The following is a 112075-nucleotide window of genomic DNA, read 5'->3' as shown; positions in this document are numbered from 1 at the left end:
ATTATTGACAAAATAAGTTGGGAGATTTCCACGTAAAAATCGCATACAACCAACGCTTCCTCTCTCGCTCTCTCCCCTCCATATCTTCCGGTTGGTCTTTTCTTTTCTTTCTTTATTTTTTTGGTATACGTTTCATCCTTTTAGAAAAAAAATCACAATTTTTTTTATATATATTGTTATGATTTTATGTTTGGATTATAATTTTTTTAAAACAAATCCAAAATTTTCAAAAATGTTGTATATATATTATGCAAATAAAAATAATCAAGTTTTCAATAAATTCTAGTTAGATTCATTGTTTAATGGATAAATATTATAATTGAGTAAAAAAAAAAAAAGTTGATTTCAGTCCTATTAAGAAGGCATCCATTTTTAAGGATTAAAAAAAAAATACAGAAAACATCATGGTCAACATATAAATTAGATTCTGTTGTTGGTTAAGATTATTCCTAAATAAATTTCAAATCCATTCAAATCTGTTAAACCATTGAAGCAGAAACCGTGAAAGAAGGAAATAATTTAAGAAAACTAAAGCTTCTTAATTAAAAAAAAATATATATATATAGATTTAAAAAATTGGCGGTTGCCTATATATTTGAAGGCAAGTTTTAATTTTTGGATTAGATATTGAACAGGTTTCATTAATTTAGAAGGGTGGTTCCATGGCAGCAGAGGGGGATGTTTGGATGTTTCGCGAAATGCTGAGGGAGAAGTCGAGAATATTGGACAGACGACGATCTTCGTGAGATGCTGGAATATTGGACAGACGACGATCTTCGTGAGATGATGGAAGATTGGTTACACTTGGAACAACTTCATTCGAGGTGTGTTTACGAGTGATTTTCCTTTCCATTAACGATATTTTGTCAATTAAATTGAAAAGTGAATTAGAGTTGAATCTCTTCCTTTAAAATCACTAATTTTACGTAATTTCCAAACACACCCTCCATAAGCAGAAGCTCGAACCCTCTACGTTATTTAAGAAGTTATTGCAGAAGCAGGAGCCGTCAACATTATTTAAAGAGCACGAGCACTCAACATCCTCAATGTTATTCAAGGAGCATGAGCCGGAGCCCTCAACGTCGTTATTCAAGGAGCATGAGCCGGACAGAAGACAACGCAATAACCCGGAGCCACCCTCGAAATAATTAATTTCCATTAACTCAACTCACTCGTTAATTTAAACCAAAAAACTCGAAATAATTAAGAATCTCACTCGTTAATTTCCAATTAAATTTAATTAATGCACAAAATCAACAATGAAATAATCCCGAATTCTATGAATTCTATAAATTTATACCACAATTAAGTTTTTTCCAATTAAGTTTGATTAATGTCAAATTCTCCGATCGTGCCTCTTTTGAAAGATTGAATATCGATATTGATCCCATCTCGCTTCATCAAGTTCTTGTATAAGTATATTGAAAACAAATAAAAGTCAAACATTAGCCATATGACGATGTTATCGTACCAGTGATCTCATTAGAAGTCATGTCACTTACATGATATATGCATCTATGCACGGATCAGTTATTGGCTTCATCTCATAAAAGGTTTGTACAACGTTATGCATTTACGTCCAAACATGGATTATCAAGGACAAAAAACATTGAAATAACTAATGGAAATTATATGTTAAAAAAATAACGAAAATTAGAAAATCCGAGTAAAATCGAAACCTTCTAAACTTCCGCTCACGTCCTAAATTTTACAAAGATTAGTTGAAGGAAATTATTTCGACATTTCGATGATAAACTAAAAAGATTGTGACAAACAGCCAAATCCATTATATCAGAGTCCAGTCCAATAATAATTACTGAGCACTTTTATAATTGCTTCTAAACAAATTAATTTATGAGTTTTTATAAGTGGAATCAATACAGAAGACACTAGGGATAGCTATTAATCTAGGTGTTCGATTAATAAATGGCAATTTTAAATACTATTTTTGTATTTATAATTTATACTTTATTTATTTTATTTTACGTGCTTTTAAAATATCTATTTTAATATTAACATATACTTTTTTTTTTACTTTTATTCAGTTAAGTTATTTTAAAACATCTATTTTAATTATGGTACTTCTAAAAGTTTATTAATTTGATCCCTAATTACAAAAGTTTATATACAATGAAAATTATTTAATATAAATTTATAACTACGTTTCAAAGAATTCCGTCTAGCGGTGTGTACAAATTCTGACGGACGGTGTGTACAAAGTAATGTTGATTTTAAATTTCAACAAAGTAAGGATCAGTGTGGAAACAATAAATAAATAAGAAGATTTTTAATTGAAAAAAGTGGATTTTTACTGAAGCTAGGAAGATTATAGGTTCGAATGTTGTAATTTAAAAAATTTTAAAAACAATTTAAAATAGAATAATTGAATGATGATATTTTGTGATCTTCCTTCTTCTTACTCGTATTAAATTCAAAATTCAATTTTAATTTAATAATTTAAAAAATATGAATTTATCATATAGATCTAAATTTCAAACCAAAACAAATTTGCTTTTTATTTATTTATTTTTATCATGGGCTGTGATGTTTTTTTTAGTGGGAGAGGGAGAAATTTGGAATATAATGAAAGAATTCAAATAAAAATATTGAAATGGGAACATAAAAGGGGATAAAAAAAAAAGAAACGTTGGTTTTAACAAAGTAATGATTAGTGTAGGATATATAGGGGACAACATCTGGAAAGTGAAACCAACAATAAATAAGGAGATTTTTAAATTATAATGGAAGAATTTATAATGGCGCGTGTGCGTGGACGTGGAGGGACGGGAGGACGCGATTTTCCGTTAATTTTTTTAAAAATTTTTGAAATTGCCAAAACAAATTCATTAATGATTTCCGTTTGGCGTCACTGTCAAAACTCAAACTCTGAAAATATCTGAAGGAGTACCGTTGTGAACTTGATCTCTGTTTCTATTTATTCTTCCTCTTGGCCAACACTCCAATTACTTCCTTCCGAAGCCATTTCTGATCGACGCTTCAAATTGAGGAGTTCTTCTCAGTTTCCGATCCACCACCACCATGGCCATTGCAGCATCCGGTACGTAGCTTCTTGTCTTGGCAATGGCCATTGCAGCATCTTCTGTTCTGTTCTTCAACCTCGCATGCACTGCGAAAATACTCAATCTCCTCTTCTGTTCTGTGTTTGCTTGCGCTTTCAGAGATTCTGTAACTTGCTGTGGACAATCATCGGGCCGATAACCAGAGTGCAGTGCACCGTCCATTCTGTAACTTCCCGAGATCTTTAATGTCTGTTCTCCGCCGTCCGCGTTCTACGGAATACGTCTCGGCCGAAGATTTCGATAACCAGAGTGCAGTGCGGCGGCCACGACGCCAAGTAAGTGTAGAAGCGGGAATATTTCGATCGCATAGTTTCCTTGCATTTTGATTAGTTCTGTTCATTTCTTCAACTTAAATTCGCTTTGAAATCATGCATTGACATCTTGATTACTTCGTATGTTTCTAACAGAAATGGTCCCTTAATCCCGTCCCGAATGGGGAAGCAGGCCTGATATACACGTTGAAAAATTAAAATAATCATTCGGACGATATCACTGTGCTTAAGTTTTCAAGTGATGGGAGGTTCGCTGAAGGTATATTCGGACGATGTTCACTGTCACTTGTTTCTTCTTGTTTGTTTGTCAACTTCCCTCCTACTTATTAACGATTTTCTCAGGTTTGGGATTTGCGCCAAATGAAAAAACCTCTCAAGGTGTTTGATACATTGGCACGCAACGTGTTGAATTCAATGAAAAACAGAGCATACGCGTCCTTCCCTCTTCCTTCCTCGCGACCTTTGATCGGAAACTCCCGCCACCGCCAGCCGCCGTTGTACGGCCATTGAAGCCGGAACTGATTCTTCATCGGTACGTTTCCTCTTCCTTTTGGCGAGAGATATGGATTACGAGAGAAGGCTCAGAGCCGCTGCGAAGCTCATACTTCTCGACGATGCTCGCATCGATAACTTGCAGGAAGCCTGCCCGGACTTCGGAGTTGTGGCGACTCTGAAACCCTACCAAGTCGAAGGAGTTATATGGCTTATCAGGCGATATCTTCTCGGCGTCAACGTCATTCTTGGTTACACTTCTATCTCATTCTTTTTTCGGCTTCAATCTGCCAAAAAATAAAAAAGAAGTCTATCAGGATTTAGAGATTGTACATGTCAAATGAGCTGAAGAGCCGTAATTTTAATAGATTCCTTTTGTTATGTAGACTTTGAAACTAGTTCTGTTTCAGAAATGTAGAGATTGCCACAGATTTCTCTTCATAGGGTAATATTTTCTCTGTGTTGTTGATTTTTTTTTTTTCCCTGAGAAGAAATCATATTAAATTGTACAGTTTGCTACTAGTCCAGTAGCCAACTGATAATCCGAGAAAGAGAGCAAAACGGGAGGTCTGCTCTGCTTCTTTGACAGAACAAAACGGGTGGAAATATCCAAAAGTTGAATCAAAACACATAAAATATGCATATTAAAATCCTTGTTATGAAGAAGCATGGAAGAGCGAGCAGACTATGACGGAACGTATCAATCTATTCTGAACATAAGATGTGGGAGATATAGCCACTTTTGGGACTTTTATGATGTCAGTTTGATGTTAATAGGGTGTTGTATTATTTATTTTAAAGTCTTCTACGACATATGTAGCAGAGTTAGATTTTATCCGTCTAATGTAATTTCAAAGTTTTTCTTCAAGTATTTCTTCAACTGAATTGTTTGTGATGTATTGATACTTGCAGCCATACTTTTGCGACATTACCTGTCATTTAAGAGATTTTCATCTTCCTTTATGTTGGTATGAATTCATTGGGTATTGAGAAGTTAAAGTTGCTGAAACGAGGTAAAAATTAAATGTTGGGTGTGAGTTTTTATGTTTTTGTGTCTATATTAGAAGCACGGCTCATTTGTAAAATCTCTGCAGGCAACAATTTGGTGGGCTGGGCTCATGAGAGGTGCTATGCAGTTGGCATTTGCTTTATAATCAGGTCAGTTAGGAACATTAACGACCACAATCTGGCTGCAGATTTTTTTGTCAAATTCTCACTTAGATAACATGAATTTCTCGTTGATTTGAAGTCTCTGAGTGGGATTTTAATGTTAGTTATTATTTAGGAAGTCTCTGAGTGGGATTTGAAGTCACTTAGATAATATGAATTTCTTCGTTGATTTGTCAAATTCTTGGATTCTGCCTTCGGAATGTACTTGGACTTTTTTATTTATTTATTTATTTACTCCTAATGGGTGGAAGAAAGATTGAAAAGGAGTACATGTTCTCTCAGAATTGGGACGTAAGAGTTTCTTAGTTAAATCAAACATAGGAGTTAACCCATAAAATCTCAACCCATCAATATAAAGGCTTGATAATGAAAATGATTATGTGATGAGAGCTTTAGAACAATGCTGAGTCCAGACAAAAGGGGATATATGTTTTCATGACAAGTTACAACACAGATTCACAGCATGTATGAGAAACCAAGAAAGTGTTTTATCTTACGTAAGAAAAATTTTCAAGGATACAAGCTTCCAAAAGGAAACGAATATTCCTTCATGATATCATCTACATTTTGGATGTCTAAAAGAATACTTTGATTATGGTGTATTTTCTTCGCAGGTAGCTCTATATTTGTATTGCAAAATTTGTAGCATTTGCTTAGAACATATGTCTTAAAAAGTTGTAATATTTTCATAGAATTTAAATCTTATGTTTTTTGGAAAAAAGAATATTGTTAAATTTTAAGAAAGATGCATTTAGTTTATATACATCCACCATAATCTAAAACTTGGAGGAATTTTTTTGCGGAGGATTGTAATTAACTTCAGCCTCCACGATATCATCTACTTTGGATGTTTAAAAGAATACTTTGGTTATGATGTATTTTCTTTGTGGGTAGCTCTATATATTTATATTTGAAAATTTGTAGCATTTGCTTAGCCACATAGTTCTTAAAAAACTATAATATTTTCACGGAAGTTCCATCATATTTTGCTAAAAAAAATAATATGGTTTATACATCCACGTAAAGATCAAGAAATTAATTATAAAAGAACTAATGTCTTTATCTCTGTCTCCCAATAAGCTTATTGATTCGTGATCATTTACTTATCTTTAAAGTTTTAAGAGACATCTGAAGGACTGATGAAACCACGTATGGTAGTGGGCATCTGAAGGACTGATGAAACCACGTATAGTAGTGGGCGGAGTTGGCAAGCTAACTAGGGGACTGTCAAAGAACTAGAAGATGGTCAATCTACACCAAGTAAGTATTTATTTCTTTCATTCTTGTTTTAAATTTGTCATCGTACTCACTGAGGATGTACTTACTGAGGATATCTGTTTAGAGAAATTTAGACTATGTTATCCTTATTAGAAATTAGAATCTTGAGGAAATATTCACTATTGTAGTGGGTGGAGTTGGCAAGGTACCTAGGGGATTGTCAAAGCATACTAGAGATGGCCAATCTACATATCGAAGTTTTCGACTCTCTTTGCACTTGACCTCGTATTTTTTAACTGAATGCCCATTGCATAGATCATCATATTGTATATATACAATCTGTATTTTTCTAAAAAAAAAGCTCTAGTATTTGAGAGGCTGATCTTTTCATCAGGGTCTAACATTCTGTACTATTCAGATATGTTGTGACTTGTGATTGACCTCTCAGATGGCCTTTTCATGTTCATACAAAGTCACATTTGGATGGTGCGATCCTTCAGAGGCTGATCATTTTGTTTATCTGGTATTCATATTGGTAAGAGAACTCAAGTTGACTATATAGTTTTCATTGACTAGTTAAATGCCTTCCATGTAACACCAGGACTGTTCAACATTTATATCAACCTAAGGCATGCAATTCAGAGAATAATTGCTAAATTTATTTCAGGAAATTGAGATGCCGGCTGACGTTTTTTCGCAGGTTTGCATGAGGTTGCTGACACATCTTTATCTGATAAATTTTTCCTTCGCCAGGTTAGCATAAATGTTCTCAGTTCAGAATATTTGGTGTGGATTGGAATAATTTGCTGATAAACTCAAGTTTAATGATCTGTATTTTTTGCCTATCAGCGCTCGTGCTGGATGAATGAACGTGATGTTTCAAATGATTCTGTGCTGAAACACAGACCTCTTTGGGTTTCATTCATGGTTACAGATATTTTTTCATTTCTGCCATAGTATTTTTTTTCCTTTTTCTAACTGCAATGTTTTTTTCAATATTTTTCTTTAATTTAACACCAACAAAAAATTTTAATCACTTTCTAAATTTATATTCTTTTACTTTTAAAATTGTCTTTCTCAAATTTTTTTTCTATATCTAAAATTTTAACAAGGTTTTTCCTCTTTAATTTTTTTTTTAAATCAACTTTCTTTATCCCACTTTTTCAAGTTTTCCAATATCTGATATTTTTTTCTTACTTTTAACGTATTTACTATATATATTTTTTTTTCTCTTTTTATATGCAATATTTTACTCTCCTACCTAAATTTTCTCTCTAATCGGTCTGTAAACCTTTTTAACTTCTTTTTTCCTCTATAAAATATCTTTCATCTATAAAGTTATTTGTAACTTTCTATATCAAAAATTTTTCTCATTTTTTTTACATTTTTTTTCTCTAAAATTTCTATCTATTTGTATATTTTTTCTTTCTAAATTTTTTTTTCTAACATTCTTCCTCTCTTCGAAAAATCTTCTCACCTTTTTAACTTTCTTGTATTTATAGATTTTATTTCTACAAATGTCATTCTCTTACCTCGTACTTGTTAGGAGAGTTAATTTTCTTACCTTGAACTTATTTCATCAAATTAAGACTAAAACTTGAGAAAGTATATAATATAGCATAAACAAATAAAAAAATTAAAAAGAAGAAGAAGAAAAAAAAGAAAACACTCAAAATCAAATAAAAATAATGTCCAAACCCAACATTGAAAACACTTGAATCTAGAAACAAAATCAAGTAGGTGAAAAACATCACTTTTCAAGAATTCAGTTCTTTGATGAAATTAAAGGTTTAAGTTTAAATTTCATGACTCAAGGTTTAAGTTTAAATTTCATTGAGTCACCCAGTAAAGTAAAGGGGTAAAAAGAAAAAATATATTTTTTTTAAGTATTTCTATTTCACCCTAAAATATTTTCTCACTTTATAATTATTTATTGTCTAGTTTTTTTCTTTGCATTTAGAACAATTCTCTCTCATTTTTTAACTTTTTGTATGTAAACATTTTTTTCTCTCTGAACTTTTTTCTCTTCAACTGCTTTTTTTGGGTGGGACATTATTTTACCTCTTACTTGATGGGTGAATTTGATTTTTTCCTTTAAACTTATTTCATCAAATTAAGACTTAAACTTGAAATACGAGGGTAAAAAAAATATTATTTTCCCACCTCTTTCTATTTCTAGATTTTTCCACTTAACTTTATTTTCTATCTTTCACTTTTTAAACTTAGTCTCTCTCCCTTAAATAATCTCTACTTCTAATTTTTTTGTTCATTCTAAAATTTTTGTCCCCTCTTTATCTAACTCTTTTTTGTTTCTAAATTCTTTCATTTTTTACTTTTTCTCTAAAATTCCTTTTTTCATAGTTTTTAACTATTCCTTATTTCTCTTGAAATTTTTGTTTCTTTTCCCTCTAAAATTTTCCCCCTTTACCTTTTTCTTTCTAAATTTTTTTGTTTTTGTTTTTTCTTATCTCTAAAATTTTCATCATTTTAAAGTTTTTTGGGTCTAAATTTCTCACTTTTTACTTATTTTCTACTTTCTAACTTTTTTCCTCTATCTAAAAATTTCTCACTCGTTAATTTTTTTCTCTTTCGAACATTTGAACTTTTGTTCCTCTCTAATTTTGTCTTTTTAGTTCTAATTCTTTTGAGATATTGGAATTTCTCGCTACACTTGATTCGAGTGATAATTTTGTAGTTAAACTGGTATGTTAATTTTTTCTTATAGTCTCTTTGAAACCACATTGTTGAAGTTACAATGTAATTTCAAAGCTTTTCTTCAAGTATTACTTCAACTGAATTGTTTGTGATGTATTGATACGTGCGGCCATACTTTTGCGACATTACCTTTCATTTAAGAGATTTTCATCTTCCTTTATGTTGGTATGAATTCATTGGGTATTGAGAAGTAAAATTTTCTGAAACGAGGTAAAATTTAAATGTTGGGTATGGGTTTTTATGTTTTTGTAGGACGGCTCATTTGTAAATCTCTGCAGGCAACAATTTTGTGGGCTGGGCTCATGAGAAGTGCCAGTTTTCCGTCTCACAGGCCATCCTGCCTTGAGACAGGTGAGCTCATTGACATGGAGCATAATATTGTATACAAAGCATTTTCTGTAAGTTACATTTTTATTTTGCCGAGTAATTCACATTCTTAAAAGAATTTAATTTATAAGTATAATTTATTTCCTCTTTCTGAGAATACATATCATGGTTTTTGACTCCCTTCGCACTTGACCTCGTGTTTTTTAACTGAATGCCCATTGAAATGAGCATCATATTGTATACCATCTGTATTTTTTACAAAAGCTCTTTAGTCTAGCTACTATACTTTTTGTACCACTACAGGCAGGTCAGGCTGAATTGATAGCTCTTGAGAAGGCATTGAAGGGATGCAACTCTATTTATATGCAATGCGGGCGTACTTGGATGGCAATATCCTTAGATAAGTAAGTGCCTTCTTTTTCTCAAAACCGAACTTGATAACATTTTGTGGTTTTCCGGTATTCAAATTGGTCAGAGAATTCCAGTTGACTGTGTGATTTTCATGTATTAGTTAAATGCCTTCCATGTACCAACATGACGGTTGGACATTTATAGCAACCTAAGGGATGCAATTCAATGAATAATTGCTCAATTTGTTTCAGGAAATGGAAAGGTCAGGCTGATATGCTTGCGGCAGGTTTGTTTGAGGTGGCTGACCCATCTTTATTTGATAAAATTTTCATTCGCCAGGTTAACATAAAGATTCTCAGTTCAGCATATTTTGCTGATCAACGTAAGTTTAATGATCTGTATTTTGGTGCCTACCAGGGCTGGATGGAGTATCCTGATGTTTCAAATGTTTCTATCCTGAACATTAATCCTTTTTGGGCTACTTTCATGGGTATATATATTCTTCCTTTGCTGCCTCAAGTTTTTTTTGGCTTCAAACTGTAAATATTCTTTTCAATCTCTTTCTTTAATTTAATCACTTTTGAAATTTAGTTTTTCTCACTTTTGAAATTGTCTCTATGAATTTTTTTTCTCTATTTCTAAATTCTTTTAATCACATTTAAGGTTTTTCCTCTCAATAAACAAGGAGATTTTTAAATAAAATGTAATTATGTAAGGTAATGGAAGAATTGATAATGGCGCGTGTGCGTGGAGTGGATGGAGGGGAGGAAGCAATTTTCCGTTATTTTTTAAAAAAAATTTGAAATTGCCAAAACAAATACATTAATGATGTTCCGTCTGACGTCACTGTCAAAACTCAAACTCTGAAAATATCTGAAAAAGTACAGTTGTGAATTGTGGTCTCTATTTCTATTTATTCTTCTTCTTGGCCAACACTCCAATTACTTCCTTCCGAAGGCATTTCTGATCAACGCTTCAAATTGAGGAGTTTTTTCAGTTTATGATCCACCACCACCAGGTACGTAGAGCTTCTTGTATTGGCAATGGCAATGGTAATATTGCCATTGCAGCATCTTCTGTTCTGTTCTTCAACCTCGAATGCACTGCAAAAATACTCAATCCCCTCTTCTGTTCTGTGCTTGCTTGCGCTTCCAGAGATTCTGTAACTTTCTGTGGACAATTCATCGGGTAACTTCACGAGACCATTAATGTCTGTTCTCCGCCGTCCGCATTCTATGGAATACGTCTCCGAAGATTCCGACAACCAGAGTGCAGTGTGTCACGGTCGTACATTTTTCAACCGTGCGGCGCCATGATCTAAGCTAGACCATGGCCAGCCTTACGAGGAACTCTAGCTCCAATCCACTTTTCACGCCCTTTCGTGGCTTCGTCGGACCTTAGGCGAGGTTCTTTCTTCCTCGACCGAGTTTCACTTACAGCGGAATTCTCCCTTGACTCGGCAATGCACGTCGCCCGTACGTGCATTTAAACTCTAACGCGACTCTAGCCGGCTTGCCTCTACACTAGGCCACGTCCCACGGCTCTACCTTGCCTCTACTCTAGGCCAAGGTCTTCTGAACGCGACGTCGCAACTTGTTTTCAACCATCTTGGTTCTCGGTCGCTCGATCGTCCTGCTCCTACGATGAGCCAGGACCTTACCGGGATGAGTTCTGACCTATAACGAGGCCAGAACGAGCTTAACACGCCAACCGGGTACAACCGGGACATTCCTGCCGCTTAACTATGTCGAAACTAGCTTATCGGGCCCATCGGACGCCTCTAAGACCATTCCTGCCGAGAAACTATTCAATAACGGGCTAAACGGCCTTACCGGGTACTGTCGGGTTGATTCCTGCCGACTTCCGGACAAGGAATGACTAAACTTGGCAACCGGGATGAGTCTTGCCGCTTACCGGGTCAAGACTAGCTTTTTCTCACTTACCGGGTGCCCACCGGTACTTTAGGATGTCACCCCGAGCGTCGGGATGTCATCGGGCTTCACTGCTCACTTGGGCACGCATACCGAGGACCGACCCATGTGCTTGTCTTAATGATCGGGACCTTCCGGACATCCAGCCATCCGGACACTATCGTGGCACGACGACTCTTGCGCTCGTGCCGTGTCGTTTGAGCATACCGTACCGCATAGGGACCCCCGTGGTGCAACCTCCGACACATGGACCGAGGCGCAATGCCGGCACACCCGTGCCGCCCGACACTGTCCTCGAGTTTTCTATCCTCGACGGAAGTCGCCCAAGACACTCGTCTTGTAGACGCTCGCCCTCGCCATGACACACGCATGTGCCATGGGGTGGCTCACTTAGGCCCTGACATGGCCCAGGGGTGGTGGAGAGCCAACACCATGCCTCCCCCTAAGGTACATTCTAAGGCAAACTTGACTTGGCAGGCATGAACGTCGAAAGTGGCGAGGAGTCACTCGCCAATGTAGAGTGCACGTTTGAACTCCGATTGACACGAAACTTGGCGTGCTTACATATCTCACTAATATGCATCTAACTTTAAAGCCGCTCGTCCAAACTCTTGACGGAACCACAACTTCTAGGGTCGTGGCCCGGGGCCCCAACTGGCCCCCGTTGAGCTTGTCACCGACACCACTGACGTCGCCTTCGCTTTGCATTCTGCATATGCCTTCTCTAGGCATTCTTGAGCACATCCATATGGTGTGATAGGTGATGCACCATCCTCCTTGGTCGCATCACGGCACTTCACTATCGGCCCTTGACATGGCCCGATGGGCGACATATGCTTGTCGCTGACACTTGCACACTACGTGGGCGTCACAACCTACTCTCTACTAGTATGGTTGTGACATTCTCCCCCACTTAAACTGTCATCGTCCTCGATGACCTACTCGTGGGGTACAATCCAAAGATAAGAGTTAGGATTGTAACACTCTCCCCCACTTAAACTCGTCATCGCTCTCGATGACGTCTTCTTCAGACTGGCTAACTGACTCGGCTCTTTCTCAGCGTTGCAGCAGAACATCAACTTGGTACAATGCTCATGAAAAAGTCTCCTTTCGCGGACCTTCTCGCGCCCTGCTTTCGGACTTGGCCCAAGACATGATTCAGAAACACAGTACTAAACTTGGGCACACTTTGGCCCTTGCTTCGAGCCTACTTGGCTTCAACTCTCAAGTTCTCTGAACCACTGACACTTTACTGAGGCAGCTAACACTTTACTCTGAGGCTCACTTCAAGTTGGCCCTACCCTTCGCCAACGTCTTCAACAGGCCACCCGTCGTGGCACGCACAACTGCAACAAGCCTTTTCTCAGACCACTTGCTGTGGTAAGTACGCAAACTGCACAAGGCTTCTATTACGCCACCCTTCAGGGTAACGTTCTCATGCCGCCTCTTGCGACAAACGGACAACACCGACGGCTGCTTTTATGCCACCTTCGTGTGGCAAATACGCTGCACGACTCTTCGCTGCCTGCAGCTTCCTACGAACATAATCGCACCAGACTAACGCTCCTTCTTGAGCAACTACTGGCCTCTTGAACTTTTCTGCGAAGTCGTTCACTCTAAACTCGTCATGCAACTTGGCCCATTCTCTTGGGCGCACCTGCAAGCCCGTACTAAAGAGTGTTTCAACTTAAGGGACACGCGTGCTCACTTCTTAAGCACAACTTGGGGCAAGCGACCCATTGTCTCGGGCCACTTCCCTTTCTTGAACTGGCTCTTTGCTTTAGCCACACTGTCCACCAACTGTGGACTTACTTGATGCTTCTCTTGTATTTGACCGGCGCATGTCGCACTGACCCCCGGCTTGTCTGCTTGCAGCCATTGACACTATCCCTCTGATGGTAATGGCTCTTTCGAAGACACCCTACCTGGTTCGTCTTCAGTTTCTTTCATGCTTGCTCTTGCGCACTCAGTCTTGGCCTACTTTATGACCACTGATATGCGTTTCTTTCTTCTTGCGGCTTACTCCGCACTTGGCTTCAAGATAGCTCCACGACTTATGGGAGCATCATTAAACGCTGCCTTCTTGATCGCTTCCGCTCACAACGAAACCACCAAGCCTTAGGCAAGGGACTTGGGTCTTGCTTTCTAATGGGATGGACTTCCCCCAATCGAATGCCTATTGACGACATCGTTTGAGTCTCAAGAAGTCCGGCTTCAACTCTTACTTTCTGCCTCTGATACTGACTGACGCAACTGTCCTGCCAAACTGGCACTCTGGACACACTTGCAGAGTCTTCAATCTGAACTTGGCTTTGTCAAACTATCCGACTAAACGCACAAAAGATGGGTCTGAACTAAGTCGACTTGGGCCTTGTCTTTACTCACGGAGCCAACTTTTGGCTCTGATACCAAATGTCACGGTCGTACATTTTTCAACCGTGCGGCGCCATGATCTAAGCTAGACCATGGCCAGCCTTACGAGGAACTCTAGCTCCAATCCACTTTTCACGCCCTTTCGTGGCTTCGTCGGACCTTAGGCGAGGTTCTTTCTTCCTCGACCGAGTTTCACTTACAGCGGAATTCTCCCTTGACTCGGCAATGCACGTCGCCCGTACGTGCATTTAAACTCTAACGCGACTCTAGCCGGCTTGCCTCTACACTAGGCCACGTCCCACGGCTCTACCTTGCCTCTACTCTAGGCCAAGGTCTTCTGAACGCGACGTCGCAACTTGTTTTCAACCATCTTGGTTCTCGGTCACTCGATCGTCCTGCTCCTACGATGAGCCAGGACCTTACCGGGATGAGTTCTGACCTATAACGAGGCCAGAACGAGCTTAACACGCCAACCGGGTACAACCGGGACATTCCTGCCGCTTAACTATGTCGGAACTAGCTTATCGGGCCCATCGGACGCCTCTAAGACCATTCCTGCCGAGAAACTATTCAATAACGGGCTAAACGGCCTTACCGGGTACTGCCGGGATGATTCCTGCCGACTTCAGGACAAGGAATGACTAAACTTGGCAACCGGGATGAGTCTTGCCGCTTACCGGGCCAAGACTAGCTTTTTCTCACTTACCGGGTGCCCACCGGTACTTTAGGATGTCACCCCGAGCGTCGGGATGTCATCGGGCTTCACTGCTCACTTGGGCACGCATACCGAGAACCGACCCATGTGCTTGTCTTAATGATCGGGACCTTCCGGACATCCAGCCATCCGGACACTATCGTGGCACGACGACTCTTGCGCTCGTGCCGTGTCGTTTGAGCATACCGTACCACATAGGGACCCCCGTGGTGCAACCTCCGACACATGGACCGAGGCGCAATGCCGGCACACCCGTGCCGCCCGACACTGTCCTCGAGTTTTCTATCCTCGACGGAAGTCGCCCAAGACACTCGTCTTGTAGACGCTCGCCCTCGCCATGACACACGCATGTGCCATGGGGTGGCTCACTTAGGCCCTGACATGGCCCAGGGATGGTGGAGAGCCAACACCATGCCTCCCCCTAAGGTACATTCTAAGGCAAACTTGACTTGGCAGGCATGAACGTCGAAAGTGGCGAGGAGTCACTCGCCAACGTAGAGTGCACGTTTGAACTCCGATTGACACGAAACTTGGCGTGCTTACATATCTCACTAATATGCATCTAACTTTAAAGCCGCTCGTCCAAACTCTTGACGGAACCACAACTTCTAGGGTCGTGGCCCGGGGCCCCAACTGGCCCCCGTTGAGCTTGTCACCGACACCACTGACGTCGCCTTCGCTTTGCATTCTGCATATGCCTTCTCTAGGCATTCTTGAGCACATCCATATGGTGTGATAGGTGATGCACCATCCTCCTTGGTCGCATCACGGCACTTCACTATCGGCCCTTGACATGGCCCGATGGGCGACATATGCTTGTCGCTGACACTTGCACACTACGTGGGCGTCACAACCTACTCTCTACTAGTATGGTTGTGACACAGTGCGCCGGCCACGATGGGGATTATAAGGTAAATCTCTTCCGATCCATGTTTTCGCTGGAATCATCACCCAATTACTTTCTCCGTTTTCTAATTGCTTCGATTTCTGATTTCTGCTTGGGCGACGGCGATTATAAAGCTACTCCAGGTAAGTGTAGAAATGGGAATGTTTCGATTGCATAGTTTGCTTGCATTTTGACTATTTCTGTTCATTTCTTCAACATAAATTCGCTTTGAAATCATGCATTAACATCTTGATTACTTCGTATGTTTCTAACAGATATGGTCCCTTAATCCTGTTCTGGATGGGGAAGCAGTCGCAGGCCTGAAATACACGTTGAAAAATGAAAATAATCATTCGGGTGTGCTTTAGTTTTGAAGTGATGGGAATATATTACTGTCAAGAAGCTTTGATGGTTCGCTGAAGGTATATTCAGACGATGTTCACTGTCACTTGTTTCTTCTTCTCCTACTTATTAACGATTTTCTCAAGTTTGGGATTTCCGCCAAATTAGAAAACCTCTCAAGGTGTTTGATAGTCTCCCATTAACTATGCCCAAACAAATAGTCCTGATGAGCAACTCTTTCTGACTCGAACATCGGTCGAGAAAGAGAGCAAAACGGGAGGTCTGCTCTGCTTCCTTGACAGAACAAAACGGGTGGGAATATCCCAAAGTTGAATCAGGTAGGTACAGCTTCTCTTACTTTTTTCTATCTCACATGATGCAAAACACATAAAATATGCATCTTAAAAACCTTGTTATGAAGAAGCATGGAAGAGCGAGCAGGTATCAATCTATTCTGGACATAAGATGTGGGAGATATAGATGCTTTTGGGTCTTTTAAGCATACTATATGATCAGTTTGATGTTAATAGGATGTTATATTATTTATTTTAAAGTCTTCTACGGCATATGTAGCAGAGTTAGATTTTGTTCGTCTAAGAAGCATGGATAAGAGAAACGACACAAGACAGACATGGAACGAAAACAAAAAACTCCTTCCAGATATATGGCAGAGTTAGATTTTGACAAATACCTTCTTCATTTAGAAGTGGCCTGTAAGGTATGTTTCTGTGCTGTGATTTTCTAATTCGAGTAATGTATCTAATCTATGGATAAGGTGTCTATTTGTTTGGGTCTTTTATCTAAATTTAATTGAACTTTGTAAAACTAGATTCAATTGAAATCATTGACTGAAGAAATGCAAGCAGTGAGTGTAAAGATGGAGGCTGCTGCTGGTACACAGTAGAATCCCACAAGCTATCAGAGTTGCTGAAAGTGTACTCTTTATTTCCCTCTTTTTTGTGCGTATACACAATGCATTTCCTGTAAGTTCCATTTTTTTTTTTTTTTGAGAGTACATATCAAAGTTTTTGACTCCCTTTGCATTGGACCTCGTATTTTTTAACTGAATGCCCATTGTGACATCAATCATCGTGTTGTATACAATCTGTATCCTTCTAAAACGTCTGTAGTATTTGAAAGGCTGTTCTTTTCAGGATCTAACATTCTGCAGTATTCAGATATGTTGTGACCTTGTGATTGACCTCTCAGATGGCCTTTTCATGTCCATACAAAGTCATATTTGGATGGTGCTACCCGTAGATATGTAAGTGCTGTCGTCTCTTTCTCAGAACAGAATTTGATCATTTTGTTAATCTAGTATTCATATTGGTAAGAGAATTCAAGTAGACTATATAGTTTCCATTGACTAGTTAAATGCCTTTTATGTAACACCATGACTGTTGGACATTTATAGAAACCTAACGAATGCAATTCACTGAATAATTGCTCAATTTATTTCAGGAAATGGAAATGTCGGCTGATGTGCTTGAGAAATTATATAACATCGACAAAAAAAAAAAGAAAGAAAGAAGAAGAAAAAGAAAACACTCAAAATAAAACAACAAAAATGTCCAAACCCAATATTGAAAACACTAGAACCTAGAAACAAAATCAAGAAGGTGAAAAACATCACTTTTCAAGTATTGAGTTCTTTGATGAAATTAAAGGTTTAAGTTTAAATTTCATTGTGCCACCCAATCAAGTACGGGGTAAAAAGAAAAAATCATTTTTTTTAAGTATTTCTATTTCACCCTGAAATATTTTCTCACTTTTTAATTATTTATTGTCTTTTTTTTTTTGTTGCATTTAGAACAAGTCTCTCTCATTTTTTAACTTTTTGTTTGTAAACCTCTTTTCTTTCTAATTTTTTTTCTCTTCAACTTCTTTTGTTGGGGGACATCATTTTACCTCTTACTTGATGGGTGAATTTGATTTTTTTCCTTAAACTTATTTCATCAAATTAAGACTTAAACTTGAAAAACTATTTAACTTGAACCAAAAAAACACTCAAAATCAAACTACAAAAATTTCAAAACCCAACATTTAAAATACTATAACTTGGCAACAAGATCACTAGGTGAAAAACACTACTTTTTTAAGTTTGAAGTTCTTTGATGAAATTAAAGTTTAAGTTCAAATTAAATTGACTCTCTCGGTCAAATACAAGGATAAAAAAAATTATTATTTTCCCACCTTATCTTTCTATTTCTTGATTTGTCCACTTAACTTTATTTTCTATCTTCCACTTTTTAAACTTAGTTTCTCTTCCTTAAATAATTTATACTTCTAATTTTTTTGTCCATTCTAAAAGTTTTGTCCCCTCTCTTTATCTTACTCTTTTTTCTTTCTAAATTCTTTCATTTTTTACCTTTTCTCTAAAATTATCTTTTTCATAGTTTTTAACTATTCCTTATTTCTTTTGAAATTTTTGTAGTTTGATTTTGAGTGTTTTTTTGGTTCAAGTTAAATAGTTTTTCAAGTTTAAGTCTTAATTTGATGAAATAAATTTAAGGAAAAAAATCAAATTCACCCATCAAGTAAGAGGTAAAATGAGGTCCCAAAAAAAAAGAAGTTGAAGGAAAAAAAGTTAGAGAGAAAAGAGGTTTACAAACAAAAAGTTAAAAAATTAGAGAGAATTGTTCTAAATGCAACGGAAAAAAAAGACAATAAATAATTAAAAAGCGAGAAAATATTTTAGGCTGAAATAGAAATACTTAAAAAAAAAATTCTTTTTACCCCGTACTTGATTGGGTGGCTCAATGAAATTTAAACTTAAACCTTTAATTTCATCAAAGAACTCAATACTGGAAAAGTGATGTTTTTCACCTACTTGATTTTGTTTCTAGGTTCTAGTGTTTTCAATGTTGGGTTTGGACATTTTTGTTGTTTTATTTTGAGTGTTTTCTTCTTCTTCTTTTTTTTGTTTTGATAATGTTATATAATTTCTCAAGTTTTAGTCTTAATCTGATGAAATGAGTTTAAGGTAAGAAAATTAACTCTCCGGACAAGTACGAGGTAAGAAAATGGCTTTCTTAGGGATAAAATTTATAAATACAAGAAAGTTAAAAAGGTGAGAAGACTTTTCAAAGAGAGGAAGAATGTTAGAAAAAGGTTTAGAGAGAAAAAAATATATAAATAGATAGAAATTTTAGACAAAAGATTAGAAAAAAAAGGTAAAAAAATGAGAAGTTACAAATAAGAGGGTAAAAACTTTATAGCTAAAAGATATTTTATAGAGGAAAAAAGAAGTTAAAAAAGGTTTACAAACCAATTTTAGAGAGAAATATTGCATATAAAAAGAGAGAAAAATATATAGATAGTAAATATGTTAAAAGTAAGAAAAAAAATTAAAAAGGAGAAACCTTGTTAAAATTTTAGAAATTGAAAAAAAAAAATGAGAGAGACAATTTTAAGAGTAAAAAATTATAAATTTAGAAAGTGATTAAAATTTTTTGTTGGTGTTAAATTAAAGAAAAAGATTGAAAATAATATTAAAAAAGTTAGAATTAATAATAATAATAATAATAAACTAGCGGCAGAAATGAAAAAATATCTATATCCATGAATGTAGCCCAAAGAAGTTTGTGTTTCAGCACAGAATCATTTCAGGTTCATTCACCCAGCGCTGATAGGCAAAAAAAATATAGATCATTGAACTTGAATTTACCAGCAAATTATTCCAATCCAATTCCACACCAAGATGCTGAACTGAGAACATTTGTGCTAACCTGGCGAAGGAAAAATTTATCAGATAAAGATATGGGTCAGCAACCTCATATCTAGTATGCTTCTGTGAGAGAATGTTAGATTATTTCTTATATTTATATTTACACCATGCTTCTGCAAAAATTTTCCACAATGTTTTTTATTCTAATAACCCAACTATAAATTATATACAACAAAATATTCCAATTAAGTTTTAATTGATTTAAATTATAAACAAAATATTGATTTAATTATAATTATAAATCAATACTTATAATTAAAAATTATAATTAAATCAATACTTGTCTTTTAAGTAGGTTGTTTATAGGTAGACTTTGAAAGGTGTGTCACTCATCCATCTACTCTCGATTAGGTACGAGAGTTTTGCTCTTATCAAAGGCTGCCACACCTTCATAAAGCACACCTACGGATAGGTACGAGAGCTTTGCTCTTATCAAAGGTTGCCACACCTACGGAATACACCATAATTACATCATCTGAGACTCGTCACTTTTTGTTTCACCAACGCAGCTTAGGTTTAGACAATGGATTGAGTCAATGAAATCCTGGAAGAAGAATATTATGAATTTGGAGGAACAAGAAGAAGTTCAAGGAGCAGGAGCCCTCAACACTTGTGTCCTGCTCAAGAAGGTCCATTTTTATTTTCTCTCTTCTCTATCTCTCTCCCTCCCAAATTTCAATACCAATTATTGGAGCTGGAGCATTGTAATTGAACATATGTATTTTTATTTACAGTTTTCTTATCTATACAAGGCGTAGGGGTATATTTTTAATTTTTCCTCATTTATTGTTCTCTCTCTAGCTTCCTTGATTTTTATTTTTGATCTTCTTCAATTATGTAACTCAAATCTGAGAGGAACGGTTTTCTCTATTTATTTTTATTATTATTGAGTTTAATAACTGTAGGATGGGAAGTCAAATCATCGAACTTAGGTATATATATGATAATAAATGTCTCATTCAGGAACATGTGCTCAAATTTGAGACAACCCTCCTCATTTGATGGGTATATAAGACTATAAAGTAAATAATATTCTTATAAAACTTCGTAAAATCACTTAGCAAATAACATCTTTTGATTTAATGAAGCTTAAAATTATAAATACACAATTAAACATACACAAATATAATTATCGTTCCTTAGTAGCGCATATTTGTTTTTTCCTTTTTTCCAATTTCGTGGATTCTCAAGTACCTCATAATTTATTTTTCAAATAAAGATATGAAAGTGTTACTTTTGGCTTTGAGTGATTATATTATTATGACATTTTTAACTTTGGTTTATGAGTTTATTATTTTGGGGCAACTACTAGTTTATTTTGAGATTTTTAATTGAACATGGTTTGGATTTTGTAACCTAATGGAAGAATTGAAGTAACTAAAAAATAATAAAAAAGAAGAAAGGTAAATTGCGTAAACCATAACTTGAAGTATGAGTATTGTTACAATTATTACGTCGTTAAATTTTCAATTATAAAAATTAAACTCTCAATAAGTGAAATATTAGACTACTAAGCATTCTATAGTAAAAATTAAACTCTCGAATTGAAAATTGCACCCATAAATCAAAATTACTTTTTAAAAATGAGATAATGTTATGAGATTTCAATGCTAAAAAAATTAGCTAATTCAATCTAACGTTCCCTCCGAAGGTTGAAAATCTACGGTGTTCAATTCAATTTTATTAAGGACACAATTGAGGGGCACTGTGCAAATGTTCGAAGAGGGAAAGGAGAATTGAAAAGAAAGAGGGAGAGTGCTGAGAGAGAATTAATATTTTACATTTATAAATTAGTTTTAAATAATTAATATTAATATATATATATATATATATTAGTATTATTTTGTCGATTTTTTGTATTACGATGGAAATGTCGATTCACCCTTCATGTTGATCCTCATGTCGATGTCGAACACATAGAAATATGGATATGTCGGTAGAAATATCGACGTATCGACGGATATTTAGAACCATTAATGTAATGGAAGAATTGATAATGGCGTGTGTGCATGGACGTGGAGGGTCGGGGGGAGCGATTTTCTGTTTTTTTTTTAAATTGAAATTGCCAAAACAAATTCATTTTTTTAATTTTTTAAAAAAAAAATTTCCAAAGAACATCTTGTTTTTTTTGACGTATTTACCAAAGTTTATGAATATAGAGTTCCATTCATATTCGTATCGTGTGGGTTTTTTTAGGGTTTGGATGAATTCTGGTGTCAAGGCTTAGATGGAATGTCCTCAAGATCTGCCGAATAATTCAGGCAAGCTGCTCGATTTACTAGGTGGTAAGATAATATGTGAAGTTTACTCATCCGCTTGAAGTGATTCTTGAAACAACAAAGATCATCTTGTTTGATGTTTCCATCTCAAACACTTGAATAGGTAAACGTGGTCTCTCTAGTCTTGGCTGTTAAGTGTTAAGGATGCACAATGGCCGCAAAAAGCATCCTTTAACACTAAAAAAAAAAAGGTGTTCTTTGTGTATTCAAAGGTAAGAGCATAATTGATCGCCTACCAAATTTCTTCCCATCAAGATGCACAGGAGAGAGAAATTTAGTATCTGACCTGAAACAGCAAACTCTTTGATTTGTTGTGGGTAAGGTAAGGCTAGAAATTATGATAGACTTGAAGCACAGCAAGAGAAAATAACAGAGAGAAATGGCAAAAGGAAAAATCAAAGAGGAAGGGAATTCATGAAATTAGTATATTTGTTGATTTATTTTTCCAATTTTGTAAATTTACCTCAAGTACCTCTGTTTTTTTTTTTTTTTATAATTCGATTGAATATGTAAGTGTTACTTATTTATTCTTTATAAATTGCAATTGTCAACTTCAAAATATAACGTGAGGGTAACAAGATTGATGCAAGTAGCTATTGTATTATGACATTACTTTTAAATGAAAATAAAATCAGAAGTATATTATTAATAAAGATGCCGATGGGCTTCCAATTGCCTCTATTGGGCCTTCCATGAGAATACGGGCCCATAACCTCCAGCCTTTCCTATTTACCCATCGAAGCAGATAAAATTGGGCTTTCTTTGAGTGTCAAATGTAGATTTGTTCCCTTCATAGAGGGCCAGAGGGGATTGGTCGAAGTCCAAAGTAATAAATATCAGCTTTAAATACTATTTTTTGTATTTGTAATTTTCAAATTTATTCATTTTAGTTCACGTACTTTTAAAACATCTATTTTAGTATGTGTAGTTTTTACTTTTGTTGTAAAACATCCATTTCGATATTTGTACCTCTAAAAAGTGACCAATTTGGTAATTATTTGTAAAATTTTTAATATAAATTTTATACACAACAAAATCATATAATATAAAATTATGACTATATTTCAAGAAATTTAGCGAATAAAATTCAAATACTGTGATGGAAATAAACGAGATAAAAATAAAAATTAAGAGAGGTGTCTATTGAGAGAAATTAATCTAAATGGGTTTTGTATGTTCGACAAATAATGCATTCAGTCACATATAGGTGTGATTGCAAATTATTATAAATGAGTTGTCAGTTGAGAGAAGCAGTGTGTCCGTTCACACATATGGGTGTGATCGACCTAGAGGTGTGAAGATTAAACAATGAGTCTATTCTCTTACAAATTATTTATAAAATGAAAGAAAATTAAGTCTTGATACATCAAAATTTTGTATTCTTTTCCTTAACCCATAATATCTACAAAGGTTTTTCTTTTAAACATTCTCATAATAATGAAAATTAAAAGTTTTCTTTTCTTTGTAGGGAAACATTGAAAATGTCAAAATGAAGATTTGCAAATGCAAAAATTAATTTTAGACGATGAAGAGGTAGAGTAAAAAATTATATTTAATGTTCCTATTTATCCCATTTGATTGTTTTTTTTTTTCATGGTCTAAACTATTTTGGATTTCAGTCAATTGAGAGTGAGAGTAACACAATCCAGTTAAAAATAGAAAGAGAGACGATTATGAAAATTAAAAAAAAAATCATATTTATCTCTCTTGACCATTGTTTTTTTAATAATCTTAACTACTTTTTATTTTTATTTGGTAGTGTCCTTAGTATTTTGTTTATTAAATTGAGGTAGGAGTGATTTTGTTTTCTTATTAAATCACCGGAAGATCAAAGTTGTCCCTCCTCACATATAAAATATGTTGTTTATCGATTGATTCTTATTTTAATCAATTTTCAGTTTATTATATACTTCTTTAATTTGTTTTAAGTTAACCTATAGAATTTTTATTAAATATATTTATGCCATTTTCTTTATAAATCAAACCATTCACAAAAGACAACTATGAAGTAGCAATTTTACTTTACAACTTTCAATTGAATTACATTATATGTAATTAAATTTTAATTATCCTTTTTTTTAATTCATATCAAAATATTTAATATTTAAATTCAATAAAAAAATTATTTATTTAGATTTTAAATTTCACCAAAAAAAATATATGTTCAAACCACGTGCAATGCACTTTCACTAGTATATATAAAAGTACGGATGGAAGAAATGTTTATTAGACGATATTAGTCTTGCTTTTTTCGATAATACCGAAACTATCCTTTTAAGAATTTACATTTCTCTCTCTTCCACATTTTGTACGTGTATCTCTCCCACTCATTTCTCTTTTCAAACATTAAACATCCTATGTTTTTATTTCTTTATCTTCCGTTTTTATCTTTACTCTCTTTCTATTTTCATTTTATTGAAACTTATAAATTTTACGATTTAAATATTAAATAATATAATTATGTCTATTTATTCATTTCTAATAGCATGTAATTAACAATTAATTATTCTTCAATAAATAAAGTATTTAAATTTTAAGTATCATCTTTATTTAATTAATTGTAATAAATTACTAAGCAATATATTTAAAAAAGGTAAAAATTAATATAATAACTCTAATATATATAATAATAATATTTAATAATAGAAGTATAAAAGTTTTAGAATTTGAATAATTAAATAATAAATAATAATAAAATAAATATAATAATTTAATAAATCATAAAATTAAGAAGGGTAAGAATGGATAGATTTAGAATATGAAAAGTTTAATATAATAAAAAAAATGTCTTTTATTTCTAAAAATGATGTAATTTTGAAAGTTTTAAAATTAATAGTTAAATAACTATTACTTTTATTATTATTATTATTATTATTTTTCACAAAACGTCTATACCATCTATTCTTAGTATATTTTTCTTATCTTCTTAATTTTATTTTTCTAAAGTTTCTAAATTTAGTGTAATAGCATGCCCACTAATTTAGTGGGCATTTCCATCATAATATAGGAACCTACTAAATTGGCTATATAAGTAAGTCTTTCATCTTAAAGCGTGAAAGATAACAAAAAGGAAGAGAGATAAGAGTCCAATAATAAATACCAAGACAAAATATTAACAGCAAATTAGCTACCCTGGTATTTACCAATTACATAGCATTGTATTAAAATGAAAGATGAAGTTGTTTCAACAAAACAGTCTCAAATACAAATATCAAGTTTACCGATTATAAAATTCTTTATAATTAAAAAAACTAATTTTATAATTATTTTTTTCTAAAATTTAACAATTATAATTCTTTTTAATATAACTATATTTTAGAATATAGATATAATATTACTACTTTGCACTTCTACCTATCACGTGCATGGCATGTGTTACAAACTAGTTGTATGACAATTAATATTCTAAGTAGATGAATATTTAAAAATTATATTAATGTTGTTCAAATATTTAAGTAAGTACATCTTAGGTTCACTTGATATAATGTGAAAGTCTAGCGCGATTCTATTATAAGGCATGTCTTTACTTCACTTCTTTTATCTTTCTACACTTGATACACATCTCTTGTTTCTTTATCATAGTGATATCCATCTTACATATTTGCTTCTTTATGTTGATGATATTATTGTGACAGGTAATCATTCCTCTTCCATTATTGTTACTGTTTCTCAACCGTGCATGAAATTTGACAAGACTCCTATATACTTTTGATTGTCTGAATCCTTGCTCCCTGCTAATGCTCATTGTTATCGAGCTTTTATTAGTATCTAACATTCTCTCGACTAGATATTGTGTTCTAGCAAACTTAATATTTAAAATCATAAAAATTCTCTTAGTAAACAAATACAGCAGGCTAAAATCAATAAGTTATATCAAGCACCCATGGTTTATTTGGCACCGATTTCAAATGAAGTATATTGTTGATTTCTGTCTTTGTGTTAAAAAACTTCCAGACAAAGACAGAACTTCAAAGAATTTCAAAATGAATTACTTATTTAACGTTGTCATATTTTAAATTTTAATTAATAAGTTATGATTAAAAATCTAAATCAGGTTACACTTTTTGTTTTTTATTTCGCAGACATCTAAATAAAGAAATTCAATTATATTAATTTAAAATCATTCTCATTTCAGACCATAATATAAAATCTAAAATCTAAAGTCAGTTATGAAATTTCAAATCACATCTCTTTTAAATCACTTCTTGAACTATATTGATGCAAATAGAGGACAAGATGAAAAAAAAAATCATGAAATTAGAAGGACTAAATTGAAATTTATAAAGTATAAAAGACTAAAATGGTAATTTAACATAACAGTAAATAAGTAAATAATAAAATTGCTAGGATAAAAGAACACGCTGTCAATGTACACGGGCCTTTAATAGTTGCATGTGCCATTCTCATACGTTTTCGTTTTCTTTCACTTCGGGCCTTCGTTTACCGGTGCCGGGTCTCGTCCTTCTTACAACCAGCAGCTGCATCAACAACCCGCCAGGTTCTATTTCTTCTCTCAGGATTCCTCATTTCTGTTGCGGATCTTTGATTATATTCCCTCATTTCTTCTTCTGGATTGAAATCTTGTTGAATTGCTGTTGATTTCGTGTTGGAAATCTAAAAATATCGGGTTGAGCGTTATTGTTAATCTGTATGGTGGTTGATTCAGAGAGGATGCATCGATTTCAGTATCGGTTTCTCGGGTTATGTTGTGGCCGAATGGGTGTAATGATTATGGGAATTGAATCTTGATTTTGTAAGATTTCTGTGGGAATTCGGGGATTTGGGAATTCTTAATGTTAATTGTTGTTTTGGTGTTTTATTGCAGAGTTGATCTGGGTTGTTGAACCCGTAGAGAGCATTTGTATAGAGAGATTCTATTGAATTGGAGTGGGAAAGTCTTAATGGCAGCTCTTGTGCCTCCAGGGGCACCTCGGCCCAATGAAAGCAATAGCAATCAAAATCCACCACCACCGCCTAATTACTACCCTAATTCTCAGACGAACCCTGGTTCTTTAGCTGATAATTTTCAGAATTTGAATCTCAATCGACCTCCTTCAATGCCCAATTCATTCCCCAGACCTCCCTTTGGCCAGTCACCACCTTTCCCTTCGTCAGCACCCCCACCAGCTGGGATATCCGGTGCGCCACCACCGTTTTCACGGCCGGGGCCACCCCCGGCTTCAATTTCCCGACCTAATCTATCTTCATCAGGGCCTCCACCATCTGCATTACCTCCAAATATGACTCCAATGAGAGCCAGTGGGCCGCCAGTTGGACAACCTTCTCCATTAGTGTCCAGGCCACCCCCTCCAGGTGTTGGGAATCCTGGCCAACCTGCTTATAGGCCACCTTCCGGCAATGTCCTCTCAGGTTTGTCCAGTAGTTCAGTTACACCTCCACTCGGTGCACGTCCAAGTGCAGCCTTTCCCCCTTCTATTAGCAGCCCAAGCATGCCCCCATCAAGTTCTCAGAGTGGTACGTTGAGTAATGGCCCCCCAACATTCGTGCAGAACAGCTTCCCTGGTGGGCCACGTTTTCCTCCAGCAGCCAATACACTACAAGGCCCTCAACCATCTGTTGGTCCTCCACCAATGGGAGCATCTGCTCGGGCTCCATTTATGCATTCTGTTCCAGGTGGTACAGGATTTTCTGCTCCACCAGGTCCTCCCGGGCAACCAGCACCACCGTTTCAGTCGGCGTCTCAAGGAGTATCACCACCTCAAGGTTCCCCATTTGGGCCACCAACATGGCCAATGCAACCTGGTCAGGTAGTCACCATTCATTTTTAAACTTGTTAGTTTTGTGCAATGACCACTTTGTATTATTCTATTGAACATATCGTGTGACGACCAACTTTTATCAGTGTATTTGTGGATTGTGCATTTCGTGGGTTGCAGTACTGTTGCCCTCTCTCTCAAAAATACACAATGCAGGGAGGTTTTTTATTTTTATTTTTTGTGAGTAGGAAACAAACTTCATTGAGAAAGTGAGATGAGGGTACAAAAACGGGAGGAAAGCCTCAAGGCTAACCAAAGAAGTTCTAGTTACAAATTTTTCCAGAAATTGATATCGGAGATAATCCAATTCTTTATGTGAATTGGTTTTCGAATTGTAACTTGTATGTGTCCAAATAATATCTATAGTTTAGCTTGATGATTTTAATTTTTAATTGACTTATCAAATAGATATCAGACTCTCGCCTATATATATGACGATTGTAGCTGAGAGTATCATGCATCATGAAGTATGAAGGCAGTTTTTTTTTTCTTTCAAAAAAGTTAAAATTCTCGAGAGCCTAAGGTTGATATTGCTGCCTCTGTTTCCTCGTCTCAGAAGTTGGGAGAATGGATAAGACTCACCTGTGTCATGCCAATGCATTATTTTTTGTCTTGCCTAAATTTTTGATTTTTGATTTATCTTAATGAAAAAGTTGAATTTCTTGTTAAAAAAAAACTTGATTATTTTTCTTATTTTGACACCAGGCAGCAGTTCCTCCACCTATTACCGGACAACTGCAGCCACCTAGAATGTTTGGGATGCCTCCACCTCCACCTAACCAATCTATGACTACCATCTCGCCTGCTATTGGTCAAACTGGATCTCCTGCAGCTACGCAATCAAAGATTGATCCAAATCAAATACCTAGACCTGTTCCAAATTCGTCAGTCATCCTGTTTGACACTCGTCAAGGCAACCAGGCTAATCTGCCCCCGGTATTTTCTCAATATATATGGTGTTCATGATATTCTCCTTTTTATTTCTCCCCTGTTTGATTTTCTTGTCCTAGTGATTTTACCGATAGTGTGTTGCATGAACACAAATTTCAATTTATTTACTACTGATGGTGTTAGTTTCTTTTGCGCTTGAACTGTTATAATTTTCCTTATTTACACTTTCTGAAGCCTGCATCAAGTGAGTATATTGTGAGAGACACTGGAAATTGCAGTCCACGTTTTATGAGGTGCACCATTGGTCAGGTGAGTGATTAGTATTGATTTCATCAGTTTTCCATTTATATCTTTTGCTTAATACTCTAGTTGATGGAAACCTTGCGAAATCTCTGTATCTTTTTTTTTTTTTTTGAAGCACTCTTTATCTTTATATCATATAGTCATTTGACTTTTCATAATTTTTCAGATCCCATGCACCGCTGATCTTTTGAATACATCAGCCATGCAGTTAGCGTTGTTAGTCCAACCATTTGCTCTTCTACATCCTTCTGAGGAGCCCATCCAAGTACGCAGTGCATCCCTTTTTCACTATTTTTTTTTATAAACTAAAGATGCAATAATAGCAGTTCACTGTAAAGTTAGTTCATTTTTTCTTCCTATATTATTAAAAAAAATTTTATTAGGTGTGTCAAATTAGTTCACATTTCATTATTTCCTCATCAAAGAGTTAGTTTATCATGGTCAAATGATTTTTACTTTAGGCAGTGGTGCACCACCTAGCATCTAATCAAACATACTAGCAACTTTGAAAACCAATTAATAAACTAATCCAGAAAAATGACAAACCTGAACAGAAAATTGCAAGATTGCCCTTTCCCTACTAGATCATCCTTCAAATGATTTATCTGTTACACAATGGTTATAAATACGCTCTTACCGGTTCTTTAACGTATTATGCATACTAGGAAGATATTATTGCAAAATTTTGATGTCTTGTAAAATGGCACAATTTATTAAACAGTGATGGCTTTGTTTATTCAGTGGATTTTATCTTATAGGTTGTGGATTTTGGGGAAAGTGGGCCGGTTCGATGTTCTCGCTGCAAAGGCTATATAAATCCTTTTATGAAGTTCATTGATCAGGGAAGACGGTTCATCTGTAACTTATGTGGTCAGTAAAGATGTTACTACTTTTTCTAGTGGGATATTTTCATTTTTTTTGTTCCTTAAACTTAAACCTTGGATATTTGTTGCTCGATTGACATGGGATCCTTGGTATTATCATTTCTGCAACTAGGTTTATGTACCATCTTTTTATGTCTTCTGGATATGTGATGTCACTCATGGTACTTTTTTGTTAAGGGCATTCCTTTGAAGCTCATTACCTTTTCAAGCTTGGCACGGGTGCCCCTGAGTATAGGGGAATAAAACTTCGACTCTTAGCTATAAAAAAAACCTCCCTATTTAGTTGTTATACATAATGCTGCTTTTTTGTCTAATGCTAATTAGTGTGGAATTCTATTCGTCATTTCCTATGTAGACAGTGACTTCTCACTCTATGCCATTTCCTTTTCAGGTTTTACTGATGATACTCCTCGTGAGTACCACTGTAATCTTGGTCCAGATGGTAGAAGAAGAGATGCTGATGAAAGGCCTGAACTGTGTAGGGGAACAGTAGAATTTGTTGCTTCTAAGGAATACATGGTAGTTGGTTTATAATAATACTTCATTAGTGTGGAGTTCAATTTTTTGTTTTCTCCTAACGTTTTGTCATTGGTTTGATAGATGTGGACCATTTCTCTTATGACTGACATGATTTGTTTTAGCCTGAGTGGAATTTTTCCACCATATATTTCACTTGGGACTTGTGTAGGAATTATACCTTATTTTATTTTACTTTATGTCAAATAACATCTTTTTAGCTTTCTACACTTTCTTGGTAGCATTAGCATGTGCTGTATATACCACTAGGTGCTATTAATTAATAGTATCCCTCATTATACCGTAGCTTTGGCAATCTTACCATTTCATTTCCTTCAAGTTATGCTGTAGTTTTGGCAATCTTGTCATTTAATTTTATTCAATTGGTATCTTATTTTACATTATATATATTATATGTATATATGTATATATGTACGTACACTGTTTCTGATGCCTATTTGACTCCAGGTGCGTGATCCAATGCCAGCTGTCTATTTTTTCCTCATCGATGTATCCATGAATGCAATACAAACTGGTGCTACTGCTGCAGCCTGCAGTGCAATTAGTCAAGTTATTTCTGATTTACCTGTAAGTTCTACATTTGACTGGATACATGATATATGCATGTACGTATTTATAATTTATAGGCTTCAGTGGTACTCTGTTGTATTTGTACTTGTATTTACGAGAGTTCATGAATTTTTTTCTTGTGGTATGCATCTGTGATGCGTGACCACAAAGAATTGGTATCATATCACCTTAAGAGTTCCTTTCTTTGGTTCTATAATTACTTAAAACTAATCTGAAATAATCTTGGGTTGGTAATTTTGTATAGAGAAACTTATTGCAAGTCTGCTTTCTTGTCTGACATAAACTGAAACTTCTGTAGTGATAGGGTTTCATATGATTATTCATCTTTTTGACAGTTCAAGTTTGCCTTCACTTGTTTAAATTTGTAATCCCTTAGCGTTTGGAACTGTGGGTGTATTTTCTTTTTGTTATTTGATTTTAAAAATGTTCATTGCGAAGATCTGCTCGCTGTTCAAAAATCTGACTGATACCACACAACATTATTTCTTGTTTGTTTCCTTCTGGTTTTTCCAAAAGTGAGAAAAAGCGACCATTACTATCTGCAGTGTTTTTGTACAGTTAAATCGCAATTTATCATGTGGTTGATAAATAGCCATCGTGGGGTCTTGTATTTTTCTCTTACTTCACCAAGGGAATGGGGGTGGAAATATTGGAGGTTATGATGGAGTTGCCGTCAGTATTTATGCCTTAGGGGGATGGCTTTATACATGGTTTGTATTATAGTTTGTTTTCACACTGTTTTGTTTTATTCTTTTTTGGCATTCAACCTTCAGTTTATGCCATTAAACCTTGGACGGAGGCAGTTCTAAAGTTTGTCTGTCTATATAGTTTGGCCATCTTCTGATGGAGGTACCTTGTGGGACCTTTGCTTAATTGTTATATTGTTCTCAGGGTTCGTCCTGTCTCCTCTAACCAATTACATCCTATTTTCTGTTGTTGATGGCCTTTTTTGTTAGTTGGACTCTTTATAACAATCTAAAAGCTATGAGAAATTTGGCAAAGATTTTCTATGCAATCCGACAAATTTTTACTGCATATGTTTCAGTTATTGAATGCCCCTTAATTAATTGGACCCTATTTGAAATTGCTAAAAGGCCATTTTGCAGAGAACCCTATTTGAAATCTGCGCACGATGTCACTTGAGGTTGAGGAACTTGGCCATTTGGAAAATATTCCTTTTTCTATTTGTATTTTTCAAATAACTTGCTTCCCCAATAGTGTTATGTTACGTATCATTGTGTCTTGTTATTCTTTTGTCAGTGCGTTTTGGTGTAGGGGAGTTGGATTTGGCTAATATTGATGTTTACGAATAGGATCTAAATTTGAATTCTTCTTTTTCTGTTTCAACCATCTTTAGCCTTTTATGACATTCTTTTTTCTATCCTAGCGACTGATGTATACACTGTGATGTTGCAGGAAGGTCCTCGAACATTTGTTGGAATTGCAACATTTGACTCAACAATTCATTTTTACAATCTGAAACGTGCACTACAGCAGGTCACAATTCCATCATTGTTATCTCTCTCCATTTTAGATGTTATATGTTTTGTGGGCAAAGAAAAGTTTTCCTTCAATTTTGGATTCGTTTCCTAGAGGTTTTTGGGGTTTCTTGGGCTGGGAATAGGATTGCAAGGGAACGTTGGAGGAGGTGGTGTTGTTCTCACCTTTTCAGGACAGAGGGATCCTGCTATTGAAAGTTTGTTATTTTCCATTTTGTGGGGTATCTGGATTGATATGAAGGAATAACAAAATTTTCAAGAGAGTGGAGAGGTCTGAGGGAAAATTCGGGAGCTGGTTCGATTTAATACCTCTCTTTAGGTTTCTGTTTCAAAGCTTTTCGTAATTGTCGGCTAGGTGTCATTATTTTGGATTTGGGTTAGTTCTTACAGGTGGATCCACTTTTGTTGTCCATGTTTTTTGTATGCCCCTTAGTATATTCTTTCAATTTTTATCAATGAAAGCATGATTTCACATTAAAAAAAGGTTTTCCTACAATAGTTATGACTTTATTTCCTTATCTGATTATAAGCTAATTATTGATGAGTAATTTTCATGTTTCAAGTGTTTCTTTTTAACATTGCTTTATGAATAATCTGTTTTTCATCAATAAATATATATTGATTGTGCTTTCATGATTTGGAAAAATAATTTGGACAGATGTGTCTTATATAACAATATTATAAAATGCTCAGTTGTTTATTATTGTAATGGGTTTTCTCTCTACCACAGCTAAAACTAACTTTTAACACCTAGGAATTCTGATCGGGTCAATACTAGTATGACTCAATGCCATTCAAGATAAGCTTCCAGCTGCATATTAGTTTGAATAAAATTTAGCTACACTTTGAAGAATTAAAATTGCTCATCAATGGTTGTACAGCATTCAGTTTAAGTATCATCCAGAATTTGTTATAGTAGATATTTGATCCCATCCCTGCCCTTGGTCTCATTGTAAATAATTAGGGACTGAATGCATATGTATTATGAAGGCTACTAATAGTCCCTGATTTTCTAATGATGTTCATTATGTCATTTCAGCCTTTGATGCTCATAGTCCCTGATGTACAAGATGTTTATACTCCTCTGGAGTCTGATGTTATTGTTCAACTTTCAGAGGTTAGATTTTCCAAAATGTTGGATTTCTGTGATGTACAAGATGTTTATTTTTACCTTTTCCATTTCTTTAATAATGTCAATTCTTGTTTGTGGGAATAGTGCCGTCAACATTTGGAGTTGTTGCTTGAAAGTATTCCAACAATGTTTCAGAGTAATAGAACCACCGAGTCAGCCTTCGGTGCTGCAATCAAAGTATGTTTTTCATTGCTTTATATCATATAAATTGACCACTCTGCAATTGCTGCTTTTTACATTTAAAACACAAATGTTTTAGAATTATGGTTGAGTAAAGGTATGCTTAACGAATTGTTGTTTCATTAGCATGAAGACCCATTTGGATTAAATATGAATGATAAATATCAGTGAAATTCTGCCTTTTGTAATCCTTTGACTTCGTGGTTTCTCGTCTCATCACCGTCTTTGTAATTTCATTTATCATTGAAATTCTCATTTCTATTTGTTTAGAAAAAAATAATGATAAACTATCCCTACAAATAAAGACCAAGATCCTTAGTTTAAATGCTATTCAGGATATATTGTGGGAATTTTGGTTAAAAGGGAATAGAAAGATTTTTTATGATACTATTACAGTCGCTGTATAAATTGGGATAATATTGTTTTTGTTGCCTGTTACCCCCACAAAAAAAAAAAAACAAAAAAAGAAAATGGGGTGGTCATGCAAAATTGTATACGGAGAAGAGAAAAAAGGCAGCCCAAAAATCTACTAAATCACCTATACAAAAGCTTTACAGGTAGACCCTCCAGTTGATAGTAACAAAAGAAGAGATGTTTTGGAACTTAACAAAAATTATCCGAAAAGAAAGCTTTAAAATGTTCAAGGCTTTAAAATCTTAAAGGCATTACCTTTGTATCACATGTACTTGAGTTGATAATGTTTCTGTTTTCAAGGGACCGGTGATGAAAGAATTCTGTTTTCAACGCCACACTTCTCCCTTTTGAGGTTTTTTTTTTCTTTTTTTTTATAGGGTTATGGTTTTAGCCATTGGATGGTGTAGATGTTATTACTTTCCCTTCAACAACTACTCTCTATCTGCCCTAACCTCTAATTGGCGGGCTTTCATGTAATTAGCCGTTATAGCATTTTGGTTATTTCATACATCAATGAAATACTTGTTTCTGACCAAAAAAAAAAGGAAAAATACTGTAAAATGAAAGAGAATTTCGCTCAATACTGATCAGTTATATTAAAAAAATTGGCTGATATTCATTCATCATTTAGACTAGACTGATTTTACAGTCTGTTCACTACTAGAAAGCTTGATTTTGTTAATACTCCTTGTAATGCTTTTTCCATGCAACTCAGAATTTTGTTTATATTATCTTTGTTTCTTATCAAGGAGAAAAAAAAAAAAAAGCAAGCATCTCACTTCTAAATAAATTTTTACATCATATTGTGATAATTATTTTCACTTATTTTAGGCGGCTTTCTTGGCAATGAAAAATACCGGAGGCAAAATTTTGGTATTCCAATCAGGCAAGTTCATAAGTGCACATATTATTTTATTGAGAATGTATTGCTGTTAGCCTCTTAATTTGTTTTTTGCTTTGTTTATTTAGCTAGAAATATAACATGAAAACTATTACTATTATTTGTGCACCATGTGGCATGGACATGTTATCTTGTCCTTCATGAGCAAGTTGGACTTGGACATTTGACATTTGACTGGCGTGCAAAATATAGTGTCGGATTTCAGTATGCAAATACTTTTAAAATTTTGGTTGAAACAAAAAGGCGAGAAAGGTGACAATGATTAGATGATCAAGCATTAGTAAATAATAAAATAAATAAAAAAACCACCCCAGTTAATCATTTGAGTACAATATAGGTTGGATAAAAGCCTTAAAATCCATGGATGGGGAAGAGTTGTGTGAGGGCCCCCATTGTAAATACCTATGTAAGGAGGGGTAGAGAGGGAAATTCCTCCCCAAATGACAGTTAGGAAAGGGGCTGTACGGGGAGGTTGGTTATAAGATAGAGGTTTAGCTTGTTTTGGGTATGTTTTGTCATTTTATAAGTCTTGGAAGAACTTGGTTTGCCCTAGGGCTGTAAGTTTGTTTTGTGTTGAACACTTTTGAATATCAAATTGTAAGGAGATACCTTACAAGTTGCTTGTAATGAAATGGGGATGCGGGTAGGGCAGGGCTGCTGAGAGAGAAGTGGATGGGCAAGTGACATAGTGAGAGAGAGTGGGTGTCGATTTTTATCAAAATCAGGGGAAGTAGAATGGAGGAGGGTCCTGCGGAAAGGTCTTATCTTTTTTTTTTATAAGAGACAAAATATATAGAAAAACAAAGGGAACAACCTAAGGACCTGGCTGGGGCTGAGAAGGCCCCTCCCAAAAAGGTAATGCAATGTAGCCATTCAATCATAACATCTGAACTGTAGTTACAAAAAAATTTCTCATGGTTGAGGCACCAAGAAGCCGTGTTGATTTATACACTTTCACAAAAAATTCAAGGTCTTATCAATGTATGCATGCGAGGGGGAAAAAATATTACAAAGATGATGTACATAGGAATTGAATCAAATGGAGGTGAAAAGAAAGAGGTGCATAGGGATTGAGTGAGAACATGGAGGGGGAAGGAAGAAGAAAAGAAACACATAGGGTTAGGGTTATGAAACATGGAGAAAACATAAAAATCAAGATGGTATGTGTCCTACTATTGGGATTTTTCTTAACATTTTGAGCTAACTGTCTGGATTATTTGAAGATCATACAGGGGCGTGAAATTCAAAAAAAAAAAAAAAATTGTTTCACCTATTTTTGCACATAAATGAAAAAGGCTTCTTTTTCTCTTGGAATCCCATGTTCATGCCCATTACCAAAGATGAAATGTTGATATTCATAAAATTTACGAATATATTGACGGATATTTGGATATCGAGGGATATTTTGGGAAAAATCATGAACAATATAGCCCATTACCAAGTCCATTTAGCTTAGCTGAATAAGATTTAAATCTTTGTGACTGGAGTTTGGGGACTGGGATTTTGTGATTTGTGCTTGTTTAATATATTTCTGGAATATGGTGCACAAATTGGTGAGGGAGATACTCTGTCTTTGTGCATCTCTTTGCTCTTTAATGTCTAAGAGTTCTGTCGTTCTCTTAAATCTTATAATCTTCAGAATGCAAATATCACATCACACATTTTACTTTATGCTTACCTTTCTACCTGCCCTTTTTCTGGTAGAAAAATGAGTCCTCCCTCTTGAAACAGCTCTCTTGGTCTTAGAGACAACTTTTTCAATAATACTAATGGAAAAGTCTACATGGTAAATAAGTTAACATATTTATGATGTTGTTATTACCTTTGAATCCTTTGCCATAAGGGGCCACTATTTTGTTATGAGCGCATCTTTTCTTGTTTAGCACCACCTAGTAGATCTTGAAAATATTATTTTCATAACCTAATCGGATTCTTTTTAATTAAAATACAGTCTTGCCATCAATTGGCATCGGAGCTCTTTCTGCCAGAGAGGCTGAAGGAAGAACAAATATATCTTCTGGAGACAAGGTATTCTTATGAATTTTTGTGCTATTTATGTTTCTTTTAAGAAAATATCATATTGCCACTGGTGTTGCATTTACAATTAGGCGCGTAATTTTATCAGGCCAAAGGAAAGTCACTGGTTAACTAAATGTTCTATGAGGATCCCCTCAGTGTGTGGTTGGAATAGATCATTGATATTCCATGGAAGAAAACTCTCTCTCGTCGTACTCCAGTCATCCAAATTTGGCCTCCCTTTTTCAATGTCAAGTTTCTAACAGGAACATATATCTGGAAGTTGACGACTTTACAATTTAGAATAGCGTTACTAGTTTTCTTTAGCCGGTAGGATTCGATACCCAACAAACAACATATAAAGATGCCCAGTGTCACAATCGCACCTTTTCGAAGCAGCTCGAGCGATTGTGCGGCACTTGCTCTAGCTCAAACGAGCAAGTCAGCCAGGAAAAACTGTAAGTTGCGGACAATCTCGGTCGTGGGTCTAGCCTCCGCTCACGTTTTAGGAGAAAATTGGTTTTAGAAAACGTGAGAGAGAAAAACAGTTGAAAACATCTTTAAAACAAGCATTGTAGACATTGGATGCAAGAAAGCTTTGATTGCAAGAAAGTATACAACACTTGGTCGGGGGGAGGTTTGATGACTACTTGGTCCCCCCTAAGGTACATTATAAGGCATTTTTGGTGTGGCAGGTGTAGACGTCCTAAGTGGCGAGGAGTCACTCGGTGGCCTACAGGGCCCGTGTGAACTCCGATTGGCTTGAAATTTGGCGTGCTTACATATCCTACTAATACACACCTAGTTCCAAAGCCGCTCGGCCAAATTCCACCTACAACCCCAAAAACCCGATACAAGAAAATTACACTAGAAAGCTTTAAAGACATGAAAGGAAAGTGAGTGGCGAGGATGGTTTGGACATGCGGCCATGGGTAACACACCCTGGACAAGCATGCCCACAACATTCTCCCCCACTTAAACGGTTGACGTCCCTGTCAACTGCTGCAACTTGAAGTCCTCGATCTTCGTCTTCCAGGCTTCAAGGTCTTCTTCTCGTTCCCAGCTGGTCTCTGCATCAGGTAGGTCTTTCCATTTGACGAGGAATTCTCGAACTTTTCGAACGGGTCTCCCCACGTTTCTGGTTCTCTCTGCAAGGATCTCTTCTGCTTCTTTGTCTTCCTTCCGTTTGAAGTCGATGGCGGGCCGCACAACAGCATTGCGTTCGTCATCCTCAAGGTCGGGGTGGTAAGGTTTTAAATTGCTCACATGGATTACCGGGTGGATCTTCATCCAAGCGGGTAACACCACCTTATACGAGACACTCCCCACCTTCTTAACGACTTCCACGGGTCCCTCGTACTTTCTCACGAGTCTCTGGTCTTTGCGTCCTCGGAAACGAATCTGTTCTGGCCTCAGCTTGATAAGAACTTTGTCGCCTACTCGAAATTCGAGAGGGCGTCTCTTGCGGTCGGCCCATTTCTTCATATGCTTGGAAGCTTTCTCCAAATATGCTCGAGCAATTTCTGTCGTCTGCTTCCATTCCTTTGTGAAGTTGTGGGCTTGAGGACTTTTCCCCGCATACGGGTGGTCAAGAATATGTGGCATAGACGGGTGTCTTCCGCACACAATCTCAAAGGGGCTCTTTCCTGTTGAAGAACTTGTCTGGCCGTTAAAACAGAATTGAGCCACATCTAACAGCTGGACCCAGTTCTTTTGTCTGGCATCGATGAAGTGACGCAGGTATTCCTCAAGCATGCTATTGAATCTCTCTGTCTGACCATCGGTCTGTGGGTGATAACTCGAGGAAATGTTCAAGCTTGAACCTAGAATAGAAAAAAGTTCCGTCCAGAAGGTTCCTGTAAATCGGCCATCCCTGTCGCTAACGATGCTCGTCGGAATTCCCCATAGCTTTACTATATGTTTAAAGAACAACTGCGCCGTCAGCTCGGCGGAACACGTCTTGGGAGTCGGAATGAAAGTTGCATATTTGGAAAATCGATCGATAACAACAAGAATGGCTTCATGTTCTCCTACCTTGGGCAAGTGAGAGATGAAGTCGAGCGACACACTCTCCCATGGTCTCATAGGAGTTGGTAGGGGTTCAAGCAACCCTGTTATTTTAGTCCTTTCTACCTTATCTTGCTGACAGATAAGACAGGTCTTCGTGTATTGCATCACATCTTCACGCATACTTGGCCAAAAGTACCCCTTTTTCAGCAAGGCGTAAGTCCGTTGCCACCCCGGGTGACCCGCCCATAGAGTATCGTGACACTCGTGTAGGAGCTTCTTTCTCAGGTCTCCCGTTCTTGGCACGTACAGTCTGTTTCCTCTTGTAAATAATAGGTCCCCTTCGACCCAGAACTGGCGGGTCTTCCCGGTCTTGGCCAGCTCGACCACAGTTCGGGCGGAGGGGTCTCTTTGAAGATATTCTCTAATGAGGTCACGGGTCGACCCGTCCGCTTTGCTGGTGTGAATGTGGGCTAACATGCACAGGGCCGCATGTTCTCCTTTACGGCTAAGAGCGTCGGCAGCTTGGTTGGACTTTCCTGCCTTGTGTTCAAACTTAAAATCAAACTCGGCTAACAATTCCTGCCACCTGGCCTGTTTGGATGTTAGCTTAGGCTGATTGAAGAAGTGGCAAATTGCACTGTTGTCCGTCTTTACCACAAAATATGAGCCCAACAAGTACTGCCTCCAAGACCTAAGGCAGTGAACGACTGCTAGCATTTCTTTCTCTGATACGGTATAACGTCGTTCCGCATTATTCAGCTTGCGACTTTCGTAAGCAATCGGGTGATCGTCTTGGAGAAGGACACCACCTAAAGCGTAGTCTGAAGCATCCGTTTCTACTTCAAACGGCTTCGTCACGTCGGCTAGCCCAAGTACTGGGCCTTTCATCATGGCCGCCTTTAGATCTTCGAAGGCGTCCTGACTTTCCTTCGACCACATCCAGGTCATTCCTTTCTTCAGTAACTCTGTCATTGGGGTGGCTCTCCTTGAGAATCCTTCGATAAATCGTCGGTAGTAGTTGGCCAACCCTAAAAAGGAGCGCAACTCGATCACAGAGGTAGGGACTCTCCATTCTTGGATCGCCTTTACCTTATCTGTGTCCATACTGATCTGCCCCTGTTCGATCACGTGGCCAAGGAACGTGATCCGCTTTTGTGCGAACGCACACTTTTCCTTCTTTACGTATAACTGATTCTGCCTTAGTTTGTCGAAGACCAACCTGAGATGGATCTGGTGTTCTTTCAGCGTCGGACTGTATACCACTATATCGTCTAGATAGACTACCACAAATTGATCGAGATATTCGTGAAAGACCTGATTCATCATAGTACAGAACGTGGCAGGGGCATTCGTTAATCCAAAAAGCATCACGAGGAATTCAAAAGCCCCATACCTCGTCACACAAGTAGTTTTAGGCTCGTCACCTTCTGCAATACGCACTTGGTAGTAGCCCGACCTGAGATCCAATTTCGTGAAGTATTTAGCTCCATGTAATTGATCAAACAGGTCGGTTATGATAGGGAGGGGATACTTGTTGCGAACTGTGACTTTGTTGAGGGTTCTATAGTCAATGCACAGACGCAACGTCCCATCCTTCTTTTTCTGAAACAGCACAGGGGCTCCGAAGGGAGCTTTAGCTGGACGGATGAACCCAGCGTTTAACAACTCATCTAGCTGCTTTCGGAGTTCGGCTAACTCCGGTGGAGCCATCCGGTAAGCATTCTTTGCCGGAGGTTTAGCTCCTGGAATGAGCTCGATTTCGTTGTCAATCCCTCGTCGAGGAGGTAAGGTCTTCGGTAAACTATCTGGCATTATGTCAACATACTCTTTCATGACAACTTGAATTTCAGGTGGGACATCTCTTGTCTCCACCGGCTGTTCGACCATCGGAATGGCCATAAAGGTAGGTTCCTCCCGGTTGAGGCCTTTCTTCAACTGTAACGCGGATATCATCCTTATGCCACCAGGTTGTTTGATGATGGCTGTGACCACAGTGGGACTATTACTAGTGACAATCATACACTTGGCCAGAGTCATCGGTATGACTTTATGTTCGATGAGGAACTCCATCCCCAGTACAACGTCGAAGTCGTCCATGCGAACTACTACGAAATCGACACTGTCTGTCCACGTCCCCAATTTCAACATCACTCTTTTAGAAACTCCTACAATGGGTAGAGCTTCGGAGTTGACGGCCTTCATCTTACCCGTATCCTTCTCAATAGTCAATTTCAGTCGGCGGGCTTCCTGTTCTGATATGAAGTTGTGGGTTGCACCTGAATCCACCATGGTGCTCTTTGCAGGGTTACAATTGATCGTAGCATCTACGAACATAAGCCCCTTTTCGGACGTTCCTTTGGGTCCATTGACCCTCTTTTGAATGGCATATAGGAATTTTAACGCCCCCATTCTAGGTGTTTCTTCGTCTTCTTCCTTCTCACAATCCGTTTCGACTTCAGGTTCATTGCACGACTGAACGGATGCTTGAAAGGCAGTAAGGGCAGCTCGGTGTGGGCATTCAGCTACCCGGTGGGGACCTTTGCACAAGAAGCATGACATCAGCCTTTGAGCGTTTTGACTTTGTGGATAGGGTCCTCGGGAAGGACCGGGATTCGGGCCTTGAGGCCTCTTGTCAGCTCCCCCACTCTTTGGGGTAAAGGGTTTGAACGTCTTGTTTCCCCCAGTGGGGTTTGTAGCATTCTTTTTCGGGTGGGATGGTTCACTGTTATAGTCTAGCAATCTTTCGGCAGCGGCCATGGCGGTGGCAAGGTCTTGTACCCTTTGTTCATACAGCTTGGTTCTCGCCCACGGTTTCAATCCTTCGATAAAGACGAACACCTTGTCTTTCTCTGACATGTCGCGAATATCCAGCATCATGGCAGAGAATTGTTTCACGTAGTCCCGGATTGTTCCAGTGTGTCGGAGTTCACGTAGCTTCCTTCTAGCCATGAACTCGACATTGTCAGGGAAGAACTGACCCCTCAATTCTTTCTTCAGATCATCCCAGCTATTGATCGTGCATCGACCATTCTGAATGTCGTTGACTTTAGATCTCCACCACAGCTTTGCATCATTAGTAAGATGCATGGTGGCCAAAGTCACTTTCATCTTTTCTGACGTGGTCCCCGTAGCCTTGAAGTACTGTTCTACGTCGAACAGGAAGTTCTCGAGATCTTTTGCGTCTCTATTGCCATTAAATGGTTTGGGCTCTGGGACCTTCAACTTGTTGAACCCCATGTTCGCTTGGTTGGGAGCCTGATTTCCCACGGCTCGCATGGTTAGGTTCACTCTAGTGCTTATTTCAGTCATCTCAGCTCGGAGGGTGTCGATGGTTACTTTGAAGTCTTCTGTCATTTCGTTAAACAATTGCATCATTGCGGAATGCGAGTTATTTAACTCACCCATACGTACTTCTATCTGTGTGTTTGGGTTCGTGGAACTATCTCCACGTTCGAAGCTACCAGGACGCGTAGCTTTGCTTTCTAGGGTCTCGACCCTCATGGCTATATCTTGTATCGGCAACCCGTCTATACGGGCATTCACTGCGTCTATTTCTCCAAACTTCTCGGAGAATTCATTAACTCGCGCCTCCAGCAGACGGAGGGAATCTGGGACTTCTCTTAGGTAGAGAAGTTGTTCTATCTCTACCAGTCGGTCGACGTGCGACTTGCTCAGTTGTTTTGTCGTCGACATGGTTCCGGACTTTTTCGGGTCGAGGAGCTAACTAAGCTCTGATACCACTTGTCACAATCGCACCTTTTCGAAGCAGCTCGAGCGATTGTGCGGCACTTGCTCTAGCTCAAACGAGCAAGTCAGCCAGGAAAAACTGTAAGTTGCGGACAATCTCGGTCGTGGGTCTAGCCTCCGCTCACGTTTTAGGAGAAAATTGGTTTTAGAAAACGTGAGAGAGAAAAACAGTTGAAAACATCTTTAAAACAAGCATTGTAGACATTGGATGCAAGAAAGCTTTGATTGCAAGAAAGTATACAACACTTGGTCGGGGGGAGGTTTGATGACTACTTGGTCCCCCCTAAGGTACATTATAAGGCATTTTTGGTGTGACAGGTGTAGACGTCCTAAGTGGCGAGGAGTCACTCGGTGGCCTACAGGGCCCGTGTGAACTCCAATTGGCTTGAAATTTGGCGTGCTTACATATCCTACTAATACACACCTAGTTCCAAAGCCGCTCGGCCAAATTCCACCTACAACCCCAAAAACCCGATACAAGAAAATTACACTAGAAAGCTTTAAAGACATGAAAGGAAAGCGAGTGGTGAGGATGGTTTGGACATGCGGCCATGGGTAACACACCCTGGACAAGCATGCCCACAACACCCAACAACCTATCACGATTTATGGTTTCTAATTATGAGTTGAAGCTAAGCTTGGCCTTGGAGCGAACTTTTATTCTGTTATGAAGATCTTCTTTTTTTTAATTAATTTAATTTTTTAACTTTCTTATTCCGTTATGATGATTATATTGTAAAACTTCATTTCCAATTCCCTAAAGGATGCAGCCAGTGATTAACCCTACCCTATATAGTATTTTCCTCCATTCATTGGTCAGTGTCTTGTGTTTTACTTCATAGTTCTTTTCTTTTCTTTTTCATGTATTAATATACAGTTGTTTACTGTAAAAGTACAAAGTTCATCCTTTTAAGACTAATTGAAAATCAAGTCCCAACATTTTCACAGCACATTTTTATTTCTTCAGGAGGCTCATAAATTACTCCAACCAGCTGACATGTCTTACAAGACAATGGCAATTGAACTAGCCGAGTATCAGGTGAATCTGATCTTTCATGTCATAATGCTGTTGGTACATGACAGGATTTATCTGCTTACACTTACACTAGTCAGAGTTCTTCTGATCTTATCTTTCTTGTCTGCCATGATTGTTGTTGTAGGTCTGTGTTGATGTGTTCCTCACTACCCAGAATTACATCGATATTGCTTCTATTTCTGTCATTGCAAGGACCACTGGGGGCCAGGTAAGAGTGTCCGATTTTGGTAATTCCCGAGAGATACATATGAACCAGTTTTTCTTGAAATATAGTCCTCGATTTTTCTGTTAATGAGTAATCTCGTGTATTCTTGCCATGATGTAGTCTTTTGCCTTTACAGATTTGGCTGTTGGTATCTTTCTAATTTTTAGTCAACTAGCTGACAAATGTTAAACCTGAAGTCTTTAGACCTAACAGGCCGAAGCCCCTTTTATGGTTTATAATTCTTAATGTCTTTTGAATTCTAATTACACTGTGACTTATTTTTCGAGTCATTGATTAAATTAGAAGTTCTTGTTAAGCTCTGTTGCTTCAATTACAAACAGGATTAAAAAATGCGTTTAGTTATTGACTTAAAAATTTGTCTTTTCAATAGTTCCTTTAAACTTTCTAAAGCAATGTAGAATTCACCTTTTAACATTTCCCCTACTTTACTGGTCATCTACTCTGTTACAGGTTTATTATTATTACCCCTTCTCAGTTCTTTCTGATCCAGCAAAGCTCTATAATGATCTTAGATGGAATATCACAAGGCCTCAAGGCTTTGAGGCTGTGATGCGTGTCAGATGCAGCCAGGTGATTACCTCTGTTCAACTTTCATTTTTGTCAACGGAAGTGATCTGGTGCCTTTCACTTTCTTTCTTTTGTGAAATTAGTAGTAATTTTATCAACCTTTCCTAGGGAATCCAAGTACAAGAGTACCATGGAAATTTCTGCAAACGCATCCCAACAGATGTTGACTTACCCGGGGTATGCTATTCTCTACATGTTACTTATCTAAAATAGTAAACAAAACTATAGAATTGTCAGCAATCCCTACCAATCTTGTTTTGTATAGAATCAAGTAAAGTTTTCTAACTTGTACTCTTATCCTTGATGTTGTGCCGTGTCAAGTAAAGTTTGTCAGGAGCCTGTGTGTGTTACATTTGTGTACTTCAATGCTTTGTTTCTTAAATAAATGGGTGGGTCAACTTTTGACTCTCGTGTTCATGTTGTACCTTTACTTTTCCCTTTTCTCTTTCGTTAATGGGTTTTACCATTAGCATTGGCTTTTTTTATGATTTTGCTCAAGCTTACTCTTCTACAGTTGCTGTGTATTGTTTTTTGGTTTATGGTTGTTTTCTTAGCATCATTCTCTTTGTTCCAGATTGATTGTGACAAGACTATAATGGTAACTTTAAAACATGATGACAAGTTACAGGATGGCTCAGAATGTGCTTTTCAGGTAGTGTCGTTTTCTTTTTTCATCTCCCCCCAACTCCCACCAAAAGTTTATTCCCGCAAATTACGGATGTTGATACGTAAAAGGAGCATGTATTTAGTCTCAGTGCTTCACTTGGTCCTCCAGCTTTGTAGGTCTTTGATAAAGAATTGGATCGTGCCACCATACACACAAAAAATGGGTCTTATTGGTCTATCTTGTTTGTTAAATTATAAATTGTACTCGTGTAATGATAGTTTAATTTCTTGATGGTGCTATAGAAAGATTTGGTGAGGCATATCTAATTTGTACTTGTGCCTAATGAGTGGAGGAAGACGATTAAACTGGACTGAAATGATAGTTGAGATGGTGGCTGCCATGTTGCCACTTGATTCATAATTTTTCACTATTATTTTGCCATTAACACATTAGAATTGATATTTGTGACTTGTTTTACATTAATTTATATTCTTTTCCTATTGTAGTGTGCGCTGCTTTACACTACAGTATTTGGTCAGCGGAGAATTCGTGTCTCCACTTTATCTCTACCGTGCACTAGTATGCTGAATAACCTCTTCCGATCAGCCGACTTGGACACACAGTTTGCATGTTTTCTAAAGCAAGGTATCTTCACTGTATTGTATTTTAATAATATTTTGCAGTTTGTTGTTGTAATTATCATTAGGACTGCTTTTTAGTTGATTTGATTGTGGTAACATTATATATACAGATTCACTGCCTACAAACTATTAATATCATTCTGGCTCGCGTACTTTATCCTTTCAATCCTATATCAATTAGAAAGTCTTATTATGCCTGTTATCTGATTTTTGTAGCGGCAACTGAAGTTCCTTCATCCCCACTTCTGCAAATCCGGGAACGTATGACAAATCTGTGTGTCAATGTTCTGCTTTCATACCGCAAGTATTGTGCAACTGTATCATCATCTGGACAGCTAATTCTTCCGGAGGCACTAAAGTTACTGCCTCTTTATACTATTGGTGTGTACTTTATCTATTGTGAAAACCATCTAGTGAACCCACGATTTTATTTCCCATTTGTCTGAAATTTTCTTTACTTTGATATCCAATTTCTCCTTGTTAGGTGTTTAGGAGCAAATAATTTTTTGCTCATGGATACTGAACTCTCTATTATGTTGATAAATAATTGTCCGGAGAAAGCAGAGAAGCATCTTTAAGAAGATTTAGAAATAGTTTATAGTCTTCGTACCACCTATGGAAAATATGGGGCTCAACTAAAATGTATGGTTGAAATGATGAAATGGAGAGAACTCAATCAGAATGTTAGTAAGCATAAGAATAAGAATAAAGCATAAGCGTTTTTGCACTAATAAATTTTGATATATAGGGGTCAGTGATATTGTTCTATTGCCTTCTTTCAGCATTAATTAAAAGTACTGGTCTGAGGACCGATGGAAGAATTGATGATCGATCTTTCTGGGTCAACCATGTTTCTTCTCTTCCAATTCCTCTGGCTGTTCCCTTGGTATATCCTAGAATGTTGGCTATACATAACCTTGATACAGAGGTATGACTTCATTAATATCGTGTACTTGTTTTCTCTCAGTGGTGCATTGTTCTCAGTTGGTGTTAACTCCTCTTATTTGCAGGATGGTGATTCGACTCCCGGTACTCCAATTCCTCTTTCTAGTGAGCACGTGACTGAAGAGGGAATTTATCTTCTTGAGGATGGTGAAGACTGTTTAGTATATATTGGGAACTTGGTTGATAGAGAAACATTGCAACAGTTATTTGGCATTTCATCGGTTGATGAAATTCCTGCTCAGGTATCAGTCTACTATCTAGAATTGTCATGTACGTTAAACATGCATATTGTTATTATATTTTCTCTCGGATTAGAGAGTTTGGATCTCAGAACCATAAGCAGGAAGTGATTAATTGACATTCTTGGATCATTATGAATTTATTTAAAGTACATACAGGGTATTATCTGGTATATATAATTGTTGCAAACTTACAAAATATGTATACATGAGATGTCTCAATTGGATTTGTATGCTGGATGGAATCAAATGTGCATTAGATTTGTCACTAATAATGTTGTATGCTCAGTTTGTGCTGCAGCAGTATGACAACCCGCTATCAAAGAAGCTTAATGACTTGATGAATGAGATACGACGTCAAAGATGTTCCTACCTACGGTAAGACTCATATTTTACATCCATTCTCCTTTTTAAGTAGTGTATCCATTTCTCTTTGTGTTTGTGCCCGGGAGAGGGGATTAGAAATAAATTTTGCTGATATAGTTAAGGCACCTATACCTTTCTTAAAGTCAAAGGTTTGATCCCCACCCTACATTTAGTTCAACAAATGAATAAAGAAAAGAAAAAGAAGACGGGGACATGGTATCTGACCATAATGATAGATGATGGTGATTAAATGAAGGTCCTATCTATCAAAATCAAAAGGTGAGGAACGTTACAAAGCTCTGCACAATAGAAGACAAAAAAGAAACCAAGGACTCCGGAAAGTGCCCCCAATTATGTTGAGCAAATTGATCTACTATATATTTGATTAAATTTCCTTTTTCATCTACTCTTTTGAATTTTAATTAAATTTCCCCTATTTTGCAGCTTGAGGTTGTGCAAGAAAGGAGACCAATCAGGTCAGTGTTTTATACTAACTGTTATTTAGTTGTTACAAGCTTAGAACAAATACATATATATATATTTTTTGTCTCCTCTTGAAAATTTTCACTATATCGTTTTCTTTTTCAAACTCAAAAATTGACCGAGCATGATTGGTTTTGCTAGCTTTTTCTTAAAAAGTATGTGTAGGGTGATCGTTTGTTGTATGCTTTTGGTGTTTTCTTCATCAGGGATGCTATTCTTTTCGAATATGATAGAAGATAAAAGTGCAAATGGCCCTTCATACATCGAGTTTCTTGTTCATGTACACCGGCAAATTCAGATAAAAATGTCGTCTTCGTGATCTTATGCTTCATCCATGCAAAGTTTCCATCTCCCTCTACATGCTGCAACTGTATACTTCAGGTGAAATCCTTACCAAGAAACCAGAGTTTCATGGGAAAGTGGAAACGAAATTCTCGAATGATATCGTCAATCCACAGTCCCATTTATCTTTGAGAAGTCAGATGAGTGAATTTTGATGGGTAATTGTTGTTAGTTTATGTTTTGATGGAAGATTTTGGTAGTGAACACAACCAGAATAGTTTCATGTTAATTTTATTGTTTTTCACAGAATTTTCTTCCCTTTTTGACACAAAATATCCTTTTACTTTTCTCTCAACATACTGCCTGGAGACGAGAAATCCTGGGAGGATATCTACATATTTTATATATATGAGATTTAATGACTTCGTTTTCATAATTTAATGTAGATTAACACATGTTGTCTATTTATTTGCAGTGAATTATGTAAATTTGAGAATAATTTTCATAAAGACTGGCATGCATTCTTGTACTTCCAAAAAAAACTACGTTACAATATTCTATTTTACTTTCAAAGTATACCCTAAAAATATTTTTGGCTTCTAACCATTAAATTTCATAATCAGAAAACTTCAAATTGAGACAAGTTTAAAAGTGATTAATGCAACACATGTTACGGCAGTTATCATATATGATAAAATATTTCAAAACAATTGGAGATTTATGAACCAATTGTGAGGATTCTTTTCTACATTTTTTTTAACCACTCAGATAATTTCTAATAATTATTATATATAATTTGATATAATATGTATTGAAAAATAGTTCCGCAGAATTTGTCAAGGAATCAATGTGTGTAATTTAAATATTTTTTATGATTCTTAATTTTATAACATTTTAGAAATATCTGCATTGACATTTTATCAATAGACACGACATTTATAATCTTGCTCGAATCATTTTTTTTTTTGGCCTCAATGTTGATTCATTTATTCTACCTCCAATGGAAAATATTAGTAACCTTCTATTTCAACTTCTATTTCGACTTTTTGGTTGCTCACGTCACGCTAGAAGTTGCTTACGTACACAGATGCTGCTAGAAGTTTAGATCATTTTCGTCACGCTAGAAGTTTAGATCGTTTTGGTTGCTCACGTACACAGAAGTTAAGATCATTTTTGAAATATCTACCCATGTTTTATGTTTCGAGCCTTAAAAGGAATTAATAATGTTGAGAGCTCATCTTCCTTTCCCGGAGCATTCAAAGAAACAACCAACGAATTCACCAACCAAACGGCTGAAAAATTTTTATTGATGAAGACACATCAACTTGACAGGTAAGATGTGGTTTCAAGACTATGTTCCTTATGCAGGTCAAGAAGAAAAAATATATATTTCTTGACAAAAACAAAAGACTACAGTTCCGCAACATGGAATGATTACTCTCCCTACTCTATTGCTACCTCCCTCCTTCCACATGGATGGAAGCTTTTTCCTTGACCAAAACAAATCAAGACTATTATGAAACAAACAAGATGACACCTTCTAAGGTCCGTACAATGTCAGGCTCTAGGAAGCAAACAAAGCTAAAGTCGATTTGAATTCATTGAAATACCCGTCTCGACGCCTGTTTAGTAGTCCATTCCACCCATGCCGCCACCCATTGCTGGAACTTCCTTCTCGTCCTTGGGGAGTTCGACTACAATGGCTTCTGTTGTTGTCATCAGAGAGGAAACACTGTATTCAAAAAGACGACACGACGCCTTAGTCTTGAGGAACATTGAAGTTATAGAACAATATATTGATGAAAGTAGAATTGTTTTGGCTTACCTTGCAGCATCAACAAGTGCAGTCCTAATTACTTTCAGAGGATCGATGATGCCAGCTTTGACCATGTCCACATATTCACCTGGTCATTCATGTAAAAAAAACTGTACTGAATTAGCCAGAAACGGAAAGCATTGGCTGTTTTATTTCTCTTATATGCAACTGACCTTTAGCTGCATCGTAGCCAAGATCAGGGTTGTCTTGCTCCAACAGTTTACCGACCACAACAGCTCCCTCAACTCCCGCATTTGATGCGATCGTGTGTACAGGTGTCTGAATAAAACATTAAACAAAGGAATGAGAGCGGTTGTCACAAATATTTGAAACTCAATCTTAGTGTCGGTTAGTAAACAATCATGTTAGAGATTATGACCTTCAGAGCATTCTGAATAATCTGGACACCAATCTTCTGATCAAAATTAGCAGTTGGAAGTTTATCTAGTTCTTTCGACGCGTACAAAAGAGCAGCACCACCACCTGTGGAAGGAGCCATTTTGTTAATGTCTTTTAGATGCTATCAGTAATTAAAGTTAGCACATGAAGAAACAACTTACCCGGTACTATTCCTTCTTCAACAGCTGCTTTTGTGGCATTCAAGGCATCTGTAACTCTGTCTTTCTTCTCACCCACTTCTGCCTCACTTGCTCCCCCAATCTGCAAATAGGATTGTCTTGAACTCAAGGAAGACCGTCTCAGAGAACAAATACAAAACAAATTGAAATTCAAAGAGTAAGGGGCAAACCTTCAATACAGCCACACCACCAGAGAGTTTTGCTAATCTCTCCTGTAACTTCTCCTTGTCATAATCAGAAGTGCTCACTTCAATGGTTGACCTTATCTGTGAATTGCAAAAAACCAAGAATATGATACTAATTAACTTCTATATCGTGTGAAAATTACTCCTTAACACCGTGTAATATTTTTAAATTTCACAAACCTGTTCGCATCTTTCCTCAATGGCCTTCTTGTCACCAGCACCATCAAGAATAACAGTATCATCCTTTGAAATTGTGACCTATGATATCAACCCAAATTAATGGACATCTCCAAATCGAGGCAAAAAAACTTCTAATGGTCCAAAATAGATTGAAATTCAGGAAATAAAAAGAGCTGTATCATGAAATGATTAAGAAACTTAGGTGTAAAACCAGTAAATTTTGTAAAGTTTCCACAACCATGTCTAAAACTAGTACTAGTTAAGGCATGTATCTTCAACCAAAAGGTCGTGGGTTCTCGCCCATATATGTTGATGTACTAAAAAATGATGAAACTGTTTGATATCTCATACCTTCTTGCAAGATCCAAGCATTTCCAGATCAACTTTTTCAAGATTCATTCCAAGCTCTTCAGTAATGAGCTACAACAGAACACACAGATCAACTATTATGACGACTCAGAGAAAAATATTGTACAAAATGAATGTGAAGTCACAAATAAAAGACTTACTTCACCTCCCGTGAGAACTGCAAGGTCCTGCAGTCCAGCCTTCCTATTTTCGCCAAAACCTGGTGCTTTAATGGCACAGACCTGCAGAAACAGTTAACAAGTAAGCAAGGAACCAAACAATTAAAAGTTTCAATTGTTGAAACCATACAATGGTCGAACCTTAATTCCAGCACGGAGCTTATTCAATATAAGAGTGGCTAGAGCATCACTTTCAACATCTTCAGAAACAATAAGAAGGGGCCTTTGCCTCTGAAGAGATCAAAGAAAAATACAATTTTCATCATCCATTTGCAATGAAAGGAGAAATATATCATCCATTCCCAATTTTCATCATCCATTTTCATCATCCATTCCCAATTTTTTAAGTGACCGTCAAGTGTTAATTATCAAATGGTACCCTACCTTCAGAGCCAACTCTAGAACTTTCACCACAGCATTTATGCTTGAGATTTTCTTTTCATGGATTAGGATAAGAGGATCATCCAATTCCTGCCAAGTCAACCCATGTGGTTAGTTAAAATCAGAACATATTGATGATCAGGCTCGTGATTAAAAAATTGGGAAATATATTTAGAAGATAAAAAGATACATACACATTTCTGGTTCTTTTGGTTTGTAATGAAGTAAGGAGAAATATATCCCCTGTCTAACTTCATCCCTTCAACAACTTCCAACTCATTATACAATGTCTTCCCATCCTGCAGCATATTGAATACAGTCAAAACAAACACCAAAGGAAAGGGTTAAATCAGGAAACTAAAAAAATGACAATAATCACATTTTCGGATTAAACAAAAAACCAACACGCATTGTTGGTGAAAATTGAAAGATAAGTATTGTGGAACTCCTGAATGCATAGGGCTGAAATCTGAATGATATCTGGCAAAATTAAAAACTATATAAAGATTTTGACTTTGAAGCATAGACAAATGCTTCTGATAATACCACCAAATTGACTAAAAAAGAAACACAAGGAAGCTTTTACCATGACCCTACCGCCACAGTTTTTTAGAATAGCAAACACTCTACTGCTTGCTTACATAGTATTAATGTTTATGGCAAACAAAAAAAAATTGTAAATAAGATTATCAAACTAAATAAACTAAACTGATATTATGATTGTGCCTAGACAGTATGTTTAAAAGAAACAACTTTCTTGCTGATAAAGAACTTTTATTTTTGGGTTAGGTGTGGAAAAGAGTCAATAATCAAATTCACTTCAGGACCAAAAGTTTATTTCAACCATGAGAATGATCACAAGTAGAGGAGATGGAATACGGTGGGGCACTACCGAATACCATATTGAGAATATATAAATATATGTAACCAACTTACTGAGATGGTGATCACACCCTCCTTGCCAACTTTCTCCATTGCCTTGGCAATTAACTCACCAATTTCTCTTTCTCCGTTTGCAGATATTGTCCCAACCTATAAAAATACAATCATCAGATCGCATGATCCTTCGATATAAAGTCACCTCGAAGCCATCAAAGAATTAGTCCAGCTAATAAAGCCAAGTGGACCAAACAGAAAGTAAGAACAAACCTGAGCTATCTCTTCTGAGGTGCTTATCATTCGTGCTCGGCTCTTCAAGTTCGTTACAACAGAATCGACTGCCATGGAGATACCACGTCTTAAATCCATGGCATTCATTCCTGCAGCAACTGACTTGCAGCCCTCCGTAAATATCGCTCTTGTAAGAATAGTAGCACAAGTGGTGCCTGCAAGCCCCAAAAGTTTCTCACTTTCACTTTGTGATTGAGTGTACAAGCCAATAATACAATTGAGCACCATAGGCAAATTGCTTTCCTTTCAATTATAAATATTCATGTTGACAAGAAAAAACCAATCTTTATGTAATGAAAACGTGGTGAGTAACAGCACGTTACTTTAGAGGTTATGCTTGACCAGAAGCTTACCATCGCCTGCTACATCATTGGTCGCATTAGCAACCTGCTTCACAAGACTGGCTCCAACATTTTTAACTTTATCTTTAAACTCGATACTCTTTGCGACAGTCACACCATCTTTTGTAACTTTGGGAGCCCCAAAACTTTGTTCAATCACTACATTGCGCCCCTACAGGAGCACGACAGAATCAACATCTATCAGAACCCTGATGCGATATCGCACATATATTAACGAGAAAGTGATGTTCTAATCTTAGATGATTAAACCCATAGTGTCAGTGATGATGAGAGTGGATCCCATCAATGGAAATCAGCACATATATATTCGATTGGGGAAAAAACGCAATGACGGCAACAATACCTTCGGACCCATTGTGACTTTAACGGCATCAGCGAGATCTTCGACACCCTTGAGCATAAGACCTCGGGCCTCAACCCCGAATTTAACGTCTTTCGCAGCATAGTTTCTGCTCCAGTTCGACCTACTGGCAATCTAAAACGCCAATACAAGAAACACAATACACGACAGTTAATGGAAAGTCAGAGGCTAAATGATCTCCATTCATGTGAATGATCAACATAATAATAACTCACCTGATTGGTACCGTTCCTAGCAAGACTGAAAACGAAGAAAAAGAAAGTCTGTAAGTATAGAGACAATTCCCAGAAGAACACTATCAAAAACAAGCTTTTGTTCGTCAAATTTCTTCAATTACCCATTTCAAAACAGTTAATATATCAACGACCCAAAAGAACACAACCCCATTTCTGCCACCCTTTATTGCAAACCAGAAGAAGAAACGATTGGAATATAAATGACTCGGAACCACAGAAATCCGGAGGAGATCAATATCAACTTACCGGGCTTTGGAAGCAAGACCTGAAGCGAAGCGGTGCATTGTAAAACGTCCGCTGAGACCCAAAAAAACGAAGGAGAGGGAAGAAGAAGAGCAGTGGAAAGAGAAGAGAAAGGCGATGAATTTGCAGAAATTGAATGGGTTTAATAGAGCGGAGAGGAAGGCTCTAGAAACAACTGAAACCACACCAGCTTCTAGGGTTTAGGGTTTAATCCAAAATGGAAACATCACAGCCCAACTTTTTGGCGTGGCTGAGGGTTTTACGTCGAACTTCCCGGGTCGGCTAGATCGGTTCGAACCGTGGAATCTTCTCCGATCTATTTTATCTGTCGGTTCGTTGAGATATGATCCTCATGAATTAATATAGTATCAAATTGTTAATACAAATTTATTAAATTTTAGTTAAAAAATATCTTTTCATCACTGTATTCCCAGAGTAACCATTTGTATTTTCAAATCGGTAATAATTTAGCAGTGATTTAAAATATTTAACATATTTCATAAAAAAATGATATAGGATTGTGAGGTTCTGACTAATATAACTGACGAATGAAGGTACCTATAAAAGAGAGTAACAGCTCTAACGTTCTAATCAGTACTTATTCGATCTATCGCTCGAAAAATAATAGTTTTGCATACCTTACAAATTTCATTTATAGAGACAAGCTTGTACCTCTTGAGCTACTACAATAGTGTTATGATAGAGTTGTGAGATGCAGTGCACTGTCTGAAATTCGGTTAGAGATAAGCGCTTGCATATGCTCTTAAAAGTCAGCTCGTCCTTAAAGAAGGTCGGCCAATGTAAATTAATGTTGAGTTCTTGGTAATTTCTGAAGCGACGAGTCACCCTCAATTTCCACGTCATTAAGATGATTGGAGACTTTCTTATGAATGTTTTGTGGACACGTGCAAGTCGATAATCCACCTCCAACATAATGTTTTGGTCTTTAGGATAAAAAATGTAATTTAGGTTTACTGTGATTTCTTATATAAAGACCAATAAACAAATGAAAAACCACAAGTGTTTATAAACTACCTGTACTAAATAGTTATATAATAAAAATTGACACCTAATTTTGATGAATTTTTTAAAGGTAGAGACTAAATTGTTTTATATTAAAGTTTAAGTACTAAATTATTATGACCAAATTAAAATGATAAGTCCTCCCATTTCCACAAAAGACCCACACCCAAATTTCATAGCTTTGAGTTCGCTATCCCGATCATGATTTTCCTACCTCCAGAGGGAAAAGTCCTTCCCTTTTTGATCGATTGTGGCGAGGAGGGATTCGAACCCCCGACATCTTGGTTCGTAGTCATGATTAAATTATCACTTAAAAAAAGGGTATGGCTTAACCTTAATTTCTTAAGTAATCATTAAAATATATATTTACTATTAATGAATATGCTAACATCAACTTAGTTTAGCTCATTGATACGACATGAGTACGAAATTCCATCCAACCCTTTTTTTCCTTCCTCCAACTCCGTCCAACCTTCTGTACTAAAAAATATTTTTTTTTCCTTTTTTTAAGGAAAAAGGGGCAAAAAGCCCAAAAACAAAAACTAAAAAAAATAAGGCGGGACAGAAATAAATAAAAAATAGTTATTTATTTATTTATTATTTTGTCACTTTACAGACGGGCAATAACTCGGTAACCTGCGGGTGAAATAAACCCTAACAGTCCATAACGTGGCGTGCTGTCGTTGGGCATTCATATGCTCGGGTTTCACCATTTCCTCCTCTGAACTCTACTTGAAGCCTCTCCTTCGTCCCTTTCAACTTCTTTCGTCTTCGAATCCGCCTAAATCCAATTCCCCCATTGCAGCCACCTTCCGATTCAGCCATCAAAACAGCTCTCTGAGATGACGGAGGCCGCAATTCGGAAGAAGCCTGGCATGGCCAGCGTCAAAGATATGCCGATCCTCCAAGACGGGCCTCCACCGGGTGGATTCGCTCCGGTCCGATACGCCCGCCGGATTCCCACCAAAGGCCCCAGCGCCATGGCCATTTTCCTTACTGCTTTCGGCACTTTCTCTTGGGGCATGTATCAGGTCGGCAAGGGCAACAAGATCCGAAGGTCAGCTTTTGTATTTCGGTTAAGTGTTTCAAATTCCCTTGGGGATGTACCTAGGATCTCCGTTAGGGATTTGTTGATTTTTGTTGTAGTTTCGAAATTCGTGCCTCTTGTTGGGCTGTTCTCAGGGTGGATAGCTTTGATGCGATGAAGTTTAAGTTTCCTATAAAAAATTGATAATAACAAGAATTTTGTGAAAATGGTTTTTATAACCCAACCCAACCATGAAAGTATTCAAATCTAGTCACGAAATCAAGGAGATACAAAAGTGCTCTAACTCAACACTACAATGCCCAAATCCAGCTGAGAAACGATCCAACACAGTTAGAAGAATCAATTCTGTACCCACAAAATAGCATATTCAAGCTAAAGAAGAGTCATAGCTAGTAAGAAATCTTATATAAATGGAAACTTAGGGGATTAGTTTCACCACTTATTCAAATTTGGATTCTATTCGATGAAATTGGATGTTTAAAGTTGAATTTGACACACCCATCTAAGAATGTGGGTAAAAGGTGATATTTTCCCTAATTTTAGATAACTTTTGCAAAAAGTGGTTATCTGAGACTAATAGAATTTAATTGAAGACATGATCGGTGGCTAGAGATGTTGGCAGAGGTTTTATTTAACATCAGAGAATCTCTCGGTATATGTATATTATGAGAAACTGAGAGATATGTATTAAGCCACAAAAAAGGACAGCCTAAGGGCCGGGGGAAGAGGGAACCCTGTCCAAAGCAACTATACAAAAATGGCATTCCAATTTGTGATAATCATCAAAGACTAATTAATTACAAAAAAAAAAAAAAAACAAAAAAAAAAGAATTGTCCAAAGATGCAATGTACTGCACACTACTACAAAAAGAATCAAAAGAAGAACACTATTTGAAGATTCTTTGATTTCTTTCTTTTCAAAGAAGTCAAAAGAGCGCCCTAGCTGTGCAACTCCACAAAATCTTAGCTTCCCTTTCAATTTCCAAACTGGCTTCTATCAGCGGATCAGCTACTCTCCGTGAGAAGCATCCTGAGAAGTGAGAGCCCAAGCTCTCTTATGATAAACATCCAGCCATCATAAGGAAAAGGGCGGTGGAGTAGGTATGGTTTATATTTTCACTGTCTTTGAGGCATCATCAGCAAATAGAAGGAGACAGCATCCACTTAGGGAATTTTCTCTAAATAATATCATGAGTATTTAGACTTCTGAAAGCCAAAGACCACAAAAGCCTTAGCCCTATTTGGGTATTTGAACTTACAAATAAGATCTATCAATGGGGCCTTTAGGAGGGGAGGTTACTCTTGAGATTTTGGAAGGCAGATTTAGCCGTAAAAGATCTTAAAGGGATCAAACTAATTTATTGTTTTTGCAGCTTGGATGAAACCCATTAAGCTTCTCAAGGAGAGCCAACCAATTAGTCAACTTTCTCTAAAAAATTTCCTCTTCTAATGTGGAAATTCCATGTCTGATGGTTTGAATCCCAGCAATCAGCAATGATGGCTCCCTTTTTGCAAGATAGCGTAGATATCTTGATACAAATGGGCCAAAGAATTTTGTCCTACCCAAACATCCTCCCAAAATCTGATTCTTCTGCGGCACCCTGCCCTGAGATTCTCTTGGTACTAAGTTATAGATGCATCCATTTAGTTTCCTAGGGAATTAAGATATGAAAAGTAATTGAACTTCAAAATTTAACTACTAGCTTCACTTGATTATTTATTTATTTTGCCTGCTTTTATTGTTCTCTCATCAGACCGGTGCAAATGGATGTTTAGAGTGAGCTCAATGTGATTTCGTATTCATGTGTAGACTTGATTTCATCAGGATCAACATTCATAACTGAGGCCATCAGTTTACATGTAAAAGAAGAGTGCCTGTTGCTCCTTCCATAATGTAAAGATTTTATTCATCGGATCGATAGATTGTCATAGGATCGATAGATTGTCATAAATAACAGTATTTTCTGCTTTCCTCCATTTCTCTTCTTGCCATTTGCGTGGAGGAGGTGGGGAGAGCCAACCACATGACACATTTAGCTGGATCAAAGTTTTACATTTAGCAGAAGAAGTGTCTCATAGTGTCTTCTATTCCCTTTTGTCCCTTTGGTTGGAGCCTATAGGAGGTTGTGAATATAGTTTAATGCCGTCTCATTCTCCTATATATATATTTGTTTATAAATACAGTTCACATTGAGCCTATACAGTGCATGAACCTGAATACATAACATAGTTTGCTCTTACAGTTGTTATCTCTTTTAGGGCCCTGAAGGAAGAAAAATATGCAGCCCGTCGTGCAATATTGCCTGTACTTCAAGCTGAGGAAGATGAAAGGTAAAATGGATGATGTTGTGTTGGCTGCCTTTAATCTTCCTGTGACCCTGGTTAAAACTATTGGATTTCTTGATAGTTTTGACAAAATTTGACATCGTTTTCCAACTTTATGTGCTCACTTTCTAGATTTGTCAAAGAGTGGAAGAGCTACCTTGAATACGAGGCTGAAGTTATGAAGGATGTACCTGGTTGGAAAGTTGGTGAAAGCGTCTACAACTCAGGGAAATGGATGCCTCCAGCAACCGGTGAGCTACGACCCGATGTCTGGTGATTTTGTTTCAAACACACTCATTTGTGGTTGACATGTAGTTTGTCTAGAGTTTGTCTGCTCTGCGACTTATCCTCATATGGGTTCTTGCTTTCCTGGTTCATGGCCTTTTTTGTGAAATAAAAGAAGCATGTCAAAATTTCTTCAAATGATTTGCAAATACTACTGCTGGAAATTGTCTTCTTCACTCAACAAACATCTCCTTTTACCCATGTATCTCACTAAAGCTTGGGACTTGGAATTAGACATGAGTTTACCTTCTTTTTTTCTTGCTTACTTAATTGCTGTTGAAGCAGTGGGATTTCTTGCGAAAACAGTGTTAAACATGACCTCTTCTTAGCCTAATAGGCGATTTGATATTTTTAGAGCTCGAGAGAGACAGATGTACAGCCTATAGAACGAATCCTGTTCAAGTAAGATCCAATTGATAAATACCTGACTGTTGATGTCGACCTGCATTGAGCTTAAAGGGGTTCGTGTTCTGCCATGCCTCTCACCTTTTATTTCTTGTGTGCCATGCTTGTTTCTTACTTAACAATTTCACCCATAATACCATTTCATAATACCATTTCAATTTACAAGATATAAACTTTTCATTGATAAACAAAAATTAACATTCATAGTACCAATTAGAACCAACTTCTTGTACAAAATTTAGAACTGCTGAGTATAGGAAAATACTTGCACTTAAGCTATAACATGAAGGTAATGCATATTTGTTAGGAGTGAAAACTTTGAATGATACACTTCGAGATATTTTCTAATTGTATCGTCATATATGAGTCAATGAGAATTTTCTGAGTACGATTAGCACATAAGGTCTAAAAAAGTAAACGAGAGCTGACATTATTCTCATAATCACAACGGGTAAGTTACCATTTTTTTTAGTTCAGCAAATATGTGGCGGGGTTGGAAATATGGGGATCGATTTTCCAACTTCGATAATGTATTAGGTAAATTAAAAGATAATTATAAACTTTAACCTTAGCCATCTTTATCGCTCAGCGGTAATTAACATATACCTCCAATCAAAAGGTCGTGAGTTTTAATTCGTTAATTTTCTCCTTTAGTCAATATCTTGTGTTTTCTTATATTTAATTAGATTGTTTGATTGGATATTCAACTTTTTTAATTATTTTTTTTTCCAAACGACTCAATCAACTGGAAAGGGAAAATGAGTGATAAGATCGAATCACCTCGGACGGATCACTTTGGGATGACACTTGATAACCGCGGGGGCTCTCTCAATGACCTCCTCATTCGTAAGGTGATCATCGTGTGATGAAAATAGTCGGAGCAATCCATCAGAACATGGCTACGGTTGGCATTCCCTACGAGCTAGGGCAAGGAATTGGATCGAAACTCGAACATGGCAAAGAACGACTGTCCTGAATACATTTCTATCTCTCATTATTTTTTTGTTTTATTGTCATTTTATTTTTCAATGACTCAAATAAGAAATTGAAACAAAGTTTTATTTACTTTTTATGTATTGTTATGTTTAGGGAAAAAAAAGATGAAAAATCCATGAATATGTAATTTTTTAGAAATTTTTTTTAAGTAATTGAAGAATAATACTTTTAGCCACCCTAACCGCATCAGTGGGTCATGAGAATTATTGAAATTTTATATTTTTAAACATTGAAATAAAAACTATGAAATTTCATGTGCACTACACGTGTTTCTTACTAGTGTTCTTTAAATGTTCTTTTTAGTTCATGTTCTTTCAATTTTAATTTATTATAGTCCATGTACTTTTAAAAAGTTATCGTTTTAATATTTGTTTGCAAAATTTTACCACAAATTCTGCACATAATAGGAGCTCTTTAATATAAATTCATTAACTCAAAATAAAAAAATGGAGACCTTCGTCAAAACCTACCTCTAATAAAACTCACCTTCAAAATCAATAGAAAATATGAAAAAAAAAATCAAAACAAGAGATGAAAGAAAAGGTAGGTGTGTCTTTCACGTCGTTGTCATAGATCTCTTTTGTTGCGCTACTGTGAATATCTGTCGTTGTCACCGCCAATCACTGTCGCTGCTGCCACCAATCTTTCTTGCCGCCACCATAGGGGAGGGAGAGGGGAATGGAGTGGCTTCAAGGGGAGGGAGTGGGGAAGGGAGCGGTTGGAAAAGAAAGATGAGAAGTCGAAGAAGTACAGTAAACGTTTTTAAAACAATCAGTTGGTTGAACTGGAATTGAACTGAACCAACATTTAACATAACCGAACCGAATCCAATTGGTTCGAGTCGATTCTTCAGTTCAGTTCAGATCCTTTCACCCATATCCCATACTATGTCAATATCTATAGATTCCATTGGAGGAGAAGAGTGGCTCATATCTATTACAAAATCGTCCTTTAAATAATAACAATCACACTCCCCTTTATAGTTACCTTAATTAAATTGCCCTTGCCCTTCCTTCCCCATATTTTTCCCTAAACACAAATTGAGTCATTTTAAAATTAATTACAAGAATAGGGTAGGAAGGAAAAAACTAAAAATACCTATCACAAGAGTACCCATCACAAATTTACTTTTTAAACATAATTTTTATAAATCAAAGTGAGCTTAATTTAATAGTAATGACATATATCTCAAACCACGAAGTTAAGAGTTCGATCTCCCACCTCCACATGTTACTAAAAAAAATAAAAAAAATTATAATGTTGTGGGTCTCATATCATTTATGATTTGTTTGTTAAGGTTGTAGGCCAAATCCTCCTCCACAAAATAAATAAATATGGAAAATTTCTAAACCAAAATAGAATTTGAGTCTATCAATTATAGAAACAAATTTCACCAAATGTACTATACCCTAAAAACATCCTCCACGAAGAAATCGTTTTAACATAAATTTAATCATTTATTAAAACCACGTCGTCATCTTCTTTCGGTATCATTAATTTTCTTTGACTAATAAATCAATGTGACTGCATAGTTAATTCGCTAATATAAACATAGTTCGGTAGTAATTGATATATATTTTACAAATATCATATTGTTGTTGCATCAAAAATATAGAAATGTTGACATTGACTTGAGCTTGATAAAATATGAAAGGATTGAATAGTCCATCATCCATTTTCGTATCTTTTTGAACTTTATCTATTGGTCCGAATAAGATATATGATTTATTTGATCGAAATTAATTGAATGCATAATTAAAAAAAGAAACATTTATGTAGCATATATTCTATAAATGGTATACTTATTTACCTTGTCAATTAAATTAATTAAATTCCAATTCATAATCATTGAAATTCATGGACAATACAGTTTAATAATTTAAAGTAGATATTTTTACTTGACCAGTTTGCCATAATAAAAATTAGTTTAAGTATTCATTAAAAATTTTAATAAACAAAATATATATTAATGTAAATTTAGCTTTGAGTTTATTTATTTTGGTAGAATTTAACTTTGAGTTAATAGAAAACTTAATTGCATCGTAGACATTAATAAATATATAGAATCTAAGAGACTTGAATATTAAAATTTTATATTTTAGTTCTCAAAAGAGTTAAAAGATAGTCTTTTAATTAGAATTAATTATAGAATTCCTAAAATTTTGTAACTTTTAAATTATCTACAACTACAAAACAAAGTTTTATTTCACAAATTTTATCAATTGTCCCCCAACTATACCACCTAGACAAGTACATGTTATTTCACTTTGTTAATAAAATTAATTAAATAAATAAACGTCAACAACTTATACATTGTAATAATTAAGAGTCCATTTGATAATGTTTTCATTTTTTGTTTCTAATTTTATTAAGAAACTTATTTTTTTTAACTATTTAAAATAAATCAATGTTTTTATTTATGTTATGGAACAAATTGAAAACGGAAACAAGAAATGATAAACTTATTGTTGTTGTCTAATTTGTATACAATTAAAAAAATTTATTGTTTGGGTGGTGGAGTTGGTTATCACGCTAGTCTCACACATTAGAGGTCCTCGATTTGAACCTGAGCTCAGACAACACATGTATCTTAATATTTTTTCTTATCATTCTTAAATATACGAGTGTTGAGACTGTTTTTTTTATCATTCTTAAATTTACGAGTGTTGAGACCTTACTATTCTATTTTCTTCATTAAAAAGAAGAAACAAAAAAAACGGAGCCCTAAATGTCAAAAAGTTTTCAAATGAAAATTAGAAAAAAAATGTTGTCAAATGAAAAATAGAAAAAAAAATGAAAAAAATGAAAAATAGAAAGAAAAAAAAAGGAAAAAATGTCTGAGCCCGGGTTCGAACCGGGGACCTCTAGTGTGTGAGACTAGCGTGATAACCAACTACACCACCCAGACAATACATTTTTCAGTATTGAAATATAAATATATTAAAACAAATTATTAATTAATAATGCAAATATTTCCCCGCCGCGAACCACCCGTTCGGAACGAAAAACACATTCTTGACGGTTCCGTTATTCAATTCTCATATATTTTTGAAAGCCACCATTCGCTGCTCGGCGGGTAGGGGAAAGAATTTGACGCCCCACCAAAAATAAAAAGAAGGGCAAAATCCGCAAAATTTTTCTCTGTAAGAATAATCTACCCAACGCAGACATACAAGAACAAAGCTAGCAGAGGAGATCTGCCAGATTGCTGTTCAATTCTTCCCCACAGATCTCCTCGTGTCCGATCCGATCGGAACCCATCTGCTGTATAACTTTGGAGTTTTCCCACCAACATTTCTTCCCCAATTCATATTTGTTTCTTTTATTTCTACCCATCAATTCACTTTCCCTTCTTTCCCGACGTTACCCATCAATTTCCGTTTCCTTGTTTCCCTATTAGTCTCGCTGTGTTTGGATTAGATTCATTGTATTTGGTCGGCGCTGATTGGGTTGGTTCATCTTTGTGGGGTTTGTTTTTATACCCGGAAGGATGGTGTTGCCATGAAGATATTGGGTTTGTTTGTGTTTCTCTCCTTGAGCTGGGGATTGTTGTTTTGATGGCTTCGGCTCAGGTGTTGCCCAATTTGATGGCGTCGACTCGGAAATTAGAGCATTTGGAAGCAGGAAAGCGTCGGGTATGGATTTTTCTTTTCCTTCTGTTTTCCCTTTCCTCTTTGCTTTTATCTCAAATTCAAATCTTCAGTTTAGGTAGCGTGGAACTTTTATGTTTTCTTGGCATGTGTCTTTGTGCATTTTTATTTGAGAGTGTCGGCAAATTGACGTGGGGATTTTGTATGCATTGGGCTGGTTGAGTTGGAATTGATTACCCACGATCGAGCTGCTAGGAGAATGTTTGATTTTGATTTCCACAATTAAAGAACTAATCTATGCCATTTGCATTTAGAAAATGGTTGGCTGTCTGCTTGTTGGGTTTTTCTTACGGCGTCTTTAAGAGAGTCTATTTGACCGAATCTTCACTTGGGATGCTGATTTTATGGGGGTTGATGGGCTAGCTTACGACGAGTCGTTGCTTTAAGGATGGCAGTAGTCTGTCGAGCTACATATACATTTTTGATAACTTTGAACTTGAGCTTTGAATGGAAAAATTAACATTGGAATAATCGACCTCACATTCAGAGCTTCTTATAGCGGCAGGGGTTTTTTGAGGGGAAGGGGAGAAATGTAAATGCCGATGTGTTCCTATGTTGAGTATCTGGCTGTAACTTGTTTGCTTCATCTGATACTCGAAGTTTTGACCAGATGTTTTAAGCTGTGGATACCAATTGCACCTATGATGGGGAATTGACCCATCTTCTGTTGCTTATTCTGGATTAAATTTGGGTTATTGTAACTCTCTCAGATGACTAGAATGCATGTTTGATAGCTTTAAGGCTTTAAGCACATTTCCAAACCTTTTGTTCCCCACACTTTCAACTTTTTTGGAAAAATATTAGACTTTTCATTATGTGAAATGAATAGAATTACTTTAAAAAAACAGGCAAAAGGTCTCTAACCAAAGGAGATTATAAGAAAATGCTCCACTTGGTAAAGTTGTGAAGTCTAGTTACAAAAAGGTTAAGTGAGAGTACTTTCAAACTTTGATATCATATTCACTAAACTTATTATTTGAACTCTTGGCTGCATGTATCCGGCTCCTCTATAGTAAACTTCTTAATGTTCATACTTTAGATGCATTTAGATAGTTTGAGTTATTAAATTATTCTTAGTGAAGTTCATTTTCTCTCAGAAAATTGATTGGTCCTTTGTGTTTGCCCAAGATTTGGTCATTAATGCCTTTTTTTTCTTAAGAAAAGAAAAAACATCATTGGCTGTTCTTTCCCGTGTCCTTCTTTATCACTCCATAGATTCTTTTTGTATGTGAAAATTTGATTACTTCCTTTTTCTTGCAGCTAGAGGAGTTCCGAAAGAAAAAGGCAGCAGAGCGACTTAAAAAGGCTGCACCTCCAAGCCAAAATCACATTTCAGATGGTGGTTCCCATGAGAAGAAGCCTTTAGAATCCGAACATGCTCAACGAATTACAGATTCTGATGGAGCTACAACAACAAATGGAGCAGGCAGATCTGCTATTGAATCATCTCCTGCTGTAGTCAAAGATGACAGACACGCAAATAGCTTTTCTCAGAATATTGAACAAAATACCTTGAATGAAAGACATGCAATCTATCCTTTTACAAGAAATGGTGATGGAGCCTTCTCAGCCGATCCAGTGAAGCAACCATCAAACGATCAAGAAATCAAGACATTTGATGGTCTGAGGCTCCCTAGACCCACAGATGTTAATAGTAGAAACGAGATATTAGAAATAAATAGGGACTCTGGAGTAATTGGTGAATCCCAGGCTAGAATTTCATTCGGGAGTGCATCTGGCATTAGCCCACAAGAAAGTGAAGAGACTGATAGCATTTTTAGTCAATCTGCCCACCATGGGGTGGATGGACTACACTATAGAAGAGATAGTCCAGAGAATTCTACAATTAAGAGCTCTGGTACTTTGCATAGCTTTTCTGCAAATATTTCTTCACAGAATACTGTTGGCAATTTGCAGCATACAGATGCTAGTGCTAACAACATTTTGGCTAGTGGACGTGCTTTCTCGTCATCTTATGATGGTAAAGATTTTTTTTTCTTCTTATTTTCTCATGTTGTGTCAAGACAGGATTGATAATAACAGGTTGTTTTGTATTTTCTTTAGGCCTCTTTAATAATACAACTAGAACAGGATATAGTTCCCATGAAGTTGGGGAAAGTGTGCCCAAAACTTTTGAGTTCTTTGGCAATCAGACATCTGATATTGGGCCAAGAAAGACTATTGATGCGACTGATTTTACTAGAATCAAGCTTGCAAATGTGCAGTCATCTGAATCTGCAGGTATAAATACTGATATCAGAAGCTCCTCCAACTATGAACCACCATACACAGCATCATCTGAAAATAGTTTTAGGCGTTCTCGCCCATCGTTTCTTGATTCTATTACTGTACCTAAGGCTCCTTCAGGGAGTTTTCTTGCTGAGCATGAGAAAGGATCTAGAATATCTGATGGGTTTAAAGCAAATGAAAAAGATGCCCCAGTATCCTTATCTTTTCAGAATCCTATAAAATCTGATGGGTTCAGGACAGATGAACGTGATGGCTCAGAGTCATTTTCTTTTCAGAAGCCATTAATGGATATGAAAGCGGTGGGAACTTCCTCAGATTTTGCCTCTCAAAACACTCCAGCGACTTACAGCAATTCATTTCCTTCTTCATTTTCTGCTGTGAAGGGGGTGGACCAGTCAAGTATAGGGATAGAGGATAATACAATGGAGAGGAAACATGAGCTTTATTTGTCCAAGCAAAATGAAGATTTTGCTGCTCTGGAACAGGTACTTTTATATTTGGTTGTGGTCATTGAATCTGGAATTGGTCCGTCCAACATGCAAAGTTACCACAATGGTCTATATGCCAGGAAATATTATGTAATGTTCTTTTTGAAGTTTTATTTAAACCAGTTCACCTAAAACTAAAAGATAATTTAGTGTGTTCCTCTAGTTGCAATTGGCATGGAATGGGTTGAAGTCCAACTTGGAAAGTTAATGAGTTGAGAAAATTATGCAGTTCTACTGTACATTTAGTCTACTATACATCTTGGAGTAGTGAGGTTCTTCACTATTTGTTTTCCTGTTTAGAACCCTGTATATCAGCTGTTTATGTTAACTTGAGATTTTCAAGTTGGAGTTGTTGCATACTGAAGAAGCAAAAATTTTTATTTCCTGTACTCCATCACTAATTATATGTCATCCTAAGATGAGGCTTTTTTTGCATGTCTACACATATGACTGTCTACTGGTAGTTTAATTGATTTTGAAAGTTAGGTTCCAAGAAATTAGTTTGTTGTTGAATCTTTCAATCGATATTGTTCCTATTATGTATAGCATGATTTATATTGTTCATCCTCAGCCTATCATTCATAAAAGGAAAACAGGATAATTTAAAACTTCCAGAAGCTTATGAAAGAGTTCTTACTTGAAAAATATTGCATAATTAATAGCTGAACTTGGTGAAATGTTTTCAAACTTTATAATAAATTAATTAATTTATTGCAACAACCATGAGTCCATGAGCTATATAGAATGAAGATATTGGCAAGGAATGATGCTATTTGAATAAATGATGAACTACATAGTACATACCTTTTTGTGTGTCTTGGGAAATGTTTTCCCCATATTCTATTTTTTATTTAATCGTTATCACATTACAAATATGACATATTGACAATGTCTAGAACCAACGTTCAAATGCTTTCTTTGCATTTGTTTTTTCCCGTGAAGATTGTATTCAACTGACATTTTTTGTGGTCTTTAATTTTCTTCTTGTTCAGCATATTGAAGATTTGACACAAGAAAAATTCTCCTTACAAAGAGCTCTGGAGGCTTCAAGGGCTTTAGCAGAGTCCCTAGCTGCTGAAAATTCATCTCTTACAGATAGTTACAATAAACAGGTTGGTTTATAGATTCTAAGTGGGTATGATACAATATGGTCACCTTTCCGATGATTAAACATTTTTTGTTTATGGTCTATTGTACTGTATTTTCAGAGTCTTGAGATCTGACAAAGTATAATCTATGGCTTCTATCATTCAGACATTTATAGTTTCATTAAAAGTGACTATTTTGTAAACATGTGTTTTCTGTATACATTTTTTTTTTCAAAAACAAAAGAGAAAAAAGTTCCTCCCTCCAGCTGATGTGGCATCCCAACTAATGATATACCAGTAAAAACTGCCCTCACATTTGAGCGTCCTTATTCATGTTATGAATTATAGAGTTTGATTCCAAATTTGAACGTTTTAATGATCGGCCTTCATTTCTTACAAGTTGAAGTTTGAAGTTTTGTGACTGTAAGTCTAATTTCCTCCAATTCCTCTTTAAACATCTGTCATCTAGGTTGTGTTACACTTGTAGCAAATTCTTTTATAATTACTCTCTCACCATGATACTTCATAATTGGAAGGCTTTCTTGTGTTAGTTCCTTCCTTGGGAGGGGGATTCCTCTTCCCCCTGCCCCTAGTTTGTTCCTTTTGTGATTAATACTAGTCTCAGGTTTCTTATTAAAAAAACATCTGCACATTTCTAGCTAACTTAGTCTCTTAGTCTTCGAGATAAATTAAATGTAGATCAATTCCTGATATTCATATGGCTCTGGATTGAACTCTATTATTTCTGTGTTCTTTTTCTTTTGGTAATTCTTCAGAGAAGCATTGTCAACCAACTAAAATCTGACATGGAGACATTACAGGAGGAAATGAAGGCGCAGATGGTTAGTCGTTTTCTCATGTCTTGGCTATTTTTTTTCCTTTTTGTTTGATTTTCACCAAAGGTCAAGTTTCCAATTGCAATGACATGTAGGAGATGGGTTAAGATAAGGATCCCCCCACCCCACCACCCTGTATTAGCTTCTGCAATGAATATTATTTTGATTTTCTTTCTCAGTTTCATTATTCCTATGATTGTTTTAAGAATTATTGAATTAGTTATACCAAAATAGTATGAACAGAGATTCGGTCTGGAAGGCTGGATATAGTTTTAATCAACGGTATCCAATCGAGTCAATTGACTTTGATCTTGATTGAGATCCAAGATCGAGTCATGAATAAGTACTTGGAGTAAAATAATTTCTATTAATTGTGTCTTGATATATTTGAGGAACTGTCACGGTGTTGTCTTGGGATTTTGTGGGTTGCCTTCGACTCCTTTTGGAGGTTTCAAAGTGAAATTGAAGCCCTTTTACCTTTCCCAACATGCATTATGTGTGATGTTTGTTAAACTTACTGTTGTAGTTTGTCTCACTGTCAGATGTCATACTCCTGCATATTTTCATTAGAGATATATACATGACCCCTTAGCTTCACCCCATTATTATATATATATATATATATATACACGTGACCCTTGGCTTCAACAGGTTGAAATGGAGTCTCTCAAACATGAGTATGCCAATGCACAACTTGAGTGTAATGCAGCTGATGAACGTGCCAAGCTGATAGCTTCTGAAGTAATTGGTCTAGAAGAGAAGGTAACGATATTTTAAAATCATAATTGTAGTTCTCATCCGTAAAAAAAAATTAGTTCTCCCAAGGCCTTCAATTCAATGAAGTGTTTCATCGGTTTAAGTTCTTTAGGACTGCCTATCTTAGTTTGTTAAAGATATCATTATTTTCCTGGTTAACTAGGTGGTAGGTTCTGGCTTTGGTCTGTAGTTTTTATCTTGATGACCATAGATTGTTCGGAGAAAGTTGTTTACTATTTCCTTCTCTTTTTTTCATATGGAGATAAAATAAATAAAATAATTGTCTTGTAGAAATGTACATGTTGAGTTTCTTTTTCCTGATGCAAAATAATTGAAAAGTTTTTCCATGTTGATATATATAATTTAGAGGTTATGGAGGAACACTATCCGTTTAGATCATAATGTTCATCAAATTAAGCTAGTAAGATGCAATTGCACCTTTCACCATTTATTTATTTAATTTTGTATTATAGATACATTTTATACATGACAAAAACGAAATTGTAGTTTTTTGCTCCATATATTCGCTCTTCACTTGACTGAATATATTTTTGTTGTTTGGAATTAATTGAGGAATTCAACATAATATTGTTATGTTCTATTCCATATGAAAATGATGGCATCAAGCATTCTGCTTGGGGATTGAAGTTGAAGTCCTACCTGCATCTTGTTTGGATGATTATTATGTCTAAAATATGTTTTTTATTTTATTCATATAGGCCTTAAGACTAAGGTCTAATGAGTTAAAGCTGACAAGGCAATTGGAAAACTTAGAAGCTGAAATCTCTTCATACAAGTACGTCATCTAATATTGTGGCTGTTAACAAATAATCTCTGGTTATCACTTTAAATCTCTTTACCCTTTAGACATGGTTATTTCTTAATTTTGTAAATTTCATAAATTGTTTCCTATCCAGAAAAATGGAACTCAAGGGTTTTGATATGGCTTGATTAAGCATTGCATCTTTTAAAAATGTTTTGTTTTTGTTTTTCATTTTTGGGATAAAAGAACCACTTCATTAGAAAATGAGAGAACTACAAGATTAGGCCATACCAAAATCAGGTCCCACCAACCAAAAGGGGCACCTACAAAAAGAAAAGAAAGAAAGAAAGAAAAAGTGAGATGGGAATTGCGTTGGTGCTTCACACAAATGTAAGGGATAATTTAGAACATGAGCTGTGATAGCAGTTTCAGTGAAACGCAAGCGATTTTATGCACAAGTGCCTCAAGAGGTTGTGGTTAAATGAAATAATTGCTGTGTTTTAATTTTTTTTTTTTTTTTTTTTTTTTTTTAAAGAAGACAAGTTATAGCTTATGGGAGGAAGATTTGGTCTAGCTTGATGTTTACTTCAACTTTGTGTACCTTTCCCTAGCCTTTTTAATAATTACTCTTCCATCTGTAATTAATACCTCTTTGGAGCAATCTTTTGTAACCTCCAGGCTCCATAGGACTTGGGAAGTGCTATCTTAGTTCCTCTTGTACTTCCATTTAACCAATGAGAAGTTATCCGTTATAAAGGATCATCCAATTATACTTTCATCTTTAGCTGTTTCTACTAGCTAGAGTTTAAATTATAATTTTTATTGAAACCTGCAGGAAGAAACTATCTAGCATGGAGAAAGAGCGGCAGGATTTTCAATCAACTATTGATGCTCTACAGGAAGGTAAGCATAATGATATTGCATTCAAATTAGTCAGGTGATATGAATTTCCCCCATCCTTCAATGGTGGTGGTCAGATTGTCGATCGAATAGCAATCCTAGTATTCTCAAATATATAATACCTACCCAGACTCCTAGTCCTTGCAGTCGAAGAGGCACTTTGAGTTTTTTGAGATGTGAAACCCTGGACAGACTCGCTGGTGTCATGCCCCACTTGGATCGGGGGGATATAGCTCAGTAGTCGTTGCCAATACATTTTCTTGACTCTGCATTTACTTTGATTGTGCCCTTTGACCTATGAAGTTTTATAATTAAAAATCAGTTTCTCCATGAAGTGTAGTGCTTCAGAAAAGGTAGTTCTCTAAAAAATGTTGTTAAGATGTTTCTTGGATTACTACATTGCAATTAGATATACATTACTTTCAAACCGTGGAAGTGTTTGACATTCTCTTTCCTGGTTGATTTTTCTGCGTGGATGAGGTTGTTGAAGTTGCTCCAATTCTGATTTCTTTATACAAATAAAGTCAAATGGAAACATAATGGTTCTAGAACATAACTGCCTGTTATATTCTTTTAGAAATGATAACAGATAGATTGCACAACGGTTTTGTCGATTGCCTCTGTATTATATTTTATCATTTTTCCTCCTTATCTTGAATGCTCTGAAGTGATGATATTGTTCTTTGACACACTTCTGGAAGACCCTTCCATCTCTTAATGTCAATAACGTCATATTTATCTGTCATTCGTCCATTTACTTTGACACATTGCAATTAGATATACATTACTTTCAAACCGTGGAAGTGTTTGACATTCTCTTTCCTGGTTGATTTTTCTGCGTGGATGAGGTTGTTGAAGTTGCTCCAATTCTGATTTCTTTATACAAATCAAGTCAAATGGAAACACAATGGTTCTAGAAAATAACTGCCTGTTATATTCTTTTAGAAATGATAACAGATAGATTGCACAACGGTTTTGTCGATTGCCTCTGTATTATATTTTATCATTTTTCCTCCTTATCTTGAACGCTCTGAAGTGATGATATTGTTCTTTGACACACTTCTGGAAGACCCTTCCATCTCTTAATGTCAATAACGTCATATTTATCTGTCATTCGTCCATTTCTTTGTAACAGAGAAGAAGTTGTTGCAGTCTAAGCTACGCAAAGCTTCTACGAGCGGAAAGTCTATTGATATTAACAATATAACTAATAGAAAAGACATGGCGACATCTACTGAAGATTTAGGTGACCCCCTTTTCATATCTTTGGCATAACTTTACTTCACCCCTTCTTTTTCCAAGATTTTATGACTGTCAGTAACTTTCCTTTCTTTTTTGTAATCATTATTAAATTCATGCAGAAAATACAGATACTACCCCTGGTACTTCTAACCATGAAGTAAAAGATGTAGGCTCTCTTATTGAAGATGATACTGCTGGAGCTCCCATGCTGCTTGAAAATGCCACTACAGAAGTTTCATCGGTTATTATCCCTCCTGATCATATGAGGATGATTCAAAACATCAATGCCCTAATAGCTGAGGTAGCATCCGTAAATTAATTCTTTTTTTTTCTTTTTTACAAACAAGACAAAATATAATTGCTTTTTCCAGGATTTAATAATTCACTGTAGAAGTGGTAAGACTTATCCTGTGGGTCTTCCACTATCTTTATATTGATTTCCCTCTTCTTATGTAATTAATTTATCCACCATTTCGGGGGTCTTGTTCCTGATTGTTTTTTGTTTAGGTTTTAATTAAGATGCAGTCATTGGAGTAAGTAATTTAATATTTTCACGGATAAAATGATTTCTCCACCTTTATTTCCTATCTTTTTTATCCTCCTTCCTTTCTTCTCATCAGCCTCCACTGGTCAATTCATTTTGTCTAATATATTCTCCCTTTTCAGTTTTGTTTGTTCTTATCATTGCTTATGGCAGATCTTTTTGCTATCTTTTCTCTCAATTTTATGATGGTTCGTTTACTATCCACCTAAAAGAAGGAATACGTTATTTGATGTATCCAATGTTCTTGACTTGTGTTGATGGATTTTACTGATTTGCAGTTGACTGTAGAGAAAGAGGAGTTAACACAAGCTTTGGCATCCGAGTTAGCTAGCAGTTCTAAGTTGAAGGTAATTTTTTTGTCCAATCTGAATATTCTACACACTGTCACTTCTTTTATTTGTTTCATAATGAACCAGATTTTCTTTTTTGATCCTCATTTGTGATTCTATCTCTGCTTAGCAAGTTATTTGACTATTAAATTTTGCTATATATATGCTCACCATAATAACTGATGCCCTACCTATATAAATGCGATTGGCTGGAGATTTAAGCTTGTATCACTGACTTGTTTTTTAATGAGAAATGGGAAGATATGTATTAAAGACAAAAAAGGGGACAACTTAGGGGCGGGGTAAAGGGAACCCCACCCAAGGGCTACACAAGCAACGCTTTTCAATCATTTATAATCATTAGGAGGCTATATATATCACTTCACTGACTCGTTAGTAAAATATTTCCACCTAGCATATTAAGGAACTGACTTTTAGATTGCTCATTATCGTTCCTCCAAATAAATTAACCTAAGTCTTTTATGTTTATCCATCTGTTTGTTTATTTATGAAGGAGTTGAACAAAGAGTTGACTCGGAAACTTGAAGCGCAAACCCAAAGATTAGAGCTTTTGACTGCTCAAAGTATGGCTGGTGAGGTTATTCCTGTGAGGCAACCTGACTCTCGCACAGTTCATGATGATGATATTGTACTTGCAGATGAAGGTGATGAGGTATTGTCATCTTTCATCAAGTCTCTCTCTTAGTCTGTCATGTGTGCTTGTGAGTGCACTTGTCCTTTTCGGGCCGGGGGGATTAAGTACAATATATGCTTCTCTTCCGTATTCTGGTAGTTTTTTTTTTTAATTATGAAAAACCATACTTTCATAGAGCAAATGAAAGGATATACAACGGGAAATACAGAAACTAATGAGCAAAGTGAAGTTTAGGGTATGGTTTGATTTTACTTTTTGGTTTTGCAACCGCATATGGAATTACTTTAGTCAGATATGCAAATTTTCTCATTGTTAGGTGGTTGAAAGAGTCTTGGGATGGATTATGAAACTCTTTCCCGGTGGCCCGTCGCGCCGAAGGACCAGCAAGCTTCTTTGAGGAATGTGGTCTGATTATCAGTGGAAGGCCAATGCCTGAAGCTTCCATTGTTCTCTCCTTCAAGTTTCTAGGTAATATATTGGAGATCATAAGTTGTACATTTCGAGTCGAATGCGTGGTTCATTATTCTTTTTTATATATCAAAGAAGCAGGCTAACCTTGACCCTTTGAGGCCTTTGATAGCCTTAGGAAATCCCAAATTGTTATTTTGCTCAAGGAAGATGGATAGAAAAAGAGAAAAGAAAGTGAAAGCATCTGGTTTCTACAATTGCTTCATCTTTGCCTTTGGCTTCACAAATTTTGGTGGGAGTGTTGGTTGATATTTTTAGACAGGAAAGGAAGTAATTAGTATTAACAGGCTTTGAGATGTATTTTTGTTTGTTATTCTGCACTTCATTACATTACCTACATTGTTTCTGTAACCATCATGAGAATCTTGAAGGGATTGAGTTGGGCCCATTGATGAAATCCTCACATTATTTTTCAATTGTCTTCTGTGTCATTTGTCTCTAGGTTTAACATTGGTTATTATTGGGTATACATTACACAAATATATATTCTCTATCAATAAAATTACAAAAATTAAAAAATTAAAAATTATAATATTGGGGAAAGTATTATACCACTTAAAAGGGATCCTATGTTTTGATGTTGGAAGTTCACCAGCTTCGCGTCTCGTATGTGTTGACTTGATTTCGTGTTGAACTAAGGAGGCATTCTTGCAAGATTTCAAAGCATTCTTTATATACTTGGTATTGGTCCTAATTTACAAGAATTTTTTGTAGTCTTAGTAAGAGGAACAAATTTGCTGTCGTATGACTAATTGGTGATTACTAGCGATTTTGGTATCATGCAAGTGAGTTTCAGTAAAAAATCTGAATTGAAGATGAGTTTTTTTGAGTTAGCTCACCCTTGCGGGATCATATGGCCCTTTACGAATTTGGTCATTATGATTTGGGTTGATTATCATCCATTATAGTTTGAGTTGATTTTCACTTTAATCCTCATGGTTTTGATTGTTTATTGTATCTCCTCCTCTTAATGGGTTCTTTTTTCATTTTTTTCATCTCTACAAGTAGAAATAATGAATTAATTACAAGTCTCATAAAATCTTAATATCAAAATGTCAAAGTTCGAATTAAAAAAAATCATTATAATCAAAGGGTCACTTAGATGAATTTTTGTAAAGAAATAAAAAATAATTTGGACCACACATTCAATTCAAACAATTGTTCTGATTGAGTGAATTAAACTAACTTGACCCTTTTTTTTCTTTTAATTACTTCTTTGATTTGTTATCTTCATGGATAGAGGAGCCGCTGCAAATAATTTATATCATGGGATTCCATCTTTTTATCTTTTAATTTCCATCCAAAAATTATTATTCATAACAATCAATCAATATAGGATCTCCTCGTTGGTAATACGATACATGATTAATCAATTTATATTAACTTCCTTTTTTTCGCTTCTCCATGAGAACTACTAAGAAATATGTGAGAATGACCTTAGAAAAAAGGGTTGGATGGTAAGATGAAGCTACTCCAAAATTATTGTGAGATGAAAGCAAACTTTTATCTTGATTCTTGATATCAAAATTAGATTTAATTTTCAGTTTCTAACCGAGGTGAACTTCACCTGTTTGATCATAAAAATGATCAAGCTTCGTGTTTGATCCCAATTGGTCTTGGGGATCTCTGATGTCAAACATGGGAGGCAATAATTTTTATTTTTTCTGCAATACTTTTATCACTTTCATTTTCTCGATAAAAGTCGAACTCAACTCAATCCATTCGAACTCAACTCAATCTATACATCTCCCTCTTTAATCACTTCGATACCTCATAAGTCGAAGTTTAATCTTAAACTTGTCCATTTCATAGATAGGTGCTGAAATTAATATCGCTTTACTATTTGTTGCAAGATTCATGCCAATTTGTTGGACACTAATTATATAGAAAATTCTCAAAGAGAAAAAGGGAACAAAAGAGGTAAAATGAACTCTGGTAGAGTTTTTCATTTGCATTTGAAATTCTTGCTATGCCTTATTACATTCAAAAAAGCAAAAAAAATAAAAAAAAAATTTACCCAAATTCCAAACAAAGGAATTGTTCCTATGCCCTAATGAAGATAGGGCACAAACCTAAAAGAAATAAAAAAAAAAAGATATACCTTATAAAATTCATGAATTAAAATAAGATATGTTAATTAAATTAATAAGAGTGTTTCTCTTTATTTGAAAATGTTGTCCCCTTCATTTCTTGTCACCCATTCCAAGTGTGTCCTTCACAGTGTCCACAGCACCTTGAGCCATGTTAACCATCTTCTCTCCAGTCTGCCAAAAAAAAAAAAAAACTTAAAATTATATATTATATAAAAAATTCAACCTTTTAAATATATAATCTTTTAATAGCAAAACTATAAAATAGGAGGCAACTTTCTTCTTTCGACCCTAATGTATGAAGTCAATCTGATTATTTTTAGGAGATGAAAAATAAAGAAAAGAAATGAAGTTTTTTGAAACATGAAGAGATGCAAACTTTTATTTTTATTATTATTATTTTTTTTGTAGTTTAATGAATTAAAAAGGAAAAAATGGAACCTGTTGGAGAAAACCAGCAGCTTCTTTTTGCTGCTGTTGGTGAGGAGAATTAGATTGTTGGTGAGGTTGAGCAGAGAGCTGAGCAGAATTAGAATCTGAAGAATTCAACTCATGTGTTGTGTTTTTTGTGGCCTCCATCCATTCTTCTGTCCTTGCCTGCACCGAGCTCGACTAGTTAAGATATTAATATAACGTCGATCTCCTAACGAGAAAACGAATATGAATATAAAAGAAAGATGAGAGTTTCCCACCTGAGTCTGGCCTTTGGTTTGGCCTGCATTCAAACTTTGCTGAATGTTAGACATATTCTTCTTTCTTCTTCTTTGTTTTGAATACAAGAGAGTTGATAGAACTAGAAAATGTTTTGCTTTTTTGTGTTTTTGGAAGTTTGATGGGGGCAGTTTATATAGGTTTTGAGGTTAAGAATATTGAGGAATTGAATTTGACTCACTCAAAACTCAAAACTTAAGAATAGAGAGAAAAAAGTGGGGAGCCAATTACTTAACCAAAATAAATGGATTTTTTTTGGTTGGTCATTGCTTAACTTTCTGAGATTTATACTATCTGGTTTTGGTAGTTTGTTTTGAATTCTTCAAGATTTGGTTTGATCAAGAACATATATACAATTTAAGTTTGCGTTATGCTTTTGATGATTCACTCAAATTAAGACTTCTCCTTTACAACCATTCAAAGCTCAGAGCTTAATTAATACCATTTTATACAATTTTGAAACATTAAATGTACCTTTTGGCAAACCATTAACCATAATTAAAGTTGTATTTAATGGTAATGGTTCCATTAATAAAATTTTGTGAATTCGAGCACAGTAGAATAAACATATATTAATAACAAAATTGATTTTATTTATGTCAAAATCACTCCCTAAAGTTAAATTAAAAAAAAAACACTAGTTGTTGTATACCATCATTAGTATATAAATGACTTGATAGCTTTTTTTTTTTATTAAATATATTAGCTTCTTGATTTAGGTAAATTCTTAGAGATAAATACTCAATAGTTAAAAAACAAAATTTATAAAAAAAAATATTGTAAAAATCATATATTTTTCTTGAAAATACTTAAAAAGTCTAAAAAGGGTTAAACAAGGTGCAAGATAGAATATTCTTTCAAGTAAAGAACGAGATTCAAGAAATAATCGAGGTAAAAATCATAGATCAAAATCGAAGAAAATAACATTCAAAGATTCAAGAAATACCCAACAAATAAAGCATAAGCGAAACAAAATCGAACAAACAAACATTTAAACATAGTGCAAATTTAAGAAATACTCGGATTAGAAAGCAGAAAGAAAACAAATAGAAAAATAGAACATTCAAATAAAAGGGACGCTACAAGAAAATATTGACCAAAAATCAAAGATTAAAATAGGAAGAAAAAAAAGTAGGAAAAGGAAATCATTTCATTTTTACCTTCAATTTGGTGAGCTCAATGAAATTTTACATTAAACTTTTCAATTCATAAAATTAATAATCATTACAATTTCTATAAAGTTATAGGGTTTGAATGAAAACAAGTAGAGCTAAAAAAAATTTGTGTTAATTTTTGTGAGTTTTGGTTGAATTTATGTACATTGATAGGCCCAAAATTATTATTATTATTTTTTAATGATGAGGAAGTTATTCTAGAGTTAGTATTGCTCAGCTGTCGTTGATTTTTTTTTTTTTTGGTCGTCAACCGCAGTAATTGAATTATCCTCCCCTTTTGAGGGGATTATCTTGACGAAAGGATTAATATTTGATCTATTCTTTTAGTAATAATGGAACAATTCTATTCGTAGGAACAAAAAGAAGCAGATCTGTTCTATACTCGATAAGTATCAATACGCAATGATGGATGAGAATTGATCTTATTTTATAATAATGAATGTATACATATTTGTTCATCATTCAAAAGACTTATTCGCAAGAATTTTCCTTTATTCATTCATTTTATCTTCCTTTTTTATGAACTTATTCAATATATGTCTATGTGTATATGAATCAACAAATCAACAAATAATAAAAATTTCCAAACACTATAAATGGTTAAAATTATTTAATAATTTTTAAAATTTTCAAAATAAATTCCAAAGGAATTACATGAAATTACATGGTAAAAAACGATCTCTTTCCTCAATCCAGTGCTTGATCGCCTGCTCCACCTCATAAAAGAACAAGATTGTTAATGGACTAAAGCCTTAGGTAAAAAAAAGATGCATCATCGCGTCATACGTAGAGAGAATTCGAACGAGCTAAGCTCATGTTGGCAAGATGTGTTGAACAATAAACTTTGACCTTAATTTAAAACATGACAAAGTGACTTTAATTTGTGTCCAAATTATTCTCGAATATGCATTTAGACTATCCTGAGACTTTTTAAAAAAATCTAATATGCAATTTTTAGTATTCATGACTCACCCCCTAACAGAACAAAAGTTTTGTCTATCTAAGATATTGCAAATGAAATTTTTGTTAAATTTTAAACGTATAAAAAGATTAAATGTATAATTTAACTTATATTTCAATTTCATTCTCAATATTTCAAAAACTTCTAATCAAATTTCCATCTAGTAATTACTTTTCTCTTAGATAAAAATATTAGCTTCTTTTACTTAGGTAAAGCTAATTGAAGTCTTTTACTCTATGGTAAAAAACAAACAAAAAAATAAAAAATAAAAAGCCAAAATTCATATAAAAATGCTATGGCGTATAAATTTGCTATTATTTAGGACCAGAAATTGCTATATATATGTACTAAAGAAAATACACTTTTTAACAAGCCCTATTTGCTTCCTGCTTAAACATAGAATTTGCTTCCTTCTTAAAGATAGATACCCTAAGCTAACAAACAAGTCTGTTGATTAAGCACAAGCTGTTCTTGCTGCTTCTTTTCTTCACAACTTCTATGGCCATTCTTCCCTTCTTTCATCTTCTGCACAAATCCCACAAACTTTCTCCAATTCTCTGCCTCAAACAAATGAGGATTCATCCTCAAATATGTGAATGCACACATATCCCTGTTGGCTTCCAGCCTTGACGCCCTTACAATTTGCTCGTGAGCGTACTCGTCATATCGGGGCAATGCATTCTCCCCTGCGAGTGGTACTCGTTCCTTTTGAGTCGCCAAACTCACTTGCCTTACGAGCTTCTCAGGAGCACATAGTGCATCCTGAGGCTGCTCGTGGTCCCGCATCTCAATACAAGTGAAGTTGAAGATGGCACCGTGGCGAGCCAACATCTGTGCGATCGGGATGTAGCCATCGTGGTATCGTGTGTTGTAGTATCCTGCGGTGAGCTCAGGGGCGTGAGACCGAGTCCCATAATGCCAATGGATGCCTGCAATCTTCACCGAGATCTTCACGCCAGAAGATTTGAAGATCGAGCAAGCATGTGAAAGTATTCTCTCCCCATGATCAAGGAGCATTTGGGAGTACCAAGAGAGGAAGAATTCACCATAAGAGGAGTTCCAACCTCCGCCTTCTTTCTTGAAGAACTGGGTGTCCTCCGGCCAGTTGTTGTAGTGACCGGCATCAGTCGGGCCAGTCGAACCCCATCCCGGTTTCCCGGCAGCATCAGCTGCAGCTTTTAAGCTATTCAACATATACTGTATAAAATTGAGAAGAGCAGAGTAGCATAAGAAGATGTAAGAAATACATGTATATGTGTGGTAAAACAGAGTAAAAGGAGATTTTGAATACTTTGTCAAAACATTGGAAGGCTCCAATGCCTGGGAATTTCCATGTTCCATTTTGCTCTGGATATGATGGATAACGAAGCTCTCCAGCTGGTCCCATCCCCACTTGGATTTCCTTTATCAGAAAATAAAAACCAAAATCAGCTCCACCAAATTTTCAGCTTCGGAATTGGAACAAGAAACATAAAAAAGAATCCACTTGATAACATATTCCTTTCTTGTTTCATAATCATTTGGTAAAAGTTGATAGTTAAACTCATTAGTCCGATCAACATGTTATGTCAACTGTCAATGACACACTATCAAATCGAAAAACTAAATAGATAGAACCAAACAAAGTTCAAGATAATTATGGGCCTAAAATCATTATTCATTGGTAAAAGAATACTTAAAATATATGGATTTAAGACGGATTTCACATTTCTCATTAGTCCAATCAACGTATTATGTAAACATTTAAGTACCGTCAGTGATAATAGATCAAATTCAAAAACTAAATACATATACCCAGCAGAGTTCAAGATAATCAAGGTCCTAAAAAAGTAAAAGATGAATAGTTAAAATGTGGAACTGGAAGAAGCTAATTCTCGGTGAAACAATGACAAGGGAAGGAAAATTGGAGAAACTTACGACGATGGTGTTGCCAAGAAGGTGATTGAAGTTTTGTTTGAAGGCACGCATGAAATCGGCGTAACATTGGATTGGAGTTCGGCCCTTTAAGACGGGAAGATTGTCGCATCCCAAAGATACGTATTCGGAATTCCTTCTCCCCCATTGATCCGTGTACGCAAGGTCTGGATCTTTCTCCATCTCCTCCACAAGCCATCTCGGTAATGGAATTCTGCAGAATTTTATGCAATTTCATATTCAGAACAATATCGAATTAGGGTTTAGAAATAGCAAATACTTTCACAATAGAAGTTAGAAACTTATAAGAAAGAAATAGTCGACGTTTATATGATATTTGGAAAAAAAGAAAGAAAGAAACATAACTATATGGGTGCGGCTCAGCTCATTGCTAGTTAATTTATATTTTAAACTTCGTGTGAAACACAATAAGAAAAATCGAATTTATGTAATATTTTTGAAAAGTAAAAATAAATTGCGACACTTTATGAAAAAATCTAGCTTTTATTTTATGAAGTCCCAGTAACTAATTCAATGGTATATATCTTCAATTGAAAATTTAATCCCATCTACATATTGTATTTAAAAAAAAGTCGCAACAAAGTAACATGTATCCAAAATTCACGAAGTTCAAAAACTTTTTTTTTTGACAAATAAATGAATATAGAACCGCTCGAAAAATATCTAATTAGTCTTTATATTTTTTATTATGTTGATTTTAGTGTTGAATTTTTAAAAAGTGATCACGCTTTGATTGTTATTACTGAACGACGTCATTCTTTGTGGCAACCACGGGAGCCTGAATCGAATATCCAATTGTTTCGATTTGACCCCTTTAATTTTTGTTTGCAATATTTCAATACAAATTTTATATGCAACAAAAACATTTTAATATAAAATTATCTTTACATTTCAAAAAATATGTTAGATGTAACATACTGTATAATATATTAAATGTACGTGTTAAAATTGTGATAGGAACAAATAAAACCACTAAAAGATCAGTTTTAAGTTGGACCAAAACTAGAAATAAACATTCGGACCAATTTTAGCCTAAAATTAGAGAGGATAACTGGATAAGTACTAAAATTAAAATTGAAATCAAACGGAAAAGTGGAGGAGAAGGAAGAAAATTACGTGCAGGAATCGCCGACGTTTCCCCCGCAGCGATGGAACGACATGACGGCCTGAACTTTCAGTCCGTACTTCACCGCCATCTCCAGAAGCTCCTTATAACCGCCAAAATTGTACTCGCCGGCCGCCGTCTTCTCCACCAATCCCCACCACACGTCCACCATCACCCCCTCAACTCCGGCGCCTTTCACCGCCTGAAAACTCGCCTCCATCGCCTTCCTCCTGTTCACCGCATGCCCCATCGTCACACTATCCAACGGCATCATCACAAACACCGGCACTCCCCTCCCCTCCTTAATTTCCGCCGCCGCCTCCCCCGCCGCCGCCGCCGCCGAGAATTTTTGCCGGAATCTCCGTGACGACGACGACGACAATACGATTACATCCTCTCTTTCTGGATTCTGAACCCTAGATCGCCGGATCGCCGCCACGGGAAACGCCCTCCCCACCGCCGCCGCCGCAGCCGCCGGAATCTTCGATTGAGGCGGATGATCGGCGCCTTTCGCCGCCGGAAACAGAGTACGGATCTGATGTACTGTACCGAGCGCCATTCTTTAGCAGATATTTTACTCCGGTGAGAATTTATAGATTCAGGTTTTTTATTTGAATATGTAATTGGAATTGGATTAGGATTTAGGAGACGCGCTATTTATAGAGTTCACAACCAACGGATCGGGAAACGACCACAATTTTTGTCTTCCTTGCCATTGGGCCACGTGGTAGCACACGTGGATTCTTAATAAAAAATATTTGTTAAACTGTTTATATATTCTTTTTAATTCTGGCCGTACTCGTGGTTTAATTCGAAAGAAATATTTAAATATTTAGGTAGCGTTTGGCATAACGGAAAATAGAAACGGGATGAAACTCCATAGTTATAATAATAATTGAATACTAAATTAGATATTAGTCCATTCAATTTCTTGTACGAATTTAAATAATTTTTTAAAATATTATTTTTATTCTTTTCAAAAAAATTTCAATATTATTCACATTCGATTTAAGCTTACATTTTTTTTGTCTTAAAATTAAATCTAAAAAGGTTTTCTGCTAATAAAAATATTATCAATTTTTTTATACAGGATATACTTTTTCTTATCTTGTGTTAGATTATGTTCGTATTCTTTAACACACCGTTATATAAAAAATATATATTTTTAAAACATTCACAATTTTCATTCTATCTATTCATATTCTTTTGGAGTAAACAACGAAATAGCTTCAATTAGAACAATTTTCAAAATGACATATAAGTAAATTTGGCCCGATTTAACATTTGTATGGCTTCTATGACCTTTGTCACTAAAAAATTTATTTGTATGAAGTCTAAATATTTTAAAGGTGAGTTTGACGTACCTTCTAATTTAATAACTTTTTAAAATATATATTTTTCTTCAAATACTTACGTGTTTTTATTACATTTTATTAAAAGTTATTTCAATTACGAATTTATTTGGTTGCACTATACTTTTAAATAATTCTTCGAAAAATCATTTTAAACTAACTTAATGTAAAAGTAATATTTTTTTATTATCAAATATTTTAAATTAATATATATATGTTTGGAGCAACATCTTGGCCAGATGAGACATGAGGGCCTACAAGGTGTGTTCATTGGAGTTAGCCCCAAAATTGACCATTCTGAGTATAATATCCATATATGTAATTTGAGTTGGAAGTAGAATATTTGTCTTTCATGTCAAATAATAATTTGCTGATTACCATTTTACCCCCGGAGTTTATTCCAATTTAATCCATATACTTTTAAATCTCCTAAGTTTAATTTATATATTTTCAATATTAGTAAGCATAGTTAATTGAAGTTAATTTTGTTATCTAACTTCGACAAGAATAAAAATTACAACAATTTACCTTTAAATTTTAAAGACTAATGTGATCAGCATAATTAATAGTATAAATGTGTGTTATTATATGACTACGGAGCTTCTTTCATACAAAATGAGCAATGCACATATCTACGATCACTTTCTTCCTACCCAAAATATTCTCAATTTCTAGAGGGATATGATGGTTGACAGGAGAAGATACTAGTTCTTAAAAAAAAACAGTGGGCTAATTTTAAGAGTCGACTAATTTTGAACAATTGAAAATACAAAATCTAAAATAGAACCAGTCTCAAATTACACAGAAAAATTGTTTGGTCTGATAATAATGTCTGCCTATCCCATTTATCTATTGACATATTATTTTATTTTGTGGGCTTCGTACCATTATTAAAGATTCTAGATACGACAACAAATGAAATTTTTCATACCAACGTAGCATTTCAAAATGATATTTTAATCTAAAATTTATTAATTATACCATAACTAATAGATTAATCGGTGAATTCTTGAAGATTGGCTGAAATTTTTTCAATTAGCTTAAAACAAAATTAAAAGAAAGAAAGAATAAAACCACATAATAAATGACAAGTGGATAGGACTTAGGAGAGAGATGGGGCAAAGAAGGCCGTAGGAGGTTTGGTTTCTGTCTTTCCGATGTGTCGTCTCGGGATCGAGCCTGTCAGAGAAACGCGGGATGGCAGTGGACGCGTGGCGCCACGTAAGGCGGGATCCGGACGCATAACGAGTCGCCTGGTATTGGGTCCACGTGGAAGATTCAATGGCTGCCCTTGATCCATTCAATTAGTGCCACGTCATCAGCCTACCCTAAAAAAAACTTGATTCTAAACCAATTAAATCCTTTTCCAGTTGGGTTTTAATAAGTTTTTTTTTTTAATTTTTGTATATAATAAATTTTCAATATTGTATCTAATAGATCTCTAATTCATAAGACACTAGTTCTAGTGTGGAAGGATTTGTTGGATATCAAAATTAAAAGTTATTTTTAAATTTTTTTAAATACTTTTTAAGTTATTATTAAGGAGAAGTCTACGGAAGCATATAATTTAAACATTTTTTTATCTTTCTAAATCCAACAAAGTTGTTGTTCCTCATCGCATGAACTTTTCACCATAAAAATTATTTTAGGTGATGGAGCAATGTAGGGTTCGTTTGGTAACGTTTGAGTTTCTTGTTTCCATTTCCAATTTGTTCTAAAACATAAATGAAAAGATTGTTTATCATATTTATTCATAGATGTTGGAACCATGCAATTCATTTTTCTTTAATTAAAAATGAAAAAACAGAAACAAGAACATTATCAAACGACACCGTAGTTGACAGTTTTTTAAAGAGAAATGTTTTGACCAAAATATTAAGAGGGGCATCCATCCATTGAATATTTATTCACATTTTCAAATCTTCTTTATTGACATTTCTAGATGACTTTTTTTAGAATTTATCTTTAAACATTTGCTTACTCACGTGAGCTTTTATGGAGCTCCCCGTTCATTCAATTCAATATTAGGGAGGAAGAAAGAATTTTTCTAAGAGGAGTGAGATACATCTTTTAATAAGGAATAAAAAAAATTTATCCAGGGTTTAATATTTTTAAAATTAAAAGTTTGTAAATACAATTGTAATAATATATATATATATATATATATATATATATTTTGCAAAGGAATTGTAATAATATTTATAGTTTAAGGGTTGGTTTGTGCAGAATTTATCTAAAATAAAATATTAATTTGTTGTGTTAGGTTAGGTGAATCACGAAACAATTCACTCAATAGTTAGGAAACTTTTCTAAATTTAAATGAAATGAAATGTCCTTTTAACCCATGAAAAGTTGTATGATAATATTATTGACTTAATTATTAATTTATTTTGTGTGGCTTAGGGGTTTTTTTTTTTTTTTTTGGAAAAAATTGTGTGGCTTTGTTAAAGTCTGTTACTTTACTTAACGTATTGCCAAGAGCTTGTTTAACGTCCCGCAATGGCACAACAAAGCTGTCTTTTCTTCCAATCCAAGACTTTCCTTTTCTTTCAAAATATAAATATTTTAGGACAATTGGAATCCATAGCCTAAATTGGAGATAGAGAAATTATTTTTCACATAATGAGTTTTTGTTGGTGTCAAAATTAGATGTGAAATTAAGCAATTATCATTGAAGTATGAAACAGTGTAAAAAGCTATATCGAGATTGTTGTGAAATCGAAGACTGTCAGGATATAATTGCAAGATGAGATTTTTTTATTTTAGTACAACAAATAGTTTATGTATTTATTGCGTTGCAAAATGAGATTTCGAGATGATTGAGTAATTATATTATGTTTATCTTATGAGGGTACGTGGATTGAAATTTTAGATTGCATGTGATAATATTTAGTTTAGGTGGTGGTTGTTGTTGTTTTTTTCTTTTTTTAATTTTGTTGAATTCAATTTGAAAACCATATGGTATTTTGTTTTAGTCAATACACTTACATTTTCAAAACATTAATATATAGCTTTGGGGCAATGGTCTTTTTCCTTTAGGATACAATTGATCCAATTTCAATCCTTTTTTTTTTTTTTGGTATCATTCACATTGTTTTGGATATTTATTTCTTTTTTCGGTTATAAGAGTTGAAAATTGAAAGAGGAATTAGATGAAAACGATTGTTGTGTCGTGGTTGAACCAATGCCTTGAAAGCAATTTCGGCACGACCATGGCGCTAAATCGTATGTATATCGGTTGCTCCCAAGGTTAACACAACTCCAAACTCAAGCATGCACTCGTCGGAGCCAAATGGAATCGACGAACACGCTCAGAAATTCTACCAAAAACTCATAATCTTCTTACTGCATAAAAAAGCTTGATTTAGTTTAAAAAGCGAAAAGAAAAAAAAGTTTTAACTTTATTAATTAAAACGTTACAAAATAAAATTAATTAATTAATTAAAACGTTAAATAATTAATTTTGTAGCGTTCAAATAATTAAAAAGAAATAAAACGTCTTTTCAAAACAGAGTTATTTATTGTACCTGTTGTCAATACACTCTATCATTCCCAACCATAACAAAAAGTTTGAGAAGAATAAAAGATAATATAGCATAATGTAAAAGATATTTAAGATGATATTAAGTTAGCTTGCTTAGAGTTTGACTATTCATACTCTTATTCCCAACCATAACAAAAAGTTTGAGAAGAATAAAAGATAATATAGCATAATGTAAAAGATATTTAAGATGATATTAAGTTAGCTTGCTTAGAGTTTGACTATTCATACTCTTATTTGTTCTAATTTATAGAGAATAGTAATAATTTAGGGTGACTATAGATCTATTATAATTAAAATAAAATATTACAAAAATAACGACTAAAACGTACAATGATACTTGTTCTTAATCTTTTAAGTTGAAGATTCAACCTTGCATCTTGCATTGTTGTATTAAAAAAATAGCAAAATATAAGACATAAATTAATTATTGATTGTTACGTTAGTACAATAATATTTAGATTACTTCAGCAATTACAACAGGAAATAAAAATATATAGATTACTAATATGAAAGTAAATGAAGAATGATTTTTTTTAACAAATATTATTACTATTATAATTCTTTTAAAAAATACCAAATTTAAGTAACTTTATATAAAAATACATTATCTATAATGTCACATTAACTCAACTAAAACTAATTTAATCGACATATCTTACCAATATTAAAAATAATATATATCATGTTGGTGTTTTATTAAAAATTTTATAATGATAAATAATACTAAATAGAAACATAATAAAAAATTTACTACATATTTCCAACTTCTAAATTTAGAACCTAAATAGATACAAAGTTCAAAAATTCAAAAGCTAACTTTATAATTTAACTTATTTGTTTTATTGATTCCTAACTTTATATTTATATATAGATTGTTTTTTAAATGTGACATGAAATTTTATAGCTTAACATGGTAGTAGACGTTAGAGAATAATGTGATAGAATTGGGCTTTTGGCGATTTTTCAGCCCGACCCATTTCAACATTGAAAAGTTGGGCCAAATTTTCTTATATGAGCCCATTTTTATATGCTATATATTTATATCGAATCTTTATTTGTTTGGTTGAGTTGGTTATATTTAGTCTGATTCAATATTACTAATTTAAATATTTATTCAACCTGTTTTTGGGTTTCTAATGAGGTAAAATCTTAGAATTACACTAAATTAACTAGCGGAATAAATATAAAATTATTTCAAGTATTTTAGTCGAAATTGCGATTTTGGCCGACTAGATCATGATATTTCACTAATCATCCGGTCTAATTGGTCAAATCACGATATTAAAATATCATACATTTTTCTTAAAAATACTAAAATCTTGAGAAGGGTTGAAGATAACGCATAATCTTCTTAATTTTTGAGTAAAGAGTAAGTTTCAATAAATAATTGATGTAAAAATTATAGATCAAAATCAAAGAAAATAACATTCCAAGATTCAAGAAATACTGAATAAAAAAACAGAAATAAAATTGAGGGAAAGAACATTCAAGCATATAGCAAACTAAAACAATACTAAAAATTGAAGAATAGAACCTACAAACAAAGAGCAAGTTAAAAAAAATGATAGATTATAAAACAAAGACTAAAATTGAAGAAAGAATAAGGAAACCATTTCATTCTTACATTCGATTCAAGGTTAGTCAATTATTACCTTAAACTTTTGAATCCATAAAATTAACAAAAGGGTTACAATTTCTATTTTATTATAAACTTTCATTTGAATAATAATTAAATAAATATTTTCGTATAACACGTGTCAGGATTGGAGTGCTCTTTATGTGGTGAGGTGGTGCATGCATATAGATTTAATTATTGAATACAAAATTGAAAGTTTCAACTATTATAACACTTTTTAGAATTTATGTGTTTCTCTGGTTCTTTATCCCTTCGATTACACAACTGTTTCTCCGGTTCTTTGTCTCTCCGGTTGCACAACTATTTCTCCGAGTCTTTGTCCCTCCTATTGCGCATAATATTACTGCGCATATTGCTCCGCATATTGTTGTGGATATTGCTGCACATATTGGTGCACATATTGCGGGTCACCAATTTGTTGTGGGTATGAATTCTGGAGGTTCGGTTGTTGAAATATGCATCTCCGTTGGGTTGGATTGGATGTCTCGACTTCAGCTCCCTAATACTTTCCATCTCCATGTGGAAATGTTTCTCCTCCTGCAGTATTCCAGTGCACCTTAAACCTACGGAGACTTGCAAGTCTCTCTTTAAATATTTCGTACAATGTCTTGACTACCTCCTCGGCCATGAAAATTAACTAAGTTTGAAGTTAAGATTAGTTACAGTTTGGGGGTAGGATACAGTATGTCCTAACGAACAAGAACACTTCATGTTGAAAATTTATTTATTAGAATATAAGCTATATATTTATATGGCTGATCAGTATGTCCTAACGAACAAGAACACTTCATGTTGAAAATTTATTTATTAGAATATAAGCTATATATTTATATGGCTGATCTTTATTTGTTTCGCTAAGTTGGTTATATTGTTTGGATAAGGTATAATCATTTCAATTATTTTAGTTGAAATTACGATATAGGCCGACTCAATCATGATATTTCACTCATGATCTTGATCTAGCTGGTCCAATCCTGACATTAAAATATCATGCATTTTTCTTAAAAATACTGAAATCTTGAGATGAGTTGAGATGACGTAAGATCGAATCTTCTTTTTAAGTAAAGAGTAAGTTTCAAGAAATAATTGATGTAAAAATTATAGATCAAAATCGAAAAAATTAACATTAAAAAAATTCAAGAAATCAGAACAATACTAAAAATGGAAGAATAGAACACTCCAACAACGAGCAAGTAAAAATGACATATTAGAAAACAAAGATTAAAATTGAATAAAGGAAAAGGAAACCATTTGATTCTTACCTTCAATTTTAGTCCATTATTAGCTTTAACTTTTGAATCCCTCAAATTAACGAGGGTTACAATTTCTATTTTATTATAAACTTTCATTTGAATAATAATTAAATAAATATTTTCATATAGCACATGACAAAACTGGACCAGAGTCTTCGTCCCTCCGATTGCGCATAATATTGCGGTGCATATTGTTGTGGATATTTATGCGCATGTTCGTGCGCATATTGGTGCACATATTGCGGGTCAGCAGTTTGCAGCGAGTATTCCTTCTCGAGGTTTGGTTGTTGAAATCTGCATCTTAGTTAGGTTGGATGTCTCGACTTAAGCAGCTCCTTAATACTTTCCATCTCCACGTGAAAATATTTTTCCTCTTGCATCCACTATTCTAGCCAGCTTGAACCTTACTAATATCGCACAACGTCTTCGACTACCTCCTCGCACAACATTGGGGAATTTTTCCCATCCCGCCCCGTTCCTTGAAAGTTTGGGTAGGGATTCCCCAATCTGGGACGATTCCCATGTCCCCGATATATATATATATATATATATATATATATATATATATGTATGTATATTTATTTATTTATTTATTTCTTTTTATTTTATTTTATTTTATGAGTGTTAAAAGTAAAAGAAGAAATGCAAATGGACATTGGGGCTTCAACTTTAAAATAAAATTAAAAAGTATTTATATTATAGATTAATTTATCATACTTTTTATACATGCTACTGTTGAAATTATTATTCTTACTTTTTCTATATTCATTATTATTCTTATTTTTTCTATATTTATTTTATAACATTATAGCGTGTAATTCACTTGCCTTCCAATACAGGTTTAACCAAATATTTGAGTATTAAAATATTTATACATCTAATATTAATGCATTAAATTTAAAAATCTTATTAAAATTTTTAATGATTCTTTTTTTGGTTGAACACAATGGTTGGAGTAGAGATCAAACCATCAACATTTTTTATGATATACTATCCAATGAACTAAATTTGATTGATTGATATTAAAAACTTAAAAGTTATATTTTAATATGATTTTATTCTCTAAGATTAAACTTGCTATGTTATAATTTATTTGCATATATTATTTATATTAAAAACTATAATTTTATTATATATTTACTATATTAAAATTTAAAACGTGAGATAGTTTGAAATCACTTTCGGATGAAACGGACGGGTGAGAGGCCGGGACTACCAACTTATTTGTCCTTTATATGATTTAAAAAAGATAGGGTATGGTTTGTTTATTCTATTACTTTTATTACGATTAAAATAATAATTATGTTATATAATTAAAACTATTTTATTTAAATTAAAAATATTCTTGAAAACTTAAATAAATTTAAAAAAATGAAAATTTTAAATTTAAAAATCTATATTTCATGTTTCAAATCAGATAAATTTCAAAAAGTCATTTTTTAATCTAAAACATACCATCATTATTAAATAAAGTCCTAGAATTTAAGAATACACGTATAAATTAAGAAAAAAGACGAAGGAATACCAAGAACGTGATGAAGCTTGCAAGAACCCCAATCATGGAGAATAGGTTATGGTAAGAAAGAAAACACAAGAAAAATCTAAAAGAAATCCTGACAATTTACTTGAGAATACTCCAAAATCGAAAATGTATTGGATACAATTATTTTTACTATTTCTTTAAAAAAGAGTTGCCATATCTTCGGGGTCTGTTGATCCGCAATCACAGGATGAGTAGATGTAACAGATCATTCATCCATTTTTTCTTTATCTCTATCACTCTTTCTTTGTTAGTGTCGTTTATCATTATAATGACTGATGAATTCAAAACGTCGAAATTGATATTTTTTCTTATCTTCGTATCTTGAAAATTAAGCCTCAAGGAACCCAACAATGCAAGAATATGTTATGACAAAGAAAGAAAACGGAGAAAAATATAAGAGGCTGTTTGGGGATATGGGTTTGGAATGGGGTGGGTTTCTTGGGCCCAAGGATTTGGTAGTCCATGAGATAATTAAAAATTTTATTTTTTTTAATTAAAAACGTTTGATAATAGAAAATTTGGTTCTAATTTATTAGGAATGATTTGAATTTTGATTGAGTATAAATTGAATGTGTGTGGTCAAAAAAAAAGTACAAACAAATTGAAGCTAGAAAAATACATAAATTAACAAATAGTACGTTCAAAATGAAATATAAAATTGTAAAAATGTTGGCTAGCTCACAAAATGAAGCAAAAAAGAAAAAAAAAAGTTAAAAAAACTAAGATAATCCAAATTCATGTTACACTCATGCACTCCAAACACCGACTGTACATTCCTGCACTCCAAACACAAGTAGGCATCATAATACCCTCAAATCTACCCCTCATAGATATCGAACGTCCGGTCATTCCCTAAAAGAAACCCAATCAAGCAAGAAACCCTGCATCGAGCAAATAAAGTAAAATTAAAATGAATAGGCAGTGACTATCATTTCTTTTTAAGTATTTCTTTACCATTCTTTCATGATCTCAGGATCCCCTCATTCAGATGTAGTATCGGTTCATTTATGTACCCCTCCTTTTTACTTAGACGTCACAAGAGTCTACTTTTTAAAGTTCTAAGAGGTTGCTATTTTAAGAACGGGCATTTTATGAATGGGGTACAATCCGTTCTATGTATGGCGAAGTATTCTTTGGGGTAGGTATTCTTTTCAATATCCAAAAATATATTCAAGAAAAATTGTTTTTAATTAGCAGAAATCATAGTTCAAGACCAAAATCAGGCCTAACAGATTGAGAATCAAAACCTCACAGGATTTTGTTCAGCAGGGAGAAGCTGGTTGGGTTCCATGCCCGAGAATACCTGAGTAATTTATTTTTTCTGTTTTTCATTTTATCTTGTAAAAAAAAATAATATATATATATATATATAATTGTTGAGTTTTAAACATGTTATGTTTTAGTTTTAATTTTCTTATTTGTACTAATAAGATGCATAGCAAAACTTTGTGGATCTCACAAAATTACTTTCATGTCCCGCGACACTCTTTGTATAAAAAACTGTCTTATATTTACTAACATGTAGTTATAAATTTCTTCTACGAAGAAACAAAAATCAAATTCAAATAGATCAAATTCAAATAGAGGGAAAAATACAAAGATACGAAAAAATTTATTGGAAATGGGGGAGAAAAATTAAAAGATCCACCTATACAAATAAAATTTCATTAGTAAAAATGAATTTTCAAAATAAACATTTGAGAACTATAAATATACTTAACCCAGGGGTAGAACCCACAATAAAATATGATTTTAAACTTTTTTTTATATATTTTATTTAATCATTTTTATATTTATATTTACCTTATATATAACTTAAAATATCATGTTTAATTAAAAAGATTTTGTCCTTCAAACTTTCATGAGACAGTTTGGGTTTAGGAGGCTGTTTACGATCTATTACTTAAGATGTGACCATACTTATCATTTCACAAAAAGTCATGACTATTTGAATAATTTTATTTCACATTTCACATTTTGCTTTTATATTTCTCTTAAATTTTTATTTTGTGCTTCAGGTGAAATATATTTATTTCAATTACCTATCAAGGAACAATTTAGTTTGTACTTCGGTTATAGTCATATATTAAGTTATTTATTATTTATTTCTTTCATTAATTTTTAAATTCATGTCAAATATTTAAGCATCGATAAAAAATATATTTATTAAATATTGAAATTTCACCATAACAAATTATATTTTAAAAATTTTAAATCACCTGCAAACTCGTGAGTCTAACTAGTAACAATAAAATCAACAATAAGCAAATCTATTGAAAATCTTCAAAATTAATATACATATTAAAGTTTTTTTTCCCTTTTTACACTATCTAAAATTTATAACAATAAAAAAGAGCTACATTTATAAAATATTTCAAATTTGTTATAAATTAAAAAAAACTAACATATTTACTTAAACAATTAGTATCATTAAACTTTTCAATTAACGTTAATTTTTTCTTAAATTAATATTTACTAATATTTACTTTAATTTCGTAAATTTAAAGTAAAAAGTTATTAACAACAAATTAATTATTAATTAAAAATTAAAATAGACTAACCATTTGCTAAAATTTTCTTAATTTATTGAAGATGACATATCCAAACAAAAATTTTCCAAAAGCATACTTTATTTGTTTTTTAAATATTGTTATTTAATTAATTTAAGGATTCATAAAAAAATAATCTTAAAAAATGAAACAGTAAAAAAAGTAAAACTAGTACAGAAAAAAAAATTATAATAGAGAAAAAGAGCAAATAGTTTTATAAATCTATCCATCATACTCAACAAAATTAAATTTTATGAATTAGACAAATTGAAATAGAACGTTTTTTAAGGCCGGTTTTCTTTAGGAAATGTTGTTATGTCGTTAAAAGTTTAAATTTGTTAAAGTTTGATTTGAGTTGATTTTACTTTACCACCTCTAAAAGATATTTCGCAAAGTAAATGATACTGTTGTTAAATATGTCAGGTTCTTACTTATATTATATTATTTTAACAACGGTAAATATTTAGCATCTATTTTTAGCAACGCCACTTGAAGGCATCCGAATGATAGAGAACTTTTTGGAGACTAATTTATTTTATGGTTGCTTAAAGTGTTGTTTAACTCCTCATTTCTTAATATCAAACAGTTGCACTCCCAATCAAATTAACTCGTGTTGCATCTTTTCACTCTAACCGTCACAACTCTCTTGGATTAACTTATTGTTTCATCGAATTATCACAACTATTTGAATTAATTATCTCAATAGATAATTTAACCCAAACGGTCATGTCTCTTGTAGAATATGTATGTATTTAAAAGTCAGTATAAGATAAATATTATCTTTCATAGTACCAATATAGGTAATACATACCTTTATTTTTCTTAAGAAAAAATCTGATGTTAGAGAGATAAAATTTAATGTAAGATTTAAAATTAATTAAATGGAGCAAAATATTGTGGGTGGAATTAGAAATTTATAGTTGCGGGTGCAAATAGAACTCTCCAAAAGAAAAAAAAAGAAAAAGAAAAAGAAAAAGAAAAAGAAAACATATATGTCCAAAAACAAAAACATTTTGATTTTCAGAGGAGGTGTTCTCTTCGATCTCTGTTTCGTTTCTTCTTCTTCTTCTAGGTTTTCTTCCACAACAATGGAATGCCTTCTTCTTCTTCTTGCAGGAGATCTTTCCTGCTAATTCAACTCCTCCTCGCTTGAATTCCCCATATTCTCCGGCGATCATTGCTTCTAAATTATCACAAGACCACGCCTTTCGCCATTTCACTTTGAATTGGGATTAATTGCCTCGTAATCTTTTGGTTTTCCGATCGAAATGCCGGAAAATTTTGGAGCATGACGTTTTCTATGGTAAATAATGAGAGCTTCATTCGGGGCTTCTTCTGACGATACTAATTCTCCTTCCACCTCGACTCCTCCGCAGCCGCCTCACGTTTCTCAGGCAGCTCCGTCGTACCCCACGAGCAGGCAAAGGTGAGGATGGGAGTGAATGATTATTTGATGCGATATTTGTAAATGGATTGCCCCCTTTTCTGTTCCGGAGTTTTGTGCCCTGCGATGATCTAAATTTCGCCAAGATTTCATAAATATTGGGACTCAATTTCTCAGATTTTAACGTGTTTCTCCGACCCCGTTAGTTAACTCAGAAAATGTCAATCGAGCGTACCAAGTTGATTAAATGTAAAATTTTTCATTCGTATTTTCTTGTAAACTAATCTATCTTGATTTTTAAGTGTTATTTTAGTTTCTTATTTTACTGTAGTGGTATTTTGGCATGTCATCATTGCCATTGCCTTTTGGGGGTTGGGATGGTGGAGGGGAGGGGGCAGCAATAGGTTCGTACTCTTCAGCTACGGCTAATTGAATAATCTAATTTGGCGCGGCATGTATTTTTTCAGTTAAAAGAAAGAGAGAAACTTTTGATTACCACGCAGATTATTTAGGTGGGATTATGAAGTAAGGAGTTAAATTACATCTCCAATGAAAGAAAATTGCGAGTATGATTGAAATTTACAGATTTCTGTTTTTTCATGTCATTTATGTGAGGATTGTTAGTGTTACGATTATCATCAGGGTGACATGGTGCAGTGGTGGTACTTGTTTTGGCTTATGGTTTTGGGATTTAACTCTGCTGATGTGATATAGCTTCTGATAGTTCATTTAGTATTTGGAGTTCTTGGTTTTTGGAGACCTAATTCATCTTATGGTCTAACTTTTATCTCAGTTTTTCCAGAGTCAGTAATGTTTTCCAACTCTTAGCCCAGAGAGAGGTCTCTCCTCAAACTAAGCGTGCATCAAGGAGGTTTTGGGGAGATTCTCATGACCGCCAATGCGATTCAGTTGGGTCAAGATGCGAAGCAGCTAGAGATGCTAAGCGGGGTCTTATCTCATGGTAGTGCTTTTGTTTCTTTTAATGCATCTGAGTTTCTAATGCAATAAAAGAATAAATGAAGAATATCTTGCCTATTTGTTTATCCCATCACTCTATGTTGGGATGCTTCCTCTCTGTCACTTTAGCCCTTGGGATGTATTATTAATCTTGGAATCTTGCCAGGGTTGAGGGTGAATCACTACGGCATCTTTCAGCAAAATATTGTCCTCTTTTGCCTCCTCCGAGGTCAACAATTGCAGCAGCGTTCAGCCCTGATGGGAGAACACTTGCTTCTACACAGTGAGTTGCTGATTAAGGGATATATATATCTTTACTACAGTGATGTGATGAAGCTCTATGCTTAATCTAATTTAGGTGAAAACATTCATTTTCTGTTTTTGTTTCCATGCCTGCAGTGGAGATCATACAGTAAAAATCATTGATTGCCAAACTGGGACCTGCTTAAAGGTGCTGAATGGTCATCGGAGAACTCCTTGGGTGGTAAGCACGGAAGCATGTCCTCTTTGTTTTCCCGTTTCCATTTCTTTCAGCTTATCATGATGTATTTGTGAAATTGTATAAACCAGAAGCCTACTCATCAATGTTTCTTGTAAAAAAGATAAATATAAAAAAATGGTTTAGTGGATCATTCAGCCCTTTATTTGGTCTTTAAAAATCAGTGTCACAAGGTATGCTTATTTCTTAAGATGTTTTGAGAATGTGGATAAATCGTAATTTTATTTTTCTATGTTTTAATTGATTATTAGTCATCTGTGTGACTCAAGTTTCTCCAATCTTCTGGATTCATGTTATGGAAATCTTCCAGGTCAGATTCCATCCACTGTACCCAGAAATTCTTGCTAGTGGAAGCTTGGATTATGATGTTCGACTATGGGATGCAAACACTGCAGAATGCATTGGCTCCCGTGATTTCTGTAATTTCTTTCTGCAACTTCTTTCCATAGTGTTGCGAAGATGACTGGATAATTGAATTTTGTATTATTATTATTTTTATGGTTTTTACAAGTTATTGGTCAACCTTGTCCTCCTATGTGCAGATCGTCCTATTGCATCCATAGCTTTCCATGCCCAAGGTGAACTTCTTGCTGTGGCATCAGGTCATAAGGTGAGCTTTTTAAATGGGTAATTGGGTGTATAAATCTGTTAATACATTCTAATATACAACCTTTATACTTCAAATTTTATGCAGCTTTACATTTGGCACTACAACAAAAGAGGGGAGACACCCTCACCATCCATTGTTTTAAGGACACGACGATCCTTACGTGCAGTGCATTTTCACCCTCATGCAGCTCAATTCCTTTTAACTGCCGAGGTTAGTTATTTATATTGCTATCAAACTTGTCTCCCTTCAATTACTTATCCTAAATTTTATACTTAACATGTTGTGAAGGTCAATGACCTCGACTCATCAGAATCTGCCATAACACTAGCAACATCTCCGGGATATGTGCAATATCCGCCTCCTACCGTATATTTTGCCGATGCACATTCTTCTGATCGTTCTAGTTTGGTGGATGGCCTACCTTTGATGTCTTTTCCTTTGTTGATATGGCCTTCATTTTCAAAAGAAAATAGGAGAATGTCCATGCAAAGAACTGAGGCAGATCATGGTTCAGGGAGATTACAAAGAGTTGATCCATCTGCTTCGGTGCGGCTTTTAACATATTCAACACCATCAGGACAGTATGAACTTGTGTTGTCACCCATTGAACCTAATAGCTCATCACCAGTTCCAGAAGAAACTGGAACCAATCCTTACTCGAGCGAAATGGAAACTGAAGTTTCAGAAACTGCTGTGGACACTTCAGAGAACATGGAAGTGCAGACTGAAGTTAGGAATAATCAAAATTTTCCCTTCAATGATCCTTGGGAACTACCTTTCTTGCAAGGGTGGTTAATTGGCCAAAGTCAAGCTAGTCAGCACGCTCTTCGACCACACAATGATGATGTTCGTGAAAATTCTTCTGCACCATCTGATATAGGAGGAATTCATGCTCCACTTGCTTCATTAATTCCTACCAGTGTTAGCCAAAGCAGAGTTGGTAGGAGATCTAGTTCAAGACATCGTTCTTTACGTTCTCGTGTGCCTATGCCTGTGAGTGGGTCAGATGAAGGTGCTAGTACAAATAACATAATTCCTGATGAAAGTGATGCACAACCTATTGTCAGCAGAATTCAGTCTGAGCTTGCTGCCTCTCTTGCTGCAGCAGCTGCTGCCGAGTTACCTTGTACGGTGAAACTCAGGATATGGTCACATGATGTTAAAAATCCTTGTGCTCCACTGGATGATGAAAGATGTCGGTTAACCATTCCGCATGCTGTTCTTTGTAGGTATGTTCTTTTATGATCTCATGCAATATCAATCTTTATCTTGACTCTGTATTTTACTTCTAAATAGCCATAACTGTGGACTTGGAATCATTTAATGATGTGTATGTCAATTTGTCTCGAGACAAGGATCTTTTTTAACATGGCCTTATTTGGGAGATTTGAATGTGAGATGGTTGCAAGGCATTATTTTAGTCTGTTCTGGGATTCTGGTCTTACTAACCATCCAAGTTTATTTACAAATTAAAATTATGTTGCAGTGAAATGGGTGCCCATTTTTCACCTTGTGGGAGATTTTTGGCAGCATGCGTGGCATGTATGTTGCCACATTTGGAAGCTGATCCTGGATTCCAAAGCCATGCTAATAATGATGCAACTGGGGCTGCAACATCACCCACACGACACCCAATTTCTGCTCAGCAGGTCATGTATGAGCTACGGATATACTCTCTGGAGGAGGCCACGTAATATTTCTTCACCTTACAATTGAAGATTGCACGAGATACCTTTCCCTTTTTGAACTTAAATTTATCTCCCATCATTGTTATCTTTATTTAGGTTTGGTATGGTGCTAGCATCTCGAGCTATAAGAGCTGCTCACTGTCTAACATCTATACAGGTTTGTTAATAGGATTATTCTATTCCTTAATGTACCTTAATTATAGGCAAAACAGAAATTTTTAAATTTTTACTATGAGAACATATTCTACAATCACCTTTAGTTTACAAATGATATTTAGCTTTGCACAAGCTGTGAGATCATGTTTGCTGTGATATGTTTTATATTTCTTAAAGGAAACACATAAGAATAGGAGAATCTTTAGAGAGGTTTAGAGTCCTGGCAGGAAGTATGGGTTTCCGCTAGGTTTAATGCCTCCCTCTAGGTGTTTGTAAATTGCAACCAAAGAGTTTATCCTTTGTCTCTTATTCTCAACCGTTGGAGTATTTTTTTTTCTTTCAATTTTGTCATTTTGATTCTTTTTTCTTTGTTTAAGCTCTATTTGTGGTGGGGGCTTATTATTTTTGGTATTACCTATGTGTGAGCTTAGTTTCTTTCTTTCTTTTTATTTTATTTTCTTATAGCTTTAAGAGAAACAAGTTATACCCACCTGTTGGCCTCTTTCATGTAATTTTATTTTCTCTTGTTTCATTTCCTTTGTAGTCTCCATGCTGGTTGGGGCTCTTATTAGACTTTCTTTTTGTTCTTTCGTTCATTTTAACTATAGCTACATTTTTTAATCGTGAAAAAAGAAATAAATTGTACGGAGTTTGACTGAAGTTTCAACTTGTTATGATTGCAGTTCTCTCCCACATCCGAACACCTATTACTTGCTTATGGCCGTCGCCATAGTTCACTTCTTAAGAGTGTTGTTGTTGATGGAGAGACAACTGTGCCCATATACACTATACTTGAGGTAAAGTTCATTTCTGTTGTTTTTCAAAGTAGTCAGGAAAGTCGAGTGCACCAATATCTTTTGATTTTGTAGAAAATGAAGAGATGCATTGCATTTCTTATTAAGCTCTGATGCAAATTTTTTGCATTGTTCATAAGGCTATTTTCACCAGTTTGTACTAGTTATAACAATTTGAAAGTTTTTTATTTTTTATTATTATTCTATTATTTTTTTTAATAAGAAATAGAATATATTAAACCGAAAGGAGAGAATAGCCTATGGCAAGGCCGAGGAGGTCCTCCCCTAGAGAGCTACCACAGCTTGCCAATTGCAGGATAGTAAAGATAGACTTGCCAATTGCAGGATAGTAAAGATAGATTTGCCAATCGCAGGAAAGTAAAGATAGACGGTAATTACAAAGAATCTCCTATGAGTAAGACACCAAGAGGTTGAAGTAATTTGTACGTTTTCACAAAAAATATCAAAAGTGGGAGAAGTATAGTTGAAAATTCTTTGATTTTACTCCAAAGACAAGCTCTACCAGCACAACTCCAAAGGACCTTGGCTTTTTAGTTGATAGCAAATAAGCCTTATGCACATGATATAATTTTGTTTATTTAAAGTCCCTTGGTTTGTAGTGCTTATTGTTGTCAAAGTTAAACTCATGGACATGCAAGCTTTATTCTGAAGTTTGCTGGTTGACGGTTCTGTAGGGTATATTTTGAATAGCACTATCTTGTATTACCTCTTGGAAGCCATTGTTGCACAGAAGTAAAAATTTAATGAGACCTAGGGAATACTGCTAAACTTTTTGAACAATGTTATGTATCTCATCTCTAAAAGACAATAAAGATGATCTGACTTTGATTGTTTGATATCACTTCTTTAAGCAATTTTCTACTTGTAAAACAAATAAGTTATTATCTTTTTCTAGGATAATGCATGGCATTGTTTGCATTATTTATTTTTTGGTGAGATGAAAGTGACCATATCCAAAGGATATTACAAAAAACTCTTCCAGTGGCCTACCAGAAAAGATATGCTATTACTATGGTAATAAGTCGTAAATTCACACCAAGATAGCACCAAAAAAGATGGATTATGTAGAAAGGTGTTGAAGTCTCATTTACACCGAGCATTGTTTGCAAGTTTCAATGCTATTAAGACCTAACCCTTTGGAGTTAGTAATTCCTTCTGGATATATTTTTTTATAATAAGAAACAAAGCTTCTCTTTCCCGGAATAAGTATGCTATGTATTAATAGTGCCGGCAGGATGAAGAAAGTTTTTGTTCTGTGTTTTATCATGGACCTCATGGTGGTTGTACTCTAACGAGCTTGTTTCCTTGGGCTTCAATTATTGCAGGTGTCATCATTAAATCACAATATTTATGATGGCACTGAAGCGTACCTTTGTTATTAAATCACAATATTTGTGATGGCACTGAAGCATACCTTTGTCTTTGTCGACATCGATCTACTGCCATTTATGATAATGCTCAAGTTATATTAATCTTTGTAGCTTTAAATGTTCGTTTAATGTCTCTTAATTTATTATTTACTGAATTTTGCTTTGATAACTTAGGTTTATAGAGTTTCTAACATGGAACTTGTGAGGGTTCTTCCGAGTGCCGAGGATGAGGTAAATGTGGCTTGTTTTCATCCCTCAGTGGGAGGTGGTGTTGTCTACGGTACCAAGGTAAGCTGCTTAGTTTTTAACTTTTTTTTAAATTTCTTTTTACTACAGTTATTTTGCCTATTATCTTCCATTATTAATACAACTTCGATGTCTATCTGGCTGTCAATGCAGGAGGGGAAGTTGAGAATCCTTCAATATGACAGTTCTCAAGCCATAAATCATTCAACATATGGTTTTCTTGATGAAAATATGCTTGAGGTAGAAAAACAGTCTTGGAATATTTTCTTCATAATTCCCTCCCGTTACCCATGAATTGTCATGCTGATTGGATTTTTTTTTTTAAAAAAACTTTATCAAATTGAACTTAAGACCATAACATAATAATAAACATTTGGTACCTGAGTAGCCTCTTTGCATTAAAATATCACTTTTCACTGGCGAGTTTAGTAACTCAAACCACTACAGGAACTACTAATCAACCCAGCAGTAAACGGTAGTTAAATACAGTGCGGGTACAAAGCACGTATTAGACCAATTGGGAAACTTTGTCTTGTGGGATGGCATCCTGTGTTGCACATTTAGATTTTATTTATTTATTCTTTTGTCAAATTTTTTTTCTTTCATTATCTTTATAGAAATGAATGGCGTGTCTGTCAATCTATTTTGATGTTTTTACTTTGTATTACTCCAACCAAAATATTATGATATTGCTCAGTTCGTATTGCTCTTGTTTACCTTTTTAGTTGACATGGAAGTTTGGAAGTAATTTTCAGCTACTGAAAGAGACAGGAGATCTTATGGAAATGCATATGACATTATTAAATGAAATTCTTTTCTTTTTCTCTTTTAAAAAAAAACCTAGGAAACAAAGTAATTGAAAATGACAATGAAAGTTACAATAACTTCCCAAAGTATAACATAAACAGCCCAACCAAAAACTAAAAGAAATACAAAAACACTCTAAGCCCAAACCAAATGACCATTCAGAAACAATACAAACCAAAGAAACCCTTATGCTTACAACAATACAATCCAGTAACTTCCAACTAAGTGGAATTCTATCGATGATTCTTGTTTTATCATGCATCATTTTTCTTAATTTAAAGAGGTTGGCAAGAACCTAATTGCATTCTTGTGGTGTGTAGTAGTCTATTTACGTTGTCTTTTCTACGGAAGTAGATCATTTTTGAGCCTTCTCATCTTATGCGCCTCAGATTTTTGTTGCTTAGACAAAATATCATCTTTGTTTTTCTTTTTCTTCTGATGGGGATATTGGACATAGGTGACTTTGTTATGCATTATGGATTACATTGACTTACCTTAGTTATGGGGATGTTGGACATAGATGATAGATGTCATGTTTATTCTGCACAATATGTATTTAATGCTCATCCTTGTACTGGATTTGAGCCCATTGTTGATGAGTTCTCTTAGCTTGTTTTCTTTCTGCCTTTTTTTTAATGTAGGTTCCGACATACGCCTTAGAATGCTAGTTATTGTCAATCACAACATGAGATTCAGTGCAGCTTGACTGGTTTGTGTCTCTTTGACATCCTCAAGGTTTTTTTCTTATTAGTTATCATACTTCTATTGGATTCCCCTCTTATTGGTTTTGGTTACTCTTATTTCTTTCCGTTATTTTCAAATTAGATCTCAATCAAATATAAGGATCAAACGTAATATATCTAATGTAGAAACCTTTCGGGATGAGACTCTTAACCACTCTCTTGCTCTCTCTTTTTTGTGTGGCATTTCTTCCCAAACTAAAGAAAAGGAGTTCACATGAAATACCCCAATTGGGTGAGTGCGCCTCGTCCTAAAAAATCATTGGTTTCTTTAACCAAGTTGGTTAAAAGATAGCTTTCACAACATTGTAACAAAGAGTTTTAGCTTGAGAATGTAAGGGGATAGCCACAGAACAGTTGACGGAAGAGGTCCTCGGGATTCCTAGGAGAGCACCTACTAATATAGAAAGTGAGAAAAAAAAGCCTGCAATTTTCACACCTGAAGAGAGATACGCCTTTGGGCATCTTTTGAGCTATAAGATCCAAACTTAGCTATTGATGGAATCATGGAAGTGTCATCTATGCCCCCAAACCTAACAATAACCACAATATTTTCTGCTACTATTTTGGATTGTTTGTATTATGCTTTAACAAACATTAGCATTTTTATTTGAATTACAGAACACAAAAGATGTTTCGTCTCATTTGCAAATGCTATTGGCACCACTATTGAAATCTCAACTAGCTTTTATTCTCGGTGTATAATTTAGGCTATTATTAGGGTGTGTTTGGGAGTGATGGTAGGAGTGATTTTTAATTGATTTTCTAAAATCACCATCTAAATGATACCTTAAAAATAAATTTAAAGTGATTTTAAGCTTTCCTAAAATTAATTTTTTTATTTGCCAAACATGATCAATGGAAAGACAGTGGCAAAAGTTATTTTGGCCATGGCAGAGTGTGTTTGCCCTTGTCATTGTCAATTGATGTCATTTTGACAAGTACCAAAATCACTTTTTGCCATTGTCAAAATCACTTGATATATTGCAAATAAAAAAATTGTTTTTATAAAAGCTTAAAAATCACTTTAAATTGATTTTTAAGGTATCACTTGGATGGTGATTTTGGAAAATCAATTAGAGTTAAATCTCTTCTTTCAAAATTACTCATTCTACCATCACTCACAAACATACCTTTAGCAGTAGAGGTGCAAAAAATTCTCCCATGCATAACTTGTGAATTCTTACTTACCTCCAAACTAGCCATCAACTAGTGCAATTTGCACAACCGTGGCCACTACCAACACACGACCTAACTTGCCAAGGGTTATTAACTGTTTCTCTCCTCCCATTTGTAACGTAGGTAAGCAGCAGTGAACTATACTGGTTACATGCCCGCCATTTCCTGGCGCCCATGCTTTCACGAAAAATCTGAAAAATTAGTTTGTAGAGCAGAGAACTGCTCCCAAGTAGCCTCTGCCACAGGTTGATTGCGCCATAAGGGCTTCAGTCTCATCTGGAGCTGCAGACAGCAGGGTCCAACACCTAAAATAGCATCTGGAATAAACAGAAGCTCCATGTAAATTTTAGATAAATCTCGACAGACCCTTTATGCTTAGCTGTTCCAATCGATGCCTAATATAGAGAGGTTTGAAATTGAAACTCTCATACATTGGCTTGAGTTCTTCTCTGCCTTCCCTGAACCACCTATCAATTACTTAAACAACCATAACTGCGGACTACTAACTCACTCACTAAAAGTTATTGTAACCATTGCTCTCCTCCCATAGGTGGCTTACATTCCTCATCAAGCTCATTTTTTCTTTGTCAAAGTAAAACTTTCTCATATAAAAATACCCTTTATCCATTTTTTGATGAATTTGTCTCTCCTTTATTCTTCTCTCACTCCTCTGGCTCTGACCATGTTGTCATTAGATGTAACAAGCATTGCCCCCATGGCCAAAACCACTTCCATTTGTTATTATAGGAATACTCGGAAGAGAGATGATCTTTAGGATGGAGAAAGTCACTGGAAAAATGGATTTTCTTGTGGACCTTTTGGAAAATGTCTATTTCTATTCGCTGGACTCTTAACGGATAAGAGATTCGATCCTTTCAAGGGAGATTGTCACAGTTCTTTGGAAGCCTAAGTATATAATTCTTCATTTGGTTCTTCATTCTAAATGGTTACTTCGAGCACTACGAACCAATTGACGTTTCTTTTGATATAATGTGCAACAGAATGTGAAATATCTTTTCCATTTTTCCCCCTTTTCTTTTTGCTGCAAATAGTTTTGTTCAAAGAATTCAATTTGAGTTGAGATTATTGATTCTCATCTGAACTTGTAAATCGTAATGTGTGATTCAGGGTGGATGTGCTTGCTTATGTTTTGTTCAAGTTAAACCTCGGGAGCACAGCTGAAGAGAGATGGAACCAGTATTTGTGTATTATGCCAAACCCTTCTAGAGGCATGTCAAAAATTCAGTTTGACACACCATTGTTGTACAAGCTTTGTATTTTTCTGTTTGTAATTTAAAAAACTGTTTCTGGTCCTTAGTTGATTTGACCTTTACCTGGAATGACATATACAGATATAAGAAACCAAAAAAAAAAAAAAAAAGCAAAATTCGTCAAGGTCGAGTTTTTATTGTATGTGCTTCTGTTTGCCTTCAATTCCAGTTGTTTGAATTAAATTGAATGAACAGAAGTGTACTTTGTTGGTCATGATTTTCCAGTGAAGATTTGGGGATTTAGCAAAGGCATGGTGGTTTCTTTTTGACAGTTCCAAATGAAGAATATCATTCTGTAACTAGTTCTAAAGGCCAGTCCTTAGCCACTTGATCCAGGGACTAGGAGGAATGCATCAAGGTTTTAAATGTCGATGTTTTCATGAAAATGTCGGTGTCGATAGATATTTATGGAAAAGTTGTAAAGATAAAAAATTCGTAAAAAAATTTAAATTAACAAATTAGAAGTTTATCCTTAAAGTTAAAAATAATTAATATTAATATTATGTCTGTATTAATAAAGCTTTTATTGGTATTTTTTATATTTTGTCGATTTATTGGTGGTGTTATGGAAATGTCGATTTATCTTTTATGCTGATGTCAAACTCATATCGATAAATATTTAATAATATGTTTATGGTACAATCGCTAGTTAGCTCCAACCCCTCAAATAATTTCTTGATTGGTGAAATACAAAGACTAATAATAGCTGGTTTGGTTGCTCTATTTTTTATCTACAAAATTTTTGTCGAGCTTGGAATTATATTACATTTGAAATTTAAGAATAATTCATCTTCGTTTTCTCATTTTCTCATTCTACTATACTTGAAGGCAGATAGTTACACAATTTTGAGGATAATTGGCGTACTCGTATTAGCGCCGTAATCTTTGATTATGAAGAAATCATGGATTGGCATTCACTACGTCTTATATAAGACTCGTGAGTGTTTCATAAACACGATCTGATGAGTGTTGCATCATTTTTGTTTTGTTTGAGCTCATCTCATATCATACTAGTAACCGATGAATGAGGATTTTCTTGTCTCAAGAACTTGAAGATTTGAAAGGTCACATCTGCCATCTTAGATTTAGATACGAAATTAGCTTTTTTTAATATATTTTTTAAAATTTTCTCTCATTGTGGTGTGAAAACTTTAAAATCGCAACCTAGGACTGAACTCTTGCTTATCAAAATCTCCATCTAGCTCTATTATATTTAGTAAAAAAAAAAATACATTGATCAAATCAAAGTTTTCAAAAGTCTGTTCACAATTGAAAAAATAGATAAAAATATAGAGAAATAATCAATATGATTTCAACTTTTTTGTTTTGTCTAGTGCAAAAATACCGATTCCCTCCCACTTTAAAGAACTTTAAGAATGATAATAGATATCTTATCCGTCAAACAATCCTGACATTATCAAAATGCTAAAGTTACTTAAAATCGAATGACATCACAACGTTACAAAAACTGGCACCTAATTGAACATATATGAACACTTCTAGTAGAAATATCTCCATTTACACTTTTCACTGATCATTACACACAAGCACACTACTCATAATATTGAAGAATCTGTCATGGTTTCTCTGGTTAAAAATTCTAAGATTATGGAAGTTCCTGAAGTAATAAGCAAATCAGACAGCCCACCTTCTATTCTGTATTGCAAAATCGCTCCTATAAACTTGATTCATCAATGTGTTAATACTTCATAGAACTTGATTACGTGAAATTTTCGAAAAGCACTCTTCCACCAATAGGAAGAAACCATAATTCCAGGAAGGTGTTTGTACCAAATTAGTCCGAACCTAAGCTTTCGAGCTGTGTTTGTTCTTCTATAACCTTACAGATAAAAGGACTCGCACGACTCTGAGCATGAGCGACTTGCGAGCAGTTTCTTCAGGCCTTTTGGGTTCATCACACATGGGTGGCTTGTCATTTTGAGTGAGATGGCAAATCCATCATTATCTTCACTACCTGTCTTCCTGAGCTCTCTAATAAACATCCCCAGTCCAAACTGTATCGACTAACCTAACTGGCAATGTGATGATTTCCACCTACTTTTAGTACTCGTGCAGAAGTTACATCAAATAAGCTATATAGATGTTTGAACCTTCTCCTAGTTGACAGAATCTACATACTGGTGGTAATCTACAATTCATTCTACACTCGCCTACCGCGAAAATGGAGACACGAGATCGTCTGAGTTCGGTAATCATGCCTAACCTCCAAGCTTGTGGTATCATGTTGCAATTGAAACATAGGATTCCAAGTTGCACTACCTCAGACATCACAATGCTAGATCCTCGAGTAACTCTAAAAATGGAGATAAAGAAAAACTTTCTCAAAACAAATTTCTTCTATTATAGAAAAACTTTCCAAGATAATCTCTTTATTCCATGCAAATAAGTGGACTCATCAAAAGACATTCTGCTTCTGGTTCGTGTCATCGAAGAGTGTGTGAATTATAAATAGTGAGGAGCTAGTTCAAGCTAATTGGAAGTAGATTTTGAGAGTTCATTCACCATGATTTGCCCTTTAATCACAAAGCATTTCACTTCTGCTGCTTGGTCCCATTCAAGGGGAAACTTCAATCTACTTCACAGATGATAACCGAGAACAGCTCATGCAAGAACTAACCACATGCTCACCATTATAAATGTATCTACAGCATACAAGATAATTGTGAAAAGAAATGTGAATTTGACATAATGATGCACCCATTGTGATGTTATGGGTCCATAGTGAATTCATTTTTGGCACATCACAGAAGACTGAAAAGAGGTTTTTTTTTCTCCCAATATTTGCATAGTAGCATAAAGAGAGGAAAATGACCACAAACCAACAAATAGAAGTTCTGCTTCCTTTCTAATGTGATATATTCTAAAAATATTAGTGAGATTCATCTATGCACAAATTAGCAAAGATAGACTAACAGAAATGAACTATAAAAGAAAGTAGGTAGGAGCTTATACTTACTAGCGAGCTGGCGAAGTTTTTCCAACCAAGCATTTATAAACGACGGATATTCTGTCTAACCTAGGTCGTCCTCCAAGTTCAGAAAGAGAGTAGTAAACATCAGAACGGAGCACATAGTTCCTGCCATTTTCTGCTACATATAAACATCTTCCCCTTCAGTTTTCCTTGCAACTAATGACAAAGATTACGTTGTTAACCATCATCCTTGCGAGGCAAGAGCAACTATGATATCACCAAGCAAGTACTCAAGAAAAGAACCAATGTCGAAATTTCAATTTCTCAGTAACCAAACAGGGGGCGAAATCCCTAAGCATAAATCATCTTGTTTCATTAACAGGAGCAATAAACATACAATTGATACGTGAACTACTTCTTTTGAATGGAACCACGGAACTGAACTTCAGTTGATGTCGGAGTCATCAAAATCATCCTCAAAGGAGTTGAAGAAATCGGCGTCCGCGAGCTTGTTCTCGGCTGAGATCACCCCCTCGCTAAATATCTCGAGTGGATCCACATCATCCACGTCCATCGCGACCGTGGATCCCTGTTCTTCCATCTCCGCGAAGAAATCCATCGGTGTAGGCCTCATTTCTCCCCCCTTGCTACTGCAATCAAATCAACACCGAAACCCCGATGTTTCTCACAAAATTGGAGCAGTAATTTGAGCTATTGTAAACTTCTACTTCGTGAATCAATGGAAGATGAACAAAAAACCAAAGGGGCAGAGAGAAATTTGTTTGGTGGGATATTCACAGCTATATCTTTGATTTGTAACTCACCAGAACAGGATTTTCCACGAGATGAAGCAAATTAGAACAGATTCAAATCAAAATCAAGGCAAAGATGATGAATTCGTATGGGATTTTTACCTGATCGTTGTCTATACAAACCAACTGAGTTCGAACTCTGAGTTCCCTTTTTCCTCTTTTTTTCTCACCTTCGCCTTACGCCGAGGAAGAAGAAGAAACGGACAGTGCCCTCCACAGACAAATCAATTATGAAATAAAATATTATTTTGATGTTGTACTTTTCACTGTTTAAAGTTAACGTTGTAACTATTTTGCTCCTTAATTACAAAATTTCACACAAAATTTTACGCCTAATTTAAAAGTATATAGACTATTTTGGTCCTTAAATACATAATTATTTTTATTTTGAATGTATTGTAGTGTTGAAACTATGATAGAAAAAATAAGATAAAAATAAAATTAAGGAATCAAATAAATTTTAAGGACCAACCATGAGAAAGGGATTAGATTGTTACCAAACAATGCTCGCTTTGGCAATAAAAATATTTTATTTTCAAATCCAATTTTGTTCTCCAAAATTTTTTTATCTTTTGAAATTTATAATTTTATTTTAGTTAATGACTTTCAAAACATTTATATTAGTAGTAACTAGTTTAGTCTTTACTTTTAACAATTTGATGATATAGTACTAAAAAAAACAATAAACAATTTGATGCTATAGTTTTGAGTATGATATGCTAATGTGCTAACGGGAACATGCATTTAAATCACATATATTTAAGATGGTTAATGAATGTTTATTTATTATTTATTTAGTATTATTATTATTATGCAGAAAACATTGCCCGTTGATTAGTAGCTGACATTTTTAGGGTTTTCCATGGAAAAAAATACATATATGACTATTATTATTATTGTTATTGGTATACATTATCTATGAGAAAAATTAGGGCTTAGATTTGAAAGAAAGAAAAAAAAAAACTAACTTTGTATTTTCAAGAGAGATTGTGCTATTAGTGCCGAATATCCATGTTCTAAATGGGGTGAGCAGGTATCTCATTTAGATCAAGGTTGGGATGTAAGAAAAGTTTTCTCCCAATATTATTTTCAAGGATAGGAAATTCATGTTTTTTTAACAAAGTTCAAAATATGTGGTTTAACCAATTCGACGGGAACAGAAAACCCTCTTTGATCTCCAACTTTTGAAAAAAAAGGTGAGGTTATGTTATATATTTATAAACCTTCCGTCTCAATATGTTTCTAAAGCTTTTAACCAGAGAGATCTTTAAACAGTAATAAATTTTGTGTTCTAGCACTAGTATTTCCTTGCAACATTAATGACAAAGAATTACACAATTAACCAGAGAGAGAGCAAATATAGTATTATATGCCACATCAAGAACTCAAGAAAGTAATCAATATCAAAAAATGTCAATTCTTCTGAAGCGCTGAAATCCCTAAAACGCTAAAAATGGAAATGGCATATACTAGAATCTATCACACATCTTGTTTCATCATCAACAGAAGCAGAAGTAAACATACAGTTGGTAAATCGATTACTTCTTTTGGATGAAACCACCGGAATTGAATCGAATCGGATCGGATTGAATTTTATTTGATATCGGAGTCATCAAAATCGTCCTGGAAAGCGTTGAAGAAATCGGCGTCGGCGAGCTTGTCGTCGGCTGAAATCTCCCCCTCGTCATGTACGTCCACGTCCATCGTGGTCGCCGCTTCATCTTCTTTTATCTTCAGCAATTTATTCAGCAGTCTAGACCTCACTTCTTCCCCTGCTGCAGCCATCAAATCGATGATACGGAAATCACGACACGTTTAATTTCTTTCTTCGGAGATTTGCAAAATCGAGAGAGACTGGAGAAGGAAAATGAAAATGAACAGGATCGAAGGGGATGGAGAGAAATTTACTTTGGTGGAAGTGGAACATGGAGGCGATCTCTGATTTGTCGCGCATCGGATAGGATTTTTAGTTCCCTGAGATCAAGCAGATTAGAAACGGATTCAAATCGGAAGAAAACAAGAAAGGAAATCAAGGAGAAGAGATTCAAGATTCTTTACCTGATCGCTGTTTGTTTATAGGAAGAAATTTTGATTTCTGAGTTCGATTGAGAAGAAGCGAATTGAGCCCTCGCAACGGCGCTTCCCGCTTGTGCTGAATGCCCTTCTAACTTCTTATTAACTGATCGGTTCTTTCAAAATGCTTCATCAAAATATCATCCGTATTTATACGTATTTTATGCTTCTAAATAAATTGAAAATGATTAATATAAATATTCTCCGCATATTAGTGCTGTTTGATTGATATTTTTCACATTTTTACAATCCTTTACATTATATATTGTTTGCAAATTATTTCACAAGACAACGAGAGTTTGGAGACTAAATTGATACTTTATAAAAGTACAAATAATACAATGTGATTTTAACCAATTTTTGATGGATTATGTTCATTATACTTTATCTTATAGCATAAACTTTTCTAAACTTTAGAAACCAATTATCATGAGAATAAAAACAATTCGTGTGACCTTAAA

The 112075-nt window shown here is 34.9% G+C and overlaps 9 protein-coding genes and 1 non-coding gene across 45 annotated transcripts; 5 read left to right on the top strand and 5 right to left on the bottom strand.

Moving 5' to 3' along the window:
* The first annotated feature begins 2893 nt into the window (after window positions 1–2893).
* Window positions 2894–20381, top strand: LOC111009646 (uncharacterized). Of its 31 annotated transcripts, none has more exons than XM_088126483.1 (22): window positions 2896–3058; window positions 3180–3355; window positions 3488–3611; window positions 3695–3884; window positions 3990–4095; window positions 4757–4857; window positions 4939–5002; window positions 6130–6274; window positions 6651–6767; window positions 6933–6985; window positions 7082–9345; window positions 9578–9678; window positions 9877–9964; window positions 10043–10115; window positions 15806–16210; window positions 16449–16590; window positions 16702–16807; window positions 17027–17136; window positions 17334–18855; window positions 19482–19654; window positions 19951–20011; window positions 20109–20381. In XM_088126483.1, exons 11-15 carry the CDS (start codon window positions 9169–9171, stop codon window positions 15817–15819), a joined length of 453 nt encoding a protein of 150 aa, XP_087982609.1. In that variant the 5' UTR covers window positions 2896–3058; window positions 3180–3355; window positions 3488–3611; window positions 3695–3884; window positions 3990–4095; window positions 4757–4857; window positions 4939–5002; window positions 6130–6274; window positions 6651–6767; window positions 6933–6985; window positions 7082–9168; the 3' UTR covers window positions 15820–16210; window positions 16449–16590; window positions 16702–16807; window positions 17027–17136; window positions 17334–18855; window positions 19482–19654; window positions 19951–20011; window positions 20109–20381. The 31 variants fall into 31 exon arrangements, 28 of the variants coding, with proteins under 28 accessions (XP_087982611.1, XP_087982609.1, XP_087982608.1 ...); XM_088126482.1 differs by having other exon boundaries at window positions 16702–16831; window positions 17051–17136; XM_088126481.1 differs by having other exon boundaries at window positions 16702–16831.
* Window positions 20382–26250: 5869 nt separating this feature from the next.
* On the top strand, window positions 26251–48567 carry LOC111009904 (Sec23/Sec24 protein transport family protein). The gene is made up of 25 exons (XM_022283139.2): window positions 26251–26376; window positions 26704–27646; window positions 28361–28591; window positions 28781–28855; window positions 29016–29114; window positions 29608–29719; window positions 30125–30252; window positions 30718–30837; window positions 32257–32337; window positions 33379–33456; window positions 33556–33648; window positions 34897–34951; window positions 36918–36994; window positions 43707–43778; window positions 43900–43983; window positions 44452–44571; window positions 44677–44745; window positions 45143–45220; window positions 45682–45820; window positions 46033–46197; window positions 46599–46744; window positions 46827–47003; window positions 47290–47378; window positions 47811–47842; window positions 48056–48567. Exons 2-25 carry the CDS (start codon window positions 26780–26782, stop codon window positions 48166–48168), a joined length of 3300 nt encoding a protein of 1099 aa, XP_022138831.1. The 5' UTR covers window positions 26251–26376; window positions 26704–26779; the 3' UTR covers window positions 48169–48567.
* Window positions 48568–49407: 840 nt separating this feature from the next.
* HSP60 (heat shock protein 60) lies at window positions 49408–54396 on the bottom strand. The gene is made up of 18 exons (XM_022282895.2): window positions 54174–54396; window positions 53907–53931; window positions 53674–53805; window positions 53322–53481; window positions 52948–53123; window positions 52735–52830; window positions 51993–52097; window positions 51802–51888; window positions 51559–51648; window positions 51400–51480; window positions 51242–51310; window positions 50891–50968; window positions 50696–50791; window positions 50508–50607; window positions 50327–50430; window positions 50121–50226; window positions 49957–50035; window positions 49408–49863 (listed from the first exon to the last, which is right to left on the bottom strand). The coding sequence occupies exons 1-18, from the start codon at window positions 54209–54211 to the stop codon at window positions 49758–49760; spliced, it is 1728 nt and encodes a 575-aa protein (XP_022138587.1). The 5' UTR covers window positions 54212–54396; the 3' UTR covers window positions 49408–49757.
* A 1513-nt stretch (window positions 54397–55909) lies between these two features.
* Window positions 55910–59101, top strand: MEE4 (GRIM-19 protein). Its single transcript, XM_022283014.2, has 3 exons — window positions 55910–56250; window positions 58501–58572; window positions 58699–59101. Exons 1-3 carry the CDS (start codon window positions 56036–56038, stop codon window positions 58841–58843), a joined length of 432 nt encoding a protein of 143 aa, XP_022138706.1. The 5' UTR covers window positions 55910–56035; the 3' UTR covers window positions 58844–59101.
* Window positions 59102–63086: 3985 nt separating this feature from the next.
* On the bottom strand, window positions 63087–63160 carry TRNAV-CAC (transfer RNA valine (anticodon CAC)). The gene has a single exon. It is a non-coding gene; the product is annotated as a tRNA-Val (tRNA).
* Window positions 63161–63287: 127 nt separating this feature from the next.
* BLI (protein BLISTER) lies at window positions 63288–74637 on the top strand. 2 transcript variants are annotated; one of them, XM_088126577.1, is made up of 13 exons: window positions 63288–63887; window positions 65163–65883; window positions 65967–66637; window positions 67633–67752; window positions 68505–68570; window positions 69216–69326; window positions 70040–70116; window positions 70919–70986; window positions 72119–72229; window positions 72345–72526; window positions 73048–73116; window positions 73613–73771; window positions 73929–74040. In XM_088126577.1, the coding sequence occupies exons 1-13, from the start codon at window positions 63810–63812 to the stop codon at window positions 73935–73937; spliced, it is 2442 nt and encodes an 813-aa protein (XP_087982703.1). In that variant the 5' UTR covers window positions 63288–63809; the 3' UTR covers window positions 73938–74040. The 2 variants fall into 2 exon arrangements, with proteins under 2 accessions (XP_087982703.1, XP_022138454.1); XM_022282762.2 differs by lacking the exon at window positions 73929–74040 and adding an exon at window positions 74070–74637 and having other exon boundaries at window positions 63289–63887.
* Window positions 74638–76142: 1505 nt separating this feature from the next.
* Window positions 76143–77609, bottom strand: LOC111009834 (uncharacterized). The gene is made up of 3 exons (XM_022283052.2): window positions 77004–77609; window positions 76753–76908; window positions 76143–76485 (listed from the first exon to the last, which is right to left on the bottom strand). The coding sequence occupies exons 1-3, from the start codon at window positions 77055–77057 to the stop codon at window positions 76405–76407; spliced, it is 291 nt and encodes a 96-aa protein (XP_022138744.1). The 5' UTR covers window positions 77058–77609; the 3' UTR covers window positions 76143–76404.
* Window positions 77610–79437: 1828 nt separating this feature from the next.
* Window positions 79438–82834, bottom strand: LOC111009907 (beta-amylase 1, chloroplastic). Its single transcript, XM_022283144.2, has 4 exons — window positions 82210–82834; window positions 81076–81286; window positions 80450–80560; window positions 79438–80355 (listed from the first exon to the last, which is right to left on the bottom strand). The coding sequence occupies exons 1-4, from the start codon at window positions 82755–82757 to the stop codon at window positions 79588–79590; spliced, it is 1638 nt and encodes a 545-aa protein (XP_022138836.1). The 5' UTR covers window positions 82758–82834; the 3' UTR covers window positions 79438–79587.
* Window positions 82835–95083: 12249 nt separating this feature from the next.
* On the top strand, window positions 95084–105921 carry LOC111009861 (uncharacterized). Of its 5 annotated transcripts, none has more exons than XR_002601277.2 (15): window positions 95084–95501; window positions 96253–96420; window positions 96583–96699; window positions 96816–96900; window positions 97226–97334; window positions 97458–97525; window positions 97610–97735; window positions 97814–98754; window positions 99012–99215; window positions 99310–99370; window positions 100053–100166; window positions 101729–101842; window positions 101954–102040; window positions 103249–103342; window positions 105655–105921. XR_002601277.2 is itself a non-coding variant. In XM_022283092.2 (15 exons), the coding sequence occupies exons 1-14, from the start codon at window positions 95386–95388 to the stop codon at window positions 103273–103275; spliced, it is 2328 nt and encodes a 775-aa protein (XP_022138784.1). In that variant the 5' UTR covers window positions 95084–95385; the 3' UTR covers window positions 103276–103316; window positions 105655–105921. The 5 variants fall into 5 exon arrangements, 3 of the variants coding, with proteins under 3 accessions (XP_022138784.1, XP_022138783.1, XP_087982635.1); XR_015792220.1 differs by lacking the exon at window positions 105655–105921 and adding an exon at window positions 104650–104958; XM_022283092.2 differs by having other exon boundaries at window positions 96262–96420; window positions 103249–103316.
* Window positions 105922–109027: 3106 nt separating this feature from the next.
* Window positions 109028–109795, bottom strand: SMAP1 (small acidic protein 1). Its single transcript, XM_022283093.2, has 2 exons — window positions 109644–109795; window positions 109028–109379 (listed from the first exon to the last, which is right to left on the bottom strand). Exon 2 carries the CDS (start codon window positions 109361–109363, stop codon window positions 109175–109177), a length of 189 nt encoding a protein of 62 aa, XP_022138785.1. The 5' UTR covers window positions 109364–109379; window positions 109644–109795; the 3' UTR covers window positions 109028–109174.
* Between the last annotated feature and the right edge of the window lie 2280 nt (window positions 109796–112075).

This window comes from Momordica charantia (assembly GCF_013281855.1).
Source record: "Momordica charantia cultivar OHB3-1 chromosome 7 unlocalized genomic scaffold, Mcharantia_2.0 BLBB01000007.1, whole genome shotgun sequence".
NCBI lineage: Eukaryota > Viridiplantae > Streptophyta > Magnoliopsida > Cucurbitales > Cucurbitaceae > Momordica > Momordica charantia.
This window is presented reverse-complemented; position numbering and strand designations above follow the sequence as displayed.

What these genes read in the sequence shown, in the direction of transcription:
- LOC111009646 (XM_088126466.1), top strand. Translation starts at nt 9,169, where the DNA reads ATGTTGGGTATGGGTTTTTATGTTTTTGTAGGACGGCTCATTTGTAAA. An exon ending in TTGTATACAAAGCATTTTCT is followed by an intron (nt 9,346 to 9,577) that starts GTAAGTTACATT and finishes GTACCACTACAG; the next exon opens with GCAGGTCAGGCTGAATTGAT. An exon ending in TTTTTGGGCTACTTTCATGG is followed by an intron (nt 10,116 to 10,582) that starts GTATATATATTC and finishes TTCCTTCCGAAG; the next exon opens with GCATTTCTGATCAACGCTTC.
- LOC111009904 (XM_022283139.2), top strand. Translation starts at nt 26,780, where the DNA reads ATGGCAGCTCTTGTGCCTCCAGGGGCACCTCGGCCCAATGAAAGCAAT. An exon ending in ACCAGGCTAATCTGCCCCCG is followed by an intron (nt 28,592 to 28,780) that starts GTATTTTCTCAA and finishes CACTTTCTGAAG; the next exon opens with CCTGCATCAAGTGAGTATAT. An exon ending in ATATATCTTCTGGAGACAAG is followed by an intron (nt 36,995 to 43,706) that starts GTATTCTTATGA and finishes TTATTTCTTCAG; the next exon opens with GAGGCTCATAAATTACTCCA.
- HSP60 (XM_022282895.2), bottom strand. Translation starts at nt 54,211, where the DNA reads ATGCACCGCTTCGCTTCAGGTCTTGCTTCCAAAGCCCG. An exon ending in TTCTAGAGTTGGCTCTGAAG is followed by an intron (nt 51,649 to 51,801) that starts GTAGGGTACCAT and finishes TGATCTCTTCAG; the next exon opens with AGGCAAAGGCCCCTTCTTAT. An exon ending in AGCTCCGTGCTGGAATTAAG is followed by an intron (nt 51,481 to 51,558) that starts GTTCGACCATTG and finishes CTGTTTCTGCAG; the next exon opens with GTCTGTGCCATTAAAGCACC.
- MEE4 (XM_022283014.2), top strand. Translation starts at nt 56,036, where the DNA reads ATGACGGAGGCCGCAATTCGGAAGAAGCCTGGCATGGCCAGCGTCAAA. An exon ending in AAGGGCAACAAGATCCGAAG is followed by an intron (nt 56,251 to 58,500) that starts GTCAGCTTTTGT and finishes TATCTCTTTTAG; the next exon opens with GGCCCTGAAGGAAGAAAAAT. An exon ending in CAAGCTGAGGAAGATGAAAG is followed by an intron (nt 58,573 to 58,698) that starts GTAAAATGGATG and finishes CTCACTTTCTAG; the next exon opens with ATTTGTCAAAGAGTGGAAGA.
- BLI (XM_022282762.2), top strand. Translation starts at nt 63,810, where the DNA reads ATGGCTTCGGCTCAGGTGTTGCCCAATTTGATGGCGTCGACTCGGAAA. An exon ending in CAGATAGTTACAATAAACAG is followed by an intron (nt 67,753 to 68,504) that starts GTTGGTTTATAG and finishes GTAATTCTTCAG; the next exon opens with AGAAGCATTGTCAACCAACT. An exon ending in TATTGATGCTCTACAGGAAG is followed by an intron (nt 70,987 to 72,118) that starts GTAAGCATAATG and finishes TCTTTGTAACAG; the next exon opens with AGAAGAAGTTGTTGCAGTCT.
- LOC111009834 (XM_022283052.2), bottom strand. Translation starts at nt 77,057, where the DNA reads ATGTCTAACATTCAGCAAAGTTTGAATGCAGGCCAAACCAAAGGCCAG. An exon ending in AAACCAAAGGCCAGACTCAG is followed by an intron (nt 76,909 to 77,003) that starts GTGGGAAACTCT and finishes AGCTCGGTGCAG; the next exon opens with GCAAGGACAGAAGAATGGAT. An exon ending in CTGCTGGTTTTCTCCAACAG is followed by an intron (nt 76,486 to 76,752) that starts GTTCCATTTTTT and finishes TTTTTTTGGCAG; the next exon opens with ACTGGAGAGAAGATGGTTAA.
- LOC111009907 (XM_022283144.2), bottom strand. Translation starts at nt 82,757, where the DNA reads ATGGCGCTCGGTACAGTACATCAGATCCGTACTCTGTTTCCGGCGGCG. An exon ending in TTCTTGGCAACACCATCGTC is followed by an intron (nt 80,561 to 81,075) that starts GTAAGTTTCTCC and finishes TTTCTGATAAAG; the next exon opens with GAAATCCAAGTGGGGATGGG. An exon ending in CCTTCCAATGTTTTGACAAA is followed by an intron (nt 80,356 to 80,449) that starts GTATTCAAAATC and finishes AATTTTATACAG; the next exon opens with TATATGTTGAATAGCTTAAA.
- LOC111009861 (XM_022283091.2), top strand. Translation starts at nt 95,386, where the DNA reads ATGAGAGCTTCATTCGGGGCTTCTTCTGACGATACTAATTCTCCTTCC. An exon ending in TACCCCACGAGCAGGCAAAG is followed by an intron (nt 95,502 to 96,252) that starts GTGAGGATGGGA and finishes CTTTTATCTCAG; the next exon opens with TTTTTCCAGAGTCAGTAATG. An exon ending in ACTGTCTAACATCTATACAG is followed by an intron (nt 99,371 to 100,052) that starts GTTTGTTAATAG and finishes TTATGATTGCAG; the next exon opens with TTCTCTCCCACATCCGAACA.
- SMAP1 (XM_022283093.2), bottom strand. Translation starts at nt 109,363, where the DNA reads ATGAGGCCTACACCGATGGATTTCTTCGCGGAGATGGAAGAACAGGGA.